This window comes from Sceloporus occidentalis, unplaced genomic scaffold (genome assembly GCF_023333645.1).
Source record: "Sceloporus occidentalis isolate IW3139 unplaced genomic scaffold, rSceOcc1.0.p SCAF_182, whole genome shotgun sequence".
Classification (NCBI taxonomy): Eukaryota; Metazoa; Chordata; class Lepidosauria; order Squamata; family Phrynosomatidae; genus Sceloporus; species Sceloporus occidentalis.
Window position 1 is genome coordinate 121951 of NW_028317162.1, and position 144179 is coordinate 266129.

The 144179-nt window shown below is 41.8% G+C and overlaps 3 protein-coding genes across 6 annotated transcripts; 2 read left to right on the plus strand and 1 right to left on the minus strand.

Annotated features, from left to right (window-relative positions):
• Positions 1-20941: 20941 nt before the first annotated feature.
• Positions 20942-72739, plus strand: LOC149278713 (BAH and coiled-coil domain-containing protein 1-like). The gene is made up of 27 exons (XM_089501798.1): positions 20942-21095; positions 39107-39286; positions 48241-48354; positions 49899-51596; positions 53381-53483; positions 53588-53793; positions 54004-54162; positions 54430-54620; positions 54726-55104; positions 57380-58192; positions 60428-60618; positions 60885-61021; positions 61259-61357; positions 64543-64663; positions 65496-65742; positions 65934-66116; positions 66205-66443; positions 66593-66715; positions 67042-67171; positions 67684-67798; positions 68016-68091; positions 68521-68629; positions 68726-68842; positions 69159-69329; positions 69452-70536; positions 71992-72228; positions 72533-72739. The coding sequence occupies exons 1-27, from the start codon at positions 20942-20944 to the stop codon at positions 72737-72739; spliced, it is 7584 nt and encodes a 2527-aa protein (XP_089357924.1).
• Positions 72740-95551: 22812 nt separating this feature from the next.
• Positions 95552-97239, minus strand: LOC149278714 (actin, cytoplasmic type 5). 4 transcript variants are annotated; one of them, XM_089501782.1, is made up of 5 exons: positions 97114-97239; positions 96792-96902; positions 96074-96512; positions 95780-95961; positions 95552-95695 (listed from the first exon to the last, which is right to left on the minus strand). In XM_089501782.1, the coding sequence occupies exons 1-5, from the start codon at positions 97237-97239 to the stop codon at positions 95552-95554; spliced, it is 1002 nt and encodes a 333-aa protein (XP_089357908.1). The 4 variants fall into 4 exon arrangements, with proteins under 4 accessions (XP_089357908.1, XP_089357907.1, XP_089357906.1 ...); XM_089501781.1 differs by having other exon boundaries at positions 96792-97007; XM_089501780.1 differs by having other exon boundaries at positions 96792-97031.
• Positions 97240-117205: 19966 nt separating this feature from the next.
• On the plus strand, positions 117206-125654 carry LOC149278715 (fascin-2-like). Its single transcript, XM_089501795.1, has 5 exons — positions 117206-118031; positions 122391-122547; positions 123999-124120; positions 124674-124841; positions 125449-125654. Exons 1-5 carry the CDS (start codon positions 117206-117208, stop codon positions 125652-125654), a joined length of 1479 nt encoding a protein of 492 aa, XP_089357921.1.
• Positions 125655-144179: the final 18525 nt, after the last annotated feature.

Here is a 144179-nt window from a genome sequence, read left to right on the forward strand (position 1 = left end):
GGTATTTTTTTATTTTTATATTTCCTTGTGCCAACAAGTGGGAATTTGGGGGGCACCTGTCAATTAAATCTGGCATCAGAAGATCACATAGTTTTTCGTGTATTTGTGATGAATACATATATAATACACACACCTATATTCCCCTATTTTGGTAACACTCTTGCTGAATGGCATTTTTAATGCTGCTTAGGTAATTATTTAGCCTGACGGATTAATCCACGTTTGTAGTTAATAGAGCTCACTTTTTTCCAGATGGTAACGTATTACATGACAATATTTTAACAGAATTCCCCAGAGCCGTAAGGTGAGATGAGGTCATGACATAATGATTGCGTGTTCATTTGGTAAGAATGTTTTAATCTTCCTTATTCTAAGCAAAATTAAAAGGCAAACAAACAATCTTCGTGATTCTGGCTCATTTTTGTGCTCCCTTTTGTGTGTTGTTTTTTTTGTATTCCTTTTATTAGGCTTTCAGTGTTTATAACCCCATAGTATGTGGTTTAATCCCTGGAGCCTGTAGTAAGGGGTTAATTATCAGACAATCTGTTGGGGCAGATAGATCTACTGATTTCAATGAAGTCTCTGACATCAAATTCTTAGTGTTTATTAGTGGACACGAAGAAATATATGTCAATACATACAGCGGTTTGGGCCTGTGGGATACAATACAGGATATGCAGAGAGATGGATAGATATAATATGATTTTGCCCAAAGAGCTGACACTCTAGTAAATTATTAGTTTATTTAAATATACAAAACATTGATTTAATGTAGTCTGTATATTTACGTATAAAACGCTCATTTACATCGTGTTTTTGCTAAATATTCCACCTTTATGTGCACAGCACACTGTGTTGGAGATTTAGGGTGTAAATTATTTTGAAGATCCTGAAATCAATAATTTGATTGGTTTGTTGCTTAGAAAATGTAGTTACAGAAAGGGTCTGTTTATATATTTAATAATAATAAAAACTGTGAAGATATGTGTATGTGTTTGAATATATATAGATATAGATATAATAAATATAATATTGGATGATTCCAGTAGTCACTGTATCCCTTTCATCCTACCATAAGGGTTCACGGCCGAACAGGGTGTAATTTACCAGTGTACCTTTGCACCCTGAGAAATAATTTTCTGGATACTCTGATTGGGTCGATGCATATTAATATATTAACTGTTAGAGAAGGGACAAGCCACAAAGCAAAAGGTTAACCCCTTAATAGAACTTTTCACTGCTGCTGCCTGATACAACAACGCAGGTAACAGCCGGTTAACAAAGGGTCTTTAACCCTTTTTAAAAGCCAGACTGGGACAAGACTGGGATTGTAATTATTTGATTTGTATAGAGCATCGTGTACTTGGGGGGCTAAAACCACAGGCGGCTGTGTTGGTCAATCTGCTAACAAGGGGTGCAATCTAAACTGTGGCCCTAAGTGTAATTGACGCTTTAATTGTCAGAGGGTAGAAGGATGACAAGGGTTGTACAGGCCAGTGGCCAGCCAGCTCTCAAAGGGTTAAAGCTGAGATGTGCTCCTGATAGCCCCTGGTACAGGGAGTGATTCTTCCAGCCCATTATAATACTGATGTCTCTGGAGAGACCCATCCTGCAGCAAAACCTCAAATCTTGACACAAAATACCTAATACACTGCCACTGCCAGTATTTCCACGGGGTCTCCCCTGTGCATCCATTTAATGCCAAATCACACTTCAGGCTGATGCCTAGTGTCCCTTGGGTCGCTTTAACTGCAAGGAGGCCTTTCTGAGTTTATATAATTTATACTCCATACGATGCATTTAACATCTGTATTTTGGAATATGTCTTCCTCCTGTAAGTGATAACTTACTAATACCCCACGAGGGTATAGAGAAAACCCCAGACTGGTGCAGTTCCTCCCAGATTATCTGGGTAGAGGGTAATGGGGGCTAAAACACATTGGAGAAACATATTTCTTCATTCCCAGTTTCTGAACCCCCATGTAACCCCTGCCTTAAGACGTATAGGTAAATGTGACAATAAGTTCACGTGGCCCCAAGAGCCAGAATTAATTTAGATTAATAATAATCTTTAGAATAATGGAATAAGTCCAATGCAAAATAGAGCATTCTGGGAAAGCATATATGTACCCCTACACAGATCAAGGGGCAAATTGTCAATGCTTCTGATGGTTGGGTTACTAGGAACCCTAATATCTGTTAGGCCAGGATGGGGTTAATGGAGAAGATCGCTGCTGTGGGGTGGAAAGTCTCCAGTAGAAGTTCCGAGCTTCCCTGCTCAGCTGAGGAGGGTAAATATTTACCTAAAGCTGCATTATCTGTTGTGTGAATGGAAAGGAAATGTTACATGCCAGCCATGGATTCCTGCGCAATATATGCACAGGATAATGTCTGCAGTGAGTACAGCCCTGCAGTGCTGATAGCTGTGGTGTCATGTGTGATATGTGCAGGGAAATACCCATCCTGCAAGGGCAAAATCCGTGTGTGTTCTGCATTCATGTGTACATTAATTTATCGCTGTATTATGTACTTGAGATCATGAGTGTGTACAAAATGAAATGTGCCTAGCATGTACCTTCCACGTTAATACGAGGACGCCCTTAGATTTTGGATTCTGAGGCCGAAACGTTGGCAGTTAAAGACCAATGAGTGTATGTTGGCTAATTCTGCACCCTATCTATCTATCTATCTATCTATCTATCTATCTATCTATCACTTGTAGAGACACTGCTATATACATTCTTTTTAGGGTACTGGTATATATTACGGGTGAGATGGATTCATGTATGTCACATAGGTTATTTGATACAATAGTGGCCCCAGCACCAAACCCCCAAAGGACCCACTTTCCAAACAGAATAACCAATCACAGACGAGATGAGTCCCTGGGGATCAGAGGGGAATACATTAACACATAACTTATAGGTGAAAATGTAGCCCTTTCCCTGGCAGAAACACACAGATCTCTTCTAATTCAAATACCCAGAGGCTCCTTGTTCTGAATTCGTCTTATATAATACGTTACTAAAGTGGCAGTGAAAAGGCAAACTATCGTGTTTTTACACAACTGGATCTTCAGTATTTAGATTCCTAAATTGAATCCTTGCCCGGTGTGGGTTGGTAAGAGGAGCGGGACAATCTGTAGAAATAACTAATTGTCCTTTTTTCTGTATGATTCTAACTTAATAAGACCCCCGCCCCTTTGTGTCACTTCTAATAGGTGTCAAATGTTTAGACAATTCTCCTGCATCCAAGCATCCTCTGTACAGACACTTTAATTCGGATCTATAGGCATCATACGTCTCCTACTGGACCCATTGTGAAGCTTTAATTAAAAGTTTTTAAGAGCAGAAAATAAGCAGGAGCAGTGGTGGGGGTCCCACAGATCAATGGGGGAAAGCCTAAGATTATTGTACATCCTTATGATACTGTATTTTAATCACAGGGATATTGCATTTTTATATTCGTGTAAAATGAAATCCCTGCTTGGATGGCGGGTGTGAACCCATAAATAATTGTGGACCCTTAAAAACCTACATCCATGCAATGTCAATGAATGACATTCTTTATAAATATCGCCCACCTTATTTATTGGGGTTTATAAACCTGTGGCTAATTCACAAGCAAATGTATTTCATTTAAAAAAAACTATCTGATATATATACATATGTGTGTGTGTGTGTATGTATTCAAAAGAAGGATACATTTATACTTCTAGATAGATTCCTTATTCCAAATATCTAATGTTTGCAACTGATTTTCGATATTCAAATCTGTATAATTTATTGGCTTGCTATAATTAGAAAAAAATCTGATGCAAATATTCTATATGACTTTCTATTATATTGACAGAGGTATTTAGGTGAATAGTCCATGTGTACGTGTCAGTCAGATAAGGCATTGGGGTATTCTGTGCCCCAGGTCAGTGTCTGGGTCAGTTTTTGTATTGCTGGGGTTGGGATAAATTCCATTAAGATATTTGGGGTTCCCGATTAACAGTGAAAAGGACTGGTAGGGCAATTTATATTAGGGGGTGGCAAATGCCCTGTTTAAGGATCTCGCAGTCCATAAAATGGAAGCTTTCGAGACTATCTAGTTATCTTCTTCAGGCATATTATACAGTCCATGTCCTTCAAGGGTTAAGTATCTCCCTAGAACAGGGAATCGCTTTTTTTTGCAATGAAACCTACAGTATCTATAGCCATAGAAGCCACCAAACAAGGGGAATATTGTCATTTCCTTGATCTGGCACTGTGCCTGCTATATGAGATATATATATATATATATATATATATATATCTTATTGAGCTGTAATGTATAGCTTTAATTGCTCAGGTCTTACCGAGTTACATTAATCCTTTAGTGTGCACAATCGATTGGGGGATTGAAATGGTTAATCATGGCCCACATCCTCCTGATTTGTTTGTCCTGATCTGAGGACATTGTCTACAATAGATCATATTATCTATCTATATGGGATCTATGGGTGACATGCTTCCATGCTAACATGGGTCTCAACAGAGGATATATAGGAGTGAATTGTGTGTTTCTCGCTGGTAAATCCATAAAATGTATTCCTCTACAACTGATCTGGCTTTTATTCCTTCAAAATAGTCAGCAGCATTTAGCCGAGGAGTCTCGTTAACACCTTTAGATGTTGGATCCTAAGATTCTAATACAAAAAAAAATATCAGAATCTAAAGAGAGAGAGAGAGAATAGAGAAAGGGAGTCATTTCTACCGAAAAGAGCCAGGGTAGAAGAGGTAGAGAGGGGTAGCAGCGCAGGGTAAAATAGCGTACAATTTGGAGAGTTTGTCCTACAGACAGTGGATGTCCGACAGGATTATTAGTATTATTTATTGATTTATATAGCGCCATCATACTCCGCAGTGCCGTACAGTGGGTACATGTGCCTCCTCCGGTTGCCAGGTTTCTCCGTACGGGAGCTGGTCCCCGGTGTCCGGCTCTTCCTCTGCCCCGATACCCCTTTTCTGTTGGCTCCTTTCGGGAAAATAATCAACTTCCACGATCTTCGTCAGGATTCACAGGACCCCCCATCACTGCCACTAAAATCTAGGTTTTGCAGAATATTATTTTTAGTAACATTATGATGACTGCATCAAAGGATTTATATTAATTAAATCTATTGTTAGATCAATGCAGGACTATTCAGTTTATGTGTTGGTCTTAAAATCAAATAAAAAAACTAGCACATCTGCAGTATATATTTATATGGTACATTTGTTATACGTCATTTTCTATGTATACCTGCTTATTCTGTACTCATTTAAATATCCCTATACGTATTAACAGAGAAACATAGAACGCTGTCATTTCACTGTAGATCTAAATATAGTATGTATAAATAAATGTGTGTGTGTATATATATATATATATATATATATATATATATATATATATATATATACATGAAGATCTACAAATATGGGATTAAATGCACTAATCTATAATACACGAATAAAGTCTTTTTAGACCATAATGTCCTATTTCTGTCGGTATAAATATAGCATGTATAAATATTTCAAGTACTGATATAATTTTATATATATATATATATATATATATATATATATACACACAGAGACATATACCTATTTAATATGTACGTCTCCTTTGTGATTGAGGCATCGACCCATCCAGAAAGCCCATCGAAATTGTAGATGGTGTCCAGTTCTACCTACACACGTTATATATCCTCGCGTGTTCGTGAGATCAGAGATTTTCTGATACCTGTACATTAAACATCTGCTTTCCCCTGGAAACCGGCGCCTTTATGGAATAATCTGCTCATTTTAACATTGTATTAAACCACAGAGGAATTTCTCCCCTAACATCCCTAACATACATCACCCCCCCCCCTTTTAATACATCATATTCCCATATATAGGGGAATATATTATACTTAGTAAATTATTAACAGCCGGACGATTAACGAAACGAAAATTCACCAGTTCGGAGAGAATTTGGGTGTTGATCAGCATTCTTCATTGTTTATCAAAAATGTGGTTTTTCCAAAAATCATCCCTTCATTATAATTGATATCTTTTTTTATAACACTAATATATATATATATATATATATATATATATATATATATATAACTATAACCAGCTACCGTGCTGGTCGATGGTAAATTTCGTTAATTTTATATAAATATCCCTGCGATTTTGATTTCGTTTCCTCGTTGAGTCTTTCGTTTGCCGTATAATGGATGTGACACATTGTTTATCTTTTTGTTGTTATGATTGTTACATCATCTATCTGTTTTCAGCCTGAATCTCCCGCTGTATGTGTTCTGTTGTCAGATTGTATCCAATATTTTATTTTTTCATCCTTTTTAATTAATTGCACATTCGTTTATTTCACAAAAAACAACCATGTTTCTTTAAATTAAATTTTATTAAGATCAGAAATGTTATAGATCTGCATACATGTAAAGCAATCTGCACGAGTTAACTCTTCGCTACCCCTTCCTTTTGGCCATTTTATGTCCCTTTAATTAACAGCATTTATATGTTTACTTAAAGGCTGCTTGGCAAATATATTTTGGGTTAACATTTCTTACGGCAAATTGTAAACCCTAGTTTATAGCTGCGCTTTTTTTTTTGTACTTACCTTCTTGGGCCTGGATAAGCTACCAGGGCTAAAAACTCCCATTGTCCCAGCTCCTCCATAAACTCCCACTCCTTTGGGGAATCATAGTTAAATGCGTTCTTCGAATCCATTCACCGAAATTGCTCTCTTCAGTTCAATTCTTAAATCCGATCACAATTTTCCCTCCAGGTCACCCCCATACCCCTGATCCCGTACCCATGAAATACCCCCCTAGGGTAGTTCTCCATAACGATCAGGCTCATTTTCAACTTCTGATATGATGCATAGATTCCTTTTCTGGATCCCAGATCTGTTCCGGCGCCGACCGAGGCTTCTGCACACTTTATTTCGGGGGAGTGGGTGCAATCCCCCTATCACCCCCCCCCCCCAGCTTTGTAGAGCACTCCCCGTGTTTTCCGTGCACAGGGGATGCACAGAAACCCCCTACACCGCCCTGCATTATTTTAAGGCTTTCTCTAATAGTAAATGCATCGTTTCCCTTTGAAGCTCTCACACTTTGCTCTCTTCTTGGCTCTGGGGCCATGGGGGTCTGTCTATTGAGGGGAGCCTTGAAACCGTCACCAGCTTATCTCCTTTCATCGCGCAGCTTGGGGAGCCTCGAAACTGCGCGGCCCTTTAATTGCTTTTTTCAGGCAGCCCAGTGCGGACTGGCCAGCAGCCAATCAGCGCCTTGTTTACAATCGGTGATTGACAGCTAGCTGGCAGGCTGCCAGCCAATCACAGACGTCTCAAGGGGGATAAAAAAAGAAGGGGGAGTATTACAAAAAGAGGGGTCTGGCTTTTAACCCTTCATATTCCCTATGATTTCGCAGTGGATAAAGGAATGATTTATTGGCAAAAAGGAAAACATTTTTTATTTAATTAATGTTATTCCAGACATCATGTAACAGTAGGGCCACTCATTCCACTACCACTCCTGGAGATATTACCCCTTTTTTGGAAGTACATTGGGCATAGGAGATTATCCTTTATTACCGAGGTCATTGTGAGATTTGATCTTCGCAAAAACAAGATATTTGGGGAAAAAGGTCATCAGAAAAATAAAACTTTTCCCCAAATGAAAGAAAAAAACAAACAAACCTTCAACTGGCAGAAATTTTAGTCCTGACAGCACCTTTGATGATTTTTATTTTAATATAAAACTGAATTTATGTGAATAAACATTTCCTGTCTGTTCCTCCTTGAAAATACCTAAATACACCTTAGGCTTCCATTGTTTGAAGTTGGCTACGAGGTGTTCTGTTGCATATTTATTTTTTCTAGTTATATGGCCATAATAATAATAAGCAGGGTCTCTGTGCCTTTAATTCAGATTTAATTGAATAGTCCATGGCTGGGAATCCCCAGAGTGTGGGATCTGCAGCTCCAGATCTCTAATCCACACTGACATTTATCAATAAACACCTCAATCTGTCAGTGAATTAAACAAAAATCTGAATAATTCCACCCTCCCCGCACCCTTATCCCCCAGGCTAATGCCCTTGTACCTAATATCTGCCATCATAGATGATATTTACCATGGCTCTATAGTTAAGCAGCAAAGGTTAATTTAACCCATTCATTATTTCACTTAATGGTGATACATGTCAACCCTGTGACTCCTCATTCCATCATACCCTGACAATGGCCTGTGCTAACCTCCCTGATCTATTGCCCCCTAATCCTCTTGCCCCCCCCCCCCCCAAGGCTGGTTAAAAGAAAACAACTTTTTTGCCGATTGTAAACCATGACTGATGCAGATCATGGGTAAGAGAGTGGCCTTAGAAGCTTGCACTCTATAATTATTCAATTAACTAATTTAAACATTCATATAGTCACTTCTGTATACTTAAAAAAACAAAAACAAACAAAAAACTTTGACAACTTGCAGTATGCTCAAAACTCTAATAGTGTCATGCCTGAGCATGATGTGAGTTATAGTCAGGATCTTCTGGAGTTTCAGGGACTTTCTGCCTTGTTTCTTTTCCTTCACTGATTTGATCCATTCTGCAAGTCAGTAATCCCCCAGTTGCTCTGTCACCAAATGAGTGCCTTGAGTGATTGTGTCTCAAGACCTTGGGGTTCCTTAAAATTAATGGCCCTGAATTCCCAGTGGCTGAAACTGGTTTCCATGACTTACTTCATCTATATGAGCCAAACTTGTTAAACTTCCCATATCCCCCAATCACACACACGCACACCTTTCTTTACATTCTCTCCTCACCTCTCCTCTTTTGATCCTCCCCCTCCTTCCTTCACCCCCACATAACCCCTTTCCTTTGACCCTTTCCCCTCTCCACCCCTCCCCCACTCACTGCACACTCCCCCACACTTGAATTAGGCGCCTTTGTGCTGAGTAGCAGACACACCCCCTCCAGCCCCCTGATTGGCAGCTCTCAGCTCCCCCCAGTCCCATACTCCCTGATTGGCAGCCCCCCCCCTTCCTTCAGCCCACCCCCCCATGGTCCCTGATTGGCAGTTCCCATACACAGTTCTAACCAATGGGGCCGCCTGTTTACGCCAGGAGAGCGGCACGAGCTCCCTCTCCAGCGGCCAATGAGCGGAGTGTCCGGGCTTGGCTGACTGGCAGCGGCTCATTAGCATGCGGGAGACAAGGGGGGGGGGGCTGCAGAGAGGCTCAGGCCGGAAGCGCCCAGTCCAGTCACTGCATACAGAGCCCGGGGAGAGTACTGCGCCCAGCCGCCTGCCCATGCACCCACTGCACCCACAGTAAGTACCCGATCTCCCCCAAAATAACCACCCTTCCAGTGATCGCACTGTATCCCACTTACTTGAAATATTTGCACCCAACAAAAATAAAAAAAAATGCTTTAAAGGCAACATTGCACCTATAAAATAATAAATTTTTTAATTCTAAATTTGCTTCCCAAGATCACACTATATAATTTATATATATATATTATTTTTATATACCGTTCATATTATTGCTTTATTTTTACAGTGCTAATTCTATAAAAATGCCATTCATTCGTATAATTAGACCCTCAGCCTGCCCTGATCATCCTGATATCTCATTATTTTTATTCAATACCGTGCAGAATAATCTAAGATAAGATATGTGTAAATAATAATGAAGTTAATATTAAAAGTATTATAAATAATATCGGTGATTGAACAATTAAAATAAATACAGAAAAATATCGCTCTGAAACAGTATTCTATATAAAATAAGATCGCATAGTTCAGGAACCAAACCAGTACGAGAAAAACATACATATGTATATATTTAAAAAATTAAATTTTAATTTCCAATTAAGATCCATAAGGATTTCGCTTTATAAGATCAAGCTTATATTATATAAATATATATATTATAAAAATTATATAACTATTTTAAAAATAAGGATAATGTCACCATATCAATTTATAGATATTGAAAATAATTTACAAAAATAGTTTTAAATTAGTGTGTGTGTGTATGTATGTATGTGTATGTATATGTGTGTATATATATATATATATATATATATATATATATATATATATATATATATATATATATATATATATATGATATTGTCAGGTTTTTTTTTACTGTGTATATGTATTATATGTATTATATATATATATATATATATATATATATATATATATATATATATATATATATATATATACAAAGAAACACCCACATAAGCTAATGTATATTTTTCTGGAATTATGTGTTGTGAAAACAGTGGCTTTTTAGTAAATTTTCAAGAATCCAGAAATCCCCTGGCAGTCATATGCATGCAAAACGCTGCGCTGAATAAAACACAATTTAACAAGATTTATCAAAATGTAACAAAATTTCCCAATTTAGAATAAGGTGTGATGGCTGGAAAAGAAACATTCGTATTATTTATACATATAATAGATGTGACTGGGGGGGGGGGTGGGAGCGTGTGTCATGTTTGGGGGCTTCTGAACTATGGATACGGATCAAACATATTTAGCCCCCAAAACTCCACACCCCCTTCTCTTTCTTTTTTTCCTCTCTTATTTCATGGATTTCATTAATAGTGTTTATATAATAATTGGGCTGGATGCCTCACCCCGTCTGTGCTTTGGTTAGATCCAGAAAGAACCCCCCAACCTCAACCCCATAATTCCACACACACCCCAAGCACCCAATTGTTTGCAAATGTATTAATGCAAATCTGAGCACAATGCTTTTACTAGGGAAAACAATACGAAATGCACGTTCTATTCTTTCCTTAATTTTAATTGTTTACAATATTATAGAAAATATAATTTTGATGACCTTTGCATTTTTTATTTTTTTAATGATAAATGTGAACGCAGGTGTTAAATCAGTAATGTACTTTATATTATTATTTATCACTGTGTATACAGCGCCATCATATTCATTCGTATTTACCTTTATGTCTATACATTTTATTAGCTATTTATCTGTCGATACTTGTGTCTTTGTATTTCTGCAAATAAATATTTATTAATTGGAACATATCCTTGTCTGTGCGCACTTTGATGCAAAATAATTTTTTGGAGGTTTTATTTTCTTTTTTTTCATTTTTCTTCACTCCTTTGGAGTTACATTTTTATTTTATTTAAATTTTCAATTATTTTATTTTTCACCGTAGTTTAATATTAGGCAGTTTATATAGAGTGAATTCTCCCAACTGATTTTTTTTTTCGTGGATTTTTGGAAATTTCGCATATTTTTCGGGGACATTCATCAGATCTGCGGGAGATGGCTGAATATTTGAACCGATCGAAGCGATCCTTTCTCGTCTTTGCAGCTGCTTTGCTCGGCCTTACGCTTTCTGGCAAGAAATCTGGATTTTTTTTCTCCTAGGATTAAAATGCACAAGAAAGAAATAATGTGATGATTCCTGACGATCTTCTGACCTGGTGTAACTAAATAATTTATTTCACTATAAAATACGAAGTATATTTATAACAGGCTGAGGTATGGGGTACTTAGGGGATTCCAGCCCCTGTCACTATAGCTGGAGGTTCGATCACAGATTTTTGGGATCTCTATATGGGGGCCCCTTTGTCTCCCTAAACCCCCAAGCTTCTATCCCACATCAGCCCGGTTCATAGAATTTTGAATCCGGATTCTTTGGTCCTATACATAAAATCCCTTGGATCTATCCACAAAAACTGTTTGGAAAATGTCGTCATTATTTTTTAATACCAGATTTTTTAACCCTCCAAATGGACAAATATTTTCTATTTTTTTTAAACGACCTCGGATTAAATAAAATATATAATTATAAAAAGAATAAGGCAGCTTCGATATTGCTGCAGGACTCAGAAATCATTAGTAGGAGGACTGGGAAGGGTAATTTTATTTTAACCTTTTATTAGCCCATGCTTAATTTGCATCACTTCATACAACTGAATTGCCTTTGAGATCATTTTGACAAATAACCACATTCTCCATCTGCATATGCTTGTTTTCACATATTAATTTATATTACTTTTAAATGTAGTAAATCTAAATAGCACATGATATATATATATATATATATATATATATATATATATATATATATATAATACACTTTTTCATACACTTAATCATACAGAAACTCTGTATTATACACTATAAAATATTTATATGTATGCATAATAACAGGGCAGGCTTTGTAATTTTGTGTTAGACCAGGAAAGCAGTTCCTAAATATAGTCTATATAATGCAAATATATCTATATACATATAATGATCAGGTTTCCACATAACCTTGGGTCATTCTGCTTTCTTTTTCTATAATGGTCAGACTCACTGCCTTTTTGTTGTCCGGGTGTGTGTTTAAAGGGGGTGTGGGGCTTGATCTTTACAATACCTTGTAATTGCAAGGCAGGGGGATTTTTCAGGAAAACAGAAAGAATACAATAGATAAGGATTTCAAATAGGGGGAGGGAAATCTTTTGTAAAACTTGAAGTGGGAAAAGTTTTTCCCTAAGTTTCAGTTTATTCACAGTGAGGGTTCTTGATATCAGATACATAGTACAAAGTCCACATTATTAAAATATTATGTGACTTTTTTTTAATTTAAAGCAAAACAAATAAAAGGACTTTGTAAAAATAAGACTTCATGTTAAAGAGTGTAATGAACAAATTGTGTTTGATCAATAAAAAAATTATATAAGATTCTAATTGTATAATTGTCTTTCTATACAATTCTTAAATATAAAATGAGAAATATATATATATATATATATAATGTAAATATAGTGGGTGTAGGGGGTAATATTCGTTATATTTGGATATGCAGCTATTAATAAAATGCAGATTGAGGCAATTTAGAAAGAATATTACACTTAATAGTTACATCAATGTCAGTTTAGATCAACTCACACCAGCAGAGAACATTTTTTCCTCCTTTATCCGAATTTAACCCTTTGCCTGCCAATTACAAAGAGTCCCAGCACAAAACACCCACTACAAACCTGGGTTAAGGTGTCCCCTTTGTAAGGGTTTAAAGTCAATAGCCCCTTCCTGTGCCCATTAGCTAGGCATGAACCCCATCTTCTGTCTGCCTGTCCTTGTTGGGAGATAGAGAGATGGCTGATGTACACCTGGGGGCTTTAAGAAGGGGAGCACAGCTGTGTCTCTGTCTGCCTTCCATCACTGCTCTGATCACAATGAATAATTAGAAGACAAGACTGAGTCACTAAACTGGGTCTATTGTCTAATATTCCTACACAGCCTGAGGATTGCTGATACATGACATACAATGGTGTCCTCATCCCTGCAGTGTATGTGTGTGTAGATACATGGGTATGTAGACTGTTGTGTGTAGATACATGGGTATGTAGACTGTATGTAGGTAGACGATCTTGATCTATCGTCTACCTACACACATCTCTCGCCCGCTCGCTCTCTCTCGCTCTCTCTTTCTCTAATATAGAGCTGTGTGTTGGTAGACGATAGGTCAATAGAAAATCGATGGATCAATAATTGTAAGATTGGTTCTTCAAAGCTGCTGGACTGTTTAAATTACCTAGCAAATCCCCCTTCATACACCTTATACATGTATGGTGTGTTTATTTATAAATGATATACCGATTTAATTTGTGAACAGATAATTTATTCTGTGGAATTTTCAAAATGAAAGAAATACTTTTCCCCCTATTAATATGCTATGTTTTGCGTTGTTATTTATTTAGAATGTTTATTTTTTATTTTTTATTATATTTTGTATCTCATATAGAATCGTGGGATTTTTTTTTCCTTAAAGAATATTTATTTATACAGTAATCACTCGTTATTTCTGAGTGCAGATTAATTCTAATATTTATTTAATTTGTTATAATTAAGTTGTCGGTACATTCTGATCCAGTGACTGTTTAAAGTGGATGTTCGATGTCAATCTTATTTTTTGAACAATAGCAGCAATATTACTTATTAATAGTGACATACTATTAATATCCATTATTGATAAATATATAACTGGAGTCATATGCATTTTAAAAAAAATGGTTAATATGTAAATATGTTCTCTTTAAATTGCCCAAAAGGACCGGAAAGGCATTTTTATTAATATTTACCGAGATTAAATGAAAGGAGATTTAATTCGGTACCTTTTTGGTTTATTATTAAAAATGTAAATTAACAAATGTTAAAATCCCCCCAAATTAATTCAATTGAAAAAGAAAGGAAATTAATCCGAATCAGATTAATTCCACTACAAAACGAGGCTAAGGTTCGTTTAAAAGGCAATCTTGTTTGCTTTAAAGGCTCCTTCTTTTCTATGATCCATCTTTGGGGTTCTGTTCTTATTGATTATTTATTGGGGGGATAAAGTAATATATTAAAATCATCTTGTGGCTGCGATGAGTTCATTGAGTGTTCCACCAATTTTGGCATAACAGGGTAATATGCAATTGAAATTTGGAGAATTAGCACGTTTTAATTTAATTCTACTTATTCCCAGCCTCAGGATCAACTCTTCTATTAGACATATATTGCTATTAAACCCAATCTCATAAAATGCAATAGTGTTTACACTCCTATTTATACTACACATTCTAGCTGTCTGGGTCGTTTGCAGGGACGGACCTGCCTGCTTCCAACCACTGAAAATGTATAATAATAAATAATTAGACAATAATATCAGTGCCATGGAGGGATAGAAGGTGTCCATACTTGTTTCAAACGCTGGCCATAATTGGTGCAAATTACCATTGTCACCCACGCACATGCATCCAATAAACTGGTGGCACTGGGTGGACATCCGGATTAATTGGTATTAAATTCAGATACGGATACATTTATTCCGAATATAGGGACACTGGATGGTTTGTTTTTGTTTAGAGAAAGATCAATTCCCTCTCGCTGTTTCCTAGGGTGGGGTATATAACACCCCCCCCCCCCGTGGTATTTGAGCAAGGACTGGGGTATTCATATGCAGAGTATATAACAGTGTATACAGTGGTGGTTGACATATGGTGTTTTTAATGGTGAACAAGAAGGTGGGAATAACATTATATTGTGCAGACTAGCAGAATGTTGAGTGTAAGCTTCTTGGAGCGGGACCCTCTTGCCTGAACGTTATGTCACCAGCTACTTGTATATTATTTAGGGCTCATTGTACTACTCCTTGGAAAATGTCGATGCTCAATAAATTACAATTTATTTGCACAATTGAGTGAAATTTACCAATAATTTTTTAATTTTGTCCAGTGAATCGTAATTAAAAATATGAATTAGCATTAATCTGGGCAGCCTGATTTGATACATTTGTGTGTGTATATGTATTTGTGTGTGTGTATGTATGATATATATATATGTTATGCTTTAACTACATAATCACACACACAGATACAAGATGAAGTTGACCTGTAAGAATAGTTTCTATTGTACAATGGGATACCTCGCTTCATCTTCTGTATATATACACAATTTCTATTCACAAAATAGATTTTTTAAAATAACCACTGTTTTAGTGCATGGTAGGTAAGTGGAACAACCTCCAAGCAGAAGTGGTAGGCTAATACAGTTAGGGAACTTAAATATGCATGTGAGAGGCATATGGTTCCTGAATCTAACACAAGGCTAAGGGCTAATTAAGGTCTGGACGTTTATAGCAGGAAAAATGAGCAGACTAGATGGGCTGAATGGGGTTTATCTGCTGCCAGATTCTATGTTCCTTCTTTGCCCTCACTGTGCTGTAAGTGGCAAGATTATACAATGAGTATTAAAACAGCTGGATCTGTCCCAGAGGTGCGTTTTGGAGAGGTCCCACACCAAGTGCGCCTCTGTGAGGCATGGAGGAAGGGAGTGCAGCCTGGTGTTATGGGAGAGCCCAATGAAATATTGTACTTTAACAGGGCAATAATTGCTCCCCATCCCTTGGCCCAGTGGGCACTAATAGACATGAAGCACAACAATAAGGCACATTCACAAATCTGTCGAGCAAGGGTTTATATACCATATAGGGTATGGAACCTGTACAGCTTGCGTTATCTGTGTGCAAAATGTCACAGTTGTGACACTATTTCCTGTAAAGAATGGGTCATATTTATTGTATTCGTTCTGCAAGCCAATTATTAATATTTCAATAACTACAAATTTCAAATATTGTCTACATTTTTGTTGTGATTTAAATGTAGCCTGTAAGATGAGTGTGTTTTCTACGATACTACAACCCCCAGTATGTTCAGCCATCTTTTGATGGGTGTGCTGGAGGTCTTCAATCATGTATGCCACTAGAGAAGTGCATTGAAAGGGGCATTTTGTCCCGTGTAAAAGTATAGAACTTGGCTTGTGCCATCCTCTTACAGAGGTTACCATACGTATCTGAAAACAGAATTATGACAAATTTACATTTTTACAGATTCCAGAATATCGTCATATAACAGGCTAAAAGGCTGTGTTGCCATAGTTTTAGTTTTTCTCAAGTTAAAGCTCTTTTAAACTGTGAGCCATCTTAGCTCTATAAAGTAGAAGCACTAAATGTATCTTTATAATGTGATATCACAGTGTATGATGGGTCTTTGTTAAACACGAGTTGTAAAGACATGTGATAATGTTTTTTATGGAATACAAAAGGTTAAACAGCAGTATCCTGTTGATCATGCCTCAGACCCTAAAAGCACATGACTTTTAACACTTTAGGTGTCGGCACAATGTGTACCCTATATGCATCTGTTTAATGCACAGAGGGTACTCCCTCCCTCACTGATACCCCTGAGTGTACCTAACATCCCCTGCCAACCAAAGGGTTACCTGTTTCCCAACAGAACATGCCTTTTATATGAAAACCAAGTATATATGGTCAGAAGAACACGGCACAGCTGGACAGTGTTATGTGAATTACTAATACAGGAGACTTTTCGTCTCATAACCCCAGTATTGCAGTTTTTAAACCTAGATCCAATCGGCCTCCTGCATCGGCTAATATGTATCTGTCTTATACCGTGTTCCCGAAATTACTATTCCTCCGCCGTACAGCTCTGCACTGCAGAATATGTTGGCACTTTATGAATAAATGATAAAAAATAATAATAATTAGTCAGAACACACATTGATGTGTATGGCTATTTTCAGCATACTGATGTACAGTCTGAGGCTGGCAGCATCTTCAGTTAGTGAAAAGGGGGAAAATCTATTATTTGCCCAAAATACTGTCACATCTCTTCATTTAAAAAGACCATAGGCAAAAAAAAAATCAAGACTGACTCTTTAACAAACGCATGGGTGGTACAAGAGTGTCTTTGGGGGCTCAAAAGGATATTTAAGGCATTTTGAACTTGTATATTTATAAGATAGCAGGTCTCATGATTACATCTCATACAATAGCTTCTGGGGTCAATGCTGTCTACCCAGAGCTCTGCAAGGGCATAGACATTTACCAAGGGCCACATTTTCCAGGGGCCACATAGGGGTGGATGAAGCAGCTTTGTAGAAGGTGAAGTAGGACTGTAACAGGAGATCTTAAGGGCAAAAGGACTTGGTGGGAAATAGGTTGGATCCTGAGAAAATAAGGGCCCTAAACAAGCACATGACCCACTTCTATGGAACCCCTATGGCTCTAGTGAACAGAAAGCTTTAAATAGTGAGAATCCCTGTATTGTTTTACCTATGGCAATTTTGCAAGACCCCCTCCCCCCTTATTAACTACCCTACCCATATCCTCTTGGGGACCATCTTTCAATGACTTCTTGAAATCCACTTCCTTGCCGCCTGGGACAGCCTGACCTCCCCCACTTAAAAGTACATTTCTTTCTGCATAGACCTGTGTATTTAGGGTAACCCATACTCTGAAGTTCCAGAGAAGTCACCGCACACCCGCCTGGCATCAATTCAAGCAGATATGCAAAGCACCAAGAAAGTTCCTGAATGGCATCTAGGCATGGCCTGGACTTGGTTATTCCATTGTTGCAAAACACTTGAGTCACTCTTGATTAATTCTCGCCCGGCTCCTCCTTGGTAAAAATGGGTGTAGAAGGGAAGTTGTATCCAGAGCAGATCTTATCAATAATACATATTGATGGATCTGATGCACGAGAGTGGTTGCTGTTTGGAATATTGTATTTATTAATATTTAATACCCAGAGTCATATTTAAAATGTTGGGGTTTTTTTTTTTGCTTTTTTTTATTGCATCATTGTATGATGTAATCACTGCATTAGTTAACATAGAAACTGGCAGTCCATCTATCCATGCAATATATATGTAGAAAAGGCCAGTATTTCTTTGTGTAATTATGGTGCCTTGATTACATAATCTACAATATTATTAGGCTCTTCGGCTAATTATTATGCTTCTCTAATTTATGAACATTTCCTTGCCTTCTCTGCTATGCCCTACCTGTTCCCTCATTGCTGGGTTTTCATTGTGGCAAATGCAGGATTGCCTTTATTTATTCTCCTCAGTGCAGAAAGGGTTAGAAACCCTTTGTGTGCCATAAGGGTGTGCAGTTGTAGGGTTTCTTTCTATAACTTCTCTAGGGCTATAAAGGCTAAACCATTATATAACCCACCCCACAAGAGTCTCCAAGGCCCACAGCACATGCCATCACTCCCCATGTTCCCACTCCTGCGATTACTTCAATAACTTTACCATGGTGTCGATTTCTACTAATTATTTTATCCCATATGCTTTGGCCTCGTCTTCGATCCAGGAGCCATTTGCCTATCCCATGCATGTTTAAGTTATATCACTGTATTAGCCTCTACCACATATCCTGGGAGCCTGTTCTATTTACCTACTACCCTCTCAGTAAAGTAAAAATATCATGAACTGCTCAGAACAGACTGCCCTTTCACATTTGTGTGACAATTAGGTGTCTTTAAATATGTTTGATTCCCACACACTCCCATACCTGAACCTCCATTTTTTTTAACAGAGTAACCCTTTCATTGCCAATGCTCTGTCTGTAAAAAGGCTTATGGGCAACAGTAGTGATTGTTGGCCGGAAAGACTTTTGTACTTGTGAAGGGCATGAGCTGCCAGACCACGCCTGTGACAGATTTATGGCGTTATTAATAATGTATCCTAATAATCAGATATTCCCCTGGAATAAGTGCTCAGTGTGTCATTTTAATCCCTGGGATTACCATAAAACACTACAGAAGGATATTTGGAGTTTGCCGTAACACACGTCACTTTCCCTATACAGCGAAGGGGGGCCGGGAACAGGAAGAGTTTATTGTAGTAATATTTTTATTAGAATATTATTTAGAATCATTCTAAAGGGGGGGTCTGAATTTTCAAAATGGCATTAAGGATGATTAATGCTGTCTGAGGGTCATAAACTTTGTAGTTCATAGGTGAAGCGCCAAGAACAATCACCTGGCCCTGAGACATTTTCACTTATTAACCCTTCAATAGCCCATTACATTTTATTTATAGAGAACCCTCATACGCTAAAACGCTATTAGGGGAGAGATTCTGTTCAAGTGACTTGCTAAGGGTGGCAGAGTGTGAAGGAGCTGCCTCCAGACCCTGAGAATTGGGAGCAAACCCTGACGTTTCCGTGGTACAGGTCCTTACATTTTATTAAGGCCTATAGGTGGATGAAGACCCCCATCCTCTAATACATGTACATATGCAGAAGGACGTTATCAAAATATTCTCAGGCACCCACACCCCCATCATCATTTCTTCCCTAAGCCTATGACGAGGAGCGGGTAAGTGGACTCTCCAGAGGATTTCAAGCTACGGCAGCTGGGGATTATGGAAGTCCTAGTCCTAGAACAGCTGGGAAGCTGGCAACCATCAACCTCAGGCTAGCGCTTGACAGATCCCAGGTGCCCGGGATGTATGGCTCCAACGAGTGCCGAGTATTTTATACAGACCTCAGCGAGTGTTATGTAGTCTCCCCTACATATGGCTACTAAGTACGTCAGTAAGGCTCCCAAATCCAGCCTTTATTTTTATGCATACCGGGTGTGAACCTCGCAGAGTGACATCCATTGAATGCATATGCTAGCTTGTTTCGATCTCTCTGCATTTCTCACAACAACCTATAGACTGGACACTAGGAATATGTCCACAATCTGAATGCCGGATTCATCATTTCCACGTTTTTCTGGGTTAATTCATGCGATCCAGAAATGACAAATCCCATCTAGTGCTTATTTTGTTTCTTACATTCATAACTGGATTTCACAATTGCCTAAATTCCTCTATTCCATATGTTTGAACCCAACCATGTAATGCTGCGGCAGCCAAAATGCGAAGGGTAACCGTTTGCATTTACGAGGGTGAAATAAAATTTAGTGTATGGTTAATGTACCCGTTTATTGAATGGACAATTAACAGGCTTCGTCTGACGCTTCTGCGGAGTACGTGTTCATGCACAATACTGAGGCCTCTGTCTACCTGCAGGACCCAATAAACATGGCACCCGATGCATTGTGCTCTATCACACATTACATAATACGATGCCATTAGATTACAGGAGGCTCCAAGTTTTATGGCTGTAAAGATTGAAACCTTAATCATTGTTGGTCTGGTCTTAGATTCCGGGGCCACATGGTTGTCCCATGCATGTTTAAATCCCCTCACTCTATTAGCCTCTGCCACTTCTGCTGGAAGGCTGTTCTATTTATCTACCACCCTCCCACAGTCCTAAGGATCATTAAGCGATGATCATGGGAAATGTAGTTTAAACCTAGTTGGAGACGCAGCACGTGGCGCAGGTTCTTTAATCATGGCTTGTTAATAGTATAAGGATAATTGGTAGTTTTCACACAGAGCGGGCTATCCCATTGGCTGAGATAGTAACCTCTGATGCGATGTTTCATTTTCAGAGAATGATCCCGGATCTACAGGAGGAGCCCGGCCGCGCCCCCGGGACCTCCCAGTAAGGAGCACCGCCCACTGACCACACCCCTTTCCGGGATGGACGGCCGGGAGTTTGTTCCTCCTCCTCACCTGAGTCACCGTGGAGCCGGCCGGATGAACCCGCCTGCGGGCCACAGCGCGGTGCAGCACCCGGGCCACTTCCAGCCCACCAAGTACTTCTCCTCCCCGCTCCCCATGGCCACCCACACAGGTAAGGGGCAGGGGCATGATAAATACACAGTACACAGTAACACAATGTGATAAAGGACACACCATACAATGTGTCACACACACACAGGGGATACAATGTGACACAACACAGGGGTTCAATGTGACACACAACACGGGGCTACAATATACTGATACAAATGTCACAGATATACAATATAACAACACAGTGATGGTGTGTAACATAACAATAACACAATGATAAAATGTAACACAGGGCGCGGCAATACACGTAACAGTGTAAAGTGAAATACATTGTAACCGTTGTGCTTCGTGTGTCTATAAGGTTACTGGACATTCACAGTATTTGTTGTTTTAAGAGCCATGTGGCTGGAAATATCTTAATCTTAACTGAAAAACAGAATATTTTCACCGATTTCCTTGAGAGTAGGTTACTGGCGGCTGTATGATGTGTTGTCAGAAGGATAATGTTTTATACATATTGTGTTATTTTATTGGGCTTATAATTAGAGGCTTGCAGGTGGCAGTTTGTGGCAGTTTCAGTGTAATCCAAACTGTTCTAATCGCAAGTCTGCGCCGAGCCCCCCATGAGAGCTCGTGGCCATTTTGGCACCTTCCTAAAGTGTGTATGATTTCTTTGTGTGTTTGAAACAATTCTTATTAATATTTATTGATTTATATAGCACCAACATATTCCACAACACTGTACAATGGGACCACAGATCAGCCTTTTAATCTTAACACTAAATCATCCTAAAAACAGTTTTTTGTTTTGTTTTTTGGAATGTTGACAAATTGCAATTCTTTGTTTCTTGCTATGTGTAAGTCAGGTTGTCATGGAAATGTGTAATGGAAAAGTCCTCTATTACCCATCCAAATACATACATGCATGCATATGGCTCCGCAGAGGTATTGATAGATACCAGCACTCGCATATCTATTCTCCTGTCACCATGGAAACAAAACACTTTATCCTTTCATGGCCACACAAACACTGTGTGCCAGCCACAAACACACAATTTACCTAAAAGCCTAGATTTGCCTTTCCTTTTGTTTTAAACTCATAAAGCACCTTGTTTTCTTACTGCTAATGAGCGTATATGAGATGCTAACTCCAGGGCCTTTGAAGCCGGATAATTCCCGTGATGTCGCAGTGCATTCTGAAGGCTTCCTGTACCCAGAAGGTTACAGAAATCCAAAAATCCTTATTCAGTTTTTTTTTTTGTTGTAAACAAAATAAATCAAGAAGAAAAATCACAAAACACTGACACTGAAAGCAGAAGGTTTTTATTATAACTGAGGGCAAAACGACCATTTCACACAATAATTCTGTTCTAAAATGTTAATTTCCTTCTGTTTACATGTATATTAGCCTCGGCTTTTCATTTTCCCATTTATTTTTATGTGGTCGCAAATGACTTCCTGACAGATATTTGAAAAAACGATAATAGTAGACGGATCTTTGGTAGATTTACTTAATCTGTAAACATGATCCACGCAAAACGTCCTTTGCATAATGGATTGTAAGCTCTGAGGCATCTCGCAATTGTTTCATTGGTGGTGTCAGACCCTATGAATGCAGAGACTGTAAGAAGCACTATTTTAATATATTATATATTTTATATATAATTAAAAAAATGCGTTGTACAGATTATCGCTACACTTTATAGTAAATATCACTTATATATTATAAAAACTACATTTTCACTTTCGGAGAGTTAAATTTTTCCTAAAATTCCAACGAATGGAGTTTGTTTTGTGAGAGGCATTCCTGCTTATGTTTTAATATTGTATCCATATAATTTTTTTTCTAATAAAGTTTTTATTAGGATAGAAACAATTATCGGAAAATCAGCAAATTACCCTTTGATTTTCCTGTTTTTTTTTAAATGTAAAATCTAGAAATGGGCTACTCAGCAATCTTACTTCAACAAAAGCCAAAACCTGGAAGGATATGCGAAGGTGATACACGGGGTCCAGAAGAGGACTTGGCAAATTGATTTGTTTTCGGCTACATAGCATTTTATTTTTAATTTTGGAATTTTGTAATCAACCTAAAATAATTATTTAAAATGTCTTAATGTTGCATGCAACATTATTTTTTATTTTTTTTAATATAGTTCTATTGCAAATTAACATCAAAACATTAACACATTGGGGGAAACGGAGTTCAGACTCATTCGCATTCTGTATTGGAACAAAAAAGGGTTGTTGTTTGTGAGTGGGGGGGGCAGGGGGTTTGAAGGGTCCTGCCTCAGATTTTTTTTACTTGAAGGACAGCATTTCTGCGACTGCAAGAGAAGAAAATCCAGTTTCTATATAAAGCGATGAAGTGTCAGTGTGAGAATGAATTGGCAGGGCATGTATTAGTGTTAACAAGTGCCTCTGGTATCCTTATGAAGACATACAATGCCCCCCAGGAGAAAGGGCCCAGTTATGTACGTGCGTCCAAGGGTTCACAATTGTTTCTTTTTTCCCCAAGTTTTCTTTTTCTATATTATTAAAAAAAGAATGTGCGAGGAGACATGTGACACATAAAGGCAGTTATTCACAAGTGGAAATCATTTACAATGCGGGCACTGACGTTTTAAATTGGTGCTAAAAATTCTTGAACTTTCCAGTGTTTTGTAGAAGAGGCCAAAATGTATCGAACCCCCCCCCCCATCCCATCAATGGCCGTTGCAAAGGGGTTGCACGCTTCAATCCGTCATGTGACTGGACACTAACCTTGGGGAATAAACCCAGAAATATATATGTTTAATGCAGAGACAATAAGATCAAATGTATAGGAAGGTTATTATCATGTTCTATTTATAGAATATTAACATATTCCCCAGCTGGATTAATGACATAAGCAAATAATATTTTATGCTTAAATTAACATGCATTTTATGGAAATCACAAAGCTATACATGCAAAGTAATCTCCCTTCACCAGGATTTACTTGCCAAAGGACATAAGATCAGACCTTTAATATTGGTTTCCGTCTCTAAGATGTTTCATCAATAATATAAAAAAACCAAAACATTTAAATGCCCTGTATTAAAATTATTTTAAACAATACACCAATATCGATGAATCTATATCAATGTATTCCGAAGCCTATAGAACATAGTTTTTTTTTTTTTGTTTATTTGTTTGTTTTTAATCATTAAAACATTGCACATATATGGAGATGGTTTCATTCACAGTTTTTTTTTTTTTTTTTTTTTATAGTTCCTAGATTTTGTATTTTTTATATGAATCTGATTTGTGTATATGTGGCTGTATACTTTTGTATCATTCCTAAATATAGATATGTCTTTTTATAGCACTCTTTCATCTCGTATAAACTTCCTTTGTGTTCTAACCAAGAAAAGCTGCCTTGGGTATAAAAATAATTTAACACAAGTCTGTACTTAGGGCATTGCTCTAAGAAGTCTTCTCCCTCCATTAAAATATACTTTACAGGGCAGACCTCCTCGGCCGACCTAAAGTGTCCTCACTCACCCTCTGTATGTGGCGCGGTTTAAAGGTGATCAGTAAAATTAGGAATCATGAGTTATTTTTGGTAACAGATCGGCGATCCCCATTTTTAAAATGTTCATTCTTACATTTCTGGTCAGTGATCAGAATTTAAATTCACAGCTAGAATTTTTTTTATTTTTTTTTTAAATACCCAGAAAATACAGTGAACTTATTTCTTGTAATACCTGCTTTTTTCCTAATATATTAGACTTCTTGAAGGAAAATATGAATCATGTCCAATACTTTTACATACTTTTTAACCTGCCAATTTTTAGTAACGCCTCCCTGTCCCTTTAAACTAATTCCATACTTATTGAAAAGCTAATTTTTACAATGCCACATTTTACCCCACTTTGTGTTTACCGCTTGCTTTAAATATGGCAGTGAGTTTTAGCAGTTTTGGAATAGCGCAGTAACTGTTATTGTTGCTAGGTTGATGAGCTGTGAATACTAATGAATTTCTCTGTGCTATAATGGGATTACAATTAGCAAGTGGATTAAACTGTGCCATGGAAATCACCAACACGGAATATTACCATTTGGGAGAACAGATACGGCGGAATTCCATGTATTTCTGATCAAGGTGCCTGGTCCCGGCGGTTTCCGAAAGTGATGTGCAGGGAAGAAATATCAGGGATATTTTCACAGGACAAAAGGGGAGCTTCTCACCCCACGTGGCTCACACACTCACTCCTTATTCAATGATATCAAGCGAAGATACATTCACTTAGGATGCTGATCCCAAACAACTGACCATTTGCCCACAATGTGTAGGTGTTTTTTGTGTTTAGGGACAATTAGCCTCTGCTTTCTGGCAGACGTGGGGTTAAAGCACCACTTACAAGCTGTTTACTACAGGGTTAATTGTTACCGTAAGTTGCATAAATGGTAAAGAAGCAGTAGCTGGCAGACTGTCCTACATTTCAGCCATGAATTTCACACCCTTTTAAAAGGCGCATTAATCTCTTATCCAACCTCAATGTACGATTGCGAATGAATGTATAATGTATGAATGTATGATTCCATAATTCACCTGTTTTGACCCACCTGCAGACTGTGCCTTTCCCTGGTGGGGTGGAATTATAGAAGAATGTTAAGACAGGCCGCTTTATGCTCGGCAGGTAACACGTGGTTTTGATTTCCCAAAGAAGGCTGTGCGGGGAATAGTCCAGTTGATGTAAGATAGTCGGTACGTGAGTGTACAAGTGCTTGGTATGTAGGTTTTTACCTTCAGTGAAAGCGTGCGCCATCAGAGCTCACTAACAGCAAAAGAGAGCAGGGATTACGTGACACTCACAAAAGTGTGACTTAGAGTTCAAGACTTCCATATTGCCCAGGTCCGGTCTGTAGCACTTGTTTGGCCCCTGTGGCTGTCTGGTCTTGGAGTAACGTAGGACTTTTTTCAAAATTAATTTGTTCGGCCTGATTGTGAAATCTCAAATTGCTTGTAAAAAAAAAAAAAACTTTTCAAGGCAAATGTGATATTTTCCTTCGGTGTAAGATATTTGTCCACTAAATGTATGATACCCGCGGGAATCTGTGGCTAAACAGAAGAGGAATCGCAGGTCACTGGTCTGTGGAACATGAATGACGGGGTGCGGTAGGACTGGCACTCCGTTAGTTAAACTTGTTGGCTAACCTTGGCCCTCGAGGTCCAAGTCTATTTCTGCTCTCGGCTATTGTTAGAGGCCAGTGGAGTTACCAAGAAAATTCATTATTTTAGCCTCGGTGACTGCAGAGTTTTGCGGTTAAAGACAAAATTATACTAAACGAGGCTTCATTATGCAGAATGATCACAAAAATGGAAAAGAGATAAAAAAAATGTTGCGGTTTGCATTTTTTTCCGCTGCGGTAAAACCTCAAACCCTGCTTGATCCTTGGCCTTGTTCTGGATTTAGGATGACATTAGGCCTGTCCCAAGTTTATTTCGTGTGCGTCTTTCTTGTTACTGTATTGTCACCGCAATATTCCTTGTGCAGGTTTGCTGATGTGGTGGAGTAAAAATATTACCACCATAAACCATGTATACGATTTAGGAGGTATATATATTTCTGTTGGTGAAAGCTGAGAAAGCACCACCTTATCATCTTGGGTTTGGGGAAACAGTCTTTATTGGATCCCCGAGCCAACGCTCCAGGTCACTTCTTGGGAACTTCAGAAAAGGGGCAGTATTAGCCCATGACATCATACCCTCTGTGATTTACCTTTACTACACATGTGTATGGTTAGGGAGTCGCTGTTATTCTGAATGTCAGCTCTTGTGTCGATGCACAGCTCGGAGAGGCGCTCCGTTGGGGGGTATCGTGTGCTGGAGATAAACTGTGAAGGAAACAATGACTTATCCGTTTGGTTCACGTAGAAGAAACGCACAAGGAATTGACAGAATTGATCTTCCAAGCACTCGGCAGTTCCCTGGAATGTGACCCTGCATATTTCAACGCTTTGCCCGCTACTAGGGGAATAAATGGAACGTGTAATAATTTTATATTTAAAGGCCCCGGGCATAAGGGAGTCTTATTTTATTTCTTAGATGTTCCGGGCACGTCCCTTTTTTGCATAATACACAATCCAACCCTGATCATACACGCGTGTGTCCGTAGGAGCGCGGTAATTAACATTCATTTATTAAGGCGTGATTAGGACAGACGTCGGCTAATTGGCAATACAGCTTGGTGTTTTCCAGTGTGTATACATTGATTTAACGTGGAGATGTGGTCATCGCTAACTGGTTTCAAGTCCAAGTGTTGTCCACTTTGGTCCTCATGGGGCTACTGTTGAATTTCCATAAATTCTTGTTAACCTTGTTTCACCTAACAAAATGTTTTAGTCCTTAAAACATTGGTTGTTTGGAAGTTCTCCAGTCCCCCGCCAGTTATACTCATCTTGGGGACTCGAGCTGTGACTAGATGTTCCCAGCACCTCATTAAAACCCGCAAAACTCAATAGTTCACATTGCGGCCCATAACACCGGGGGCCGGCTCCCTATAAATATCCACACTTCAGCTAACAAACTCTGTGATTAGCAGATGGAAGGGGGAAGAAAAAAATGAATGTTGTATTCCTCGTAGATTGCAGACGGGGACCAAAAACAAAGTTCTTTCGTGGTCTCGCTCTTTATCAAAGGTTTATTTATGGTCAGGTTTAATAGTAAGGATTATATATTAATTTGTCTGGACTCCGTACCCCATTACTACCTAGATTGGCGCGGACTGGACTGGGTATCGTTATTGCCGTTTGGAAGTCGGTCGGCCCATCCTCATGATATGTATGCGCGACCGTAGTGTTTTCGGGGTGTTAAATGTAACGGCCATTTTTATCTTGTTTACTCTTCTTGTCATATCCTCATATGTAACATTTCCATCTTCACCTTTCAAACCACGGGTCCTCCTCCATCACTTGTCTTCTCCTCTACCAGCCTCCCCCTCTTTCCCAACTTTGCATGTCATCTCAGTATTTATTTTGCTATAAATTAAGAAATATAATCAATATTTAGAAAGGACAGATAGATTTATTTGATTTGCATAAACAGATTGAGTGGCTGTTTTGCCGATATTTCAGCATGTCAGACTGTTTTATTGGACAAATTGATTTACAGCAGAGGGGAAAGCGGGTTGGAGGAGACCCAGCGCTGATAGGAAGGAGATTTAGAGGGGTAGATACTGCGGAGCCCCGTAGAGGGGTGACTTCTTTACTATGTGTTAGAGACATGACTGCCTCCTGTGTGTTGCATTCTTATTCTTCATAGTGATCCTGGGCTAAGGAATCCAGCTCTCTCAATCCACATTATCGGGGCTTTTAGGGCCGTAGAACCCTGTGATACCCTCAAACCCAACATTCTGAGCTCCCAGAGAGGCATCAGGGGCGGAATAAAAGACGGGAGTTTTTTTTGTCGGTTCCTGGTTCAATCATTTGATAAAAGCAGTATAATTACCTAAATGGCACTGCTGGTTCAATTATAACATACTTTTTTTATTTTAGTTTTTCTAGAATTGTTGCCAATTCTACAAACCATTTTGCTTTTATTTCCATTAATACAAACAGAAAATGCAACAGTTTTAAATTAAAAAGCATAAAGATGATAAAAAATGCTAAAGAAAATATTAAAGAATAAAAAAAAAACCCAAACTTGACATTAAAATCTAATTAAGTGCTAGGAATGACAGCGAAGTTTGATATAGTGTTCTTGTTTCCATTAGATGAAATATTGGAGATTCCGGGTTTGATTGATTTGACTCCTAAATGTGTCGGCTGTCTGATTATTCAGCGCCGCATCGTTTCCATTTATTTTAGGGAATAGGCACTCAGCCGAAACAAATGTATATATATTTTTTTTTACCTAAAGGCAGTAGGTGTGCGTTCGCGAACTGGGGATACAGGAACCAAGGTATAATTACAGGCAGGGAGCAGACCGCGTTCCTAGAAAGATGAGGACATTATTGGCAGCGTCTGGTAACAATTTATATACGTGCGGGAAGTGAATCTTGTTTCAATGACCAGTTTTCCTGTAGCTCAGGGGATTGCGGTGTCACCAGGGGACGGGGACGCGGGGTATTCCAGGGCTTCCCGAGGCCCAGGAGCCAGGGAACTTCTCCTTTATTTATTTATTTGGGACCATCTCGATGCACCTGCTTACATAAAGCTACTTCCCTGTTCACCGGCTTAGAATCTCAAGATATGGCTTTGCGTCTGAAAATATATTTAAAAAAAATGAAACTTTCACCTGCTGCTCCGTAAAAAGGCTGTCTTTCTAGGGACGTTAATAAAAAAGACTTGTTTGTGTTCTTTAAAAAAAAAAAAACAAAAAAAACCCCACACGTTAGTCTCTCCTATTGGCCACGGCTCACTCGGTGTGATATTTAAATAGCATTAATGGTGCCGTCACCATAGCAATGCTCCACAATAGATCTTTATAATGATGGTGACTTCTCTGTCAACATTAATCTTATGCACCTTTACACCCTTAATAAATATTATATACAATATATACACATGTAATGTATACTTTTGCACCAATCTGCTGTATAATGTAAATTAGATAGTTTTCCAGAATTCATGGTGTTGGCTTCTAAAGTGATTTACCTTTTTCAATACAATGTGACATTTGCATTGGGTGAAATTGGAAAAAGAAAGCAAATATTACTCAGAAGAACCCGTCGTTAGTTAAATCATCAAAAATCCAGATACACAGATTTTTTCTCACGCCTCCATTCCGCCCCCTTCTCATTTCGCTGCCTGGAGTTTACGGCCAGAGTCTGAGTATATTGGCTCCGACTAGCGCAAGCCTGACGCACTCGCTTTACTTATGGAGTGACACTCACACCCACGATCAGGGCGACAAGATGTTCAGAGGGCGGAAACTCACCTGCTTACCTTCTGAGTGGTCGTTACTGTCCGTTATGCTGTTACCGGCGGGATTTCTAAGTGACTCTGGCTCTCTCCATCACAAAGATTCTTTTGTAGTGTCAGGTTCATTCTGGCAACTAAATAATGGGCCTTGTGAAACTCCTAACTGGTCTGGAGTCTAACGTACTCGCTAATAAACAACCAGTATTCAAGCAGCAATCTCCGTTGTCATATCATTAAATCTGAGTAGAATATGTAAGTATCGGCTGCAGACTGCGACCGTTCGCCCGGAGATTGGGCAAAGTATCCTGAGACCCGGGGAAACCCAGACCGTACAGACACTCACACTCCATATTTACTGTGTTGGTAAACTGAGAGATAGCGTACCCCCCTTGGAATAAAACAGGGTAACTTTCTGCTATATATATTCATCTATATCACAGTGTATTCATCATCGTCAGATCATGCTCTGCTCCCACAACCTGTCAACTTGCTAATAGTTTGCGAAGCGGCAACAAAATTAAAACAACCAAAAATAGTAGAAATACAGAACCCGGTAAATCTCTCTGGGTTTGATTAGGACAGTTTTATTTTAATGCATTGTCGTCCAGCTGGTTTCCCACGGACTAAACGCACCCCTGTAAGTTTTATGAGCCCCAGTCTACCTAAAAAAGCCGAGGAGGAGGAGGGGGGATAGCTGCATAATTAGTTTATATGTCCCCCTCACCCTGACTGCCATTCCTAGGGGTATTTGGCCCTCCCCAAGAAGCTGGATAATGTATAAATCGAGACATAACCCCTGTGGCGGAGCTTTACTGCCCGCAGCACAAAGGACAGCCACCGAGTTTCGGAAATCACGGAGACGCGCTGGTGGTTTTGTGAAATGGCGTCACGTGTGGGTTGCTTGGAGGGAGAGAATGTAGGGTAAAGGGAAAATTAGCAGAAGCAACGGTTCCCTAATTTTGTGCGGTTTACAGCGTACATCACATTGCAAGCCTCACGTGAGCTGGGGTTACCGGCCGATGGGGCAGCCCGGGGATTGCGCACTCAAGGAAGTGATACTCATAGCCTACTTCATGTGACCATTGTGCTAACAGACAAGCATTTTTACCCAATGATAAGTGGAACAGCCTCCCAGCAGAAGTGGTAGAGGTTAATACAGCGAGGGGATTGAAGCACACATGGGATAGGCATATGGCTCCTGAATCTAAGGGGAGACAGAGTACCAATTACGAGTCTTTACGGCAGGAACATGGGTAGACTAGACGGGACGAACTGGTCTTATTAGCCATTAAATGGCATGTTTGTCGTTGCACCCTGTGCTTGTGGGGAGCGTTCTTCGGGTTTGTGTTGAGTCTCTTCTTTTCGCTTTGATGACGTTCCACCATTTTTTTTCTTCACAAGTTTTGTGTTTATTTTCCACCATTTAAGAAGGCGCCTCCTCTCTTGTTCATACAGGTGCCAGGAAGCGGCTTGCGTGATTAGATGCTTATTGTGTTATCTCAAAGGAGAGCGGAAAAAGATAAAGTTGATTTATTTAAGGGAATGCTTTGATTTTCTTTTTGGTGTTTACCCATAACAATTTTTGGAGTCCTTGCCGATTATCTCTGTGCGGGATTTGGAGACAAGAATGAAGTTAAACCTGCTCACCCCATTTAGAGACCTTTTGGAAGAATGCATAACCCTCCCAAATTACTCTCCCTGTAGATGGACCGTTGGTGTCTTAACAATGGAATAGCAGCTTTAAAAACAGAACAACACAAACAATGCAATAGTGTTTAAAAAACATGTCCTAAAGAGACAAATGACATCATGCGCTGGTAACTATCACTAGATAAGCTACTTGTTATGTTCCTGTCTATCTATTGTACAGCACTGTGGAATATGAGGGCGCTATATAAAACAATAATACGTACATGTGTTCTGACAGAACATTCTCTTAGAACGTCACATGATCACACCTGGTGTAGTGACTTGGTGCCCCGGCGTATGATGTCATACCACCAGCCATCTGTCGCTGTGTTCTCCGCCAAGGAGATGGATTTCGGTGCTACATGACGTCTGGCTGTCCCCTTCCATTAGACATCCAGGAACAGGACTACGGGTAGATGTGTGAGCCGGCTCTGGCAAGTTCACGTTGGATCTCTGGATCCTCGTGGCTCTGGAGAGCTAGGGAAGGACGTGTTCTGGCAGTCGGGAAAAGCAACGGAAACATTCGGTTGCTGTGAACAATCTTTGTTGAATTTATTTTTTAAAATTCATTATTATTTGCACATAAAACATAACGGCCCTACAAACAAGGAAGGCTAAACCAAGCCTTGAACTCAAACCCATCTCACCCCCATGTTTGACTAATTAACTGATTTAAATGGTCAATTCCCTCCCAAAACAAACTTTTAAATAATAAATTGAGTCGTTGAACACACTCCCGTTACCCGGACATTTTATCGGCTTGTACCCGGCTCGTCCTGGCTGTGAGTGGGGGGCGAGTGGTGATTCAGAGTGATTGTAGGGAATCTCCAGTGACGGAGCTCTCAGGAATGTCTGTGTAATCACAACTCACTCATTGGCAGCTCAGAGCTCGCAAATATGGACACCGCTTCCCGGTCACAGCCAAGGGAGAGCCAAGGCTTCGAGTACCTGGGGACGTTCTAATGAGCTGACCCAGACACTCACCGAATGGTAACCCTTCGATAGCCCATCATAAAGATTCTACTGGAATGGTGGCAACCAAACATGAAAACCACGACTTGTCTGGAAGTAACGTTATTCTGAATTAATTCACCTGCATTCAAGCATGGAGTTTTTGTGAACAAAGCACCAATTGGGATGTTCAGATTTTATTACATCAGATTAGAAAATGAAGGAGTCGGCCCTTTGAATCTATCCATTTACCCTGAGATTGGGGTAAAAACCCTAAGACTCTGGCAAACCGAGATCTCTCTTGTATGGCCGATGTGTTCAGTGAATGTTTGCCAGCCATTGAAATAACGGGTTTTCTGTATTTTCCCTCTTATTCTATGATGTGGGATACATGTGCAACATGTTTATAGCATCTGAAGGGTTAACAGACCTGCCAAATCCTGTATGACATTCTGATGACCGGGTGTAATTTATAGACTGTGTTGGGTTTTTTTGGGGGGGGGATCTGCCTTTCCTGTGAATCCGACGCACCCAACACCCAGTTACAGCCCACTTTTGCGTATTTAGTTATAATTTTTCTCCCTATTATGGATACGGATTTGGCGGCCAGTAGCTCACAGAAATCCTTGTTGATAAGCTCTTGATAGCCCGTCTCGTTTGATGGACAGCTGTCTGAATGATTGACATGTTCAGCTGATGCAGACGACTACTGTGTTAGGCTACGGGTGCTAGAAAGTTGCACAGTACATCGCAAAGCCATGGCACAGAAAGTGTTAAATCCAATTAATAAGACGAAGAATAATGTTTCCCTATGAACCCACCCCCAAAAAAATATATATTCTTTTAGCACTTAATTGGAGAGCATACGTTGGGCAGCTGAGTAAATAAAGAAACTTTCTAAGAGGATCTTGTTATTCTAGTGTAATATGTAACGCTGTTTGTTTTTATAAAGATGGTCCAAATCACCTGAATGCCTTCAAATATTCCTAAGCTATTCTTTCATAGCGACTCCGCTGTACAGATCACGTTCAACGCGACCGAATAGTTCACAATATGTTGCCAGCGTTTTATTTTGGAACAGCTGGACCTTGAACGCGACTGTGTTGAGACCGGTCCAACTGGAACCCAAAAGCCGATTATGACGCTGTTTGGACAGGTCCAGTGTGAAAAAATCTCTTCTGATGAAGTTGTTTAACGCTATATTTTTTTTTGCATGCTTGTCGCAGGTCCGCGTTTTGTCGGAATAAGAGGGTTAATACGGAGTGGCGTTGGGAGCCTCTGATTCAGTGTCTGGCCGCAGTCGCTGGTGCAGGGGAGTGGGTCGTGCGAAGGGGCAGAAGAGTGTGTGAGTGTGTGCGTGTGTGTGTGAACACTGCAGATGAAGCCTGGGAACCTGGCTTAAGGACCAGGCGGGAGGACAACCTCTGGGACTGGTCCTCCTTGCAGACTTTGGGAGGAGGGATGGAGGGGGTGTGGGATCCAAAGACCAAGCTTCGTTCTCAGGAACCCGCAGACGGCCCCAGAGCTGGTCCCCTTCTTCCTTCACAGCTTCTTAAAAAACAAAAACAGGGCGATTTGTGAAAAGATCCTCGGGCTTCTTCTTGTAACTAGAAGCAAATGCTGAGTGTCTGTTTCCCGTCCTTCATTATGTCGGTTCCTGCTCCATTATCACAGCGGGGAGAAGTTGCCATCAAACTTCCATATGTACCCAATTTCTGCCATATGCCTCAGGAGGGCCATGGATGCCAGGCTTATATCACATGACTGTATCTAAGGGGGCTTGGTTTATGTGTTTTAATATATACACCTATTGGCACATATGTTGCGTGTGTCTACATGTGTTATCTTATAACATTTGCTCCACGAGTATTACAGACATGCCATGTCATGCACATACTTGTTCTTACATGGCACTTGCATACAGGTGATAACACGGCGTGTTTCCGGGTACGACAATATGCTGTTTATCATGCGCTAGAGGCAGAATATGAAGGGATGAGTATCGATTAATGGCGCATGTCTTGAATATTCAGCACTTCAATCTAAACCACTAATCTTCTATTATTGCTTTGACTGTATTCTTATAAATGCGCCGGAATTTTAAGGAGGAGAACAATCCATTGCTGTTAAAGCCGGAATTTAAAGCACATTTGATCCCTTGGAGTCTTCATTTCTAAAAGTACATGAATCGGTAAAACGCCTGTAATTGTGAAAACAAATGGCATTCATAACGGTGGATATGGTGTGTGTGTATATACTATTATGTATTATATATGATATATAATATAATCTCATCAGATCTGTTCCATTCTTGAACAGCTGAATCACGTAACAAACGTGCGTAACTAATAAATTGTCTTCTGAGAAGGTCTGACATGGTCTTCCCAGGACGCCACGTAATTATTTTCTTTCATTACGGTATTTATTACTGGGGGGGGTTTATGTATTATGACACTCGACGTGCCGTATATGTGTGTGTGTGTGTGCGTGTATACTGTGCGGTTAGGCAGGGTGCCCGGTCAGATAAGAATCGTACAATAACAGAAGAAGCAGTGACACCAGTTGTAGACCAAGGAGGGGGTGGAGGTTGAGGGACAGAGTCGATTCATTCACAGTATCCAGACGACAGACAGGACATGCATGCGTAACCCTTTTGGTCCCTTCTGCACTGAGAGGGTTAAATCGAGAATTGCGCATCATGTCCGCGGAAGAGGGACATTTTGGGATTGCCATGTTTAATTATTTGCAATTAATACTTTAATAACAGGAAGTGTTGCATGAGTAGATCTGAAGTTAGAACATTTATACCATTCAGGCCTCCGCGGTTGGTACCATAATATTAGACAGAGCTATGTGATTAAATCTAGAACTAGTACTCTGTAATAGATCTACTAGATCTGGAGCTAGTACTGGAAAAGACCGTACAGTTATACTTTGAACTAGTACTCTGTTACAAGGCAACACTCTAGGTTAGACCTTTGATTCATATTATTTAACTAGGCGGTGTTGTAGAGTTATAATGGGAAATAGTACTCTTATAACAGCTTGGAAAGGCTAGACTTTGGATTAATACTCTGAATACTATGACCAAGCAGCGTTGCTGCTAAAGCTAGCACTTCGGTACTCGGCTGGGCTGTATAGGTGGTATAATTGTGGCTGACGGGGGGCAGACAGCAGTGCCCGTGGTATCTTACACAGGGTGGCCTTGGTGTAAGGTTGCACAGAACTATTTTGAAACCGTGGCACAGGGAGAGATGAATGTTCAGAGCTGCCGCCTGGTTCTGGAGTTGTGGAGCCAGCAGAAACCAGAGTGGGCCCGGTCTGCCCACAGTCTGCAAATACTCAGCATGCGGAAAACAGAGCTCTGTGTACTGGGAATAGCAAGCTGCCTGTAACTGCTGAGTAACTCTTGGCACTGGGTCCGCTCTCACATTCATCCTGTCTCCACACTCCTCTTTATTTATTTTCCCTCTCTCTTCCCCCTTCTTCTCTCAGATTTCCTCTCCACCACTATCTCCAACTCATGACCAGCGGAACTGCTGCCATCTCGGGGTTTGCGTGAAAGGCATGGGAGAGCGAGGCTAACGTGACCGTAGTGTCCCTTTAATAACAGATCCATTGAGAGCAGTACCTTGGTGCAAAAGCGGAGAAACCTTTCATTGGTTGCTATGGTGATTAAGATATTGGTTACTGGGGGTTAACCGGAGATGCCTGTGTTACTGGTGCTGAGTTGTGAAACTATCTCAAGTCAAAGCGCCCGTTCACCAAAGCTTGCTATTAAAGGCAGGCACATCTGACTCGGCTCACTCCCCTTTCTCGTCTCGGGAAACATCTTGCCGTGCCAGGCTGTGCCAGGCTCACTCTACCATATTTTCTGAGCTCCACTTCCTCTTGCCCTATTTTCATTCCAGAGGTGCAATCACTCCCGCCGGTTAAACCTGTGCCAAGACATAAATCAGGTTTGTTCGAACCGGTTAACTCGGTCGCGTCAGGAAGTAACACATTACGCTTTCCTACCCCAAGTGGATGATGTCTTCTCGTTCATTTCTTAGAGTTGCCTCCAGGTGAGGAGCAGCCGGGGGTGCGGGGCAAGAACCAGGGAGAAGATGTTCTTTTGGGATAAAGTGTGCAGTGATCAGGCTCCCCATGTTTTAGGACAGAGCGCAGTTAAGCCTTCGGAGCACACGAGGAACACGTGATAATTGTCTTCCTAACTCATTGATGAACTCACTTGTGAGAGTGAAATCTTTACCGGAAGAAGGAATGGATCCTTTTTTTCCTTAAACCACACTTGGGAGACTCATTTCGAAAGCATCTAGGAGGGAAAAGTCTGCGGCGTGGGAGGACCCCCCACCTCCCATCAACAGCAGCTCGGACCTGTTTTCTATCAGAAGCAAATTGCTGTGTGTTTTTGGGTACATTTTTCTGCTCTCCGTTTGGAAATACGCGCTGTTCAAAGACACGTGGGGGTTCTCGCAGGAAAGCCAGCGGTGGCAGATCTGGAAACCTCCTGCTGTTGCCGATGCGTTTTTGCAGGGCCTGGCGTGGCAGTGAGAGGGTTACTACATCCATGTTTCCAGGACTTGTGTCCCACGAGAAATCTCCACCATATGAGCTCACAATAAAACTTTCATTTTACGATGCGTGTAACTGTTTCTCTGCTCTTTTCTCCTGTGAACGGCTGCTGCTGGGCTGGCAACTGGCGACTCTCCCCCTGCTTCCGCATCGTCGTTTAACAGCCCCTAGTGATGCTTGGAACAAACGGTAAAGGGAGGTTATTAGGACAGACCTAACCGATGCCTTACACCATGTACATCTGGGGTAAGTAACAGAGCTGTGAGCACCCCGTCGCCTTGCGGACTTGGACCGTAGGCTCTTCAGGGCAGCTCTTCCAATCTGTGAATCTGGTACGGAGCACTGCTTCACTGTAATGGCAGTGCTTACAGGGAGCAGTGTGCCAGCAGACAGGGGTGAAGCCAATCCAATAACGCAACACTAGTATATCCATTGCTCTATGTATAGAACTTTAGACAGTACAAATGAACACATGGGTATGGATTTAATGGTCTGAATATGGTGAGACCTGGCTAGTTGTAGTGGGCATTGGGGGTAACAGATGCCAATAGATCAGAGTCCTGTGATTTAATCCTTGAAGTATCAGCATGATGCCCAGATGGCTTGCAGAGTTACCTGGTAGCACAGAAGGCAATGATTCCTCTAGCAGGGTTCTCTTGCCTGGTATAACCCTGCAGTGTGGATGTGTAAGCAATGGATCATTCAGCGCAATGTTCGTAATATTTCATTGGTATTGATGTGCTGTCTGCGGATTGCGGGGAGACTCGGGTGCGGGTTCCGCAGACCCTCTGTGCCCAGTGAGAGCATGTGGGTCACACTCCGCGGATTTACCCTCAGAACAGACCCAGGATCGTGTTGGACGTTGAATGATTCAGTGTAACTTGTGCTTTGAGATGCTGTTTGTGGTCTTCTCCACGGTGACTGAGGATGCTGGGTGTAGAGCGGGATGTATAAGGTGCTCTTATATGGAGGGACTCATTATCCATGCAGCGTTTGGTAGCTTGTTGACAGCTTTGATACTGAGCTGTGTACGCTTATAACGCTAAAGCAAGTCTTGGATAAAATAGCAAATATAACTCTTACTTATTAATACAGGGTCAGGATATTGCAAAATGATAGACGGGTACCAAAGGGGCAAAGATAACGTACCCCTTGCTGCATGTATTTGACTCCTTTTCAGTGGGGATTGGTATAGAGGGTGTTAACCTCGCACCGTAACCACCCTGCCACACCTGGACACAGGTGTTGTCTTGTGTGCCAGAGCTCACGATCCAAGTGAAGATTCATTTGAGTGAGGGAATGATGCCAGGGGCTGGGGCGGAATAAGCTGAATGGAAGAACTCACCGGGAGCTCACATCTGGAGTCCCCTCCCTGTAGTCAGGGGGCAGCAGCAAGTTGGAGAAAGGGGAGAGGGGGTGAATTGGCAAGAACTTCCTTAAAGATGTGATATTTTAATTGTGCCCGGAAGGCTGGGTGTGATAGGGAGAGCCCGATGATCGGCCAATAATTCCGAATACACCCTGCGCACGGTTCTGCTATTCCAGTGTCGCTCCTTTCAGTTCTCTTACGTTTGATTCCTTCTTTGTAGGACATAAACATATTATATCATGTGCTGTACCCCAGACAAAACACATCAGGGGTATGCAGATACACCTTCTATATTCTGTATGGGGATCCATTATGTAAATAACATTTTAAAGGGGCAACGTTGCAGCTGGGGATGATACAAGATAAAAAAGGTTGCCTTCTCATCTGGTTGAAGAATGACATCATTAGAATGCGTTTGATGTTATCTTGTAAGATGGACTCGGTCAGTCCCATTATGGAGAGATATGTGATAGGTCACTGTAGCAGGTAACAAGTTAACCATTCGCTCCTAAATGTCGTTTTATATAGTAGCACGCTTTGGAATATGTTGGTGCTATGTCATCAATGTTACTGATTTGGTCTCCTCTCTCCTCCAGCAGGAAGCGGTCTGATGGCAAACTCCTCCCCTTCTTTCATGGGCAGTTTCCTTAGCAGCAGCCTGGGCACCACGGCAACAGCACACCCTACAGGAGCATCATCCTCCCCGTCAGAAACCACCTACAGGGGGCCCCATGGAGCCGGCGCTTCCCAGATCTGGTTCTCTCACTCTCATGAAGGTTAGTGACAAGCTGCATTCACATTGGTTACTTTATCCTCGTCTGATGTCATCTTTCAGCAGATATTTGCAGGAAAAAACAAGGAATAGATTCCTCTGACATCACTACCTAGTATGATGGAATGCTGTGTTTTTATTTATGGTACAAGTCCCCAAAAATAAGGGCTTAACCGTAACATGATTAGTTAAGGGAGATACCTACACCCACAATGTCTATCTTTGGGATCCAAATCTTGATGCCCCTCTTTTCTAGGAGTTCGAAATGTTTGCTGGGTATGAGGGTATCACAGGGTTTAGAGCCCTAAAACCCCCAATAATGTGTATAGAAACAGCAGAAAATGGGCTTATAAATTCAATTGTGGAACAAGGAAAAAAAAAAACACCTTAGTTACGTTAATGCTTATTGATTGGTCATATAAAAAGTCAAGCCCCACCCCTGCCACATCTTGAACCTACATTTAATGATTTCTGTTAGAGACTAGACTCAAGTCTTCTGTGTGACCCCTCAGGTGTAGCCGTGCCTTGTTTGTAAATGGTTAAACGTCTTTGAGAAACCAGTCTCTCAGATTATGCCTCTCCTTCCCATCCATCATCTCTGGATACATTTGTGCCACCAGCCAGAGAAAGCTGTTGTTGCTCCATCCCTTCTTTCATCACCTTGTCTCTTCTCACCTCTTCTGGGTGGAATTTCAACAGCCACAGTCTGTCTAAACTTTAACCCTGTTACCCCTACCCCCCCTGCTGCCCCAGTCTCCTCCCACCCCAAACCTGCTTGGTGGCATTGTCTGCAGGCACCTGCAAGCAGAGGGCCCCTGAGTTTATCAGAGATGAGGTCAGGGGGTTATCTTGTCTGAGTCTTCAGAATGACAGGAGGTTTCTGATTTCATCGATTGAGAAAATAATATCCCATTCCTTTTATGTTGCTTAAGAGTCTGACCTGTTATCTAGCCCAATGAGCTAGCACTCCCTTTGTAAACAGTGCAAAGCATAAAGCTGATAAATGGGTCCAAAGTCAACGATTTCCCTTTGTTTTCCTTCTTTTTGAAGATAGTAATTATCTAAATTTCCTTCGCTTTTGATACATTCATAATAATGGGAGCCTGACAATGTTTTTCATGTTGTACGCAGCGGCGGTTTCTAGAAATGAGTGGATTAGAGATTTTTGAGCCTGTAAGAACCTCCCCTATCCTCATGTGAATGCTGCACTTATATAAAGTAACGCTTAGGGACCGAGGAGAAACGTTTCTGCACAGAAGTCGATATATATTTTTATGTTATAGCGCTCCTCCTAGCATAACGTTTCACACGCAGACTCAACGTCCTGGGGTCTCCGGCGTATTTTATGTCTGGCAGACCTTGGACTGTACTATAAACTATTTGTTCCACAATCACTTTATTGGCCGTTACCAAATCATGAACTCGGACCGTAACGTAACATATGTTTGCTGTACTAAAAAACAAACTTTAAAGCCTCGGAAAAGTGAAGCCAAGTCAACAAATGTTTCTTGCATATTCAGTAAGAATGTGGTGAGCACCAAATCTCTTTGGCGAATGAGAGCTCTGTGTACCCCGCCGCGTTTTCCTGTACGTGCCGAGCGAGCGAGGCAGCCCGGAGGGATCGGTGATATTAAGGAGACAGATGATTTTGTCATCAAGGTGTTGAAAGTCCGTTTTGCTCGTGGGGAAGAACACCCATTGTATGAGGACAAACAGTTTTCGCCTGCGGGGTGCTGGGTGGGGCAGCCATATCTTTACAAAAATTTGGCTTCTGCGTGTGTTATTGTGTTAGTACAATGCAATTGCGTATAATGTTGGGTGTTAATGCGCCGGCCCGTGTCTCCTTACTGAAGTGTCACGCTGTTGTATAGTTGGCTGGTTACCAACGCATATTGAAGTCATTGAGTGTAGGGACTCCTGTATAACGCTGTATGGACTCCTGTATAACGCTGTATGTGTGCCTCCTGTTATTTTTAGCATGCAAACTTCTTGTTCGAAGCAAAATCCTCCAGCGTTTCTCCAGGTTCTTCTCTCTCACTCTTACGTTGACGTTCTGCCCCCCTTCCTTCCCTGCGCTTTCCTTAGAATGTGTAGGACGAGGCGGAGGGGGAGGGTGCAGTTGTGGTGTGGCGCGAGCCAGCTGGCATCTTTTCAGACTAGCAGCCGGGCAGCATGCCAGGGCCCCGGGCCAATACCACCTCCTGCTCTCACTTTCTTTAACTCTGCGTGTCTCTGTAGCTCTGAGACTGAACTAATTTGGGAGGCTTCAGGGTGTGGCAAATTAATGGCCGTGCCGTTAACACTACGTTTGCCATCGCTGACACGGTGCCATGCAGAATGGATGGAACATGCCTGGCTGTTACGTCCTGCTTTGAAAGTGTTACTGCCAATCGGTTGAGAGAGCCAGGCAACGTATTTCCCATCAGGATCTCGAGGACTTAGACATGGCAAAGACCCAACACCATCACTTGTCACACACGTCGAGTGACTTTATCTAGTTCATTTGTACAAAGTAAACTGCGGGTTTAGACTTTGCCGTTGATACCCTAAGCCTACTGCTTTCAGCTCCAAGATGCGCACTGGAGTGAAACAGGATTTTTTTGGTTGAGTGACTGGATTTGGGGCTTGGAGCTCTTCGCTACTCCCACTTCTTTGACACACCCAGCCTCACATAGTAACAGAGAAGACTTCACATCTGCTGCTCATCTCCTCTCAGTATGAGCTTCCTCCTGCCCAGCCTTCCTCACCACTGAGAGAGCTTCAGGGCAGATTGGCAGAGGCTCTTATTTTAACCCCACTCAGTCCGTCAAGTGCACTTCTCTCCAAAACATTGCCAGCCAACAGCATGTCGAAACACCGGCCACGTCCGCTTTAAAATGTGTCATCAGTTCTCCTTCAAATTGCACTTACCTAATCGCGCCTCAGCATACACCATCACTGTCATTTCCTGCTAGTCATTAGCACCTTTATAACATACGCCTCTAAATAAAATAATCTGTTTTATAGATTGCAAGCTCTTGGCACCAATGTCATTTTTGTTTTTGTTTTATTGGTTTACTGTTTCCATAACCAAAGGAATTTCCAGTTAAATATATCGGAGAAAACATGAAGCCCAGGCAATAACGAGTTAATAGTTCTGCACCCAGGGGCCCTTACCAACAATCATATAGGTTTCAGACCCAAGGCATATTGATCTAAAAATAAAAGGGAACAGGCCACCAAAGCAGCCCGATGTTCCTACTTTAAGTTGACAATTCTCAGAATTCCCCTCCAAAATATACAATTTGTTCGCGCTTCCCCTATGCCGTGCCTTCTGCGGCCTGCCGCTCCTTTGAGCGTAATTACAGGACACCCTATTTCAAAGTAACGAGAAAGAGGGGTCTAGTTATCCACGAGAAAATGGATACACAATTCTGTTATAATGACACACATTGAGCTTTGTGGTTGTTACCACTAAGAAAGCAGAAATAAACCAATAGTGCAGTGTGTGTTCTAACATTACAAGAATAATAGTTTTTTTCTGGGGGATTTTGCCTGCCATTTCCATCTCAAATGGCCCAAGAGGGACACTTTTTGTTTTAGGGGGTACGGCTTTATCAAGACTTTTCTGTGTGATCTCAAGGACAAAGCAAAGACGGAGCGCCACATTTTGCCAGATTAGTTAGGTCACTTCATCTACGTCCCATCATACAAAGTAAACTGTGGAGTCCTATACCTTTTTTCTCTATGTTCTGGAAAATACTTTCAAAGAATATCACAATACAAGTTTTGTTGACTATAATATAATATATAAAAGAAAGAAACCAGAAAATCCATAAACTGGGAACTCGCATAAAAAGCTGCAGTTTTAAGTATGTCGTCCGGAAAAGCATAGCAGTAGACGTTACTTCTTATCTGCGGTAAGATCCATCGCTTAATGGGAGCAAAAATACATGTAAACAAAGTCCAGTGCCAATTAGGGAGAAGACAAACAGAACGTCGCGTAAACACTGGATGGAATGTCTTACTGTCGCTGGCACGGTGAATTCATTAATGCATTTGTCCGATCATCGTGGCCGGCACGCGTCGCTCCCCACACAGCGCCTTTATGTTTTGTTTCTAACGAGGGTTTGTTGGAACGCAGGTTTATTTGGCGTATGTTTTGCCGAGTCTGTATCCACCACCTGTATCTATCGGCACAGACGTGAGGGGGCAATTTCTCACGTACGTTAACTGTTTAAGCAGCGGGATGGATATGCGTTACTGTTTCTTCTTCCCGGCTCTGCCGCTTATCACTGGCGGGTAGGTCAGGTTAGGTGATGGGACGTGGAAGACTCCTATCTTGAACTATTAACTCTGTAAGGTGCAATTTGTTGAATTCCGCTTTGGTATTTGCTACGATGGCGATATTACCAGTGACCATGTTTGGAAGGTCTTAATAAGTTGATACGTTCTTAAAACCTGGAACTAGCTTGATAACTGTCTCTCAACGCAGGGCTTGTTTACCTAGCTGTCTGGCCATGCAAGTGTTAATAAGTGTGGATTATACAGTGGGGGGATCGGGGTGTGTCTGATCCGGTGGGGGATTTGGCGCTGGCAGATGTTAAGCCTATGTACAGATGTTGTTGTTGACACATAACAGTCCTCTCTGATAACTAACCCGCATCTCAGCCCTCTGCAATGGGAGCGGGTCCTGGCATCTCAACTGACAATAAGGAATACATTTCAAATTGGGTGTAGTGTGCGTTTTAACCCATTCAGTACTGACAGGGTAGGTGGAGGATCCACTCTTGTTCCAAGTTCAGATCCTTTTGGAAAAATAAGTATTTTTGGGGGGGGGGGTTTTGTATTTTATTTACCCTTTCTTGCACCTTCATGATTTTGTTTGGGTGGGTTCTCAGCTACGGCCACCGTTTCTGGCATGTAGTACAGAAGGCGGCTTTGGTATAGAAGGTGTCGGACTAGCTGCTTGTGTCGGTGCCAGCTTCCTGCAGGACTTCCCTCCGTCACCTGATGCGTGTATTTATAAACACAGCTCTGTCTGGTTGTCCTCCCTTCTGATCACCTCCCCTCCCTGCTTCGCCTGGGATCTCCTGCGGCGTTGGGTGTCAAGGAAATACCTGCCGTTACCTTTCATGTGCCTGCCAAAAAGCCAGCAGCTTCAAGCACCTACTTTGTACTCTACGGTCACAAGGAATCCTAGTGTCTCATCTGTTAACCATTCATTTGCTGGAGACTTTCTAACAACCTCTAAGAGGCAAATAAAGGAAATGTATACTGGGTTTGTAAGTCACGTGGGAATGGCAGTCAATAGAACAAGCAGTTTGGGACTGTTCTAATCTAGAACAGCAATAGGGAAGGACTCGAAAGTGCCACACATGCGAACCATACATGTGATGCCTGGAATGTAATTTTCTTATTGGCTGGGGTGAAATCAAAGTAATTCTTCCAGCTCTGTGATGGGTCAAGGGGGACTGAAACATTTGTGTCTCTTATTTTAAAAATTAAGTATTCCCGGAGATTCTGCCCAAAGATGGAGAAATGATTAAATACATATTTTCATTCTAAATGCTGGTAATAAGTTACCAGCCTACATATGGCTTTATATAGAATTATTGAGACCATTTCCTCCTATAACGCATAGCGAAGATAATTCGCCTTAGGACAGAGCAGGGTTTCTTCGCAAAAAGGATCCTGTACCCGCTCTCATTTCTTTGAGGTTTCTGTTACATGCTCCCTCTCTTGAAATATCATTTTCCATCCTTGTTTTTCTCCCTCGCATGTCCTTGGGGCCTGATCCTCCTCCTGTTCTTGTTCTGTTCTCCTCTCTGGTCACACCCTTGGTGCATACTAAACTCTAGAGGTAACACCAGATAGAGGAAAATACACCATTGTATCTAATAAACAAACATTACTCCTTGTATTGTCTCATCAGCACAACTCCAAACCCTCCTCTCTAATTCTCATATGTCCCTGTGGTGATAACAGCCCTCCCCATCCTCCTCCACTCTAGACAAGAGGAGAGCACTCAAGAATTTAATTAAACTTACAACCACTAACCAAAATTCCTCTGACTGTACACATTTCTTGCTTAACCCCTCCAAGGCAGAATACAAGGAACCGCTTTAGCACGGGCTACTTAACGATATTCCCAGAGGCCTCATGTAGACACGTGTCTGCTCAGTATTCTTACACGAGGGTCCACGTATATAGAAGTATATCGCTGCTCCTCACAATTCAAACTTAGGATTTTAAAAGGATGGGGCTGAGACAGAGACCCCTTTTCCCATCGGGTGGACAAGTCTGCTAACTTCTGTGATACTTTTGTCACTGTTGCTCCCAGTTACCGGATACATATACTAAACCAAGCTGAAGATACATTTTCCAGTAATAATATGTTACTGAACTGGAAAAATGCGCACCCAGGGCGCCGCTGACTGCATAAAGCTTCACACAATCCTTCTCTTTTTCTCCCGTCTTATGTCATATTCTCATTTGTTCGCTTTATCTGTACACCCTCCCTAGCATGTCTATCTCATCATTTTGTGACATATATACACAAAGACTTGTTGTCTGTGTTCCTGGCCTTGAATGAAGCCATTTCAGGCCTTGGCGTGGGCTCCAGGCTTCAAAGCGGCTGCACATTCTGTGCCTGGGCATCTCTGCCCCTTGCCCTGGGAATTCCTGAAGCGCAGCTGCACTGGACCTCATTCTGCGTGGCTCAGAATTGCCAGCACTGTTCTTGGACTGGGGGCCGAGACGAGAGACTTGGTTTCCATGGGGCAGCTGTTCTAATTCACAAGCATAACCCCCAGCCTTCCTTCTAGCTCAAAGGGACCTTATCTTCTGCTAAGAGCGGGAGGAGAGCTGACATTTTTAACCCCATAACAGACAGAGCGAAGGCTTCCAGATATAACTGCATCGTAGCAGGAAAAAGAAACCTTAGCACTGGGTATAACTCCTATCATGCCCCTTTTAACAGGACGCTACAATTCTTAACTGTATCTTGTAGTGCCTAACCAGTTGTACATTGCTGCTGCTGCGGAAACTCCCTCTCGTGACTGCCCCAGCACACCCTACAAACATCTATTTACTGCCCTCTATAACACTGACTCAATACCTCCCCGACTGCTTCAGAGTTCCATTACCTACTGCACCCTACTTTTCCCTTTGCTTTACCCAGCCATTCCCTCCTAATTCCCTCAATAACCCCACCTCTCTTCTCAACTTTCCATTCAAGACAACTCTTATCCTACCTGTCCTGACTGCACTCTCTAGCCCTATCGGTACCTGCACTCTAAAGCTCCTCCCCTGACTGCACTCTCTAGTCCTATCGGTACCTGCACTCTAAAGCTCCTCCCCTGACTGCACCCTCTAGCCCTATCGGTACCTGCACTCTAAAGCTCCTCCCCTGACTGCACCCTCTAGCCCTATCGGTACCTGCACTCTAAAGCTCCTCCCCTGACTGCACTCTCTAGTTCTATCTGTACCTGCACTCTAAAGCTCCTCCCCTGACTGCACTCTCTAGTCCTATCGGTACCTGCACTCTAAAGCTCCTCCCCTGACTGCACTCTCTAGTCCTATCGGTACCTGCACTCTAAAGCTCCTCCCTCGACTGCACTCTCTAGTCCTATCGGTACCTGCACTCTAAAGCTCCTCCCCTGACTGCACTCTCTAGTCCTATCGGTACCTGCACTCTAAAGCTCCTGCCCAGGCCGCAGCCTCTAATTCTTCCTAAGTGAGCTATAAAGCTCTTCCAATGACTGCACACTCCAAATCTTTCCTTAATTGCACTCTAAAGGGTCTTCCCTGGCTGTACCTCTCACTTTTTCTGTAACCACTAACTGCACACTCCCAATCCCCCCCTTACCTGCTCTGATTCCTCCCCTGAGTGCAGGTGATTCCGTTGAGTTAACATTCTGCCTCTTCCTTTTTGCACATTCGTATCCCCGCTCCAGCCCATCCCCAAATCTCTCACTCGAGGGGTAAGGTTGATTAATTCCAACTGATGTGATATAAAATTGACATTTGCAGTAATAATCCTTTTAAAGCTTTTAAACCGACTCATCTCCTTGAGTTTTACCCCCAAGATACAACTTACATTCCTTGTTGCAACAGGTTGGATGATTGTGGCCGGGGGAGGCACAGAGCTGAGCAGATGTTCACCTATAATACCCCAGAGGAGGCATAAGGAAAGGGCTGGGAGGCAGCAGACGAGTCCGGGGGTCAAAGGAAGGTTACATGTGGGAAAGGGGCATCTGTGGCAAAGGAATTTACTGACTGGTGTTTACTTAAATGAAGGCCAGTAAAAGTCTTTTAACAACAAGCAATTAAAAGAGACAGCTGTAACAATTTAGCAAGACTGGAACTCCTCTCTTTCAGCCCTCCCTTTCTGAGAGAGATATTTCCACTTCAGGTCAAAGGAACACAACAATTTTATGGCTACATGAGACATCCTGCATCAGAGACATATTATATCCAAGTTCATCCATGTACTTTTACAACCCCAGTAATGGGGAGACGTCAAGGACTTGACATAAACGCACATTCTACGCGTAAAAATGAAGCTTCCAGCCACGAATACAGGTCTTCTTTCACTTTTAGGATTTTTGTCTTTTTTAAATGCACATTTTAAATGGTGTAATAGTTTTAGCAGCATTATCGGCATTAGCTTGGAGCCATTATAATTCTGCGGAACTCTACCGCACAGTTCTGGCCTCACTAATGGCCTTCTCTCTACCTCACCTACTACGGCCGGGCAAATCACCTTCCACCGGTGACCATAACCGCATCATATTCTATGCAGCTCGAGAACGTATGTCCAGATGAAACATTCATCAGTGATGGAAAACACCACCAGGGGCAGAATGAATTCTGGCTACTCTAGTGTTGGTGGGACCTTTGGAGCGTTTAACATAAGTTCCGTTTTTTGTGTAGAGTTCTGTAACATTCTAACTTAATTTTTTTTTTGATCCTCAGCTTATCCTCGGTTTTCAGCCAGCCTGGCCTCCACGTTCCTACCCATGAGCCACTTGGACCACGGGAACAGCAATGTCTTGTACGGACAGCATCGTTTCTACGAATCACAGAAAGGTAAGTCTAGCGTTAAAGCTTTTAACCGGTCGTGTTATACTAGAGGCATATATGCCATCTCCCTATTATAGTAAATTCCACTTTTTCTTTTTGCGCCCTTGACACAAATGTCTTTTCAAACATACACAAACTGTGCGTCGTGTGCTAGGCGTAGACCTATAAAAAGCGTTGAGGCAGGCTGAAATGATGTTTATTTAAACAATACCTTTAAAGGATTCCTGCTGTTTAGATAAACTATTTGTAGATTTTTGAGTTTTATTGGGTAATGTTGTCTTTAGGCCCCTTTTTTATTGTTCAAGGGACCCATCAGGATAAACTAGTTTTTCCTTGGTTTGCCATCTTGCATAAATCTGGATATTTGCACTTTGTACAGAGTCCTGTGTGCCAATCGGAGTATTATTCTGTATGTGTTTTTCTTTGTATAGTCCTAAGCTGAAATAACAGGACCGAACTTGAATTTTTCAGTGACCTGCATTTACTTAAACCTTCTCAACGTGCTGTTTTTCTTGCTACATGAAATTCCTTCTGTAATCCTCCGCTAATCTGCCCTTCGTTGCATTTCTGAGGCTTGTGTGCCAGTAGGGGAAGCATTATGGTGGTAATATCAAGAATGGACACCAAAACAGAAGCAGCGGAAGGCCCAGGAAGAAACATGTTGATGTTCTCCTGCCCGTACCTTGTAGAGATAAATAGACATAAGTAGGGAGTCCTTCCCCCCCCCTACTCTTGTATAAGTGTAGCATGTGGCCCGTAACGAGTTATTTCCGATTGCTTTCTTTTTTTCTTGTTTTGGGGGGGGGGGGAGTCACACAGGAACGTGATATTTCAGTTCTAAGTGAAACGTGGATGTTTAGTGTCCGTAATATTGTGCTGCACGCGTATTTCCAGCGGGAGGAGCCACATGCCCCATAGATTTAGGTTAACATTCAAGTTTTGGCAGATTTCATTTCACCGACCAGCTGAATAGTTGAGCGCGATCTGTTTTTTCCTGCCTCTGGCTCACAATCTGTCTCTATTAAAATGTTATATTTTGACTCTTTGAATCTGAACAGGTGGGGATTTGCCCCTGGGTGAAACCCAAGGCGCTGGTCCCAGGCTGACCGATTTCTGGAGTCTCTATGACTCTCTTCATCTCCTGTGCTGACAGAGAAGCCTCCTAAGTGGGATCTCACCTTTCATAATATTGTGTTTTTCCCCTAATCCAAGGAAACAGTGAGACTGTGGGTTCTGTTCCCCCCTCCCTTTGCTCCCTATTATTTGGCATAGAAAACAGCAGAAATTACCTACATTTGTGGAGGTCCTTGTACAAGCGGGGCGCTGCATGTAAAGCAGAAACTTGTGGGGGGGGTGAGGCAACTAATTGCTAACCTGGAAAGAGTCGTAAATTCCAAGCAAAGTTTCCCTTAGAATCATTTAGAAGGATTTGCAGACTTTTTATCAGCTATCAGTTGTGATTGCCTCAATTTTTGTATTGGTGTAATAAGAGGGGTGCCACAGCGTGAACCTTTTTTGCTTTTATAATAAAATGTTAACTTGTTTTGCAGATAATTTCTATTTACGGAATCTTCCTGCACAACCCACCCTCCTGTCTGCCAATCACAATTTTCCCAGCATTGCAAGAGCGGCTCCTGGTCACCCCATTGGCTCCTGTAGCCGAGACAGAGAGAACAGTCACATGCAGAAGATTCATAAGGACACTGACCGTTACCTCGGGAGTGCCGAGTTAAGCAAGGAGAAGATGGGGAAGGGGGAAATAAAGGAAAGGCACTTGGAGGAAGAGGGCAAGGAGAGGCAGAAAGTGGTGCTGCCCATGGATAGTCATTGTAAGGAGGATATGCACCAGAGAGGCTCATGTGACAATCGGACCAAGCACCTCAATTCTTGCCTGATGACGTCCAAGGTGCTAAATGGGGACACCAGCAAAGCAATGTTGTCTAGCTGCACGGTCGGGGCGGGGATGCCTCGGCAAGGCAGCCAGAGCCGATGTGCCAAAGACATTTTGAGGTCCGACCGCTCATATTCACAGCATGAGCCCCAACAACCGTACAGTGAGTGCCTGGAAAGGAGGCAAATGCTTCACCACTCTGTATCCTACACTGTCCCGTCCAGTCTCCCCAGCATTCCCGCCCCTCTTAACACATCCACCGGCTCCTTTCCCTGTCTGCAGCTTCATTCCAACCCAGATGTGGTATGCTCTTTGCAGGACAAGGCTGGCAGGGAACTGAAAATGGGCAGGCCCACATTTGTGCCTTCTGTTGGGCACTTCACTGACAAAAGCCGGCCTTTTCAGGTGGCCCAGGAGAGCTGCCACATGGACAGAAGTGACGGAAAAGACAAGAGCCACGAAATGAACTCTGACTCCCACCATCCAGGGTCTTACGCTAATTCATTTTCCCATTTAAAAGCTGAGGCTAAAGTGGAGAGGAGGTCAGAGTGGCATCAGAACAGGATCAAAAACTTGGAATTTTTGAACAGTGTGGGCTCTGATCCTGCTATGCAGAGGGCCATGGAAAAAGGGGGATATTTTGAGATGCCATCACAAGACTGTCCACGTCCCAATCACCAGGATACACACTGTGTCAAAAATAGCCAGTCCTGCTGCACTTTAGACAGGCCCATCAAGGAACCCCAAACCCATGGTTCTCAAAAAGTAGCTAGGATAAGGCACCAGCAGCATAGGCCCCCTGACATGGAGCAATCAGGAAATGGCCATGATGGAAAGAGAAAAACCATTGAACTGAGCTCGCTGGGCTACAACGGCCCTCACCTTCCCCCGTGGACAGAATCTCCCATCTCAATGAGTGAGGACAGGAAGAACTCTTACCTTGACCCCTTCAGCACAAGTTTACAGCAGGCTGCGCTCATGACCCCTGGCCCACCCTTAAGCCAAGAAATGCAAGGCCCAACCGATGAGGTCTCTGCCATGAAAAACCTTTTGAAGTACAGCAACCAAGCACTTATAGTGGGGCAGAGAGCCCCCTTTGTGGGCTTGGGCAACATGAAAGCCAGCTGCTCCCACCAAGACATGAAATTCCACTCCAGCAAGTGCCAGCCTGAGCAGGAGAGGATGGATTGTGCCAGGAGTCGGGAAAACGAGGCATCTCAAGGAGACGGGGAAGTAAGGCAGCCCCCTGTGGGTATAGCAGTGGCAGTCGCCCGCCAAAAAGACACGGGAAGCCGCCATGAGGCATCCTATGGGGGCGGTTCCAGCAGACAGAGCAGAAATAGCATGGGACAAAAAGGTAAGCAAAGACCAAACAATTTGCAATCATAAGACTTTGGTATATTTTGTTCCTTTATATGAAAGGGCTATACTGGATTTGCAATTATACTTGGTAACCAGTAGGGGGTAGACTGTGACCTTTAAGGCTTTGGGCTAGTCCAACCAATTTGTCCTCCTTGGCCAATGGACACAACCCAAATATGCACTCTACATGAGTGTCCTTTCTATCCAAGATATGCTAGATCCTACCTCCATCAGGTATACCCTCTGACTATATGTGGAATCACAAGCTGTTTTAAATTATTCACATCACAGTAGACATGGGTCTGTTAGCGCCCACCCTTTTTCCTTGACAAAAGGTTATACTAACTTTTAAGGCTACATGGTTATGGTTACTAAAATGGAGATTATGCATGTATACAATGTACAGGGGGACGCACTTCAAAGCCTTGTATTATATTGTATAATAGTATGATATCTATATAGCGTGTGTGTTGTGGACTTTTTTGTATAATTTAAAAAGCCACATGTTGAACCAATGATGTAAAATTTAAATCCAATTAAATTCTCAGACGTACGGGAATAGAAAACAACATATATCTGGCCCCAAAGTTTCCTTTTGGAGAGCCCTGTGGGGCAGCCACCCCTGAATCTCAGTGTTGTGAAGCCTACGCGTTTGTTGCATGTGGCATTATAGGCACATGAACTGTGCCAGTACTGAGTACTTATGAATCCTACTCAATCAGGATTTGCACACTGGATTCCTCTGGGAGGAAGCATTGTGTGTGTGGGAGGAGGCGTGAGAGGTTCCTGTCTGATGTGTGATGAGAGTGATGTCATCATGTGGTTTGGGGGGGGGGGGGGCAGGAAGGAAATATCCGGGGTTACCAGAAGCCCTTAGCTTGCCTAGGACACATGGCTTTCATTAGCCGGCCTCTAGGCCAGTTTCTTGATGAGACACAGCTTCCAGATTGAGGGCTTTCTAGTCTAGTCAGACGGCTAGACCTGGGAGAATCAACAAATTAACTACTGCTCAGCCTTAACCCAGAACTCCTGGCCCTCCAGCATTAGAGGAATTAAGAATTAATTATATTGGCCAGATACTTGTATTAAAATTAACCAACCGTAATTGTTTATATTGTGGAATCCCTCTAAAAAGGCTAGAACACACAAGGGCCCAATCCTAATAAAACTAAATATAAAAACAAAAACAAAATGACTTTGTACAAGATTAAACATTTGTGCCTTTTAAAATGTCTTAAAGTTGTGCATATAGCGTTAAATGTATCCAGTGCCAATTTCTGTAGCTTAAAAAAGGGACATTGCTTCATTTTCAAGGCTATTTTTATTTTATTTGTAAAACTTTTTTGTAACTGGAAATAGACACAGCTCGTCCAAAACTGGGCATCTTGTCCAAACAAATATTACAAATCCAGAAAAGGAATTCAACGTTCGTTGGTTAGGTTTCCAATAAATGGTGAGATACGTTAAACATGAGAAGTTATTTTGCTGTACAAAATGATTACAGTGTGTATCGGGTCAGTTTAGCCTTTCTATTGGCTGCTTGCAGGGCTACAACATATGATTGAGATTAGTTTCTCTCCATCTTTATCATATTGTACAGAATTGTAGAATATGATGGCGCTACATATATAAATAAATATTTGCATAGATGCGCAGTCCATGGCTTCATAAGACTTGGTGGTTTTAACTTAAAATGGTTATCCTAAGGGTCTGTTGTGGTTACATGATGCCCTTTCTAGCAAGCAGTCCTCCACCAATAAGTTTATCTATCATTTCCAGGCTCTGGCCGATCCATGCATGTCATCGACTTAGACACCGAAGACGAGAGGAATCGTCTTTGTGATGACAGACTGGGGATCCCTGGGAGAGACCTTTTAATGCAGTAAGTTTGATTCACGTTGATGAGAAATGTTGCTGCACTAATCTGCTTCACTGAAGGAATACATGGTGAGCATCCACGTCACGTCTGTGTCCTCTCCATTCCAGGGAAAACAAGGACCTGGTGGATTTTGCCAGAATCCATCCTTCCAGCGGATGCCCAGGAGACTTGACCTCTCACCTCATGATAGGTGGATCCTCCCTCCAGGCGAGCCAATTGGGAGGCGATCCAACATCACACACACACCCTACCCACACTCATTGGCTGCCCAGAACTAGGAGTCCCTCCATTTGGATGGGAGGTCACTCTTACGGTATGTCCTTCTATTGAGTGAGATCAACTGGATTTTCCAACCTTGGTAACTGTCACACGAAATTAACCATTAGCAGGCTGTTGTTTTATGACTACTAAGAGTTGTTAGTTATGGAATGAAAATAAACTAATTCGGTAATGCAATTCAGTTAGCTCATACAGGTATTTTAGGCACTTTTTTCTTTTGTCTGACCTCTGGCTCTTTCTTCAGGTATCAGCCACCCAGCCCTTCACCAGAACCTGCCCCCTGGATTTCCGCCGTCGATGCCAAGTGCCATGCAACCAGTGTTCCCCCTGTCACAGGAACCTCCTGCGCAGCTGGTCATACTACCTCCAGAGCCCTCACCTCACACAGCTCCACACCCGCTCGGTAAGACACCCCGACAAATTCACCGTCCAGCACAACATCAAAACGTTATCATTCTGGATTGGAGATTTAAAGAAACAACAAATCTCAGGGTTAACATTTTAAAAGGATCTTAAGTTTACAAGAGATTTGAAATAATAGATTTCTGCTATACAGATGATTAAAGCAACTTGGTTAAAGTAAGCCCTTTATCCTGATTGGTTGTTTTTGCACATTTTAAGCCTTTGTACTTGGCTGATCATAACTGTGCCCTGTGTGTTTTTGTTCCAGCTGATGTCATGGATCAGGCTTCTTTGTGGCCACCCATGTACCCCGGCCGAGGACCCCCTTCTCACTTGCAGCACCCAGGACAGCTCCCAGTGTATTCAAGATCGCAGTTTTTGCGACAGCAGGAGCTTTATGCCCTCCAGCAGCAAAGGGCTGCTCAGGCGCTAGAACTTCAAAGACAGAGTCAACTTCAGGTATGCCTCGTGGCACTGAAATCTTAAATCACTTTATAAAAGATGAATGCATTTTTAAAAATAAGCATATGGAGTTAAAATTCTCCCACTTCATCCCCCCCACAGCGGAAGCCAGAGGATCATCTGCCAGAATCAGAAGACCCACCAGAAAAGGCCACAAAGCCCCACAGCAAAGCAGATGCCTTAAACACTTCCAAGAGCCAGACACCACCCAGCTTGCTGCTGCGGCCCCCTTCTGCCCCAGCCCCACCTAAACTGTCTCCTTGCTGTCATTCGCCCAGTCTGAGGCCTCCGTCCAAATGTCCAACTCCCCGGCCATTGGCCCCATGCACTTTACCTGCCTGCCCAGATGGCGGCTCCGCTCTCGTGCCCAGCTCCCCAGCCGTCAGCCCAGTCCCTGTACAGAGCTCCAAGGGAAAGGAAGGAGAGGAGAGGAGGGGGGAGGGGCAGCCCCCCAAAGACTACCCCAAATCACTGGAACCAGGTAAGCCTTATTCAATTTGATCTCTGCAGAACCCTGAGGTTCCGGATATATAGTTAGATCCACATAATCATTCACTTCACTGTTTACACAACGTTCTGTTCATTCACCTGCCTGTAATGTGATGTATGAAGCGTGACTGAGGCTTTCTGCTTCTGCGTAGAATCCCACACGCATCGATGGGGCGTGCGGCACTCTAATAACAGAGAAAGCACGTTCCCGGCTCAGGACGGCTTCATCTCGCCCGCTAATCATTGTATGCAAAATAGCCGATGTGTTTTGCATCATGCTCTGGCACTCACAAGGTTAACCAGGTCCCACGGCAGAGATTCTTTAGAGGCAGTTTCATAGGGAGATGGAGATCCACACATCTCTTCAAATGAATTGCACAACGCTATTGATTGCCTTTTAAATTAAAAACATATTTGCATGTTGCAAGGCTCATTTGTCACCACGTCTCTGCATACGGCTGGGAATCTGTTCTTCCCCTCTCTGCGCTATGCCAGCTTTATACTTTTTTGGCAGGATCTCTGCAGGATATTACTGGCTCCATCAGAGAAAAGAAGAGTTAAATATAAAAAAAGGGAAGAAAAAAATAAAACAATTACAGCTGGATTTAGTCTTGTAATCCGGGAAGAGCACCTTTAACGGCCTGCAGCTTGCATTTTTTGTTTCCTACTATATTTGGAAATGACTACCCCAAAGTCCCTGGCTTGGGATCATAGAATATGACATCCTACTTCAAAGACCTGAGTCTTAACCCCAAGGTTATGAGTCATCAAAGTCTCCTTGAATAGTCCTTGTGAGGGGCTTGGCTGGGGGAAGGATACACTATTCATCTGGCCATGTTGTCAGGAGGGCGGATGGATACCATTAATAACCATCTGACTATGAGAAGCCAAAGGGGACATTGCCAACCTAGGGCACCTTCACCGCCTTCCAAGGATTGTGAAATAACATTTATTTCCTGGTCCTCAGCCTTTGTCAGCTGCATAAACACCCAGAAAACAGCCGGGGTAATGACTCCCGCTGCCTACATTCATCTTCCAAATCTGTCTAATCCCTTTCTACCACCCACCCCCCTTTCTGTCCATCTAGCTTTCCCCTTTCAATCACTTGCCTTCCCTTTCATGTCGTCTTCTGCTTCATCCATCTAACGCTTGGTCTCATCATATCTCTTCTCTTCTATTTTTTCTCTTGCTCTCCTACAAACATGGTGACACGGCTCCCCCTCCTTCACTACCCCTCACATTTGTCATCCTTCCCCATCTCCTTAACCCTCTAATCCGTATGGTGGGGACCTCAGGGTGTTAATAGAGAAGACAGATCTAAAGAAGTAAATGCGTTTACGGGTAACATATACTCGCCACTATCCCAATTCGCCCCTCATCTTTCAATCCTTTATTGTATTATAATGTTCCTTATCCAAACTCCCATTGTTTTGGCTATCTTTCTACTATAAAAAATAGGTTAAAAAGGTGGAGTCCCCTCTAAAATGCGTCCTACCCACCTCCATTGGTTCTAAGCAGAAACCTGCAAAAGTCCTGGCGTTCTGCTACGTACATCGTATCAAAGATTACATGGCGCGGCTCGGACTTGCTGACGGAACCCATAAAGCCACACGTGCAGTAGCTGTGTAAACCAATCCAAGTGAAAGATTTCTAGGCATAGCTTTGACTTCTAGTACAGGTTACTCTGTTACTTATTTCATAGACATCTAATGCCTGACAGCAGGTGTCTGAGTTTTCTGTTAGGAAAACTAAAATTGCAATCAACAATACCCATTCACTACCCAATCTCCGAGTGGAAACCTCTGGCTTCTTGTACACGGACACACAATTTGCCAAGATCTGGTTTATGTTTAAGATTTCCCAGAACCGTTTTCCTAATATTTACGCTTTTTATCCACCTCTGGAAAACAATTTAATTCTCTCCTCACTTGCCAGCAGATAACTCCTAACGAAACTTTTCACAAGTGGCTGGAATCTGCTCAGAAAGTGAGAGTGAGCAGCAGACTGTGGGATTGCTTACACGTGATATTAGGAGTCGGTTACATGCTCCCCACATGTAACCAATGCCTTTAGATAAACAGATGTTGCTTAAATGTCCGTTATGCCTGATCTTTACCCTATTCTGTGTAATCAACCTCTTTTGTGGCCTTGCATTTGTAATCTAACTCTTGCAGCATAGCTGGACCTTCTCGTAACAGAAGTTTGTGCATGTAATCTCAACCTCCATTCCCCGGGTGAAGTCATTAAGCTTCCTTTGTTTCTTGCAGATCTGCCTCCTGGATATACCTACCCAGATGTTGTCCGATCCTATACCTCCCCATCCCCCCACCATGTGCACTCCGCGGACCCTGCTGATCCCAAAACTATGCAAAGGGCATCCGTTGCTGCAGAACCTGAACAATCACGGACGTTTACCCCCTCCAAGAAATCTGACACACCTGTCTCTGGGGGTTCGCTGGAGGTCAGCCAGGATTTGCCCCGCTTAGGTGTGACGGATCTAAGTGAGGTTTGTAGTGAAGAACCTGTTGTTTCTAAACCTCACGTTCTAGAATGCGAAGAGGCCGCAGAGAGGCAAATTCTGGACGTACGGGAAAGCGCGAAAGATGACGATGAACAAACAGTGTCTCTACCTGTGGAGGGCAATGAGGGGACAGAACAGGCTAAAGCTGATGACCTGGTGGACACATCAGCTGCACAGCTGCCAACCATCTCAAATGATTCATCAGTGGGACCGGTGGCGGTGGAGGAGGCAATTAGTGAAGCCAACGAGGCTGATGAAACGGTGTCCGAAGAAGCCAATGGTCCTGATTCTGGAGATGCAAAGGTAGCAGAAGAGGAGCTCTCGGCTCCCTCCTCGCCAGGCTCCCTGGAAACACAGGAACACTCAGCGCTCACGCTTAATTTGGACACATTAATAGCAGCCAGTATCTCTTTGGGAGAAATACCATCCTTTCAGGACGAGGTGAACCCATTTCATACGGACTCTTCATCCTCTCCCCCCAGCTCAGGTATTCACGGAATTGCTCTACTCAGCGAGTTGGCAGACTTAGCTCTACAGGAACGGCTTAAAGACACAAAAGGTGGGTGCTTTCCTCCAGTTAATGCAACTTTGGTTACCAGTAAATGTGATTTAGTTCATCTTCTGCATCCAGAGACCACACAAGCAGGTTTTATATCACAGAACATATATTTGCAAGATCATGTTAATGATTATGAATTCTTCCAAGGTCAGTCTTACTGCAGTACCATAAATTGTCCTGCTAACCACTTCTGTTACAGTCAGGGGCCACCAACATTTTAATAGAGAAGGTTATATTCCAAATTCCAACTCAGTGGAGATCACTCAGTTCTGTTAAAATATGAGATCATAGGCTATCCCCAAAGCCAAAAACTCCCTGTTAGCAAGTGTTAGTGTTAGCAAGTATTTGCCTTGTCTTGGCCTTGGTCTTGCCAACCATTGTCCATTAACTCTCCCCAATGGAAATGGCAACACAGGGGAGCATTTAGAGGCAAACCTTAACCGAGTAGCTCTCACAAGCCAATATCGAAATCAGGAACAAACTAAAGGCTGTGCCCATTCTTCGGCCTGATATACTCCGATACGCTGCCTGTAAAGATGCCATTTGGTGAGACATCTAAGTGGACCATCATACTGAGAGGCTCATATTTGTGGTCAATTGGATTTGGAACAAACAGCGTGGGATACAGCAGGCTCCCTACAGCACAGGAGGGGTTAAGAGACATCCTATGGAGGGAGTAGCCTCTTCTTTTCCTGTGCCAGAAGTCTGGAGGGAAGGGAAGGTTTTCAGGCTAAGAGCAGCTAAAAGCCAGAGATCTTATGAAGTTGATTTCCCTGCAGGCTGGGTATTGTCCTCTCCTGTGAGATTATTAAACACAAACATTGCAGCCTGTATTCTGAGTGCAGCTTGCTACTTAATCATAGCCTCTTGTGCACCACAGGGATACGCAACCCCCAACCTCACCCTCCAAAGCCACTTCTTAAAGCAGCCATTAAGAGGGAGGATTTAATTTCTTCCACCTGCAAATACAACAAGCAACAGCGTATACTAATGCGCCTCATCTCAGATTCACTGTGTCTTACGGACATGGAGGAGGTTCATTAATCTTGTGCTTCGTCTCTGACATACATCAAATATGTATTACTGCTGAAATTTAATAAGACAGGTCTTTCTTGAACTGAAAGGGTTAAATTAATATGTTGGGGGGGGGGGGAATGCAGATCTCCAGGTGTTAATGAAATACAGCACCCATAATCCAATGGCAGATGTCGTTCAGGAAAGGCCAGAAACAGCAGGTTATTTTGTACAGTGGGAAAGAATTAGCTTTACGTATACAGTGCCTTTAAAATCTGATCCTGAATTTTCTGTTTTGTACCCTGACTTTATCATTTACACAACTTGATCCCCGGCTTTGGTGAATGCAAAATCCTGATACCGGCAATAAAACTGCTTCCAAGACCTAACATTCCTGTCTTCTACCGCCCTAACTTGAGAGTTCAGAGTTGCTCGTCTTCCATTTATTGCGTCTTTAAACCCCCTGAAATCTAGAAGGACATACCTTCATTATTTATTCTCTTGGATCCACAAGAATGTGCGTGAGGGCTGCCTGCTGCCCTTTCTTGGGTTAGTTAAATTTGTGGTTGACTTATTTGGGGGTAATAATCAAATCTGCATATCCCATCGCTGCCCCTCTCTCAGTGGGTGTCATGGGAGCCATTGGAAGTACGTTGTCAGTTGTAAGACAGATGAGCACATGTGCCGCGCGGCGATAAAACACAGGACGCGGTGCTTAAATAGAGGAATGTTCTCCGAGCAGCTTTTAACATTGATTTCTTTGCTATAGTGTATAAAGTAATGTACGGAAATGCATCCTCATCAACGGTATGGTGTCTGGAAGATAGTTAGAAACACATTCACATGGGCATCTTTACAGCCTGCCCGGCTAGTTATAGGCAAACAGAGGGCCTTCGAAACACATCTTCCTACACCCGAGTCTCATCTCATTCCAACACCTAGATAACTCAAGAAATGATCTGAACTATATTTTGAGAATTGGAATGAGAAATTCTTCCTAACCGGCAGCTAAACTTAATTACAGCCCATTTTACACGATACATGCAGGGCATTCTTTAAACAGTTAAAGTCAGTGTGTAGTTATTGTTAAATTGTTATACAAGTATTTCATGCTTCTTAGATTTGGTCGTCCTATGCCCTCAAAGTAAAGAACAAATTCCCTGTAAGGTTCTGTCTGCTAATCCCTGTTACACTTTGTTCAATTATTTTTAGCCAGCGAAGATCACCACGAAGATGAATCCTTGGTCTCAGATCTTCAAGTTTTTGCTACTATCGCTGCTGCGTGGTCTCTGGCGGAGGCTGCCAGCCAGGAAGGTGCTCCCCTACAAAACCTCCTCCCCTGCTGCCCCGCCGTCACTCCCAGGGTTCGACTGTCTCGACGGACATTTACCTGGACCCCAAAAACCAAACCAGTAAGTACGGGAATTATGTGCCATGATAAAGCAACTGGTGTGAGGATGAGGAGGCCAGTAAATGATAATATCACAGAACCACTAGAATTGTCTCCCCCTACCTTGTATGTTTACCCTTTAAGGAGAAGTCATCGGAATAGCCAGTGTCTTGGTCCCTCGACCAGATATTGTTCCTTTCCTATTAGTGGTTCGTGGTGTCAATGTATCGTACATTCTGATGATGATGTCACTTTGAAACTGAACCTTTACCTCACCTCCCCTGTCAGGTTTGTCCCTTAAAGGCAGCCATTGACCAACTGGACACCCAGGAGGTGGATATGAGAATGAAGCTAGCAGAAATCCAGAGGAGATATAAGGAAAAGCAGAGGGAGCTGGTGAAGCTACAAAGACGGCATGATCATGAGTGAGTGAATTCTGGGAGACACATGAGCATTGTACCGAGCTACGGAATAACACGGCGCTATATAAGACAATAAATGATTATAATAAGCAGAAGACCGTGTTCATTGCTATGGTGACACAGTTAATGTCACCTTGTCGGAAAGCATAGTGCTTGGATTTCTTGTCCAAGGGGTGGATTAATAATTTCTTCTCGTTATACAAATCGTCAAGCTTCTAAATTTTTTCTTTGCCTTCTCAGTAAGGAAGAAAGTTCTAGGAGTCCAGTCCGACGGGGCCCCGGGAGGCCTAGGAAACGGCCGCATTGCCGCGCACCGCCATATGATGGCAAGAAAGCAAAGTAAGATATCATAGAATCTTATTCTGCTTTAAACTGTTTAAAAAACGCAAAGGAGGGACTTTAAAAAGCCCTAAAGCAAAAACGAAATGAAATATTTACTTACGTTCCTCGACGCTGGTACTATTTAAAAATGAAGTTACTTTTGCCTTTAGCGGATGATAAACTGTGAATAGTCCGCCCATAACCCTTTGACTTTAATAACCCTCCCTATTTAGTCTCTATGTTCTCTTATCATCATTTTGTTACAGTATTTGCACGATTCACTTCTTTGTCAGCCTTTTTTTGGGGGGGGGGGTGTTTGGACCCCAGAAAAGTGGCACAGAGCACAGCGTATGAAGCCTATCTCTGTGCCATTCAGCTGCCTTTGGTCACATTACGGTGCCGCTCGCTGCTTCCAGCGCTCTGCTATTACCCATTAGCAGCCTGGTACAGCTATTCGCGCACTCACGGGCCCTGTATAATTGTCCTTCTCTGCTACAAATTGCCTCTCCCGGCAGGCCCATTTGCATAAATCCTCCGAGCTAGTCCAAACATGATTGGAGAGCGTGTGCAATGCATCAAGCGCCATGATTTGGTAATAATAGTTAAATCTCTGCTAAATGACTCCCTCAATTAAGACAGAGGGAAAAAAAAAAAATGTCTCGGTTTTATGTCAGAAAACATTAGCAAAATGCTGCACGGTTGGGGGAAAGAAAAAAGATCTGAACAAAAAGAACCAGTGTTTGGGTTGGCAGAGTCATTGGGACAACGGAAGGCATATGTTTACTGAGCGTCACAGGACATGTTTGGGCCACTGTCCGGTTTTTTGGAGACTGGCTGGTGGCTCTGTCCCTGCCCCAGTGGGCTGTGTCATTAAGAACAGGAGATGCAAGAATGATTTAATAATGTCTCCACTTTTATTTATATTTTATCAGTGTCTGCCAGGCAGAGGCCCTCAATCCCAAAAATGGGTTTCTGGATAGAAACGAGTTAATAATGACCTTTCTTATTAAGTTTCCTTTCCAACTTCTGTCTCTCTATCCTCCTCTGACTGTATTACAATAGCAATATGTCCATTTGCTTTCTGTTATCATTAGGTTTTCGTTCTCTTTGCATGCTGATATTGTCAGTTTTTTCTCCTTTTCAGCCTCTATTCGTTGCTTTGCCCTTTCCATTGCATGGTGTCACTGCCTCCAAATCTACATATTGCCCCAATTCCCTCTACTTGTCTTCTGACGGACATGTTGCTTCCACATAGTGTTATAATGTCATTGTTTCTTCTCCGCTATAGTGGCCCTCTGTGGCTGTCATGTCTGTTGATATCACTGCTCCTTATATGGTGTGATGATGTCACCACTCCTTTACAAATTATTTTCTGTTGTCACTGTTCTTTATCTCTTCCTAATATAGTAACTACAGAATAGGGGAACTAACAGTGGACGCACGATACACTGACCATATGCCCATAACTGTGTCTCCCCTCCTTGGTCATGATACAAGGTGTTGCTGCCCCTCTCTATACTTGCCACCCCATATTGACATGCGTGAGTCCTCCATTATGTTAGGGCGCCTTGCTACAGTTTAGGCATCAGTAGGCCGGAGGTAGTTGCCTGGCAACCTCCAACGTCTTTCATTAGTCTCATAGCACCCCGCCGAAAGCAAACCTGAGCGCAGTGTAACCTGTAAAATAAGTTAAAGGAGACCTGGGTTCCTTTCCTTATTAACCCATTAAGTGCATGCTAATCCACCATACACTCCCATACTATAAACTTTGGACCAACTAGTCACACTCAAAGGCATATTTTGTATAGTACCACAACTCAAATAGTTATTATTATCTTTAGAAGGTCACAAGCCTAGTCCTTGAACCACGTAAGAGTTAAACAATCCCAGCTGAGATTTCTGAGCGGATTTCAGAGGCTTTGATGGATCTGCCTGCGGGAGATGCTTTTACTGAGGCTTTAAAGGGCCGGATGAAATCCTCTCTGCTAGGAGCCCGGTCTCTAAAGAAACCCCCACGGTCCCACTGACCTGCAGTCCACGCTCGTCGGACCCACGTCCTCTGTTTCTATAGCCAGGCTCCTGCTGTGCCAACACTGGCACAGTCTGTCCTTGGCACCTTCTGCCCTTTACTTTGGATGCCAAAGACCTGAAAACGCAGATTCCAAAGAATCGGCTGCTTAGATTGTACTATAACCCTTTAAATTCCTTCCAAGAGGGCAAAAATAACATGTTTTTGATCTATTAATATAGGCTATATACAGGCCGGTTTCAGACTTAAAGCCCACATCACCCTTAACCAGATATTTGAAATCTGTAATATTTAACAATTTTACTCCTAATGACTACCAAAGGTGTCCTTTTTTTCTGCAACCTCCTTCCATAAAGGCCAGTTAAGCATCAGACCCAGAAATATACACAGTAATGAGCATGGGGTGTATACCGGCAGATCCAGACTGTGAGAACCAGTAGAAATGAACGCGCAGACTGGGAAGCACTTTCCATGCTCTGTACGGGGAATCCCCGCTCTCTCCCTGTCTGCAGTTACGCAGAATTTGGCACGGGGAAGTAAGGTTAGCAGCGGGCAGAGGAACCTCTCCCTGGCTGGAGACTTTGCAGCAGCGTGTTAGTAGGAAGTGACAGATTTCAGATAGGCTCTTCGATTAAGCCACGCGTGCACTTGGCATGACCCACATTGGTCACCGACAAACAATAAACTTAAGGCAGGGCTGTCTAACTGGTGGCCCATAAGCACTCCTCAGCCAAGTGTTCTATTGGATTGCATCACCGCCGTGAAATAGTCCAGGCCAATGGTTTATGCATCTCAAACATCTACCTTATACAGTCAAGCAGAACTTTGTTTAAGCGTATGTTAAGAACATGCCTTGTTTACATGTCCTGTGTCACGTCCCTTCGTGCATGCACTTTGGCCAACCCTATCATCTGTATGCCACATCTGTGTCTGGTATACAAGCGTTTACTTAGGGTTAATTAGAGCCCATTGATTGTTGGCAACTGTTGAGTTGATACTTGGTGTCCTTGAATATAATGTGGGTAAGGTATAGGTTTACGGTAAGAGGGGTTTGGTGGTCAGTGTTACTGGGTCTTGGGCTGCTCTTCTATACACCCGTATATTGAAATGCTTGTACACGCCATGTTACGTGATGTGGGTTTTCCACTCTGAAGTTGCTGGGTTTTTTTGCCAGGTTGGTGAACAGAAGTCTGAGTATGCTGTGTGCAGAGTTGCGGAGCGATGGAGAACCCAAGAAGAAGAAGGCGAAGACATCGGATGAAAGTTACAGCGACCAGGAGCGCTCCCATGGAGTGGTGAGTACTTGCGGCTGGATTATGTTAAAATACCTTTACCTGGGGCTTTATACCCCATGATCTCCCATAAACTAACAGGGTATTGTGAAATTTTATATATAAAAAAAAAAATCAGTGTTTGGATTAAAAAAAATACATAAATTCATGATGTTCAAACGGGTTAATGCAAGGAATGGTATTCAGACATCACAGTCCTATGAATTAACAAACCGAAAACTATTGGTTAGGACTGCCTTCCACAGGAACAAAAAAAAAAAACATATGGTCCCCCCTGGTGGCCACTCTTAATTTAAGTATACTGTATGGTTCTCATTAGATATTTTTTATTGGATTTCATCCCATATGCATGATTAAATTTACTCAAGCAAAATACATCTGATTAAAGTTATTAAAATGAGCTGTTTTCCTTTTAATCATTGCGTATAATAGTAATGTATGTTGGATATAATTAAAGCGCCCTTAAACTTTGAAACTTAAACAAAAATAACAGTTGTAACTTCAAAAAGAAGCCAAAATATTTTTTCAATGCCCCCAACATTTTGAGAAGGCAACTTATATTTTGGCTACAATCTGTATTCACATTGCGACTGGCACTGCCGCCTTGCAGACAGCGAACCAGTTGCCAACAATCAGTCAATGCACCCAAACCATTGGCTAAGATTGTCTGAGACGCATGAAGACATCAGTGTGCGTCTGCAGTCTATCAGCCGTCAGATAATAGAAAGGAGTGCATCTCAGCAGACATCTCGTCTTAGGAAAATTCCAACAGGAAACGTAACTTTTAATTTTAAAGTTAACTTGCTCTTTATAAGATGTATCCCTTTACATTTAGGTCAAAGCCCATTGTAAAAAGATGCCATGCCCACAGAACAAGCTTGCGTCCAAGCTGGCAAGAAAAGTTTCTCAGCTAAAGAGCAAAGCCCTTGGTTCAACCACCAATGCTTTCCGTCGTAAGGAGATTCTTCCCGTCGGTAAACTGCAGAAGAAACTGCCGCATCTCATGGTTAAGAAAGGGCCAGAAAGAAAAGGCCAGGAGAGATTAAGAATGGCAACCAATACAGAGGGAGCTGGAGAAGCAGGTGAGGCTCTTTAAATGTAATTTTTAGAGCATTGGCTGGAGCAACATAGTTGGCGTCAGAGACAGACTATCAAGGTTTCTACTGCAGAGTGCAGTGTCTGACATGCAGCATGGATGTGGTCCGAGATAATTGTCATGTTTTGTTAGGATCTATAATACAAATTTACTGAATTTTTTCATTTTTCTCATCAGATGAAGAACACGACTCAGACTCAGACAGTGAGGGTGACGAGCAAGATCACCCTGGGCTGTCCAGCCACGATGCAGGGCTGGCCCTGCACACGCCCGTGAATCCCTCAATGATGGGCCCTTCCCCATCTTCAGTAGTCAAGATGGAAGCTAATCAGAAGGCCAAGAAGAAGATCGAGAGGCAGGGTTTGTTAGGTGAGGATCTGAGACAAAGAAGGACAGTGGATTTTGAGGTATAAGTGATCAGAGCTAATCAAAGCACCATCTCTTCCAGGCTCTTGTATCACCAGCCCAGAGAATGAGGTTAAGATCCGCAAACGTTCTTCCAAGCTAGATGTTCGAGGCCTTCCTGCCAAACCCCTGAAGAAGAAATCAATAATCCATGAGAACAACACCAAAGGCAACATGAGGGGGAGGATGCTGTCAGACACCAGGCCACTCACTCCTGGCGAGAGCCTTTTCTCCACTCCCAGCCAGGGCCTAAAGAAGGACAGGAAAGTCAAGGACCTCCGGGTGAGTTACCAATAGACAGCACTTTTCCTCAAACCTATTTGTATATAATATGCACCAGGAGATTCCTTGAACCTATGTATTCAGTTTGTAAGCCTGCCCTCAACTAACAGTAAATTCACGGTCTTCTGGTTTAATGTTACTCTTCACAGAGAAAGAATGGAGTGTTAAGTCTTGCCCTGACAACCAGAGCCCCCAAAAACCTCCTAAAAGAAGGAATGAAACTGGGTCGACTAAAATCTAAGCAGGTACGTTATGAGCTAAGATGTTGCTGTGTTTAATTGGAAAATTCAGATGGTTTGTTGTGCAGCCTTAAAAACTGCATCGCCCGCAATTTACGTCACAACCACAGCTAACAAGTATTGTTTAGTCTCTCTGGCTTCATAAAAAAAAAAAAAGTCAGTTTGACTGTGGATAAATATCACTTACCGAGGATCGAGGATAATATTTATATTGAACTGGAAGGGTTGTCCTTACATCGTGCCTTGAACAAAGTCTTCCCCACCTGATCCTTTGATTCCGTTTTGACCTCTTGTTCCTTTGGCACATCCCTGTTCATTGTCCAGCTTACTCACTTCCATTCCCCTTCCCTTCCCAGGAGCGAGGCCGTGCAGTCAGTAAACTTCTGCAAAGCTTCGCTGTAGAAGATGACTTTCAGTTTGATGATAACAGCAGCTTCTCAGAGGGAGAGGAGGAGGACAACTCAAAAGCTGGCATGAACAAAGACCGAGGTGAGGAATCTGTTGTAGGTAGACAAATTGCACAATGATATTTATCTCTGGCCCCAGTATCAAGGCAGTCACAGATTTTCCGTATAGACAATGGAAGGCCGAGCAAAGCGATTAAAAACCCTGCGATACCTGGGGTATTAGTTGCCTAGAGTCACACAACCTTACATTTGTTGCCTTTGACAAGACTAATCTAAAAAGAAAACAGGGAATGTTTGAGAAGCCAGTGTGCTCTGAAGCACCTTTGCTCATATTTACATATCACAGGAGTAACCTCTGATGTATAAATAAAAGTTAGTTGAAAGAAAGCAGTCTCTCTTGCTTTGTTCTTGGCATCTTGATGGAATCGAGGTGCTGCAGAGCAGAGAAAATCATGTATTGGTGAAGTAAGCCGTGAATAACTCCATGTGTAACAGAAACGTGTTCTATGAACTCTGTCCTATGTCACCTGGCTCACCCTCGTATTATTACAGTTCTCACCGTATGGATAACACTTTTTTTTTTCCCCTCCACAGCTCACATCTGTTCCCTCTCCAAGGTGGATCTGAGGGAAGGACTTCAGGTCCTGATACCCAAAGAGGACAATTTACTGTATGCAGCCAGTATCCGAAGCTTACAGCCTCCTGACATGTAAGAGAACACCCACGGTCTACTGGGTTTAGGGGCATGGGGGTTTCATATTAGGAATAACCATGACCAGTACAACAAATGACTGGAGGAGGCAAACTGCACCCAGCAGCCTCGTGCAGTTCTTCCTCCATTCTCCCCAGCTTTCTATCCACAATCCCGTTACTGTGTTACAGTCTCACCTGTCTCCCAGTTATAACCGTATAATATCTTCTTGCAGATACAGTGTTGTGATAGAGGGCGAAAGAGGAAACCGACCTCGAATTTACTCCCAGGAGCAACTGCTGCTTGAAGCCGTAAGTTCCTTCCAATGGAAAGCTTGTGTTTGTGTTCTGTGGAGACCGGGATGGACTGTCACCGGCACAGCCCTGACATCACAAAGTCCCGCAGCTCTGATTTATGGCAAAAGCACAAAATGTGTTCAAGCAAAGCGTTGTATAATAATCTCAATAGGGAATTTTTGAATCCCAGCATATGATGGTTTCACATTTGGGATTGTTTCCATGTATCTATAACCATCGGTGGTCACAAAGTTGATCTTATTAACAACAGATAAATCCTAAAACATCCTTTTTATTTCTTGCCAAAAACCGTATCCAGAATCACAAAATCTTAGTTATTTGGACTTATATTAGAACTCCAATTTAGGGCAGGTCTAGCAAAAAATATACGAAGAGATGATATAAATTGTTTATTGTTGTCATCCATGGTTTCCATTTCTGCAGGTGGTGGATGTACGCCCCCAGTCTACTCGGTGCCTCCCCCATGGTACAAGGGTCTGTGCCTACTGGAGTCAGAAGTCACGCTGTCTCTATCCAGGGAACGTGGTGAGAGGTACTTCAACCTTGTGGCCTACTTTATATAATAGACCAGAGACGTAAAGGGGGATAGATGGAAACATGACGCCGTGTTTGGCATTGTCTCTTCCAGGCTCCTCCAGCGATGAGAGTGAATCCGACTCCGTGACCGTTGCATTTGACGATGGCGATCGGGGAAGAATCACTCTAAACAACATCCGTTTGCTGCCTCCGGATTTTACCATTCAGTGTGAGTTTCAGTCTGCCCATGTGCCTTAATTAAGCTGTTAAACATTTCATTTAAAGGCACAATCTACTGTCCCCGCCATAGACAGGGGTCCTAGAGGTGGGAACTTCCCCTAATTTTTTGACCCGATCCATTGCGATTCCACTTCTAGCTGAGGACTGTTTAAGAGTGTAACTCGGAACAGAACATCTTAATGGAATATCTACCCATAGTTACTGCTTTCCAGAGGTTTATCCAGTAAGCAGACAATATAAGCTTGGGGATCATATGCCTAGTGACACGTGCTCAGATGTGATATCCTTCACATTTGTGGTTGCAGGTACAGAACCCGCCCCTGCTCTCTTGTTATCTGCAGAGAGTCGCAGAGCTAAGCGCTTTACCAGTAACACCACTGCTCCCACAGATCTTTCCCAGAACCCAGGCCCTGATACCAGAGAGACGGAGTCCCAGAAGAACAGCGGAAAGAAGGCAGCCAGTAAAGATAAAAATGGTGAGTGAGAGCCCTGTGTATCTGCACTTTTTTTACTTCTAGAGAAAGAAAAAACTTCAAAGTATTCCATAATGTCTTTTGTCATAATGTTTAATGTTTTAAACTACTACTTTTTATTTCAGATAAAACAGATGCGTTCAACTCAGGTGCAAAGTCGCAGTTACCAGCCACAAACTTCCTAGGGCGTTCTAGCAACGTTGAGCTAATGAGCTGGACATCTCAAGGGAAGAGGAAAGCTGGGGGCAAGACTGGTGTGGGACTCGGCGATCCTTTCCAATCACAGGGGAGTAGCAAGAAACAGAAGTGCCGAGAACAGCCCCATGTTTTCGGGAACGGGTTTGGAGCTGGTTCCTTCAGCAGTCTGGCCAACTCTTACACTCCCTTTGGAGGAAGTGCCAATGCCGGGCTCACTCCTGGACAGAAGCCAGTACGGACAAAAAAAGGGGAGAGACCGGAGGAAGACGACAAGGGGAAAGGGAGCAAGAGAAAAACAGGCAGTGAGTTTCTCGTGAAACTTGACCATGAAGGGGTGATGTCACCCAAGACAAAAAATGGTAAAGCCCTTTTGCTGTGTGAAAAGGACTTTGGTCTCCACCTTGGACAGAGCTACACTGCCCCTCCAGGGCTGGGCAAGGACAAAAAAAAGAGACCCCCTTTGCACGACCACCTGCCAATGAGCCTAGCGCTGGGAAAATACACTGGTCAGGGGAAATGTGGAGTGAACTGTGATAGCGACTGCCCCAGCTCATGTTCAGACCAGGACGAAGAGGGGAATGAAGGGGGTCTGCAAGCTAGAGTTCCATCTCGATTTCTGCGAGGTCTTTCTGGCTCATCCTCTTCCTCTGGTTCTTCTTCATCTTCTAGTTCTGGCTCAGTGTCCAGTTCCAGCGTTTGCTCTACAGACAATGAGGACTCATCTGAAAGCTCTGACGAAGGGAACTCTGCCTTGCTCCTACAACCCTGCCTCTCACATCCAGTGCCTACATTGCTGGCACGGCGCCCAGAGGATAGGAGCCCAGGTTCACGAGGGTGCTTCACCTCAGGGCAAAAGGCCAAACAGAGAAGGAAAGGGACCCCTTCAAACTTCCCTAAAACCAAAGAGCCCTCCCCCAGACAGGAACGCCTGCCCTCTGTGGAAAACCGGCCAAAGATCTCAGCCTTTCTACCTGCACGCCAGCTCTGGAGGTGGTCCGGGGAACCCACCCAGGTAAGTTAAAATGCCCTGTACAGTTATGCCTAGGAAAACAGAGAATAGTAGCCCAGAAAGGGAACTTGGGCTGGGTGGGCAGGATTTGGTGGTGAGAAGTTGAACAAAATCAGAAACTAGTGAAATGTAATTTGTTTTTTTCTTTGCTCTTACTAAACCAAACACTATTGATCTTGTAGTTGCCTCTCATCTTGTGTAACAAAATCCTACTTGACATATGAAGCTTGGTACACTTTCCAATAACTTGATCTTTATCATCACCTTTGTTCACATTCTTGCGCAAGCACTATAAAGCCTTTTAAAATAATTGATATTTAAAACCCAGATTCTCCTAAACATGTCATCTAGAATTATGTCTTATATAATTAACCCTAATGTTTCCCATCCTCACAAACAATGAAATGCCCCAAAAAGTTAAATTTTTTTTATTTTAAACATACCAAACAGCCATAAGAGTACAATAATCTTTTATAGAGCTCTGTCCACCCCTGAATACACGTCTGCAGTGTACATTATGCTTCCCTGCATGAATATAGCAAGATCTGAAACGTATGAATGTTCAAGGCATAGGTAAAAATGAAAGGAAAATAAAATAGCCCCGTCCCCAAAATGAAAATGTATTTTACTGCGCAAGCGCAGAGAACGCTTCCGTCTGGAAGCATTTCATGGCTGCACGTGGTGGCATGCGTCTGCTACAACATCAGATGGAGATGTGACAGCCCGTATCATACCAGATCCCTCTGTTGGGGTCCAACGATACGATGTGACGTCAGGAGACGGGGAGCCTTCTGAAAGATAGGAGGCCACAAACGTATATTGGCAGTTATTTCAGGCATAGTGAAGTTTAAATGACTCCACGGGCACGCAAGGGAAGGGCTACTGTACATTTAACAACAGAAATTATGGTTGTTTAGACTACACAGCAAAACCAGAACACTAGAAATTATAGAAAAGCATTTTCCCCGCTGCAAATGTTCCAAGCTACTTTCTTTCTAATGATGTAGTCAAAGGCATTTTGTCCTTATAAAGAAAGAGAAGAAAAGGTCCCCTGCTGTGTCAGTCAAGTGGAAAGAGATTTTTAGAAGCTCTATCAGTTTGTCACTCTCCGAAATACACAAAAGGTAATAGATTAGAATTAACAGCTGTGGCGTCCTCCTTGACGATGCTGCAGACCAGAAGGACTCCGTTTGTCAGGAAAATCCTTCCTTGGTTTTCAGAAAACATTCCTGTTAATGCATAATTGGAGAAAAATAAAAAGCTCCGATTATCTTTCCGTGCTGAAGATTCCTTTGCTAAAACCTCAATGCACAATCCAGATCCCTGCTACAGCTACAGTTGCAGACATGTTGTCTTGGTCAAGAATTAGCCGGGTTCATTTCTAGATTTATTTTTGGGTAGATGTTTTCTGTTTTTTTTAAGCACTTTTAACAAGCCTTCGACTTCTGCTTCTTCTAGAGACGGGGAATGAAAGGGAAAGCCCGGAAGCTGTTCTACAAGGCTATCGTGCGCGGCAAGGAGACGCTACATGTGGGGGACTGCGCAGTCTTTCTGTCGGCTGGACGCCCAAACTTGCCCTACATTGGACGCATCGAGAGCATGTGGGAGTCCTGGGGTGGAAACATGGTGGTGAAAGTCAAATGGTTCTACCACCCAGAGGAGACTAAATTGGGCAAAAGGCACAGTGATGGCAAGGTGAGTCAGAGGGCAGACTGTTTCATAGGCAAAAGAAGGAAGAGATCCAAAAGCTGATAATGATGAAACGCTTTACGTAGTGAAACACAAATAAAGACTAAAAATCAGCAGCTTATTTAGTGGTCGCTCGCAGGTCAGAGGACATTCTTAACCCGTAGCCAGTTAATTGCACTCAGGGTCGCAATAACCTAATTTATAGATTTGGCAAGACATGGTGGAACTTATTGAATTAACTAGACAAAGTTCTATGAATTCACCTTTTCACTGAACATAGTTGTAATCATATATTGCTTTGTTTCATCAGAATGCGCTTTACCAGTCCTCTCACGAGGACGAGAATGATGTTCAGACAATCTCACATAAGTGCCAGGTGGTGAGCCGCCAGCAGTATGACAAGATCAGCCACGGCAGGCGCTACCAGGACAGGCAAAACCTCTACTACCTGGCAGGGACCTACGACCCGGGAACTGGGCGGCTAGTAACGGCTGAAGGTGTTCCGGTGCTGTGCTGAGACGCCAATCATGTCTGCCGGCGAAGGGTGTCACTTAACTGCACTTCTTAACACTAGCACATGCAAAGACACGAAGGCAACCATGTACAGATACACATGTACATTAATATGAACTCGGACATGGATACGCACAAATCCTAAACCTAGAAGACGCCTCCATCCACGCAGTCCCTTTTTTGTGTGGGTACACAAAACGAAACTCGTACAAGAGAGCGATCTCACAAACCTCTAACGCTTACACTAATGTATACTGCACCGTTATACGTTTCTGTTCAGAAACATCAACCTTGGTGACTGGTTCTGTCTTCTAAACACAGCTAATCATCGAAAAACATTGAAACAGTTAAAACATTTCTTCAATCCATTTTTTTTTTGTTTTGGTCCTTGTTCTACGCAGGAACAGGAAAGTTAATTGGAGGAATCCCACATTCAAGGGCTACTCAGACCGGGTAGATGGCAAACCTTGCTTGTTTGTTATTTTATAGCGATCATTGTTATTAATCTCATCTAACCAAACCCCGCAGCATTACTGTGGCTGCCAGCCAAATGCTAAGAGGAAGCATGTCTAAAATCTGCCCTTCCGAATCTAAAGGAGAAACAAAAAAACAGAAGGATCTGTAATGCTCTGTGGGACGCATAAAACCGTAGAACAAATGTGTTACGGGCCTTCTGAACCCGAAGAGCTGAGCTCAGCAAAGCTAGGAAGAAAATGATAATAATAACTTAATTTTTATACCTGCTGACAACCCAATAGCTGCAACCAATGAAGAAAAAGTATTTGCTCTTAACAACCAACAGTATTAAATGTCTTTCCTGACCTTAGAGGCCAACACAGCATCATAAAACAGTAACAGGAAGTTAACCATAGCACTTCCCAGCCCAACAGGAAGTTGAGGCCCCCCACCTTCTATCGAAGGACATTGTTGGATCTAACAGATGCTAAAAATCTTATTTTTATGGCACTTAAGATTTCTCTCAGTACTTAAAGACACAAGCTGAGAAACACAGTGCCCAAAATACATACAGAGTAAGCCCTGTTTCAAGGAGCATGCAGTCGGAGTATAATTTGATGAAATATATGTTACATACGGAGATGTTAGGTGCAGGATAATCACTATTTGTCAATATGTAAATGCAAGAAACAAAATGAAAACATTTCCTAGCAAATCTGCTCCAGCCCATTTTATTTGTAATTATTTGTATTTTTTTTTGTGTGTGTGTGTTTTATTTGTATTTTTTTCTTTTTTTTTCTAATTTATGGTCAACAGCCTCAAGTTTCAAGCCATACTTTCCCCAGTACCTCTTAACAGCTTTTCTTCCTGAAAGGCAGGATCAGGTGTAATAATTATCTATTTATTCACTTTGTAAATACATTTTTCTTTTTTGGAAAGTTTTTATTAACAAAATAAAAATGAAAAAAAAAAATCCTTAAAAATAAATAAATAAATAAACGTAAAAGAAAAAATATTTCCCCTATTTTGCTGGCGCTAAACTATAAATTATGCACTGTGCTCCCTCAGCAAGGCTGGTAATATTAGGATTTATGTATAATTTGTAATTATATATGGGGATTAACATGAAAAAAGCACTTGGGAACTAAGCAGGGACTTGAAGGGGGCAACGAACGACAATTTATGTATCTAAAAAATAAAATCGTCACATTTAAATGCTTTTATTGTTTAAAAAAAAAAAAAATGAAAAGAAAAAAAAATATACCAAATTCCTGGAAATATGTAAATAGATCTGAAATATTTTTTGTGTTGTTTAAGACATTTTTTAAGGAAAAAGTAAAGAAAATGTATTGGGAATGTCGATATGGTCCGATGGAATAAAAAAAAGGAAATATTCTATAAATATATATTATATAAATGAAGTGTGGTCTGGCATTTATTTTGCATTTACACCTGGAAAGTCTGCATAGCATTAATATGTTTTTATACACATTATTGTGTCTTTTGGGGCTGTAGGACCCTGTGATACTCCATACCCATTCCTAGAAAAGAGGGACCTCGGGGGGAGAAAAAGGGGACACTTGGGAAGTAATATTTCAGATGGAGAATAGACTTATTTTTCTAGAGAGAGTAAGTATGATCATGAGATGTATTGTTATACAGAGTTAGGGGACCATTGACATCTGTAACTATGGATCTGTACTTAGGTGAGTGGCCCCAGTTACAGTCAGTAGTATAAGCTGGGATATTGGATCGCATACCTCGGGCTCTGGAGGATTCATTGTCTGGAGTCTTCCCTCATCCTTACAAAAAAAAAAGGTGAAAGGGATGGTGCCCTGTGCAGCGAGCAAGCAGATGGAAGGAGATACAAAGCCTGGAGCTATTAACTCTGAGACTCTGGGCCACGCTCGGATCAGGCCATACATACGCGCCCTCGGTGCCTCTAAACACAAAGTGTACAGCTGCTCCGGGCCTCTCGTATTACGCCACTACACACTGTAATAAATGGAAGTGCCAGATACGGCCCCTCGTAACATTACCACTTTTTGAGTGAGAGGTGTCAAAACCTTTAAGAAGCTAGTTGTGCTGCTATGGCAGGAAAGGCGTTTGGCCAATCAGTTCCTATCCTAATACCTACAGTTAATTAAATGACAAAAATATGAATCAGCTAAAGTTTGCCCTAATTAAAGAAATATTTCTGACTTTGCAGCGTACTTAGAAACTCTTAACCCACTATTTCAGACCTACCAGCTCACAGATTTAACCCGTGATACATGGAGGTCAGCGGCACACAAACATTTCCCGTGATGCTGAGCAGCACATACAGTATGTGTACTGTATAAACTCACAGGCTGTGTGTCCCAACATACCGCGGGGCACGCTTTACATGGGAAAATGGCTGCTACGGTCATCCCACAGAGACAGGTAAATAATGGACCTCACCACCGGTTCCTGGACACATCCTACGAAGAATGCGCCTCCAAGAACGCATCAAACCCGTGCCAGGTCTCCAACCTCGCTGACATTCATCATACCAACTGCAGAGAGAAAAAGAAAAAATACCCGGCAATAGGAAGCGTTTACCTTCAGAAAAACAAATATTTAAGAAAGATCTTCACAGCTCCTGATCTGATCTAAGTGCTGCGTCAACCAGTGCAATGCGGCATCTCGTTCTCTCCCAGTACAGAGGAATTACAAACAAGTGACTTTCCATCTGCTACACAAACACTATTATCTCATCTTGTTAACATCAGGACACCAACCTCTCCCCTCCTCCTAATACACAGACATCAGGACACCTACCCCTCCCCTCCTCCTAATACACAGACATCAGGACACCTACCCCTCCCCTCCTCCTAATACACAGACATCAGGACACCTACCCCTCCCCTCCTCCTAATACACAGACATCAGGACACCTACCTCTCCCCTCCTCCTAATATACAGACATCAGGACACCCACCTCTCCTCCTAATACACAGACATCAGGACACCTACCCCTCCCCTCCTCCTAATACACAGACATCAGGACACCAACCTCTCCCCTCCTCCTAATACACAGACATCAGGACACCAACCTCTCCCCTCCTCCTAATACACAGACATCAGGACACCTACCTCTCCCCTCCTCCTAATACAAAGACATCAGAACACCTACCTCTCCCCTCCTCCTAATACACAGACATCAGGACACCTACCTCTCCCCTCCTCCTAATACACAGACATCAGAACACCTACCTCTCCTCCTAATACACAGACATCAGGACACCTACCTCTCCCCTCCTCCTAATACAAAGACATCAGAACACCAACCTCTCCCCTCCTCCTAATACACAGACATCAGGACACCCACCTCTCCTCCTAATACACAGACATCAGGACACCTACCTCTCCCCTCCTCCTAATACAAAGACATCAGAACACCTACCTCTCCCCTCCTCCTAATACACAGACATCAGGACACCTACCTCTCCCCTCCTCCTAATACACAGACATCAGAACACCTACCTCTCCTCCTAATACACAGACATCAGGACACCTACCTCTCCCCTCCTCCTAATACAAAGACATCAGAACACCTACCTCTCCCCTCCTCCTAATACACAGACATCAGGACACCTACCTCTCCCCTCCTCCTAATACAAAGACATCAGAACACCTACCTCTCCCCTCCTCCTAATACACAGACATCAGGACACCTACCTCTCCCCTCCTCCTAATACACAGACATCAGAACACCTACCTCTCCCCTCCTCCTAATACAAAGACATCAGGACACCCACTTCTACCCCCTCCTAATACACAGACATCAGGACACCCACTTCTCCCACCTCCTAACATACAGACATCAGGATACCTGTAGTAGATTGGGAGCAAAAATCAGAGATCTCACAAGGCTATAAGAGCCCTGGGCTGGCTGTGTATCCACTATGTATGATAAAGAGTCGTGGCGATGCTGAGTAAGGTAGACGGTGGAGGAGGGGGAGCAGATTGTCACGGTGCTGTCAGTGTGTGTCAGTAGGCATTAGCCATCTCCCCCTGACACAGTGTCTCGGCTCGGGAATTAACGTGTGCGCTATTACACAGCACCCTGAGTGCTACAAGCATGCGACATGCAAGTGACATGTTACAACGGGACATCTGTATCTATTAAATGATTTGTAGTCCTCTGCATTGTTAGCTCTTGGGTACGAGACATCTGGTTTATCTGGGAGGGTTATATAAAGATTCACCGCATGTTAATTATGCCAGACAACGTGCGCAAAGCCTGCAAAACCACTAACGGAGACGTAAACACTTGATCATTGGACCTGGGAACCAGAGTCAGGGTTTTTTTACCCCAACCTCAGGGGCTCACGCAGTCCGATGCTGACTCCTTAAATATTCTATTCTGATATAATGATATCGGAGCATCCCAGCTACTTTTTCATCACTGCTGAAATTCCTGCTTGGATACAGGTGACTGCATTTAAAATATCTTTTCCTACCGACACGTCATGGCTTTCTGCTGCTGCCTATGGCCTCTGGGAAAATGATGGCCCCCACCATAATCAAGCAGTCCAGGGAAAGTTCTGTAAACTTATTGAATGTTACAGGACAGTAGTAACAAATTAGCAAAGCTTTAAGGATATATTGGCTACACCGTGTATCTGCTTAGGAATAACTGTTAGGAATCTAGTTTAAAATATCAATATTTATACTTTGCTTGGGTACCATCAGGTGCCACGGTGCCCGACTTCACATTTTACCTGCAGCTCTAACGACCAGCTAGAGTAGGAAAGACACAATACTTTTACAATAATATCATTGTGGTTCTATTTAGATTATTTCGTTTAAAAAATAAATAAATAAAACCAAACAAGAAACCAGGAAGCCTTTAATTAAGAATAATCTCCAAGAAAATTGCCTCCGACAGATAGGGTTGCCACCCAGCAGATACGTTACCAGCAAGAAGGTAAAAATGTACCTTGAGATCAATGCTAATCCTATGAAAGCAATAACCTGGACAGGATTTTCAATCTGAAAACGTGGTGATGTTATTAAAAGAACACTATGAAATTAACCTCTTGCTTTCCTGGAAGGCTGAGGCATATGGAATAGCCCGGGGCTTTCAAGCGACAAGACAATGGGTGTGTGGGTGTGTTGGGGGGGTTCTTGTTCGTCTCTCTCTGCTATATGATGAGAGCGAAGCCACCATTGGTTGCGGCTGCGATCGCAATGTTTCGGCCACTTTGTGTCAGAACTGCTTGCACTCAGTCTTCCCTGGTGATAAAACGGTTATTAAACCATTCTCCCTCATAGTAATATGGAAGGCATTGGAAACACATGAGGATTATTAATGACTTTGAAGCCAGTACGGTGCAAGATGTCGCAGTCAGGTCACTTTTACCCATCCTATGAATGGCTTGATTTGTCTGAATGGAAATGTAGGTGGGTACAGGAACCGGACTTCCTGCGGATGAAATGGACCCTAATGATCCAACAATAGGTACTCAACCTTAGCTCAGGACTGAAAAAAACTACCATTCAGGATGATGTGTGTTCAGCACTTTGGGCTGGCTGGGGGTGATGAGAGGCCAGAAGATTTGCAGCACCCTGGGTCCCCAGTCCTTTAGGCCAGAGGATTTGGGTGCTCTGATACTTATTTTCCTATTCTATTGTTCTGTGCAGGGCGATTTGCACATGAGAAAAACCAGGGAAAATTCAGTATGTCACACACACAGGGACAGACATGCAGGCAGAGGAGGTACAGCCATTTCTGGTCGCAAGAGCTTTCAATCGAAATGCCTGTATGCATTGCTGGTGATATTCCATTAGAAATGTGACCGCCTGGGTCTCTGAGACGAACCTAGATGCATCCCCATGGACGACACTTAACAATACATTACCAGGCAGAACAAAAGGGAAGCCCACGGCCAATCATGGGCCAAAGATGCATTTTGGCGTGCTCTGATAGGCCGGCGGAGGGCCAGTGGCTGCTGTGCATTTCCTGACTGTCAAAGGCACGTGGGGCGAGATGATTAGAACCTTGTATTTATTGGCTGCCAGAGCCCCGCCCACCCCCTACACACTCATAGCTGCTCCCAAGCTACAATTAACCCTGCATGTGCTGCAAAGGTGTGGGGGGGCATTAAAGACATTCCATTTAAGTATACCCTTTTATTCCAGGTATAGAATTGTACTGTTTTACCCACAGAAGGAAAAGCACCATATTTGGTAAAGATGATAGCTTTATTGGCTACGTGAATTGCATTGGATTGCAAGCTTTCAAGGCTACTTAGGTCTCTTCTTCAGGAGAAAGCATGCAACCTTGGGCAATAAAGGTATCCTCATTAGCCAATTTACCATCTTTACCAAATCTGCTCCCTTTTGTTCCAGGGAACGTATTACAGGCTAAAGCATAAAAGCTCTCTTGGTCCGAAAGACGATGGATTCTTAAGTCAAAGGCTAAACGATTTTACCATAGAAAAATCAGTGGGTTAATGCATAGGGTTGACAAATGTTTTTAGAATTTAGAAGCCCTTCAGACACACCTTGGAACCCACTTCATTTTCTAAGGGGGTCTCCAGAACGAGGTATGTCCTCTATATAAAACAGTGAAAAAATCCTAAGTGTTAGCTTGTGATGTTTTATCTCCTGAGGCCAGGGGAGCCAGGGGTTAATGTAATTGTTTGTATGTAAACAAACAAGTGTTATTATGTTGTAACTGTGCGTAAACAAACACTCCATCAAGTTATTAGGAGTTTTGAATATTTATAGAACCATATTTAACGTGGGGGTCGGGGGGATACACTTACGGAATCCCACTCTGTATACGTTTTATATTTCCTACGATCCCTCACGCTTATAGTTTAATAACCTTTTGGCGCTTGACGTTCGAGGCTTCGTGTGTCTGATGTGAATGAGTAAACTGGTATTTTTGGACTGATGCTGATATTCGGCACTATGCTCAGTTCCAGTAATATCTAATGCTTAATCCCGGTGTACAGGATGCACTAAATAATGAATTTCACGGGGTTAATGAACCAAACTTCCTTTCTGTGCATCTCTGGGCACTGATCTCACATTTTACTGCAATAGTCCTCTCCTCACCATTAGGGTGGCCCCACCGGCAACCATCGGGTTACCATCCTGCCGTCCCCTGACCTTGGCAGAAGGGTATGCGGACACCACAAGACCACCGGTTGATAAATGGCCGATCTTTTGGCCTGTAGAATGAAGCCAAAATAACTTAACATACAAGATCCCGATTCTAGAGAAGCCTAAACATCGTCCTAGGGGTTTGTATAGTAGGGCCAAAAACACAAGAAACGCAAACACACACCACTGGAATAAATAATACTTTCCCTAAATAGGAGGCAGCACCCAAATAAGCGTTCCTCCAACACTTAATAATCTATACAACTCTTCCAAATGGGGCGCACATCCACACAGGGGAAAAAGAGATTTTTGACACAAAATAGTGTAACTCCGTATGCAGATGGGGCTTCGCAGTAATGCACTCACATTTTCAAGGACATAAATTAGCTCATCATAAAATATTCTTTAATTCTTCATAGCTAAAAAATATAAAAAGAGTCTGGGAACTGTAGGGTCACATACCGGGGCTGGTGCATTTAGCACATACTGGGAAACTATAGATTTTTTTTAAACCCACATTTCAGCTAAGGGGTGAAATAAATACGGGCTTAACCTTTAGGGTGAGGTATCGCTGTGGAGTGATATAAGGGAAGGGAGGAATCTATGTTGGCCAATAACCTGACTCAAGACGCATTATTCTTAGATATAGCACATGAGAGATGCGGACGCAACATAAAAAAACATGCCAGTAATGCCAATCTCCCCTTCTGTACTTCTGAGTAAGTGTGCGAGTGTGTGCGAGAGTGTGAGTGTGTGTGTAAGTGCAGCGCATGAAGAAACACAGTTACAGAGAAAAATGGACATGCTTCGGGATACTGGATCAGTGCTTTCACCGACTCTCAGATTCTACTCTGAAATCACACCATCCTGATACTTTTCTCGCTGCTGTATCACAGCTGAAATTCCTGCTTGAAAACAGATGACTTCATGACCATTTAACTGCTACCATTAGTTTCTTTAGGTGGTGGGGTGCACACATGCATCTTAAGCTGTGGTATAGCGAACAATGTGTCGCTGTTACAGCCTATGCTGGTGATTATTTATGTGTAAGTTAAATACATATATGGCTGGGAAATCTTTTGATGTATAAATTTAGTAGCCATTTGGCAAGCACAATGCACAGATCAACGTGTCTGCTCTTTTGCATGGCAGGTGCACTTTAAATATGACAAGGAGTCCCGTACACACGGAGAAATGACCTGTGAGGTATGTATAGCCCCGAACACATTACAGGAGACCCCTGAGGCTTGCCAAGCGCTGTAAACACAGTGCAGACACCCTCGAGATTTAAAGAACGCCGCACAGTGGAACAAGAGACCTAAGAGAGCTCAGCCTCTGTGCTTTTACCAGCTACGGTCAGCTAAGTCTCCAGCGACATGCGCGGTTTGTGCTGGTGCTTGAGGTGTTAATGACAAGGCAATGGCATAACACACAGTGATTTAGTGATGGGCTGATGGGGAGGGGGATACTTTTTCACAAGGTAGGGGAGGAAAAAGGAAACAGATTTCAAGTGTGATACTGTATCTGGAATGAAACAGGTTTAGCATGGCATCCTGTCACGGTGATATACACCGGCACAGCTGCAAGTACCCTACCCATCATCCGACTGTCAGCTCTGTGGGGCAAATTCCTGGGATAGCATGTTGCATATGCAACAATATTTAACTCTCCTCTTTCATGCATTCTCCTCCATGGTCCTCGACATGGTCTGTTTGGGTAAATCTACATGCAGTTCTGGGGGTTTGGCAGCCGTGTCTCCACGTCGGAGAGCTGGTGACTCTCCCCAGCCCTCCTCAATAAATCTGCCTGCAGTTTAAGCTTTCTTTCTGCTGCGTAAAAACAGCAGACTTCAGGTCCTTAGGTAGCTGGGCGACTCAGAACTTCACGGAAACATATTAATATTTGTCAAAACAAATCTATCTGCGTTTTTTTTAAGAAATACAAAAAGAAATAAAAGATTTTTAACGCTTAGATCTGGAGGCACACCACCTCATACCACCTCATACTTTAAACGCTCACGTAGTTTTTTTTATTGCAATGTAGCAGCAAATCATCTTTTATACGCTTGCTTGAATTACGCTGAAGATTCATTGAAATGCGAATTACAAAGGGAAAAAAAATACTTGAACAATATAACTGCAACCAGGACTATGACGCCTTCCAGTTGATATTGGACTACGACTCCTATGAGGCTCGGAAGCGGATCTAGACCATTGTACAGCAGTGTGGAATCTGATGGCGCTATAGAAATTCATAATAATAATAGACCAAGGGGTGCCAACCTGTACCTCCCCGAGTATTGATAAACTACAACTCCTATGACCCTTGGTCCAGCTAAAAGTTGGGTGCCATGGTAACCACAACACTAGGACTTTTCATTGTCAGAGATGTAAGCTCAGGGCTCTCTTTGCCTCTTGTTTCTGTAAATCAAATTGTACCGTTGTGCATTACTTTTTTTATTATGTCCTTTTACCCACTGTACAGCGCCGTGGAATATGATAGTGCTATATAAGACAATAAATAATATTAAAGCATTATAAAGGGTTAATTTTACCAGTTACAGATCCGGCTGTACATTCCTCTCATACATAAATTTCCCCAGAGAGATCTGGAGTATCTGACATTTCCATAATGTCAGTCTTTCTATTCCAAGGAACAACCCCTCTCAGTGATGTGCGCCGATCGCTAGGCCAAGTTCTTTGGAGCCTCCTAGTTGTCTCTATGACTTTTAGATTAACGTCTATTGAAGCCCTTTAACAATAGTGTTTGGGTAAACCAACAGCAATGATTAAGCGATGAAGTTATATTGTTAAATAAAAATATACCCAAATGAAAGTCTGCCTACCTGAGATGATTTCACGTTTGTTTTTTTAATTCTTCTCCCATCACCCGGCAGCGTTTCTTTTCCTTGGCAGTCAATATCCCTGCTGTGTCTCATAGCAGCACCCCGTTCAAGCCGGTACACAACAGAGGCATCAGCCCAACCGACTGGTAAACATCACATGCACTTCCGAACACCTCGGATCCTGCCAAAGAATGGAAACGTTTTAATATATTTTTGAACGTTACAAATGTACTTTTAAATATAGAACGGGCAACAATTATATTTCAATGCAAGTCCGGGCCGGTGGCTGCGACTCAGAAACCCGGAATCGTCTTATGTCTGCCGTGCGTACCATGCCCACCCCGGGTCTCAGGGTCATGAGGAGCAGCATAACAGCCATTTGTCAACTACATAGAACCTTCTGAGTTGGGCTATTAAAGGGTTAATATTTCAAGAGTTTCCAGGCCAGCTCATTTAGAAAGTTCTCAGGCATGACTGCCCCCCACTGCTAATATCACACCTGTCCTGCAACGGGCTTTGCTATGTGATATCCTAGGCCTCCTAATTGTCCCTCATTGGGACTGATGTCTCTGTTCTCCCACGTCCCTCTTTTCCAGGAGTGCTGAGTATGAGTGTGAGTGTCTCACAGGGTTCTACAGCCCTGAAGTGAACAATGTATAAATTATACACGTATAGCTAGCAACCAATCGATCACAAATTCACATCATACGTCTCTAAAATCCTGGTTCCAAGGACAATTGTGGAATATCTGGCACTTTCTACCGGTGGCCTTAAAAATGAGACTCAGACTCTCTCAAAATGTTGAGCCTCTAATCTCTGTGTCCTCGCTCCGTGTACCAAAGTGAAGCGTTCACCCAAACTAACAGCTCCACACAAACATTTACTCTCAAAAGCCTCACAAAAAAAACCAAAAACCAAAAAGGAGACCTCTGAGGTCCTGAAAGCTTATGGGATGCTACATCTTTTTCTACGTTGAGCCAATGAAAGGCATCACCTTCAGCTAAAGACGATCTTTCCTTGGACCGGCGCGGCTTTTCCAATTTGCCATCAGACAACCTGCGAATCTCTTAATTACAGGCCAACAACAAAACTGCTCTACCGTGCATCAAAATAGGCCATTTATAATTGATCGGAGGTTTGCAAACTCTTCTCAAACTGGGCAGAGGTGCTAATTCAGTATTCCCTTTAAAGTGCATCGCCAGTGTGGGCTTTCTGCACAATCCGGCAGCCGGCTGTGACGGATGCCACTTTAGCACTCTATACTACGACATTATTACCATATTTTATTAATTAAGTGTCAGCTCTGCGACTCATCTTTAAGTCTATGCCTTCAGTGTACCGCTTTTTAAAAGCGCACAAAGAAGCAGAGCGGAGCAGTACACGGTAGATGTAGTGGCTGCCGTTGTAGGCACATTGAGCTGATTCTTTATGGCAATTCTAATGAAGACACGTTTATGCTAATGAAGTCCCTTTCCTCATACACCTTAATTAGCCAGATGGTCCCTCTGGGTGATTAAGACCAGGACACTATATTGCTCCCTACAAGGCAGCATGACAATGAGATAATAGACCTGAACACTTAGAAAAGACAGAGGCATAACACAAAATATTTTGGGGTCCCCACGAGCTGCATTGAGGGGTCTCTCTCTCCTTGTATCTGTTCTAAATTGAGGATTTGAAAGCTTGTGTCTCAATAACGCATTGTGAGTCGACCACATGGAAACTGCAACTAAGGTTTCTGCTGCAGCCGATTTTACACCTCAGTTGGTGAGTAGTGTAGTCAGGCCCATTCTGTTTGTTTTGTTCTTCAGTGGGGTAGCCAGGCCCATTCTGTTTGTTTTGTTCTTCAGTGGGGTAGCCAGGCCCATTCTGTTTGTTTTGTTCTTCAGTGGGGTAGCCAGGCCCATTCTGTTTGTTTTGTTCTTCAGTGGGGTAGTTAGACCCACTCTGTCTTTTTGTTCTTCGGTGGGGTAGTTAGACCCACTCTGTCTTTTTGTTCTTCAGTGGGGTAGTTAGGCCCAATCTGTCTTTTTATTCTTCAGTGGGGTAGTTAGACCCATTCTGTCTTTTTGTTCTTTAGTGGGCCCATTCCTTTTTCCCTACTATATGGCCTATTGCTGGTTCTTATACAGATGCTAACATAAAGGTCAGTTACTTTACGGAAACATTCATTCCTTTGTGGATAGCAGACAGTGTTCTGACAGCGCCCTTACGAATCCCCTCTTCATAATTTTCCATTCTTCCACCCCTGAGCTCTGTGTCTACCAGAATCGGGAACCCTACTGTGCATGTTGAGTTATTCTCGGAAGCCACCAGCTGTAGATAATTCCATCCAAGTCTCTGCACCTTACCTGCCAGTGATAAGCTTCAAAGCTCATTGATCCGGACGCATCAGAAAACTGTTCATTATCTACTGACAGGTCTCATCTTATTGTCCTTCAGTTAAGTACGGCAAGTTTGGCCTTCGTAACATTATTTTATCCTTCACGCCCCAGGGCTTTCTGATGAAGTGGAGAGGAGGCTATCAAACCAGCCACTTGCTACTGACATAATGTCCAATCTAAGAGCAACGGGCCCAGCAGAGACGAGTATTGTCTCGGGATCTCTTAATGTTTCACTAGCACAAGTACAGATTATTTATTGATTTATATAGCACCATCATATTCCGTAGTGCTGCACAGTGGGTATGCAACGTTGGGCTTTACCCTGGATAGACCCAATTATCTATTCATAGGTGGAAGATAGCTCTGCCTTAAAAGAGGATCATGGCTATGTTTTTAAAATGCAAATTTAAGATTTATGGGATAAATTGGAATATTTTTTGGTCAGAAGACATGAAGCCCACACGTGTTCTCTCTATGACTTAATTCAAGAATATATATAATTTACAGATTTTTTTAAAATGTTATATATAAGCTGAAGTTAGTTATTACACACGGTCTGTTAAAAATATGGCATGATGTGTTGCCTTGTCCTCTAAATATTTAAGGCATGACACATGGGAAAAATGCGGAGCCTCTCCATGGAGGGCTTCAAAGTACCTCTATGGGGGTAAATACAGTGCCACCTTAACGCCACAAAGTTAGTCAATGTGTGCTAAATATGACATAAAAATTTAAAAAACACAGGGAGTGATCTATAAAGAATCATTCTAAAGTTTTTAAAGTGCTTTTATCACCATAGCAACCACAGGAATCGTTGCTATCGTTGTTATAACAAATTACAAGTCTAGATGATCTTTCCAAATATATCATCAAATTAACAAGGCTACATGAGTGTTGAGTTCCTGCTGCAAGGTTGAGTTGGCTGATCATAATGCACAGTTGAGGTGGATTAAAATTCTCCATCTTGCCACAGCACACCTAGCACTCGATGTTAGTGAATAAACACCAATTAATCTTCAGGGCTAAGCGAGTCTAACTTACATCGCGTTGACAGCAAACTCACACGCCATCGTATCAAGTTTAGCAACCGTCTCCCAATTATAGCTCTTAAGCCTGAATGGAGACTCGATCTGAAACACCTCTGGGAGACTAAGATCTACTCGATGAAGAGCTCATTACCAAGTTACTCCTGTTTGAGGTGGATAGTGAATAGACTACTTCATGTTAAAACCTCCATTGACAAGTTGAGTGTACAAAGTCAACTTCTACTGCAAACTCCAAACAAGTATTTGAAATCTATTGTCTATCTGTACCGTAACGTTTTGACCCAACTATGAAAAGCCTCGACGCGGTTCCTTCTGCTTATGTTCTCTGTACACTTTCCAAACCGTTCCCTCTACCGATGACTTGTACCTCATATCTCATTACCACCGATAAGACTTCAGCCGTTCTCTAACCGGCCCGCGGAGCACATTGACTCCATCAGACTCCCTCAGAACGTTCACGATCTAGATGACTCAATAAAGCGTCCAGCTTTATATCAATAAATCCCATTAGTCAAACCTACATTAGACAACCTTGTTCTCTACCTCATAACCTCACACTGTTTTTAGTTCTCCACTCTCCTGTAAACCCTATATTATATTGATAAATCTCTTCATCTTAGTGATGAGCCAGTTGGCCTTAGTGTTATGAACAAAGCTAGATTTTTTCCTCTGCCCTGTGGCTCCTTACCTGTATCACTAGCAGCGTTCCGCTGGATCCAAACTATACAAAACATTGCAGTTACCCTATGACGACCCATATGACCCCGGCATTAAATCAGTGTTTCAGGTTTATGCGGTGAGACAGGGACCTTAAGACTTTTCTCTGTCACAAAATAGAACGAAGAAAAAAAATAGACCCTACAATAGAGAGTTTACTTTGATGTGACTGCAAAGGTCAAATAGTCTGAGAATACACAGATGAGTTTAAAGAAATAAAGGTCTGTATCAAAATATTCTGTATGAAGACATAAGAATAATATATGCCACCATGCTTTCTTACCCCCTGTTAAATAGAAATGACCACATCCAACTCTGGAATATAGACATGATCACAGAAGAAAAACATGTCTAGGTGACCCTAAAAGTTTTCGGTCACAAAACATTCTAAACAGAACACTTGCTCAAATACACTCGGTTTAAGATAATTGGTTCTTCTTACTGCTAATTGTGAAAATCCTTTCCAGAAATCATTATTTGATATCAAATACTATTTTTTTCGTTAGAAATCAATTTGCAGGTCAAGAAGTTTCAATGTATATGCCAAGATGCCTTCTCTAGCCCAGGTGCCATTACATGACCATGGAGCGGTTTCTCATTGTGTTCAGTGCAGCGGGCGGGCCCGTCAACAGTCTACCCGGGACAGCGGGCGGGCTCGTCAACAGTCTACCCGGGACAGCGGGCTGGCTCGTCAACAGTCTACCAGGGACAGCGGGCTGGCTCGTCAACAGTCTACCCGGGACAGCGGGCGGGCTCGTCAACAGTCTACCCGGGACAGCGGGCGGGCTCGTCAACAGTCTACCAGGGACAGCGGGCAGGCCCTTCAACAGTCTACCCGGGACAGCGGGCGGGCCCTTCAACAGTCTACCCGGGACAGCGGGCGGGCCCTTCAACAGTCTACCCGGGACAGCGGGCGGGCCCTTCAACAGTCTACCCGGGACAGCGGGCGGGCTCGTCAACAGTCTACCTGGGACAGCGGGCGGGCCCGTCAAAAGTCTACCCGGGACAGCGGGCGGGCTCGTCAACAGTCTACCCGGGACAGCGGGCGGGCCCCTCAACCGTCTACGTGGTATTCTATCAATTTTTCCTTCATGCCTCAACACACAGATATCTGTTTTCCAAAGCCTGTGGGCATGTCCTATTCATGCAAGGTACTACATTCCTTAACGTATTATCCTCTAGAACACCTGCTTCAAGGGCTGCTCGCTCCACGCACTACCACGTAAGCATCTGAGAACATTTTCACACACTTAACTTTAGTCTACAAGCTTCCTAGCTCTAAATAGATTTAGCATAGATATCACTTAATTGCACAAAATCATTATATATCTTGTTAAGCTATGTCAAGAGGATATCATATAACATCTAGACTATTTCAGAGCCTGGTTAGAAAAAAAAAATCAGTTTTCGCTTAACTGGACAATGACTGATGACTGAACGGGGCAGCTCTCTCTTGGAATATGTGTGTGTATATGATATTAATGGATTACAGAGCGCCAGTGGGTTCATTAGTCAGCAAAGTCACCCACCGTCTTCCATACCACTTCCAGAGGTGACGGAGAAAAACGCACTTTATTTGAAGCTTTTAATGTACAGACTGGGCAAGGGATCTGCGCGGAGGAGCAGAAATGTGCAGGTTTTACAGTAACTATTAAATGTAATCTGATATATTAATATGGCACAGCGCTGCGGAAGATGATGGTGCTATATTAAGCAATACAACAGTTTTTTTTTTGTTTTTTTTATTCAAGTCCCTACTGTATATGCTTGTACCACCTCTGCTAGCAGGCAATCCCATCCACGCACAGCTGTGATTATTTTACCTATTGCCTCCCACTATATTTTACATGCAGTAACGAATGTAAACTTACATCATCTTCTAAATTCCATGAAACCGTCCTGATAAGATAAATGTTCTAATTAATGGGGCTCCGTTTCCGGTCTTGATATTGAATGCGTTTAGGAGGAGAGTATAGGTGTGAAGCATTGGTTAGAATGGAAAGTCAGAAACAAAGGAGCAGTAACCCAGGTAGTTTCCCCCCTTACTTTTTTTTTTATTATTAATTCTAGAGATGCTGAAAATTCTGACTATAATGTTTATGTAATATCAACCCTATTTCCAATGCCATTGCTATGTCAACATGCCTTCCTCTCCACCCCAGACTGATAATGGCCTTGTTTAAATCCTACTTGGAAGGTCAAATTCAAATGCTACTTGGAAGATTCACCATTCTTGTATCTGTTTACCACTTCTCAGGTTTCTACCATAAAGCCAACAATCAGTCTCTGATGACATTCTGGGAAAGGTAACACTTAGTGGTGTCCTCTTATAGTTACCAGATCATCCTACCTGGGAAATCATAGGGGTTTGCCCCAATCTCAGGGTCTCAGAGTAAAAGGGCAGATTCTCACACAGTCTTAAACTGACTCATTCCTGTGCTACCCTTGCTGTGATCATATTTAAAACTCCCAATTGGTGCTTTTGCGTCCAGTGTGTTATGGTTGATATCCCTGCTTGAATGCAGGTGACTCAGATAAGTGTATCTTTAAACAATGACAAGTCAAGGTTCCCATGAGGACCACTATTAGAGCCATTTGGGAAGTCGCTACATTTACTATGGGCTATTAAAGGGTTAATATTTCAAGTTACTCGGTATGCAGATCACACACTGACCTACACTGGCAGTAAAGCATAATAAGCTTCAGGGCTCGGTAGGTTAATAAGACTGTGACGTACATGCAGAGCTGTAGCTCCCTCTGCTGTCGATCTGTAATATTACATGATGCACCCAGCAGTCTGACTAGTCAGTGGAGCTGATATATCTGAACTGGGTGCACAAGTAGAAAAACTTAAAATAAAAGAGACATTGTCGTAATCTGTAAGTGCTGGGGAGGAATCAAATGCCATCAGATAAGAGTGCCACAGCTAACTGTATAGAACAATTAAACTGTTGTCCTATTCACTAAGAGTCAGGTTCACTCCAACTTGTCATACCGACTTGCGGGCCAAACTGGATTGGAGAGGCATTCATAGGTGCCTTTTGCCGACCTCACTGGAAACTCAACCAAGGTGCAACTAGACTTGCTCTGTGGCTGATGAAATCATTCCAGTAAATGGGAAATTTAGCCTAGGTACCTTCTTATGAAACATGTTTAATGTCCTCCAAGAGAAAAAGTGCAGCTGAAAGGAACAAAAATCATGACCTGCATAGATGTTGCAACCGGGGGGGGGGGGGGGGGGGGGATGATCAGTCCCACTACTTCTTCAATTAAAGCAATAGCAAACATGCATGGCACATTGTATAACCCAATATGGGGTAATAGTCATCTCCTCTTCAATATTCTTCATGTGCATCAATAGAGGACTCTTAAACGATCGTGACAGGGGCAGACTGGCGATACTGTGGAAGATTACAACACATTCGCAGAAAGCACAGCATCCCAATGACCAAACGGAAAATGGATTTTAATACACTAAGGTGCATAATTTAACCCTGTGGATGATGGAGGGATAAGCAGTGTGCTATCCAACCACCTGGAACTCACAGGATCGGGAGCGATTATCATCTTTCTCTACCAACGGCTCTGGGGCATCAGGGAGGGGTTGCCTGGCTTAACGTCTTATAAGAAAAGAAAAAAAAATTCCAGTCATTCAGAATTAATTGAAATCTGCATTCAGACTGCTCCATTCCAGTCGCTGCTGCTCTGCATTTTCCTTTCCCACCTGATGACACAAATTCTGCCACATTATGGCCCTCCGAACACAACCCTGCAGTCTCTTCCAGTCTCAAGCGACTCCAATGTTTTGTTTGCCTCTCTCTACAAGTCAGACACCTATCCTTATCACATCACTTGCACTTACTCGGCTCAATTGTTACCCCACTTACTTAAAATAAATCTAATCTGTTCCCTAGTGCTGGCCCTGGCTTTACCTTCGCAGGGACAGCAGAGAGTCATCGTCATCATGTCTCCTGCAATCACAGAGTTGTATTTCTCTGATTCCACTCTGTGTCACCTTGTGATTTGAGGACTGTCAAGGAAAGGAATCCCAGAGACACGTTATAATGGGACCGTCTCCACTCTGTCACTCTGCAGGTTCTAGACTGGCTGTCTGCGCAGGGAGATATAAAGCGAGCTTCTTAATCTTACACAGTCACTAATGGAAGGCCAGGATATGCCTCATTGACACGCGGTACTCATACACATAGCTATCGCGCACATACGTGACCCTGTCTCACTCTCTCTAACGCGCCAATTAAGAGACAATCATTCAGTATACAAATATTGGACGGAGTATCACTTTGGCTATTAAGTATATCTTAATCAAATCAATTATAGGTGCCTTTGATGGTTTGCAATGCACCGAATTGTGTATTTTTTTTCCAATCCGTGCAACTAATATAATTACAAAAAAAAAAGGCAAATGATCTGAAAACAAGCAATAAATATCGGGTACCCTTTAGCAGTATCCGTTTTGATCCCCCACACTGATGAATCACGGCCATAGTTATAAGACGCAGACATGTTGTTCCAATGACCGATTTCAATTTCAATCTTTATCGTTCTTGGCAGGATGCGCTGCAATTTATTTATGAAAGGGGGGGGATTCTGGTGCAAAGTTCTGGTTTTTAGAGCAGCAGCCAATAGGATGCTTCAATTAATAAAAATGGCCATTCTGTTGGTTGCTATGGTGACAAGACCACTTTTAAAAGTTTGAGCCTGAAATGGTCATTAGAAATAATAGCTATTATTTATTGATAATATATTTAACCCCTTCTGGGGCACAAAGAGGTTTAAACGGCCGCCACAGAATATTTGCCCCTTTTGCAATATATATATATACCGATACGACGAAAGACATTGATTTATACTTATATGACAGGTATTAAAATGAGGAATAATGTATTTTGCTTTCACAATTTAATTTCTAATCCTATTTCTGCTGTTTCTATACATATTTCCTTATGTTTAGGCCACAGAAACCCTGTAATGCCCTCATGCCCAGCAAACATTATGAGGTCCTAGAAAAAAAGGGGGGCACCAGGGACTTGGGTCCTTAAAGAGGGACTTTCCCTCCTAAACAGGGACACTTGGGATGTATATGCACCCTGTCTCATGGCCCTGTAAAGAACTGCACATACTTTCGGCGCTATAAAAATCTGTCCATACCTACTGTGTGCTCTGTCAGCAGCTCCTGAGGTACTTTCAGCTTGTTTGCCCCAACATACAGAGCGCCCTCTTCTCTGAGGCACACAAAATACAGAGCGAGGACCCCTGCTGGCTGGAGGTGGAACTGCAATGGCCTTCGATTGTGAGATGTCAGACTTATAATGTAATAACCTAAAAAAAAAAGATTGTGCACTATTGTTTATTACTATTACTAGTTATTCGTCCCCATTTTTAAGATTAATATTTAAGTTCTATTACAAGCGTTTCTTTATCATGTATATTTAATACTCATAGTCGGTTCTGAAGAGAACTGGGATTTGGGTTCACATTGTTCCAGTAATTTACCTGACTGTGTATCTGGAGGCGGCCATTGTTGTCAGTCATGTGACATTTTGGTTTCATTCCAAGCTCGAGCACCACACCGTGCCGAGTTTTTACTGTAATGCTAACAAAGACCCTGTAATCTTTAATAAGTCAGAGTCCCTTCTGGTAACTCAGACTGAGGCATTCTATTTATTTTATTTTTTTACAGTAGATTAGTCGAAGAGAACATACCTTTAACATACAAAAAAGCCGCTATACAGCTGCCACAGCTACACTATGGTTTAAAGGTATTTTAAGTGATTTGGGTATGGGGGGAAAAAGAAAACAAAATAACGGAAGCTTCCCTTTAAATTGATTTTTCAATGCAGTCCTGCCACGTGCAAATGATCCCTTCCACAATCGGCGCATCTCCTTGTGAGGCTGATAAACTAAATGTTACAGAAAAACATCCCATTGTATGCGCTCTACAAAACCGCATTTCCCCTTAAATTTCTAACCCCCGCTAAACAAATTTGATTGCGCTTATGAGCGAGATTACCTTAAAATGCCCATAAAGCTCATCAGCAGGGGCCACGCGTTGAATTCATTCCCATTGACGCCTTTGCTAGAAGCCCTAGGAAAACGAGTTTGGAATGGTTTTATAAATCCCCACTGGGATTTAATTTCTATATGTACTTTTATAATTGTATAGTAATCTCTTAAACCCACCCCCCCCCCAAACCTCATAGAAGCTACATAACAGAGGGGTGAAAAATGGGTTAAATTCTCTACCACCCCATTACCAGCTGCTTTTGTGTGAAGTGCAAAGCGAGTACAAACATGTTGGTTTTTTTGCTGAGGTAATGATCCTGCGCATGGGGGGGGGGGGGGGTGTTGGTGGAATGGGGTTGGTATGTGTGCCAAGGCTGTAGATCCGCTCGGGAGGGGGCCACACAGACATCTGGCATTTAAAGGACCTGCAAGCGAGGCAGCCCCTTTATATGAAGACAAAGGAGTCCCAGGATGCTGCTTGCTGAATCAACAAGGGGGGTCCTGTCAGCCACACAGCCCGGCACAAAAGCCCCATACGGTCTGGATTTAACTCTTCAACCACCGCCTAGTATCAAGAGCCCCATCCCCAGCATTAACACCATTAAAGCAAGACCCAGATTATAAATTACAGGCTGTGTAACGCGGCTATGGTTTCCACCTCGTTTGTTTGATGTAGAGAATAGGAAGGAGAGGTTTTAACGCTGGAATATAAACCATCGACTCAGATTACGATTTATCGAGCCATGGGCTGTAGGTACCTGCAACCGAAAGCAGTAAAGATTTTTCCTAATCTGCGATTCACAGCCATTGAAATAGCCATAAAAATACCAAGGTGTAGTTTTGTTTCAGATGGCTGTATATGAACATGGCATAAAAACCCACACCCTGGGCTAATGAAGCCAATTCAGGAAGGGTAACAAAAAAACCCTCAATTTAAAGCCAAGGGCAGCACTTCCAGCTGGCCAGTGACGGTCAAACTTTGGCATATGAAACTAGAGCTACTTAGTCACCCACCACTTTATCATTTTGCATCACCAGGTGATTTCTATCGACAGCCCACAGGTTTTTTTTTTTAATGTATTAAATGGGTAGACCATACATGTGAAGTGTGAGAGGGGGGGGGGGAAGGAGGAGAATATAAGCAAATCCCCAATAGACTACCAAGAACCTACCCTCTGCTTGGGGCAATTCCAGCTGCACTGATCACCTTCCACAAGTGCATTAAGGGGCACCTTGGCTGCATCTATTTGATGTAGATATCTTTGAATGTCTACTTCATGACGTAGGCAATCGGAAGTCATGTTATGACATTCTTTGGAGAACTGGTATTTTATTTTAACCTTTTGGATTTTCAGAAATCACCGAGACAAAGTTGTATTACTGCAGCGCTTTATTCTTACACAATGAAGTGTTTCCGGGAGTTACAATTCAACGGCAGGATGACTTGCAAATTTTGGTTTTCTACTGTCATGTGAGAACATTAAGGCAACGTACAAAAAAAAAAATTTACATAAATTAAACTTGGATGTATAAATTTACAGGTGTAACTGCAATAAGGTTTGTAACTTCTTCAGACCCATGGTGAATGTTGGGAATACAAGCCGGGTTAACAGAAAAACAAACTGATTCTAAGGCCTGGATGTCACATTTTCCTGACTTAAGGAAAAGTGGCAAGACAGAAGTGACAACTCCTTCATGACTTACCAGCCTCCAACGTGAAATTCTGGAATATTAAGCGCTATTTTGATACCTGGAAGCCTAACTTTGGATACCCTGTACACAGCTCTAATGTCAACTTCTCCCCAGACAGCTACTTTATTGTTAGGGAGAAGTGTCATTCACAACACTGTTGCAGATCGGCAGCCTTTCACAGAAATGCTTCTTTCTACGCAAAAAACAAACTTAGCTAAGGGATACCCAGACGGTATGCCAACCAGGGTTTGTATCAGAGGTGTGTACAGGGTATGATACGCTATCGCTGACACCAAAGGAATGATTTTGAGACAGGTCCAAGTCTTGCATTAGAAAATCCCCCCCAGAAAAAGTGACTTTAGGAAGTGTCTCACATTCCCAGGGCAAGTTCGTGGTGAAGTTGGCTCTATTCCAGTTTCACGAGGCTAGCATGAGGCGTACACATTTGCCAAGGCAAATTAATACTTTGAAGAATTCACGCAGCAAATGCAACGCATCCACTAGCAGTCCATTTAGAAGCATTTGCGGTGAACAATGGAGGGACCGGACTCATCGTATTCCTGCTTGCTGATCCACATCTGTTGGAAGGTGGACAGGGATGCAAGGATGGAGCCACCAATCCAGACTGAGTACTTGCGCTCAGGTGGTGCAATAATCTGCCAAGAAAGAAGGGGGCATTTAGTACATCAAGTAGGGTTTAGGAGTACACAAGCATCTTGGCATAGTGAATCTGAGCTCACCTTGATTTTCATTGTGCTGGGTGCAAGGGCTGTGATTTCCTTCTGCATTCTGTCAGCAATGCCAGGATACATAGTGGTACCTCCAGACAGGACAGTGTTGGCATACAGATCCTTACGGATATCAACATCACACTTCATGATGGAGTTGAAGGTGGTCTCGTGGATGCCGCAGGATTCCATACCTACAAGCAAAAAGGTACTGTAAGTCTTCTTGACAGTGAAAGTGTCTTAAAGGGACTTTGCTTATCCAGACTAAGAGACCAAGCTTAACATCACACATTAAGAGCTACATACCCAAGAAAGATGGCTGGAAGAGGGCCTCTGGACACCTGAACCTTTCGTTTCCGATGGTGATGACCTGGCCGTCAGGAAGCTCATAGCTCTTTTCAAGGGATGAAGATGAGGCAGCTGTGGCCATCTCCTGCTCAAAGTCAAGAGCAACATAGCAGAGCTTCTCCTTGATGTCTCTCACAATTTCCCTCTCGGCTGTGGTGGTGAAGCTGTAGCCTCTTTCAGTCAGGATCTTCATGAGGTAGTCTGTCAGGTCACGGCCAGCCAAATCCAGACGCAGAATAGCGTGGGGCAAGGCATAACCTTCGTAAATGGGCACTGTGTGGGTGACACCATCTCCAGAGTCCATCACAATACCAGTGGTACGACCAGAGGCATACAGAGACAGCACAGCCTGGATGGCAACGTACATGGCTGGGGTGTTGAAGGTCTCAAACATGATCTGTTAAAGGATAAAATAATGTTACTAGATGCTCTATGAATACTGGTCACCCCAAACCATGCAGGCATGCATAAAAATCCAAAAGTTAGGTGTAGAAAGAACAGAACAGGCAGAAATAAACCAATGAAACAGAAACCTGAGGCTTCAGGAGGGAAATGCCAGGAGAGGTACAGAGCCCTGAAAATATTGAAAGAAAGGTTGAGCCTGAGAAATAAAAAAGGGATGAAGTCTACAAAAGGCTACCCCTGAATGTGGTCAGCCTATTCACTAAATACAAACCTGGGTCATCTTTTCCCTGTTGGCTTTGGGGTTCAGAGGAGCTTCTGTAAGCAGGACTGGGTGTTCCTCAGGGGCCACACGCAGCTCATTGTAGAAGGTATGATGCCAGATCTTCTCCATATCATCCCAGTTTGTGACAATACCATGTTCAATGGGGTACTTCAGGGTCAAGATACCTCTCTTGCTCTGGGCCTCATCACCTACATAGCTGTCCTTCTGACCCATACCAACCATCACACCCTGAGTTTAGAAATAAAGGACGTTATTCCTTGTGGCACATTAGGCTTAATACATTAGTTTGTTTTAATATGTTCTTACAAACCTGATGTCTTGGGCGTCCAACAATTGAGGGGAAGACAGCACGGGGAGCATCGTCGCCAGCGAAGCCGGCCTTGCACATACCAGAGCCATTGTCAATGACGAGAGCTGCAATCTCTTCATCTGCCATTTTGTTTGCTGAAAGGGTAAAATATAGCAATATTTACATAATGAAACTAAAGGCTGTAATACAAGAGCGCAGAAATACATTAATAAAACCCACAGAAATATGCATTATTGTCCTCAATGGGACCATGTTTCCTGGTAGAAGCCCCGATTCCATTAAGGGTTAATGAAAAGCTCTGTCAGCCTTGGGCCACCAACAGTTATTGGACTTTATGACTAGCAGGTTAGTGGCCGACTGTAGACAGACAGGAGGCTGCGCATTACCACCCGAGGCCTGATCTCCAACGGGCAGGCCATCTTCAACCAAGCTCTGAAAGCCTCCGGGCCAGACCCCACCCTGCTCTCCACTAGTCATGACAGGAAACGACAGTTCATCAGGCCCGCCCCCCCATGCCGGCCGTTTGCGCATACGCCCACTGCATCAGTACACACCCAGCCAATCAGCTGAGCCATTCCCATATATGGAAGCGAGACAGGGCTCATGCTACGCCTGACGAGGGGGAAAAAAAAAAAAAAAAACCCACCAAGTTCAATTTAAACTATAAGGCGTGGCTGCCGCTCGCTACAGAGCAGACCAAGCCAAACGCTCAGAGGAAACGGGGTGGGGTATGCGTCAAGTTAATGATGTCAGTGCCTGACTAATTTGTATACCCCCCCACCCTTTATGCTATCCGCCTGGCGCCTCAGCCCGCGCAAAACCTCCCCTTGGGGCCTCCACTCCCCTGCCGCACAGACAAAGCCCCCAGCCGCCCCACCCTGCTGTATCTGGCACCAAAAGCATCCGCCATGCCACCCCCTTCCCTGCCCAATGAGCCAAGGACAGGCTCCACCATCACCGTCTTTTCAGCACCAAGTGCACCTTGCAGCTTTAATCCAGTCCCCCAATTGGGTGACTCTTAAGGGGAGGGGGATAAGCCATGAACTGCACCCCCAATACACAGGAACAGAACAAGCCCCAAACAGCCACCATTAAAACTACATTCAGAACACGAGCCTAAAGACCCCAAAGCCACACCCATCTTTAACCATTGCACTACCATGCAGCCACCCATCACAGAATCCTATTCATTGTCAGTATTTGGAGCCCCCATAAAGCAGTAGAGAACAAGCGTTAAACACCCCAAATAACAGGCAGAGCCCCGCCAGTGACCTCTTCTACACATCCAGGAAGGCACAGGAGTACCGGCTAGAAATCACCGAGGTACAAACCGACCAGTCCCGAAACACCAGCCTCGAAAAGGTAGACGAGAGACGCAGATATCCGCAAAAAAAATAAAGTAAAGAAGGCTCGCTTTATTTACCTGGAAGCAGGAGGTTTCCTTAGAGGAAAGAAATAAAGCGCTGAAGGTTACAGGAGGGGAAGAAGTGCTGTCGAGTCCTCTGCCGGCGGCTGAATGAGACCGCTGATGCGGCCGCTATCCTATTTAAGCAGAAAGCAAAAAGATCCGCCCTTCCAGCGTGAACAGCGAAGATCTCCAAATATGGGCATCTTTCAGAACTACGCTGCTCCATTGGCCGCCTGCGAGGGGGGAGGAGGCGTGGCCGGGGTGAAGGGTCCTGCCTCCCGGAACCCTGAAGCTGCTTGAGGTTATGAGCAAAGGAAGGTGTGTGAACGGCCCTGATACTGACAGGGAGAGGGTGCAGCCCTAATACCAGCACCCTGTATTATTTATTGGGCTTAACAAACGACACTGAGACCTATTGTTATAAAATGACGCTGTTAATTCATAAAGGAATAAAAGTACGCGCTTATATGAAAATGTTAATTATCGACATCCTATGGGCTTAAAATCTGCTGGGTAACTATTATTATTATTATTATTATTATCCTTTATTCATATAGCGCCAACAGTTTACGCAGCGCTTAATACAATACATAAATTCAAGGGATATGACAAGACAAGAATTGACAGACTAAGACAAACCGATACATTTGGTGGAGAGACGTTAATAAATGTTAATAAATAACATCCCCAGGATCATGATAAAGGGGGCCCCGGCACGTGTCCCTTTGGGTGGGCCCCTTCCTCAAAAAGAAGACAAAATTGTCATTCTCTCACGCAGAAGTAGATTGCAATCATAGCCCAAATTCACCAATCGTGTCCGGGTTTTTATCGATGAAGTCTTATATGGCAAGACCAGGGCCCCTTTCTCCTTCTGTACCGCTTTAATGTGATTTTTATTCATTATCCTCTTTGTAAGCGCTACGGAATCTGCTGGCGATATACATAACTGTGATGGGAAGTATAACCTACAATCATTGAGAGCGGGGGGCTCTTTTTTTCGGGCGGGATGTAGCTTTAGCAGGATACAGGAAACTGTGCAGACGCGGGGCTGAGTAAGTGTGCCACTTCAATCTGCCACCCACTGTGACACGCACATGTGGACGGGTGGGTGCAGTTTGCTGCTGGGCTTTACTGTAAGGAATGAGATTTATATATATATATATATTTTATTCATTTGGTTTAATAAGGAGCTGTACGAGATAAGGCTTTAACCCCTCGTGTGCCAGACACCCAAGACTTCTTCCTGTTTCTGGCACTCCCAAGGATGAAACCCTTTATTGTGTGCACTAGCCCATGATATCCTGTTCCACAGTTCCCCAGCCTGTATTGTTTAGTTCCTACGCTGGATTCTACGCTGTAGAGCTTTGCCTACCTGCTGCTAATGTATGTGTTGTTTACCAGGAACAATGTAACCACTACGACGGCTACAAAACATATTGAATCTTGGCTTTATTAGTTAAGGGAATGTGTAGCCCCCTAAAAAACCCACACAATTTGTTTCCTGTTAAAAGAATGAAAGAATCACTAGTATTATTTCCTGTAACTATATGAGTACAAAGGAAACCCTGGAGAGACCAATAGGAATGACGGAACTGAACGTTGCCTAAAATAATTGAAGGCTACGAGGATGCTTTTTCTACAGGTTAACCAAAGTTGGGGTCTTTAGTAAACGTTGACACCTTTTATTGGGCCAGCATAGAAAGAGATGTAACCTTACACAAGCTTTGGTGACCTCGGTGGTCTCTTCTTTAGATGGGATGAAGAAGCTGTATTTTAATGTCCTCTTATTGGGCGGTATCTCTTATAAAACTCCTAAAAAGCTCGTAGAATGGCTTGTCGGGACATAAAAAGGCTCATCTGACCCAGCCCATTGTTAAACAGGAACCATCCAAGGGGAATACTTCTTGGTTGTTCCTCCTTTAACCTTTCATTAATGAAGATGCCTGACGAGGACAGTGCTCAGTGTGAGAGCCATTGTTCCCTGCTATGGCAGCAATGTTTTAGAAACTCATTCCTTTTGTAGTGCTGGGTAGGAATGACAAGCTAACACTTTAAGAGGGGGCTAATGACAGATGCTTGCTGCAGGGCTTCATGGGAAATAACGTAACCCAACAGGCCGCATTGTCCCTTAAGATATTGTCGTAAAGGGAGGTCTGGAAAACCTACAACCTGATGGTATCACAAATTATTAGCTGGAGGGGTTCCTGAGACCACAGAAAGGCACCAAGGTACATCTAGCAGTACCTTTTATTTGCGTCTTGGCATTAGCTGAGGATCTTCTTTGAGTGGATACGTTACTCGTCGGTCAAGAAAAGACTGCATGCAGAAAACCCAGTTTGTGATGGCCAGGTGCATATGCCACTTCACCGTACAATTCAGTGTGCAAGAATATTTTGTCTGGTGTCTTAGGCAAGGCTGGACACCATGTGTGTCATGAACTGGTTAGTTGTCAGAATGTAATCTCTATTAATGTGCCTGATTTGTGCGGAGTAATGTAACAGTCATTTACTGCTGCGGAGCGATAAAACACAATTGTCAAGAATTCCACAGCGGAAGCATAATTGGACAGAAACACCAGTTTGGAGTATCTGCTTCCATTCTGCACACAAATAATGGTGGGGGCATTAGAGGGCAGCACGGGGTCCATAGCAGCTGTACGCAGAGGTCGGGAGCAACCCAACATATGGTAATGCATGGACTTGGCACAGCAGGTAGTAGCCAGAGATTTCAGTGGGTCAAATGCCAAGTAGAAATGGAAACAAACGTTTAAATACCCTGCGATTTGAATAATCAGGTGAGCACACTGGCCATTGTACCCGCCAAACGAAAGGGCTTGGATAAAAACACCCGCAGGTTGTATCAGAACATCAGGTGGTCACAATTCTTTTTTAGTAAAAAATTATTTTATCTGTTTCATAGTTAGACCGCTCATCTTGGGTGAGTTTACATTGAGAAAAGATGTGTGATATCATACGCTGTGCATCTACAACATATTCTGGAATACTGATGGGGGGGGTGAGTTTAGGTATTGGGTCATCTGTGCTTGTAATATGCCAAACATGCATGATGTAAACAGGGTTATGTATCATCTATAAGCAGTTGCCTAACAGGAATGATCACGCCAGCTTCTGACTTTGAGAAAACACCCATAACATCAAAGTGCACGAAATCTGTTAAACGTTTTTTTTTTCTTGGCCATTAAAACATTGATAGCCGGCCGAGCTGTGCTGGGTTGGAGATCTGGCGTAGAACGCTTTGGTGGGGACATACAGAGGCGTACCTAGAACAGAATAGGTCTGACTTAAGGCTGGGAAACAGGCTAACAGGGGATGTGATTAATGACATAATTCAAAAATATGCTGCACTGACGAAAACATCTCTGTAGATTGTTTGCATTAGAGGAATTCCTGAAATGCTCTCTGTTTGTAGGGAACAAGGTACAAATTTCTACGGTGGGGGTAGTAGCTTGGGGGATGAACCCTGGCAGAGGATCCCATGTGGATTTTCTTTATTTGGATAAATTCATCTGGCCTATATTTGGTTAGGAATTCTTTTTCACAATCTCTGAGAAACCCAGATCTAGTGGACAATCATAATGACAGTTCGGGTAGCATTTCATATGTGACGGAACAATTCCCATCGGAGGCTGAGTATGGATGATAGGAGTAATAGTCTATTAAGGGTCACAAAGAGCTACCACTACCACTACACTAAGTGAAAAGGTCTACGTGTAACACATTTAATCAAACCTCATAGACAGAGGCGTATCTAGGGTATGGCACCTATGGCTCGTGCCATAGGCGCCATTTGAAGGGGGCGCCAGTGAGTGGCTTTCAAACGCCGTCTTTTTTTTTGATGCGGAGGAGAGAGAGGGGAGCCTAGCAACCGCTCAGCGCCCCTCGCTCTCCCCTGCATCAAAAAAAGAAGACAGTGTTTAAAAGCCGCTCGCTGGTGCCCGCTGCTTCACTGCGCGGGCGCCGAAATATGACGTCATATTACGGTGCTCAGCAGTGAAGCAGCGGGCACCAGCAAGCGGTGCAGGATGACAGCAGCATCGTGCTCCCGTCGCTGGACTTCAAGGTGAGAGAACTATGGGGAGGGTATATAGTGGGTAGGGGGGGAGGGTATATAGTGGGTAGGGGGGGAGGGTATATAGTGGGTAGGGGGGGAGGGTATATAGTAGCTAGGGGGGGAGGGTATATAGTGGCTAGGGGGGAGAGGGCATATAGTGGGTGGGGGGGAGAGGATATATAGTGGGTAGGGGGGAGAGGATATATAGTGGCTAGGGGGGGAGAGGATATATAGTGGGTAGGGGGGGAGAGGGTATATAGTGGGCGGGGGGAGAGGGTATATAGTGGGTAGGGGGGAGGATATATAGTGGGTTGGGGGGAGGGTATATATTCCTTCAGTGCTGAGATCACAAATGAATTTCAATTGATCTGGGTTTGTCTGTTGATCTATACCTGCTATCGGCAGCAGGGACTAATATTTATATATATGTGGGCAGCAGGGGCTAGTAAATGGGTTTTAGATATTTGGGCAGGGGCACAATTTCAGTGCTTGCCATAGGCGCTATTTTCAGTAGATACGCCTCTGCTCATAGATGAAGAAAAGCTGACTTCCTCTTGCAAAATTTCCTCCTATAGGCTGTAAGGCATCACCATAAAGGAGTTTATTCACTAAACTGGGAGTCTGCAGAGGAGGTGAAACATTTGAACTATACGCATTATGCAGGGACAGCCGTACGTAAGTGCATTAGGTTACATGCAGTTCCCCCATTTCTAGAGAGAATGGTACTCTATTACCAAGACCTTGCAGAAGGAATATTACAATTGCAGGGTTGCTATTGCATGAAACTAACTCCCAAGGGTGAGTCTTAATTATAGCAAGTTTTAATTATATTAACTTCTACAGGAAGCCATGAACGGAACACCTACAATTTAGAGACTGTGCAGTCTGTGAATTCTAACCTTATTCTTCACTGCCTAAGTGTATTCTTCACTGCCTAAAGTGCATTTGTTACAGTAATGTAGAGGATAGGACAGGAAGACATGCAATAAGCGGCTGTCATTTTTAAAGGATGTTGCAGCCATCGTATTGCCTGGCAGTAACTCAGAACTTCCTCACATAGCTGCCAACAATCCCAAATTTGCCAGGCTTAGGTCCCCTTGGTTGACTGCCCTGGCAGGCTTCCTGGTTATGGATGATGGTGCTGTATGTGCAATGACTGATACTGGTGAAAAAAAGGCAAAGATGGGGCATTATTTGGAAAGAACACTCCGTGAAGTCATATCACTGCCAGCCTTTGTGGGCCCAAGTGAAGTCACACACTTTCAGGTGTCCCGGGAAAGGGCTACTACGAGGTTGAAAAGTCACCAATATAGTTGTACCGTATTTGCTCGATTATAAGACGACCCCCCAAATCTGAATATTAATTTAGGGAAAAAAAAGAAAAAGCCTGAATATAAGACGACCCTATAGGAAAAAAGTTTTACCAGTAAATGTTAATTCATCTAAACTATTTTATTTTAATAAAAGCTATGATTGAGAAAAATATTTTGGTTTTATTTCCTTCTATTTTCCAACCTGCCCCCCAGTTATGCACATCTGCCCCAGAAATGACTTATACCCCCTATATGCCACTGTGCCCCATGATATGCCTTTTAACCCTCTAAATGCCACTGTGCCCCATGATCTGCCTTTTAACCCTATATGCCACTGTGCCCCATCATATGCCCTTTGACCACCTATGTGCCACTCTGCCTGCAGAAATGCCTTATACCCCTATATGCCACTCTGGCATTTAGAGGGTTAAAAGGCATATTATGGGGAAGAGTGGCATATAGGGAGGTTTAAGGCATTCAGGAGGCAGAGTGGCGTATAGAGGGTTAAAAAGGCATTTCTGGAGGCAGAGTGGCATTAAGGGGGTTAAAAGGCATTTCACAGAGCACTCTGCCTCCAGAAATGCCTTATGCCCCCCATTTAACACTCCCCCGCCCCCCCAAACTTACAGGTGCTTCTGACTTCCCTGTCATGTAGCCGGGGCAGCGTGTAGATCCCACGCACTTACGCTGCAGCCGGAAGGAGGCGTGGCTAGCAGCGGGGGTTGTCTGCGTCCATCGCGCAGACCTTCCCTGGCTGTCAGAGATCAGAGTTCCGGTGCGGGGAACTCTGATCTCTGACAGCCGGGGAAGGTCTGCGTGATGGACCAGACAACCCCCGCTGCTAGCCACGCCTCCTTCCTGCTGCAGCGGAAGTTGTCTACACGAATCGCGTAGACATCTACCACGCTGCCCCAGCTCAACACCGGGGACTCAGAAGTACCGGTAAGTGGGGCGCGGGTGGGGGGGACAGGAGGATCCAGGTCCCCTGCAGCTGCGGGGGATCTGGATCTTAGTCGTCTCATAGTCAGACCTATTTGAGGTTTTGCTCTGAAAAAAACCTCGTCTTATAATCGAGCAAATACGGTACTTTAAAGTTTGTGAGCACCCAGTAGGTAAGAAGAAATATGATGGGCCAATTGGTTCCAATCTGCTGTCAACTACTATGTAATCTGCATAGGTCCTAAATGTGCTGGGATCTTGGATAACCCTAATTTTGCAGTCCTGCCAATTAACATCCTAAACACGGTTACTAGGACAGTCATGCGCTGCAGTACATCAGCTAACATACAATTGCAGCTGGCAGGTCACTACACTGGCATTCCTAAATACATTAACCTCAAGACAACTTAGGCAACTGCCAATGGCTATATCCATGTGGCTGTGATCCTCCTCAAGGAACAATGGGCTATGTCCAATCACTTCTGCACTCTATGCTGTGAATTAACCATAAAGGAGCATGGATTGGCTGCCATAATTTAGTTCCCTGTCATTTGGATTCTTAATACTTCTTTTTCCCAGTGGAAACAAGAACTCTGATCTACTTTGTCTGCTTGGATGTGCATTTACAGTTAAATAGAAATGAAAACAGATCATGCGTGCTTAATATTGGGAATAGTACTAATAGCATCGGAAATACATGATTAATTGCATAGCTTTTAACCCTTCGAGGCTGACAGTCACATACTTTCACTTATACTTATTAGATGAAGAAGTGCTTCTCTCGGTCCAACATATGGAGTTCTCCAATACAGTAATAATGCCCTTTTGTTAGCAGCCGGTACTTATTAGGACCTAATGTAGTTTCTTTTCAAGCCCACACATCTATATTACACATTCAAAATGTCATATGCTCTCAATAAAGCCTCTTTACATTCCTACAGAGAATTAATGATGCAGATTCAAGTGAATCGTCACATGTTTCCGGTGGCATGTTCATTGTGCCTGCTTCCATGCCACGAGACTGAAACTCTAAGCTGAATGTGCACTTAGATACAGTCCACCGCCCTGTTTGGCACCGATACAGAACTGGTTTCAAATCTTCATTCGCTGAGGTCCCTCTTCCTGTGATTTCAGAGCTGCTCCCTGTTATGATTCCACCTACTAATCAATGCATCAGTGAGCAGACAGGGCATCTAAATTACCCTGGATCCAGGGCAGGCAGGTGACTCAGTGTAATTATCTGTTGTTGATGGCACCTAGGTTTCTATTCTTGTCTGCTACAACCATATTTGGTATTAACCTCGCAAGTGCCAAAGGGCTACTCCCTGTATACTGTCTGGGTCACCAGATGCAGAAAATGAAAGTCAAAACTTCTAGAATTTAGCTTTCTAAATGAGTTGACAGTGACCCTCTCCATAGTAACTCTTTAATAGCCCATCACAAATGTTCTATTGTAGTGAAACGCTGATGGTGGCAAATAGATGGTTCCAGTAATTAAGCTTAACTAAATATCTTGAAATGTTTCATAGCCAGGAAAACAGAGATGTGCTTTAAAATGCCATCTTATGAAATCAACTTAATCGAGAGAACATGGTAGCAAATTGGGTGGACTTGATTTACTCCCGCTAGGCAGATCATCCACACACTACTTTACAAATGGAATGGTACTTAAACTACATAGGCAGATAAGGCTAGCACCCTTTTCAATTAATTTTATATTATATGTTGACATTGTACACAAATCATAACTAGCTCTCATCAAGTCAGGGGTGTGCCACAGCAGGTTCCCAGGCCCAAGAAGAGAGAGAGAGAGAGAGAGAGAGAGAAAAGGGGGGAAAGAATGAGAGGGGGAGATAATGTCTATGTGTGTTAGTGTATGGTGCTAAGCGTGAAAGTGTGTGTCAGGGGTGAGCCTAGGGTTAGTTGGGAGAGAGAGTGTGTGTATGTATGTCTAAGTGTATGGCACTAGTATGAGTGTGTATTAGTGCATAGTGTTAGTGGGTGTTGGAGCAAGTGTGTGTGTGTTAATGTGTTAGTTACAGGGGTGGGGAGCAAAGAAATACTGTAACCCGGTGCTCACTCTTACATTAAGTGAAAAGTTGAAGACCTCTAATAAAACACTCACATTTTGGTGCTTTATACATGGATTAAAATATTAATTAGGGCACTGAACATCATTCCTGTGCATATATATATATATAAATACATTAAACCCCAAAACAACATGAAACTAAATTAAAAATGTTTCATATCTCGTAACATCTCATTTAGCCAAAGAGTAACACACTTTAGGGAGTGGTTAGAGGCATGGCCACAGGTGAAGCCTTTCAAAGACTATTTATGTAAGGCATTAGAAGAACAATGTATTATGTTAACAGTTTTATTTATAAACCAATGTCCTGTTGTTTCTAGACACATTATTGCTACTTTTTAGAACCCTGGGATACCCTCATATCAATCATTCTGAGCTCCTCGAAAAGAGGGCGCATCAGGGGAGAAAAGAGGGACACAAGGACTCGGGTTTCAAAGAGGGGCTTTAGATATCTTTCAAGCGACACATTTTCTTTTGCTATCAATTTTAGTTGATCTGATGTATTATGTACCCAGACCAATAATAATTTAAATTATTTGAATGAACATCACATGCTGGTTATGCTACATTAATATATACATCTGATTGACAATATTAAGTAGCATCTTTTTAAGCAGCCAGAAAGATTAGTTAATCGTTGTAGACCAGTGCTCTCTTCCTATGTTGAAACCATTCATGAATTTGCAAAGCTAATGTGTTTTAATGCCTCTCTCCACCCTCCTTCTTCATGAGTTCTGCTTTTTCCCCCCTTTCTTGCAGACAAGACCATGATCCATAGCCAGCCAGCCACCCACCAAAACACCCTTAGAGGCCCCAGATTGCTAGCACATAGGACAGCTGTCATTGTCACAAAGGGACAGATATGCCTCGGGGTACTTAGCTAAAAAACAGGACACCTGGCTTTTTTCAATAATTAAATATGGCCTATACAATTCAGCTTGTATTTGTATCCTGTATAGTAAACCTCTAGGATGTCAGATGGAGCTTGTGAAAGGGGTTAACTTTGGTGTCTGCACAGATAAAGGAAACTGTGTTTCCTGTTACAGTAATCATCTCAAACCAGGGCGTGGATATGTTATTGTGCTGTGAGAAGAGTATGTCTTCCTGGACGCTAGTGCCGAGGATTCTTCTGGCACAACAGTTGCCGACAACCTAATCTTTAATTGAGACCTTTTTCTAGTTGCGCATCATGGGAGTCGATAACTGTGTTCATCCAGCTGGAAAATCGTCGCTCCTAAAGTGTCGACTTTTTTTGCAAGGAATGAAAAAAGCGACATACCTTATACCTTTATAAACATCTAAGTCTTAGATGTCTCTAGATTGTAAGCTCATTTGAGCAAGGGCCTCCTCACCTGTCGTATACTTGTTGTTATGTCCTGTCTACGCATTGTACAGCGATGCGGAATCTGATGACGCTACATTAAACAATAAATAATAATGTCTGTATTTTATTTCGCTTGCATTGTACAGTCAAGATCTTTTGTCACTTTCTTTATATATTTAATGAAAGCAGAAAATGTTGAATCTCTGTGTATAAAATAGTGCTTTTTGATGGCATGTATCTGAGCTGTATGGATATGGTATCTGAGTTATGCTTAGAACTTGGTAGGTTGGGCAAGGCTTGGCCCTGCTCATCAGAAGGGGACAGAAATGGGCTGAAAATGCCTCCTCTCCTTCCATTTTCAGTTTCTAGAGTGCAAATCCAGCTCACCTAATGGGTGAGGTCAGGTTTGGACTCGACACTAACAAGCTTGCGCCCACCACCTACCTCCTAACATTTGAAATGTCCACAAACAGATACTTTTGCTGGAAGGGGTTTGATTGGAGATGAACCTTTACCAAGACTTTTTATGTGACTTTGTGACCTATTTAGCAGAACAACATTAGAATTCTTGGCTTGGTTCTTTGTTGACTCCCCAATGCAATGCATTACAAAAGAGGAACAGTGTGGTTGCCGTATACTTTTACAACACGTCTGTAAAGGTCCCACTCTGAAAGCCATTATCATTTGCAGAATAGGGCTTTCACTGCCTGGCCCAGTAACTTTACGTTTTCTGAGCGTTTTGTATCCGTTAATCTCTCGCCGACATGAATAAAAGAGGCAGAATATATAACAGCCATTTTTTACGAGTAGAATAGTGGAAATCCGCTGGAAATCAATAAAGTGCTCTCTGTCTGACAAAGGATTCGATAAGGACAACAGCCTATAAGACCAAAAGGGTTAATCAGGAGCTGTTTGTTAAAAGGTTCTATGTCAGCACTGAGTCATTAGCCTGAGGATGAAATCAGGGCCTGTACATGAGGTGTGGCCACCTGAGCAGGAGCTGCTTTTATGTCCATATATGGTGCTTAGACGTGGCGCTTATGGTCTCCTCCCCTTTCAGGCACACACCTAGCACCCACAAGCATCTGTACGGAACAAATAAACAAGTGCACGCTGTCAGGGTGTTTCCTGCCTGGGCGTGTTATCATGTGGATTTCTTAATAACAACTTGTTTTAATATTGACAGTGTCATTGTGATACTTAAATACAATACCTGTCTTCTAAAGGCCGTACAGTCAAGAGCACACTGAGGCGATACAAGGGACTACATGAATCAGGTTGCCATATTCATCGATGTGACCCCCATAAAGTAGAAACTTATTGCAAGTGTTTTTAAAAGAACCTTCATTGGTTTTAGCAAAGCCAAACTCATTTATTAAAATGGAATAACCATGCAGATTATGAGAATCAGGATTTAGGATGGCTGCTCCTATATACCATAGGAGCAGCCATCCTAGATATATATATATATATATTGCTCATTTAGATGTAAATACAATTGAAAAGCCCTTTAAATGTCTTACTGTTAAGTGACTGAAATACTTTGCTCTGTATCTTTGATAAGGGTCCATCTGGTCCTCCTAGCCTAAGGCGTTCTTTGCTTCAAATGTGAAGTACTCTTATCAAATTGCACGTGGAACAGTAAGGGCTGTGTGGGGCAGGTCAAAGGCTCCTATGGTTCCATCCGTTTCTAATTAGGGAGTTTTTCGTATTCGCCTTCGGTCATTGTTGGGTCTTCTCGGTAAATGGCCACCTTGATTAGAAGCTCAATTGGTAAAGAAAATTTTCTGGTTTCTATGCATATTTCTGTGACTATTAGGGCTGTAGACCACATACCCAGCAAACATCCTGAGCTGCTAGAAAAGAGGAGCATCAAGGGGAGGAAAGAGGGACAGAAGGATTTGGGTTCTTCGCGGTACAGTCCCCTCTAAATGGAGGCACTTGGGAGGTATGGTACAGGGAATTTTGTACATCTGGAAAGTTGTACTACAGGTTGTACTACACCTAAAGTACCATAATTAGGGGTGTATTTCGCAATGTTGTTGAACTCCTTCGACATTCTTGGAACTTTTAAAATGTCTTGCTTCTTTGTAGCAAAAGCAGAAACATCTCCTTTTGACAGTTTCTCAATTCACAGGAGCTAATAAAAATAAGCAGCATTGAAACACTTACTAATCCCACTCTTGGCTTGTATAGGGATTAACAAGTATTTAGTTTCCTTATTTAATACATTCTTATTAAAATGTTTATTTAGATCAGTGGTGTCCCACTTTTTCCTTGGATCCGTTGTATATTTTCTAGACCTACCAGATTGTAAACAGATTCAGAATTCAATTCTAGAACCAGACACTTGATTGTAAAGAAGATTCCAGAGACCAAACGCGTGAACACTTCCTCCATTTTGTTCTGTGATGTTATGGAAATGTGCTTAAAAATGAACTATTAATTTTAACTATTCTCCTTCCAATTGCCTTAAAATTAGCAGTGAACTGAAGAAAACGATTAAGCAAACCCTACTTATATGCAGGCCTTCTGCAAAATCCTGTGTGACTTTCCTCGTAGTTTGGGGAGCGTCCCCTTTTTGGTTTTAAGTAAATGTTTAACTGAATGCATACAGTATGAATATAAATTGCAAATGAAGAACATTCTGTTTATTGATTGCTGCATTTGCACAGCAGATAATAGAGGAGAATAGGAAGATAGGAAAAGATCGTTAAGAGGAAGAATAGGCAAACATGAGGGGGGTCCCTGGAAGCCACTTGGTACAAGGCAGCAGAAGTTACAGATAAAATGAGGAAGAGAGAGGGAAAATGAGGAATTTCCTCAAATGTAACAGTTACACAATGTCAACAGTAAAATGTACAAATAAGGGAGAAACTACTGTAATTTGTCACAGGTCACAGGGGCTTTTGTAGGGAAGGAAAAATAAGGGCAAATTTTCTGTGAGGCCCCTAATCATACTGTAGACTCGGCATGGGAGGGCCTTCTCATGCTGAACAGGGCCAGACTGGGGGCAGCCTATTTTCAAAGGGGTCAAGCCAGGTTAAAAGCATGATTCTCATTGAGGACAGCCTGAGAGGGTTTGTATATGCTTTGTATATCACTGAGCAACAGGAAAACCTAATCCTACACAACGCTGAGTAACTGCCCTAAATCGGGTGACCTGGTAATATTAAAAAAATCAGTCCTACTTTTGCCCAGGTGGGCACCTAAATTTAAAGTATGCCGTAAGTTTTTAAAATGTGGCTTATTGTTTGCCTCGCAAATAAAATCTGTGAAATGACTGTGGACTCTCAGGGACAGGTCTCTACTAGCAAAGGCTAAGTACACAGTTACGAAAACTATAAAGGCCTCTGAAAAACACAGGTTAGGTTATGACGGAGGGAAAAAGATGTTACATTTCTTATTTTGGGAGATTATAAACTACTGATATAGTACAGAAGAGCGATACAGTTTGTCAGCATGATAAACAATGTAACAAGGACAAAAAAGAATTCTTATCCTATTTGAAAATGGATGAGTGGGGCGTTTGAAGGTTTGGCTAGATGTCCCCTGAAGCATCCTTGTCAGTTTTTCTTTTTAAGAGGACCTTAAAAGGTAAGAATAGTGGCCACCTAGCAGGAAAGGTAGGCCACCTGCACAGTGCTTCTGGCAAAATCTGTTCTCTGCTTTACGATATGCTCCCTTCCATGTACAAGGAATCTGACCTTTTGGGATGTCTAAGTCTACCTTATGATGCCATTTTTACCTAATTTAATTTGATCCAGGCGTGCATAACAAATCTGTGATAGTTAAAGTGGATCTGTCCCGAGTTCTATATCCTGAAGTTCGATACCTGAAATAAACCTATGTAATGGTGTTAACAGATTGAAATTATATATATATTGAAAATATATTGAAATGCACTTTATACGTATACCCCAGGACGAGCCATATTAACTTCCTGTTCTCAGGAGCGGCATGATTATTCCTCCCTTCTGTTAAGTTACTGCTCCCTTCTAGTGGAAGCTGATTGGCTCTGGCTATGGTGAGAATAGGGAGTTTTCAATAGGAACTAATTGTAAGCTAGTGTCTCCCAGACTATCACAACAAAAAGTTAGAATTATAGTACATCAATTTAATCATTTAAACCATTATAAAGATGACAACTCCTCTGTATTTGGGGTGGGATTTTTACCTTTGGTACAAATTAGGATCCTTATCTTGGTACTAAAACCTTCAGGTTTTGGTGTCAGGTGGCACCTTGCCAGTCGAAGGACAATGTCTGTATTTTCAAGTCAGACCTGATAACACTATCTCCTTGGTCTGCATGTTGGTTACACTCAAGGACACAGGTGGAACATTTCAGTAACAGCCTGGGGGCACCTCTGGCTCTCGCAGACCAGCTGTTAGTGGAATGAAAAAAAGCCAGAGAAAAAAATTCAAATGCAGATATATTTGTTTCTTTTAGTATATGTCCATTAAAACATGGGTAAAAAATATTTCATAGTTAGAACTCCTTTTATACTTAAAAAAAAAACACTTTCAGCTCTGCAAAGCTCCAATGTGGAAACTTGGGCTGTGCTGAATCTAGCGCTTTGTGGTTGGAGAGCTACATCATATACGCAAACTCAGTACGAACTACAGAGTTTGTGGCTGAGATCCTACCCGGTTCAGCTAAATATGTGACTCTCAGTAAGTAGGATGCCTAAAGAACACTATTCAGAACTCATTTGGGCCTTTTATACACCTTGGTGAACAGTTCATTTTCTGAAATAGCTAAATCGATATGCCGTGCTACCCTAGGCACAACAACCTTGAATGCCTTACACTCTAAAAAAAATCAGTTTAAATGAGCTATGTGGATGGCCCAAGGTCAGAAATTGAACTTATTACAAGCAAAATGAAAGAAAAAGTGGTGACAAAATTTTTTTTTTATTTTTTGCTTCCTGATAGATACATTTCTTATAGTTTACAGAGACAGTACCATTATTGTCCTGGTTTCCAGTACTATATTGAGTTACATGTGGTGAACAGATGCCCACCTGGGGCGGTTATAGTATAATCTATTGGTATAGAATAATTATAGACTTAGGGCTTCCGTCACGATATGCTTACGTCTTTCTGTGCTTAACCTACGTACAGTAGAGACAGTAGCCCAGTTCCCGTGCGGCGACTACATGGTCACAACTCTCTCACGCTCAAAATATGTTGTCTTTGGGTGATTTAGTGTGTAGGCCACGTGTGGTGCAGTGTGCAGTGGAATCCACAAGGTGTGCCAGCATCCTGACGGGAGGCTGTGTCCTGAGACCAGTGTCAGTCTATAATTGCTGTGCAATTCAATCCTCGCCTAAATGTATCCACGGCTCACTCCATAATACTATCTTGGATGTGGTAACATCATAATCTACACAGCAATCAAGGCTGGGTAAAAAAGTTAATCGAGATCAACTCCCACTCCCTGCTGTTGATCCAGAAAAAAGGCTAAAAAAATACTGTAAATCTGTAAATAAAACGTAATGTACTGATATTCAGACAAAAGGATATTCTGAAAACAAGAGCACGTAGGTTTTGGGGTCTTACAACAGGTTAAAAAAATGGGCAAATGACATGGGTTCATTGACCATTAAAAAAATGTTTCTATGTCCTAGATGACTGGATTTCTTCAGAAGCAAGTTGGCATCTCTGCATCCGTCTCCGATACGAGACATTTAAATTAACGTGCTGAATGAATATTTTGACATGTTTAATCTTGGAGATTTAAGTAAAAACTATTTTACAGCCATTTTTTTCTTTTGGTCCTGACAAAAGTGCCACTGCATTGTTACAGTTTGAAATATTTAGATCCGCCTCAGGCAAAAAGTATATTTCACGTAATTGACTTGGTAAAATGACCCAGAAGCTTCTCTCTGCAGCTGCACACTTAGTTACATTAAGTGTTACGGGTATATGTTATCCTAAACCAGCCATGGGCCTAGTAGGTAAAGCACACCCAATGAGCAGGTAAGAGATGATCTACTCGCGCAGGCTGTAAAGAGATAACATAGGCATAAAAAAATCATTAGAACCCAAGCTGACGGCCTTATTTTCAGGAACAGAGAAGGGGGAGCTTGAAACACAACCTCTGCCTTTAGGGATATGAGCAACAGCAGGAGAGAGTCAGTTCCTCCTCCCATTATCATTAGGGGAGAGAGAAAGAAAAGTGCCATGTCTTGCAAAAAGTGACAGGCACTCTGAGACAGATACAATCAATCTTCCTTGATCATCAATATCTGCTGCAGTTAGTTTCTAGTTGATGCCATTTTACTTTATTTAAATACATAGAATACAAGTTATTGAATCATACTGTCCTTTGCAATCTATTCTGCTGTGTGTTTTATATATATATATATATGTGTTCTGTTGGGTACATCTTCTATGGAAGATAACAGAGAACCATCCACTCAGTATATCTGTTTTTCCAAATAAAAAAAAGCTGGACAAAAATCTAAAGCACATTTTCTGCCCTCCCTAAGTAATGTCACCTGCCTTAGAACATGCCAACTGTAAAAAAGCAAAAGTTGTGTTTGCAAAGCTAATGAGGTTATTTCGGAAAAGCTCTGGCACAATGGATCTCTTTTTAGTAGGTAAACATTGAAGAATGCAAGGGATTTGAATTTCAGCCTTCTGAGCCTATGCTGTTTACTCTCTGTGATAAAGACCCAGCGGTATAAGCCAAAAGTGCCCTTAGTAAAGTGGGGATACAGATGTAACAGTACACCCCTTTGTAGTTGTTGTTGTTGCCAGAGATTGGTGTCCCTTGGTTTCAGATTACTCTGTCTTTTTAGTCTGGTATTGGTTTTTTTTGTGTAATCAGTGGGAGGAAGATAGACAAATGTAGGATCACTAAACAAAAATTTCACAAACATGACAAAGAAATGGTTATAGTATAATATGGTCTTGTATGAAGTGTGTTTTTAGCTTCAATTACACAGGTAAACTAAAGCTAATGTATAGGTCAACTGAAGTCCCTAAATACAAGTCATCGCAAGGGCTTTTATCCTAAAATAGTTTTTTCATTGGTAATTTAGAGATAGGTTGGGAATACCCACCAAGTTTAGTTCTCAAAGAATGGTCTGTAAATTAAATCCCAATGTTTAATTAATAGGTCAGATAGCTAGGCTGAGGGGCAAACCAACAACAAACGGGTGAAATGCTTTCAAGTTACTATTTATGAGTAAACTGATGAGCTTGACCCTTATTGACTTCAACTGGACTTCTGTTGAAGTTGGCTGAAACTTAGCTGCAATCTCCATAGCTTCAAAAAAGCTCCACTAAACTTTGCTCCTGTTTTCTTAGAACTGAATTTGGCTGCTGAGGAATTCAGACAAGTTCAGTTGTCAAGTGGAGTTGTGTCTATGCTCTATCCAGTATTTACTGACTTGAGTTTGGCCATTGTGCAGACCTCGCGTTAATGAAGATGTATGTTCTTTAGCTGGATCTCGATAAATATCAATGCCTGTTCTTTAGGTGCAGTGGCTGGGTTTGAGTAAAGAAGTAATAACTATGGCACCCTTAAAAACATTAACGTAAATAAAAATAGGCACATGCTATATGTGTTACATCTGCCTTTTAGGATGAGTCAGCTCAATGGGAAAGTTGTTATAGTAGAATATCACAACATTTTAGAAGGCAACATAATTATTCAAGAGAAAAAAAAAGCAGCTGGTCTTTTATCTATGCTGTATAATCTGCACTTCAGTGTTATCAGAGATTCCAAAGCCTGTTACCAACCAAACGACCTTGACAGTACCTCCGAGAGCTTTCAAGGTCAAACACAATTGTAGAGACTTTAACCTTGATGACAGTGCTTTTGCATTTAACAGCCTTGGCAAGGACTTCTGTTGAACTAACTTCTCAGCTTTGTCCTCTGAATATTAAGATGATATCAGTCAGAGACATGCCGTGTGCCCAGCACATGCTATGTACGCTCCCCTGATGCACCATGGAGGTCCGAGGATTTACAGCAGTAGGGGTTACGGACAGATGGAGACAAAGCACAGTGGGGAGCCATAGCAAGGCTAAACGGATTAAACTAAAAAAAATATCAGGATAATTGTTAAGGAGATTATACCATGGGCAGCAGAATGGGGGAATAGTAGGTGACCTACAGAGGCACTGCAGGAATCAGAGAAGTAGGTAATTTTATACAGGTGTAAAAAGGAAAAGATACGGGCAGAATTCAGCTGGTGGGGAGGTGGGAAGGATCACATTACCAAACTGTTTTTTTTTTTACTTCTTTCCACCTGCAATTTTCTAGACACAGGAAAGAGAGAGAGAGGTAGTACAGGCGAATATATGAATTTTTTTTTGCAATAAGAGGATAATGAAAGCGGACTATTCCCAAAAAATAGAAACATCTTTTGAATGTTGAGCTTCTGCAAAAACCCAGGAGAAAGTGAGTGAGTGAATATTTGAGAAGCAAGTTGACAAAAGGACCATTGTTTCATCATATACAGGCTCTTTGTGGCTTATGCAATTGGTTACTGGAAGCTCGCGGTTCATTGAAAAGCAAGGACAGAGCCTTTGTAATCCTAGATGTGGCCAATTAAACAGGCTGCAGCTACCACTTGGCTAAACAGGCTGCAGCTTCCACTTGGCTAAACAGTCTGCGTCCTAGCTAAATATGAAAAGAGGAAAGTCCATCTCTCTTGTATCCAGTCTCGGAGGGTGATGTCAGTGGTATTACTGCGTGCAGATTATCGGAAGGCTACCAACACAGCCCAATGTACAGGCAATAGGAGCCGGATCAACACAGCGTCATTAGGTGTTAAATTGAGGTGCTTGTAAGTTCATTCATTTTAATCCAGATCCTACAGGGCTACTTACAAAGTGCCTACCTTTTGCGCTCAGACAGGGGAGCACGAAAAGACGGATACTTTTCTTACAGCCTAAAGCGGAATATTGCTTTCGAAAGAATATAAAATATGCCAACCAATGGGATACACCAGATCCTTAAGATCCAGTTTGGCTTAATAAACTGTGATAACAAATATTTGACAGCGGAAGCCTTTGGCTTCAAGGTTTATGCATCCGCTCCAAGCTTGAAAAAGAAGCAGATCTGGACTTTAGAACAAGATGAGATAGATAGTTCAGTGGTCTATCTCAAAAGCCACCACCTTTCAAGGTACTTGTCTGCTGACAAAGATGGTAATGTATCATGCGAGGCTGAGAAACCGGATAAAGATTGCCGGTTCTCCATAACTGCTCAGTCGGATGGGAGGTGGGCCCTCCAGTCCGATCCCCATAAACGATTCTTTGGGGGTTCAGAGGACAAATTGTCATGTTTTGCACAAACAATCACAGAGTCAGAGCTTTGGGCTGTACATCTTGCCATCCACCCTCAAGCTAACCTACTAAGTGTCAGCAGAAGGAGATACGCACACTTGAGTCCTCAGGAGGATGAAATCTCCACAGACAGTAACATACCATGGGGCGTGGACTCCCTTATTACTTTAGTCTTTCAGGACAAAAAATACTGCTTGAAGACTTGTGACAACAGGTACTTAAGGAACGATGGGAAGCTGGTTAAAGATCCTGATGATGGGACAGGCTATACTCTGGAGTTCAAGGCAGGAAAGTTGGCCTTCAAAGACTGCACTGGGAAGTACTTGACACCTATGGGTCCTACAGGTACCCTGAAATCAGGGCGGAGTTCTAAACCTGGCAAGGATGAACTTTTTGATCTGGAGGAAAGTCACCCACAGGTTGTCTTTATGGCATCCAATAGAAGATATATCTCTATCAGACAAGGTAAAAAAAATCACTTGTCAATGTCATTCATTAACAAATAGGTTGTAAAAATTGTAGCATTTGTGATGAATCAACCCATATAAGAATAAAACATCTGCTATAACTGTTTCCTATCAAATACCCTTAACCATCAGGATGGGTTAAGAAACAATGATGTATATAATGTATAAATAGTCTGCTATATCTAACACTTCTTTACACACCTAACAGCCTTTTGATCATCCATTATATATAATTTAGCAGCATCACTACATAGGACTGAAATAATTCGGATTATAACAGCCCAGGAACATAAATTATGTGACAGCAGATAAATATTGGGAGCTTCACACATAACCCATGCATTTTTAAATCCTTTCATTAATTTTATCTACTTATTTATTACTTGGGGACTTATTATTATTTTTTTCACCTGGGGGTCATGTGCTAAAATGTTTTATGTTCTATTGATGGTGTGGAGTGGAGTTTCAGTAATGGCTCACTGCCAGAAATAATACCTACTTTCTGAAAATACTTTGTGTGCATAACATTACATAAGGCGTGTAAACTGTGATATTGTGATATATCGACACCGCTGCCTTAATATGAGAAGAAACCATTGGACTCTTATAAAGAACAAGACGTTGAATTCATAAAGTTATCAATATGTTTTCTTTCTCTCGAAGATGAGATTATATTTAACATGAAAATGAGTAATAGCCTCATGGCAATTGCCCACCCAATACTGGGGACCGACAAATAGTCTTCAGATGTGCTGTCTGGCAACAACAGAGGGCTGTGGAAACCCAATACCTTCCCTGAAATGTTTTAATTTTAGGGTGTGAACAAAAAACATCTACCGACCTACAGAAACCTCTATTACTGGAGTTAAAGTTCCCTAGGTTATAACACATTAGTGCTTCTCCCTTTGTAAGATAAAATAAAAACTGAGTTTATTTATTTCTCCTGCAGCACACTAAATGCTAAATTCTTAGCATTGGGATCTTCTGTGTCACCTTCTCCCATCTACAACGTAGGATAATGCTTTTAGACTGTGTAGGGAGAAACACATCCATCAATTATTTAAGCTCATGTATGACTACTGGCCAGGCTACAGGGTTGGGCTTTCCAGTTGCCCCCAATGTCAAAAGACATTCTAAGGACCTAAAGACTACCTAGCCTGGCATCCAAGTGTGTTATAGTATTACTGGGAGGTTCCTGCAGACCTCAGAAGAAGGCCATGTACCGTGACTAGCAGATTCTTCCAGAGTGGAAAGATTCCATTCAGAGTTTTGGGTTTTTTGTCTTTTTCTAATTTGCATGTAACCACACAACTGTGCTTAATTAACCACTGCAGTGCAGCATTCTAACTACCTTTTCCATTACGGCCCTCCAAGATGTGCTTGGACATCCTTGCTGCAGAAATACTTTGACCAGCAACAAGTTGTCAAGTCTCAGGAAATTTCTTTTCTGATAAATCCAGTAATTTGTTTTAATAATATAGTTATATCTCAGAGAGGTTCAAATCTATTTGTGTTGTCTGGGCAGCAAAGAAATATCTTGGCACAGCGATAAGGACAGTGAGGCACTGCCACTGGGCCGATCTCACATTAGGGAATTAATGGGTGATTGCTTTGGTATTTAGGCCAGAGGATAATTGTTCACATCAAGAGCCTCCCAGTACCAAGGAACAGACTTATCAGCCTGTGAAACATTACTTGTTAACAGAGCAACAGAGAGACCCTGGTTTCAGCTCTTATCAATAATAACTCAAGAGCTACTACAGGAGTTAACACCACTGTACTTGTAGCGTTGACAGCCCCATATATGCTTTGTGGTATTAACTGGACATCATTGGCGCTTAAAAGGAACTGTCACTGTCATGATTACCCCCGATCCTCATTCATATTCCCATACATCATACTAGTCACATGTTAATAGCATTTACAATTATTTTTTTCTTGTTGCTGCATCACATGCTTTATCCTAAAATATTTGCTGTTATAGCTTTACAAACATGTCTACAAACAAACTCTAGTGCTAGTTGCTCAGACGCAGTTCGCAAGAAACAATCCAGAGAGAGGCTCAATTTACTAAGTAGACTGATAGCAAAGAAAATTAAGGAAAATCTGCATGACGTGTCCTGTTATGGCTTTCTATTATTAATAAATACTAAACCATATAATATTTCTACCTTGACTAGAAACAATGTTGTTCAAATGTATAAAAAAGGATGCAATGCTTGTCCAAGTACTACTGTGAGTACCACCTTAATATCCTTTTAATTTCTGAGTTTGCATTATGTGTTATGTACAACTAAAGATCTTCTCTTCCATAAATACTTTCTTTCACATTCTGATTCTATTATTAAACAAAATAATTTTTCAGAGTTTAGAATACTAACCCAAATGCTATTGGATACTGCATTAAAAATAATAAGCTTATCCTGGGAAATACATGATCAATAAATCTATTGATCATTTGCTTATTTCCTAAAACTATTATTTTTCTAATAACTGATAAACAAAAGCAAAAGACAGGCTCATAGTTATGTGAGTCTCATTATGACGATATAACACAGCTGGGTGGGCTGCACACAAGGTGAGCCAGACAGTGGGGCTGGCTCGCCAAAATACAGTCATTTTATAAAAACACGAGGTGCTTCCAAACAGATTGAACATGGCTTCAAAAATCTTTATTCACATTGACTATTTACTGACTATTTTTTAAACCGATAATTTCTCTATGTATTAAACATAAAACACTCATTTTTTACTCTTTCTTCATTTTCTGCACATTATAGTTTTGGAAGAAAACTAATGTCTATGTTTAGAAGAAAGTATTATCTGCCTGGGCTCTCCAAAAGCCCAGCAAAAGCGTTCACACCATTCTGCTGAGCCTAACGCAAAGCTGCTTATGCATAATGAAGGCTAACAGTCAAGATTAAAATAGGGTGAGGGTCGCAAATGCTGGAACAGCCAGCCAGATGGAAATAACAGCAATCAGATTAACAGGCTCAATTAGAGGCAATTGTTGAGGGAATTTGCAGATTTAGAGGGTTGGGCAAAGGAGCTGCAGTTGGCATCCTCACACCAGGCAATGGGGGTGGAATAAATAATTTGGAGAGGGCTGTTAGACAGAGGCCATGCCATATCACAAGGGGATTTCATATTGTCCATGTTATAAATTACCATTAGATCATTTGAAATTCATTTAAGGTTTGCTTGTTTAAAGTTATTGGCGTTTGCACCTCAAGACAGCATGGAGACAGGGTGGGAGTTATTTATGTCCTTGGCTTATAGAAAATATGTTCTAAATGGTTCTTTACGTTACCCGTACCAACAGGCAGCAAGTTATTGTTTATTTAACTAGCTTACTATGACTTTTAACAAGGTACCTGGTTAATGTTTATGAAACCTTTTTAGTACTGAAGTTGTGTTTAGTATCCATATTTGGGGCTGTTGGCCTTCCATATCAAGTTATTATGCCTATCTTTGTAGGTGGAATCTAGGAAATATTGAATGCAGTCAACCATATATGAAATATACAGGGGACTCAGCCTACACACTGTATGAATACTGAAACACAGGCACCCTTTAGATCCATTTGTAAAGGATTCCAGACGGTGACATCACTTCATTACATGCTCGAACCACATAACATGATGTCATGCACAAAAACTGTAACCGTGTTCTCAAACAGAGGACACGTCAGGGAAACATCCTCTTTTTAATATTAGGTGAATGGCTAACGCAGGATCAAGAAAGATGAAGTTTCAAACAGCGGTGATCCATAAAGAAACTACAGTATTTACTGAAAGAACACATTTGAAAAGAGGGAAGAAACAGAAAATAAGTCCCATTCAGAACAAATAAGAACCTGAAAAGCAAGTGATTGAACCTATGAAAGGGTATTTTCAAAATCTGATACAACTCAGATCTAACCAACCCCAAAATGACTCAAGGAAATATGGATCCTAAACGGTTAATGTGGACATCCTTTTTTAGAATCATATTCTATGTTATGTTGTTTTTCCCCATAGGTTTGTAAAGAGCTTGTTATTATGTGATTCTGTGTCTATTTTATCTGTTCCAAAATATATAGATTGAGCTTATATTATGCTTGAGATCCATGGTCAGAATTTAACTCAGACCCAGACTTTCTACAGTATTGTTTATAGCATTTTAAGAATAGTTATAAACTGAGATATTATTATATGGGTGAAATGGAGAAACCTGTAATGCAAGTAATATATAAATAAATATTAAACATTTGCGTTTATAGGTAAAATTTAATCTATACTACAATAAGAACTGTGTTTAAAGGTATATAAAATAACTTTTAAAAAATCATCTTAAGTATCTCTTTTCCAACTTCCAGGTGTAAACGTCTCAGCCAACCAAGATGAGGAGACAGATTTTGAAACCTTTCAAATGCAAATTAATAGAGAAACCAAGAGGTGTAGTTTTCATACCAATGCTGGAAAGTACTGGACCCTGGTGAGCCATGGTGGGATCCAGTCAACTGCCACTGAAATGTAAGGACCACATTTTCACATACTTAAAAAGAGATGAGGAAGGAGGCTATAAACTAATTTAAGAATATTAATGCTACTGCTATACCATTATACATTAATTTCTTGCTAGCAACAGCCATGCAATGTAGAACTCCGTACATATTCCACCTATGACCCAAAAATGATTTACTATATAGTATAGTATAACAATCTCCGAGAGTGGCACCTGCATCCGGTGAAAATATGAAAGTCACACTTATGCCATTTGCCTGGCTCATGAATAGTCCACAAATGCACTCAAGAAAAACGTGTTTGTCCTGTAGTAGTGGTACCCTTAAAAAGTAGAGGTTACGTTCAAAGGGAATATACACCTGACTCTCTTATGCTGTGGTTAACAGTTCAGATCAAATAATAATTCAGTATGGACTGTAAACTCTAAATTGGCAGTAAAGAAACAACTCTACTAGATGCTGCCATCAAGCCACCACTTCAGTGCACCATGTGTTTGGAGGGTTGGAGAGATTTAATGCTATCTAATTTCCTATACATGAGCTGTCACTCTGCTCTTAAATATAGGAAATTAACTAAAAGCCCTACTTAATGTTGGTCACTGGGTGATAAGGACCCATGACTTCTGGTTGACTGAATTATTCTATGGAAAAACGGCAATTCCAATATGGGCCATTTGCCCTTGTTTCTCACCCATCACAATAAATCAAACAACGTCTAGAATGAAAGCTGAAAAACAATGCAGACATACTGCAGGCTTTCCAAGAAGTAACCGAGGACCTTGGAAAAAGCCAACACCAATACAAGAGCTATACTTCATATATTGCCGTCTGAATCAATCAAGGGATGTTCAATAAATCATCCATGTCCTTGATGGTTGAGCAAGTCTGCAGCCAAGAAGCTCTGTGACCGTGGGGTAGTGAAATGATTCCTATCAGTTTTAATACCCACATTTCAACCAAATCTGTTTATTAAATTATAATTTAAGTTGCATGTACGTAAGACTAAGTAAGTAAGTAAGAATATACAGAGCTGGCGTTTACAAGTTTTCTTTACAGAAATTTAATGTAAAGGTCTAATTGTGACAAGAAATGGCATGTATTTTTTGAGGCATCTTACCAGCCACACCATGGAGGGCAAGTAAGACCATCTTAATTTTTAATGAACAGGATCGACAGAATTATTCTACAGTTGAAAAATACCAGGAGTTTAATGTTCACACAGCAGGTTCAGGAGAAATGGATCCAGTCAGTTGTTCAAGTCAAAGAGCAAAGGACCAAACAACTTGGTCTTAAAAGCTTGCAATCAAACTCTCAGTTAACCAATAAATAGTATGATTAAAATCACCACTTGGGAAACCTCAATATTAAATGAATTTCCCCCGATAAAGCTAGAGACGTTTCCAGTGGGCAAGAAGTGAATTAACTGAGATTAAAACATGGATTATTTTCATGTCTTGACAGTTCTGCCAACACAATGTTTGATATTGAATGGCGAGGCAGGAAAGTTGCACTGAAAGCCAGCAATGGAAAATACATCTGTACAAAGAAGAACGGGCAGCTGGCAGCTGTCTCAGACACAGTTGGTAAGTCATGATGGAAGGGGTAAGAGGACAAAGCCTGGTGTTCCAGCTGCTGTGCACCATAACAAACTGTGATTGTTATATTTTACATAAGTAGAAAGATGGTCATGAACTTGTTCTACCTGACGCTCTTCTGTACCGTACCATATATCAGGAATAGCAGCTATAGGCTTGAGGTCATCAGTCAGTGTGGTCTGGCTTGACAAGAAGGTAAGAGTGCAGGCCATGCAAATTAAAACGACTTCCTTTCATTCCATTTCAGGAATATAATCTATTTGCATTTGTTTGCCGGTGCACAACAGAATCTTGGCTAAGATAGGATGCAAATATAACACAATAAAATCTAGAGCTGATCTGTCACTCTGTGAAAGATAATATGGGGTTTAATATTTGCTACTCTGCACAGTCAGGATTGGTTTATGACAGATAGTCCTATTGCCGGGTTAAATAAACCAAACATAAGGGAGTAAGAAAACACAATACAAATATGGTAGATAACATTTATGCCAAGGCAATTACTCGAATAATCTATGTTATTTTTCCTCTATTTCTGCAGGTGAAGATGAGGAATTCATGCTGAAGCTGATTAACAGGCCAATACTGGTCCTACGTGGGGATCTGGGGTTCGTTTGCTATCACAAAACATCTAACACACTTGATGCAAACCGTTCATCATATGATGTTTTCCAGATTGTCTTTAACAATGGAGCCTACCAAATCAAAGGTCAGGTACAAAAAAATGTAATAGAGCTTAATTAAAATGTCAAGGGTATTTTTTTAAAATCAACTTTGGACAACAAGCAGAATTTAAACCATTCTTGCACTAGTGGGGACAAGATGTCTATTCTTGCAGGGGTAGGACTTCATAAAAGCCACTGGGTTCAGCAACATAGCTGCCACACCTCTTTATATCGTTGACACGCTCTTTCCACCCATGGCCCATGAATTCCTTTTACTCATCCTTGTTCTTCTGTTGAAGTCCTGTAATGAATGTAGTTAAGCTCCATGAGACAATCAAGTTTCCAATTTAGGGAATGCAAATGTTTCCAGCTGAGGCAGGTAAATTTTCAGCCTCTGTATGAGCTGAACCAGATTTTGAGTGGTTACCTTCAGTGGTGGTACCTATCCTTATAGACACATACATGCCAGAAGACAGAAGGGGATTTTTAGATGGGTTAGCTGTAGCACATGCTTCTCCAGGCCTGATGAGCTAGGCTGAGCTAAGCACTGGAGCTTGCCCAGCGATACTGAAACCTGTATTGCCCCTACGCATACATAGGATTATGAACTACTTAGATCCATCAATAAATTGTTCTCTTCTCCGTTTTCAGGTCAGGCTGGCAAATTCTGGTATATCTCCAGCAATGGCACCATTTGCACTGATGGAGATATGTCGGAGGACTTCTTCTTTGAATTCCGAGAACACAATCGTGTAGCAATCAAGGGCAAGAATGGCAAATACCTGCGTGGCGACCAGGCTGGCACCCTGAAGGCAGATGCAGAATCTGTAAATATCGCAACCCTCTGGGAGTACTGATGTACATACAGCACCTCTTAGGTTTAGAGGACACTAGATAAACGTCTTGGTGGCAACCAGTCAGAATGAGTCAGAGAGAGGTTTTCCAGAAACCATCGTAAAGGACAGCGACACAGTTGAACCTGAGCATTATACTTCTCTAACGGTTCACAGCTTTGTTCTGATTGTAAGTTGTGGATATAGTGACGCTCTCAAAACACTGGTCCCCTTAAGGCATGTAATTAACTATCTGATAATACAATTTATAGTATAGATTAAGATTATCTATATTAGTTTTGTTACCTTCTTTGACTGTGCTCTTTGTGTACAGTCAAAATGACTGTAGAAGTGTATCTTCTGCGGTATACACTGTTAAAATATGTAACGAGTGTACTGTGTAATTAATAGTTACATTACTGGGGCAGCTTATTACTAGGGTAAATCTGATCACTCACTAATGCAGGAAAGGCCTGTCCATAAAATTTGTACATGCAAACCACACAAAGTTGTCCAAATAGGTGATGGGCTTCAGAAGGCTTCTAGGTGCAAACTGACACCCCATCCGGCTAGATGTTTTTTTTATCATTTGTAAATGAGGTGCTGCTGCATTCACACAAAACAGTAATAAAGATTTATTTGGCAACTCCATAACAGGTTTATTTGATTTGACCTCAGTTTCACGACTCATGAAAAACTCAAGAAACATGACTAGAATGTGTATTCACTTTTTCTCTTGGCATTAATAGTCATCTAACTTGCTGAGTCAACTTTACCAAGCTTGGGTGCTGAATACATGTGTTTCTCAGAGTGTGTAATGTTCCATTCAGAGCTCTCCCACTGAGTCCCCGGTGATTTAAAGTCTGGACAACTCAACAGAGATACTTGTATGGGTTAGGTTAACTTTTCCTGCCTAATAGGTTTCTAGTATTTTACTCCTCATTTCAGTTATTTGCTAAGTTCACATTTGTTGCCTATTTTTCTATTTGCCTGCAGAGATAAAACGTACTTAAATTCCCCATACGAGCCATATCCCTGCCAAAATTGTCAGGTTTCTGAAGACTAGGATTCGAGGACTCAAGCGATGGCCCTCTGTATCTGCAAAGCATGTTCAACAGGGCCCACGTTATCATGGAACATATTTTGTCTAATCAGAAAAAAATAAAAAATAAAAAATTGTAATAGTAAATTTGGTTCTGCAGCCACTGAAATTTGTAACAAATAGCTAAACTTAGATTTAAAGTTTTACTTTAAATTGCTACTTTCTGATCGTCCTTCATAAACGTGATCATGTAAAACATCCTGAGGGGGAAAGGAAATACTCTCCATGTCATACAAAAAACAACTTCCGGTGATTCCTCATCTCCCAGGAGAAAGTTCTGGCACCAGGCTTTTGCTGCGTGGAAATCAGAAGCTGGACTCGCTTGAATGAATCCTTGAGTCACCCAGTGATTCACATAAGAGAACCAGCATCATCGTAATCAGTACCAGATAAAGTATGACAGATAGATGTGTATATAGAAGATACACATTAAGAAATCAAGCCGTTGCCTCCTAGCGATCTTTATTCCAGGAACATAGCATTTTGAGCATTTGGCAATTTGAAGTGGTAATCCACAGCAACTGCATGGCCTGGGGGTGAGAAGGGGAATCTAAGGATGAGCTACAACAGGTTTCTTAAAAAAATATATTTCACAAAAGTGACTGTTGTGGTACACCTCCTCTATTACATGCAGAGCCTTATACTGTAGTAGCTAAAGGGTTCCCACTGCTGATGCTACATAGGTTAGGATAACACCCTTGTTGAGGCGAGTTTTAAACCTCTGGCCTTTGAGAACATATACCTAAAAACAAGAAAATCAGCAGGACTACCCAGAACATAGCAAGACTTAAAGCATTATGTCTAAGCCTGGGGGAACTAAGGGACGATCCACAGATAGTAAACAGCAAACATCCAAATCATCTGGAATCGATATAGCTCTGTGCTTTTTTCATGTCTCTATTCTTAAAAGTGTGCACTTAGTCCTTAAGCCTGAGCTGATAAAAGTAGTGGAAGTGACAACCTAGTGCATGCGATAGACTGCTTCTGTTAACCCCTACCTTGCTACGGTTATTTTTGTAAGACAACAAAAATAGAAGCTTGGCCAGATGTGTCTTCTTATACTTTTATGACACACAGAGGCATTGATAGTCCCTGCTGTTGTCATGTTACACAATTTTGGCCCACTACTAAGCACCGTGTAGGTCTGGATTAGGTACCGTGTCTGCTGATGTCCGATGTGCTAAGAAAAATATTTGAATAGACTGATGTCCTTCAAGTGTACCTCTTTCTAGTTGTCTATGAAAGGGTCCTGTTATGATTCTGCTGAAAGTTAGCACTGCAGAGAAGTAAACTAGAATCCTTAACATGCAGAATATGAAGTTTTCACTTTTTTTCAGCAATGAGCCCACCCTTCCCAGCACAGAAGAGGTTAGTTCCTGCATTCCAGGGGGTAACATCCGCTTCTATACATCAAGCTACTTGTTAATGGAGGCACATAGCTTCTTCTCTATACCTGGTTGACTTAAACAATGCTAATTGTTACTTTCTTTGGAATGTAGCCCTGTATATCCTGTTCCCTCTATCGTAAGCATCTCCTGGCCACAGTCATGGGGTTGCATTTCTTTGTTTTGGGAGGAAATGTTCTCAGAAGGTTTTAACTTCTATCTGACATCTGCCGCACAGTGGCTATGTAGCAGGATGCCTAGTTTTAGTGATGGACCAGAGCCTGCTTTACCATATGTGGGGAGACGAGAATGTTCACCTTTGCGTTCGTAGTCCTGGCCCCTCCCACTGCACTAACTCCTTCCTAAAATGGAAGTCCCTTTATGGCTGCTGCAGCGTTTTGGCAGGAAGGGCCGAGAAAGCTTTTTTTTTTTTTTAAATACCTTAACCCTTTCTTTGTAATAAACCTTCTTAAGAGCTTAGATAGTATTGTTTTCGGTGATGTCCCATTCGAAGATTTACCCATGTAGTAAAAAAATATGTTCCCATGTGGCAAAATGTTTTAAAAGCAGCATTTTATTGGGAAAAAATGTATTTAAACAAACCAAAAAATGTATGGGGCGCAGGAACATATATAGGAAAAAAATAAAATGGAAAACAACACAATATAGTGTAGATTGTACTTCCAATATTAATGATTAAGTGATAAATTGCACTCACAGGAAAAAGAGGCAAATCCAACCCTTCAATATGGACTGTAAAAAGGCTTTAATATTCTTCAATGAAAATCTAAAAAACAAATTTAAAATAGTGCAGTATCTTAGGTAAAAAGTATATACCAAATAGAAATGCACTCACAATTTCTTCATGCATAAAATGCATATACAGGCATAGGTTAAAGTCCAATTGAGTCTTTTTCTACGCGTTTCGCCCTTAGGCTTCTTCAGGAAATCAACTGGTAAGGTCTCTGCGTGTATCAGCAAAGTCTGTAGTCTGTACTTTAACCTATGCCTGTATATGCATTTTATGCATGAAGAAATTGTGAGTGCATTTCTATTTGGTATATACTTTTTACCTAAGATACTGCACTATTTTAAATTAGTTTTTTAGATTTTCATTGAAGAATATTAAAGCCTTTTTACAGTCCATATTGAAGGGTTGGATTTGCCTCTTTTTCCTGTGAGTGCAATATATCACTTAATCATTAATATTGGAAGTACAATCTACACTATATTGTGTTGTTTTCCATTTTGTTTTTTTCCTATATATGTTCCTGCGCCCCATACATTTTTTGGTTTGTTTGCATTTTACACTTTGAGGAGAGTGTTGTTTGGGAGCTGCGGTCCAATTAGGGAAGTATTATTATTATTTAATTTTTTATTACACCCTACCTGAGTGACACGTGTTTTTTTGTTTTTTTTTCGGTTCACGATATTTCTTTAAAAAATGTATTTATTCTGAAGTTGATTTTAACAATGCTATAGGCTGAAAAGATTGAAAGTTTACATATGATAGGTTAATAGTTAACTTTTCTTGTTGTCTCCCTTGCGAACGCATGGAGGGAACTTGTAGAATCCCCCCCCCCGCGCATTTGCCTTCTTCGCTACCCGTCATCTACCTGGCTTGCAGAAGATGTGTTTGGCTGAACATTTCCCTTACTGTCTGCCTCCACATAGTATACCCATTGCCAATCAGCTTCAATGCTGTCTCAGCAAGGATTCTAACAAAACTCCATATATATGCGCATAAAGTCCCCCCCACTGAACACTTTCCTGCCACTGGCTGTTTTAAGCAACTGAATGAAAATGGAACCATGGAGGAGGTGTTACACTGCAGCTGTGGAGCTGCAGCTTCTGCTAAATATTAGTGCTTTAACACTTATTGCACATTAAAGTTGTACAGAGTACGTTAATGCACATTCTTTGTTGATAAGACTATAATAGACTGCCTCTTTAAATGTGACATTTTTTATCTTGTTTCTCTCTGCAAGACTTCACCTGCAGGCTTCAAAATGTAGGATTTCTAATGATTTCAGCTTCTCTGAAATTAAATGAATGTGCTACAGTGCCTTTAATTTAAAAAAAACGAATCTACCCTAAATTGACCTTATGTTACTACTGTGGATGTACAGTTCTCAGTGATACGGTGTCACTTTAGCATAGGAAAGACACATGCCACGTCTGAAGGTCACAAGCAGTTTCTGTCCCTGTACTACCTGTTGGTTTAACTTGCTGAACTTTAACTTCTCATGTTACAAATGACTCAAGTCTGTAAGTCATTAACCCAAGACAAAGCCTTTCTTGAGGTTGGACAGATCTAAATTTCCTTATATAGGAGTGTTTATACTCCTGTGTGACCAATAGAAGCCTCTGCGCAGCATGTAATTACTAAGAATGTGTGAACTATATCTTTAAATAGTTTGCATTGTTGTCTAGTGCATAGTGACCAAATACTAGCACCCAGCGTTTGCGGTTTAAAAAAACCTTTTGTATAACACCCCGGTCGTTCTGGGAGATTTAGTGGAGAAGCTTGGGAAATAAGAAAAAATAAAGAAAAATTGTAAAAATCCACCACACTATTCCCAAACTACTGGTTTCAACACATGACCATGGGATTTGAAAATTGCGGCTTGTACAGTCGAGATGTTTCCGACTGAAACTCTATTTTTCCGGGCTTTACATAGTTAACAACACAGTTATAACATTTACGCAAATTACACATTGTAAAATAAACACCATTTGTTCCCTAACATAATGTGTGTTATCGGTCCATATGTTATTAAAATGATTGGGGCTTTAGAAGGTAATGCAATTCTTTCAAATTACGTTACTGCAGTAGTTTGCCTGGAAAACCACCAACCAGCCCTGGGAAAGTTTTGTAGACAGAGAAAGATTAGACTGGACTCCATTAAATGGTTTTTGATGACATCTAGCCTTGTTCTGTAACATTTCATCTTTATTTATTTGCCGTATCCTGTGAAACAAGCCTTTCCAGCAGATAAGAGATTAAAAATCTTGCTGACTAACTGAATATTAACGTGTTTGCAGATTTCCTAAACAATGGGCTTAAATCCACACAGTATCTGAAATGCAGAGGTGGAACTCTGCGATGTTTAATAACCAAGAATTCCATTCCCTTTCGTAACCCTTGTACCAGGTACTGGTTCTCTCCTTCAAATGAAATCTATGATTTGCAGTAAATAGCAGCTGGTGTTTTTAAGACAAGGCAACAATGAAGCACCAGGTTTATTAGGTCTCATTTACAGTTATTTACTATTTTTTTGTGTATGTGGGTGGTAGTTTTTAATCTAGTCCAACTTTTTTGAGTACCTGGAGCTATGAGGTTCTGTGGGTAATTAAAATGAAGGTTAAGAATACCGGCAACAGGGTTGTTGATCAAAATAAGAGAAAAGGTACAATTTATCTTGGGTGTCCTAAAAATGGAGATTAGGGTAGGCAGAATAGACATTACTATTCCCCCCCCACCAAAAGCAAATCAATGAAATGAAATAGAATGTAACATCTGCTGCAGGAGTACCTGGCGGCCCTTAGATTCCCTGGTGGAGATGGCCTTATATCTGGTTTCCGTTCAGGTAAGTACTGATGTAACATCTATGTATGATTGTAAAATAGACTTATTTTTCCAATGAGGTTTTCATTCAAGGGCCGAGAATGAATCGCTAGAAAAATTGCACTTCACCTCGGACACAATGATCTAACTGCGGACAAACAGTCTAGTCACAGCTACCAGTCACAGCTTCATGTGGGATGTCATTGACCCACACGAGTGAGGAGGGTCTCTACTGAACTCCTCATTCAACTTTAAAATCATGAATTTCAACCAAGTGTCACCACATCCCTGAGTGTCCTACAGAATGCATGAGAACAGTATTGTAGGTAATTGTAGCTATAATAACTTTGGTTTAATACAATAATATGCATTTTTAAGAACCACCAAATCAACCAGCCTTCCCCTTATTCAGAAAGCCTAACCACGAGCCTTCATTTCCTAAATTGGTGTGCATCCATGGTATTTATGCATCTAAGAGCTTCGGCACCCAATAACCTTTGTTGCTAGGCTATTCCAAGCATCCAACCCTACTGCTTTCTCTAAAGTTGTAGCCTATAACCCAAACACGACCTAAAGTTCAATCGAAACCCTTTTGTCATAGAACATAAAAAGCTTCCCATTTGTTATTTGTTCTATTCCAGGGGCAACCAATAGGTTACAATTCTGATGATTCCCAGCCAGCAGGCAATTGAATGCTCTGAATACGAGCCCTTAAAGGGTTAAGGATGAATGGTTGCAAGTGAACAGAGAGGTACAGCTCTGCTGGGCTGTACTACAATGCTATGCAGTAATTCAAGTGGAATGTGAGGCAGCCAGCGGCTCTCTCCAGAGCTCTTTGGGGAACAGGGAGGGGCGGAGAAGAATTCACATAGAAATACTCTCAAGTTTCACCTTATAAGGACAGAGCCTGGAAAGAGGAAGTTCAGGATTGGTCCTTGAGCCGTGTTCAAACTACATATTCTTCACATTTCCACCTATGTAGTGCAGCTCTGTGCGCAATTACATTTTTACTATAGGTAATAGACATGTGCAACGGACTCCCAGCAGAAGTGGTAGAGGCTAACACAGTGAAGGAATGAATCCAAGACACTGATTAAATCTTTAAATCTAAAAAAAATCAATGTTTCTATGAAATGCCAGCTTCTTGTCTGCACATTGTATGTTGCATGATCACTTCTTGCTATTAAGCCTCTGTGTTTATCTAAAGTCTTTGTTAACGTGTGAATTGTGCTTTTGTATTTAGAAAAGTCTGTGTTAGCTTCATTAATGGAAGGGACCTAACAACTTGGTCTCGAAAGCTCGCAATCAAACTCTCAGTTAGCTAATAAATGGTATCATTTTAACTATACTTTTCTCCTGCTATTAAGCCTTGAAGAGAATCAATGGTACTTACAAATAATGCATCCTAACTTTGGGGCCCATGTGAAGACCCACTGATCACATTAGCTTATTTGCTTCTGTCTGGCCCCCTTATTCCCACATAGGTTCAAATACAATTATATAGTAGTCCTAGCAACTGTGCATGTCCAGTAGTCAATGCCCACAGGGCACTTTACACAGATGGAAGGGGTGACATGCTGGGTGGGACATGACTGCATGATGCACCAAAAATATCAAACCAATATCGACACATCGTAAGTTTTTCCCTAGAATAAAAATTAAAGTTGGCAACTATAGAGTCCTCTGAAATGTATTCGGGCTTCCACACTGTACAACATCTAAGAAGCTGTTAGTCAATTTGTTCCTAAACATGTTGATGTTGATAATATTGGAAAATGTAGCTCACATGTCTGCTAAGAATGAGAGGAGTTCTAAGTCCAAAAAACCTGAAAGGATATGGATCTTGGGTACTGTGGTTTAACCTCACCTAGGGAGCTCCAGGCGGACTAGGGATCATTAGAATTATAGTGCATCATCTCTAGAGCAAAAGACTTTGGCAGCTTTAGTCACTGGCAACTTGAGAAACCGATTGCTGCTACTAGCATTTACAACAGAGATAAAGTCCTTGGCTAAACCACATGACTAAGACTAAGAAAACCTCTGGAATGCAAGGTTATTGTGACAACATGTGCTTATTATCAAGAAACTTGTGGGTGCAGATATACATAACAATGTACTGTTGGGACCAGCTTTGGTTTCATATGCTTACTTTCCCTGCCTCTCATCACTCTTCTGTGATCCATGGGAAAATATACAGTTAAAATCCGTGATAACATTATTACTGTTATAAAGGTTAAAAATAAAACATACATATTATATATATATATATATATATATATATATACATATTATATAAGAACGTGCTTATAATGAAAGTACTTATAATGTACTTATAATATGATTTTTAATCTTTGAAGTGCAAAAGGAGAACCTCTTCATAGAATTTCAATTAGACTCACTGGAGTCTAAGGTCCTGTGAAACCTACTAAAGGTCTCCTCTGAGTATACTATATACTTAATACAGTCAGATACAATTTTCCATCTTATCACAAACCTACTCTTTGTGAACCAACCTATAAATGTCTCAATTTTATTATCTAGAGATAACTTCTACATTAGGCTTTTATTTAGTAATTTCAGTCGCTCAATAACCAAGTCTTTAACCTCCTAGACTGCTCCAGCATGCCACCCTTTTTTCACATGATAGTCCACATCTTCCTCAGAATGTAATGCCTTGATAAGGGCATTGCCTTGTAAAGTGTAGCACAGTCCTCTAGCTCTTAAAACGTCACAGATTAAACAAAGCAAGTTTTGTCTTTTACCTCCTGTAAAAAAACATACTTAGTTGGTTCTCTTTGTTGCAGAATCTTAGCAGAAATAGCGAGTGGGCCTTGCAGACCTCTTCAAAACCAATATTGGCTGGCCCAGCTGTCCTAATTCTTCTCCAATTAATGATTTAAAGAAAAAACACCCAATCCGCTACCCATTGTTCGGACAAATTTTTTCCCACCATAAATTACTAGAATAGCTAGATATATATAACTAGACCTCAGCCTGTGTGGAGAACATTGTTAAGTCTACTTAAGTTTGATATTTTGTCTTACATTTAAAGAGCTGGGCTGTCCAGTCCCACTACTCATTAGACAGAATTTCCAGAGCTACTTAGGATTCCATGTCATTCACAAATGCGCAAATAGCCAGAGCACTAGCAAATGTATAGCTCAAATTACATTCTTATCTAAGCTGTTCCTGTACCTTATAGAGTGGATTCAGCACCTTCTTTTTTGAATGACTAAATCAATTTACAGGTACTTTAAAGGTATGCTAACTAGATAAATATGAAGCACTGTTCATCAGTCATGGAATTCTGGCAGGGGAGAGGCCCTGGAGGACCATTTTGTACCATACTGCTTCAGCAAACATATTTCTTTGTCAAGCTACCCTTTGTCCAGATGCTGACAAATCTGCTGTTTAACAGTTGGCCATCTGAAACGCTGTCTCGAGAACCATTTCTTGTTTTTCTATTTATTGTCTTTTATGGTTTGCAGGGAAAGCTGTTTGTGTGTTCTTATTTTAGAATGTGCAAATACTGCTTTCCTGTAACATATGTATCAGCTAAGTGGTTGGGAAATTAATTTCCCTTGTCTTCAAAGCACTAAATGATTTGTACTTATTTATTTTCTTTTTTTGGAGTTTCCTGTATTTTTTCAGTAGCCTATGCCTGAATAGATAGTCTGTGAGTTTTAATTAGCAGAGAGTTCACTTGTTGTTAGTGGATTCATGGTGGTTTTAATACAGGAGCTCAAACAAAGTATTTCCATTGTAAATGGTTACACTGTATCTGCTGACAGATACACTTCTGTATTAAGTGGCATGTAAAGTGTAGCTCTGATTGCCCTGCCACTCCTCTGATGTCAAGGAAGCAGACGTAGCTTCAGCCTAAAGTAGAAGCTGCTTGTTAATCTAAAAACAGCATATTCTGCTTTCAAACACATGCTAATCACATGCACTTATTGAAAAAGGCTTGAGGCTTCTTCTTTCGCATGTTATCTACCACTTCTCAGGTCAAACCTTCTCAAGTGGTTGTCATACCCTGATGTCACACTTTCTCTCCCCTAATATCCGACTTGCCGTCCTGTTTGCACCCTCAATATTCCAATGAGATCTCACCCATCAAAGTACTCATTAATGGATTTATTCACTAATCTGTGAGCTGTAGGTTAGTTGAAACATTTCAGATCACCAACTTCGCTAAGCATTATCACACCTTGGAGCTCTCTGGGATTATCCTGGAGGTTCTGAATATCACAGCGGATTACTAGGCCTCTGGCTAAATCCTTTGGGTGGGCGGAATTCTACTGAAACCAGCCATACTGGCCAATTTGACCTCTTTAATACCCTAATGTCCTGCCCTCGTGCATCGGTAGCCCAACCAACCCCAACCTGGGGTGGAAAGAGATCCAGTTATGCATGCTCAGCCCACACATTTTTACAAGGTTTCTCTGCTTACAGTATGCTATTTTCAGCTCATCATCGTTTGGAAAAAATATTAAAGGTTTTAGTTTCAAATGTGTTGGCCCTGCATCTATCTACATACCTTTATAACACCAACCCTCATACTTCATAGGGACACTGCACAATGCATTTTGTATAAATGTTCTGTTAAAAGACAGTTTACTGTCCCATTCAACCTCACAACAAAGAATGCAAAGTACTTTAATGTGCATTCCCTGACCTGTGAAAAACTCACAAAGAGAAGCTGCAGTTTTTCACTCCCTCATGTGTGTGGGGTCTTATTTGACCCCTTAAAACTCTAGAGCAAGTGAGTATCGTGTTAGCATGTATGTGTGTTTCTGTTACTGTGGGTTGTTTCTGTGAGTGTTTGTCAGCATACGGTGTTAAATTGTGTATGTTCGTATACGGTGTTAGCAAGACTGTGCATGTGTTGATATTTAGTGTCAGCATATGTATGTGGGTGTTAGTATATGGTGTTAGCGTGAGTGTGCATCAATGTATGGTGTTAGAGTGTCAGGGGTGAGCCTAGGGTTAGTGGTGCAAGGGAGAGAAAGGAGATAGTGTGTGTGTACTTAGGTATAAGTGCGTGGTACTAAGAGGGAGTGGGTGTTAGAGCGAGTTTGCGTGTTAGTATACATGCCTGTTTTAGTTAATGGGGGGGCACTGAAGAAATACTGCACCCATGCGCCACAAACCCTATATACTTCGCTATCATAATTGTTAAAGCCATGGAGCGCCTCCTTAAATATGTCAATGCTACATGGCTCACTTTATAAGGAATAGTGCATATATATATATATATTCCTGTTTTCTTTCCTCTTTATGCTGTGTAAAATATTTTTTGTTCTCAATCTATACTTTCAATTCTGTTTTGATACAAAGTAATCCTGCAACAAAGCTGGTACTTCCCTTGTGATGATACTGTTTTAGGAAGAAAGAATGCTTTGACCTGAAAACTCCCCCAATATACGGAAAAAGGAAAGCATACTCAAACTGAAATTGTTTTGTTTTTAGTATACATCCGTTTGCTTTTAAAAGGGCTGCTGTTTTTTCAGGAATGCTAAGATTATCCTTTCATGGTTTTGGCAATTCTAAAACTGACAAAGGTCTGTGGTTTTCTTTCTTTACTCTGTAAATAAACCAAAAAAACCCTTTTGGATTTCATTGGAGCTGTACTTCGGGGAAAGAGATAAATTCTCTAAAATACAGCCACTTGCCCATAGCAGGGGGTAAAGAATGGATAAATTTAGGCAGGATATTTTCTAAATTTTTTGTGACCATACCACGTTACTTTTGGCACACCTTACTCCATCATGCCATGCCCACAATGTTATTATTTGTACCTTTTGCAAACAAGGACGCTTTGGATTAAAGCATGTGGTTAAAGATGTTCCTGGTGTTGGGGCTAAGTTTTTTTATGTGACTTTGAAGTTTATTTAGTAAAAGGAGAGTTAACAGGAGAGTTCCTGCTCCTTAACTTAGTTGTACATTATGAATACTCAAGCCCAGTGATTTCTGATGCAGGAAGAGCTTGGCTGTCCCTTTATAATGTTTAGTTCAATTATTGAGATTTTTCCAAAGTCTCCTTACATATTGTTTTTATACACATTATTGGGACTGCTAGAATACTCATACCCAATAAACATTCAGAGCTTCAAGAAGAATCGGTGGGGAATAGGGACAGTGAGCTTTGGCTTCCAAAGAGAAAATGGCCCACCTAAACAGGGACCCTTGTGAAGCACTGAGTGGATCTGAAATGTAAAGATGTGCCATCTTCAGTTAAATGAAGACTGGGTAGGTACTGAAGTCATGACCTGAGATGATTTTTGATGTAATCATATGTCATGCTTTTGCATTTGTAAAATCATAGCTGAGATGGCACAAAGATTGTGGTCAGGTAGCCCTAGCAAAAGTTAAAAACGTGGCTGCAGACCTGGAGGCATTTAAAATTATACTATAATTTATGCTTAGTCAAATGAAATCATTTCTTCCTCTGCCTTCTTCCTCTAAGCTGCCACCAGATGACTTTTCTAGATAATATCACTGTTTTCTAGTTCCTTATAAGGAAACCTATCTGGCCATCCAGCAAAGGTGCAGGATTCCCCTTCGTACAAGGCACACAGAGGGTTAAGCTAGAAAATAAGTAATGATTAAGCATTACTTCCTCTAATAGCTTATTCTTCCTATAATGTATTTCCAAACACTATACCAGCTGTGGCTATTCATGACATATGTGAGCACGTCATCTCGTCTATGCTGACTACATTTTTAAAACTGAATCCAGGGAGAATTTTTTGTTTAATATGTGTTTTATTTACATAATTCCACTAAGTAACAAGCAGAGGCTCAGGAAATATATATGTGGTATACTGAAAAAGTATCCACAATAAATAGTTAAACTTTTTTGTTTCAAATGTAAACATCATTTAAATAACTTTTTTAAATCACATTTAATATTAATGATGTTTTTTTGAAGCTTTGTATTCAATAAAATTAATAGACTGGTGGGGATTTTTATAATGGATTTTGGGGGACAATTTCGAAACAAAGAGAAACTAGACACATATACCTCAAGCAAGGGACACTCCTGGAGATGCCTGGTTAACCAATCCCTAAGATAATTCCTTTTTGGTATGTGAATCCCCATTAACACTTGCAACGCGATCATCACACATACTGTTTTTGGGTTAACTGTCCCTTTTAAGAACATTATATTTGAGCACAATCATTTGATACCAATTCATTTCAGACCCAAGCTTGAAGCTAGGGCAGCAGTGTTTTGGGAACTGAGTATGCTGGATTAGTAAAGGTAACATCCTCCCTTGTCCCATAAGCAATAGGCTTCAGCCCAGCTGGAGGAACCCTTAAATAATTGATGGTGACATGTGGATACACGAGTCAGGAAGTGATATGAACCATGCTTTGTGAACTGGCTGCATCACAGCCCCCACCCGACTTACTCTGCAATGAGGAAGCAACAGCAGGAAACCGATGTGCTGCTTCACTTCAAGTTGAAGGGAATCTGAAAAACCATGAATTCCTACAAAATATTTAAGTTAAAATATGCACTTAATTTTGTTAATGCTTGCAACCAGAATTATAGAGCTCTTGTTACAGAGAACCATGGGTACAAAGTAGTTCCTCTTTTTAATTTACAACTTTGCTAAAAAAAAACAAAAACATTACTAGGCATGTAATGTCTCATCTCAGGTGGTCGTCGTCTGATTGAAGGGTCGATCCATTTTGGGACTGTCATAGGTTGCTGGTAGAAATGGGGTATATCTCCAACATTAAGTGGATTCAGTTTAGACATACCCTATATAGACAAAAGTATTGGGACACCTGACCATTACACCAAACGGGGCCTTTTATGACATTGCATTCTAAATACAGTCATTAATATGTAATTGGATGAATTTTTGCCCATTCATCCAGTAGAGCATTTGTGAGGTCAGGCACTGATGTTGGACAAAAAAGGCCTGTCTCGCAATCTCTAATAGGGGTTGAGGCCAGGGCCTTGTGTGGTCAGTCAAGTTCTATTTTGGACCTTGCTTTGTGCACTGGGGCACAGTCATGCTGGAATAAACTTCCCTAAACTGTTCCCACAAATTTGGAAGCATAGCATTGTACCAAAATGGTATGCTGAAGCATTTTCCTCTTCCACCAAACTTTACAGTTGGCACAATTCAGTCAGACAGGTAATGTTCTCCTGACATCCACCAAACCCAGAGTCGCCCATCTGACTGCCAAACAATTTTTCACTGCTCCAGAGTCCAGTTGACGGTTGCTTTCACCACTCGAACCAACGCTTGCTGTTGTAGTTGGTGATGTGAGGCTTGTGTGCAGGAACTCAGCCATGGAAACCCATTCCATGAAGCTCCCTCTGCACAGTTTGTGTGCTGACATTAATGCCAGTGGAAGTTTGGAACAAGCAGAGCATTGGTGACTTCTACACACCATGTGCCTCAGCACTCAGTGACCCCACTTTGTGGCTTTACGTGGTCTTCCAATACTTTTGTCCATATAGTGTATTTGATTGAGCTTACATGTGGTCACAAAGAGTAAGCACACTCAGGATTCCTAACAAAGAGACCTATACTAACATCTCTTTACTCTACAAAGAAGCCTGTTAGGCTTATATATTTTTACCTTAGGCTACTAATGTTTTGTGCTATTTTTTACTGATTTCAAATGATGAATGCCTTCTGACCTTTACTTCTGAATGTCTGGGTCCTATTTTGTATATACATTTGACTGATGGTAGAATTGCTGGTGACCAGACCACCAGGAAAGAGGTCCTCTCCAAACAATAGGTATGTAAGAGGGAGGAGGTTTCTTTTTGTCTTACACATGGAGATCATAATTAAATTATTCTGAAGAAGGGGCTAAGACTGCCAACAGAGATAAAGATTGGGGGAAGATGTTTCAATTTAACAAGGAACATTAAACATCTGTTTATGAAATCAGGTTGTTGGGGAAAAAAAACATTACTATAATTTGATTTAATTTTAGCCACACTGGAATCAAACACTGATCGCTACTCTTCAATATTCACCTTTTTGTAAAGTGTATTCATTTAAGACATACACTGTCACAGATGGTCTCTTTGCATCCAAACATATCTGTAAAAATCCTTCTAAATATAATAAGTGAATCATATATAGGATTAGATGATTGATATTAGCAGTGAAGGTTATAAGCACAGTCTATCCGTTTATTTTGGAATCTTTCATGATTTGTGCAAAAGCTATCCTGGGGATTAATTCATTGCTTCAGATAACAGTGTAAATTAAGTGATATCTCTGCAGCTGCCACTAGCACAAGGTCCGATAAGTGTGCTTAACAAATAGCTGTCTCATTTTATTTATATATATTTAACATTTTTGTTATACAACTTTAAGTATGCGCCATAAAGCATACAGAATGTCTGTTATATCCATGTACCCAACATGAGGTAGAGGTCCACAAGACTAAGCACCTATTGTTAGGATCCTTAAAAGAAACTAAATTGTGAAAGATTATATTTGCAGCAATTAATATTGGGAAAAAAATTACATTTTTTTGCTTTGGTCTTCTTCTGACATTTGTGGTTTGCCCGCCTACATATGGTAGCGCAAAAGTTTTTAGGTCCGACAGGGACTCTACTGACCTAAAAAACTCTCTTAACTAATGCATGAATTATATTTCAACAAATCAGGCCACATACAAAATCCAGGAAGATATCTTATGTATGAGATGCACGAAGATATATGATGATACTGCCGACGGCTCCTGAAAAAACAACCCTTGACCTTTTACTACAGATTCCATATTCACATTAAGCAGAGGCGATGTGTAGCCAACCTACGGCCAGGTGGGATTTTAATCCATTCTGAAAACAAATTAATACAATCTCCTTCGTGAGGTTGTGGGAGTAGATCATGATGCTCATGGTATAAAATTCCCTGGGTAATTAAATAATAATAATAATAAAAAAAATACTGGTGCCCATGGTTTGTCAGGCATGCTAGACTAAGCCAGCAGGAGAAGACCCACGGTCCTTTACGTCTTCCAACAAACACTCCATTAACCATCAACCATTAAAATACCTAGTGATGGGCTATATCAAAGGAGAGTCCTTTATTCACTACACTACAAATTTATTATTGTTTGTGATTTTAAATATTATCCTACCGATTAATACTGATTGTAAAGCGCTATAGAATCTGTTGGTGCTATATAAATAAATCGAATGTAATGTAAAAGAAGCAGCGTTTTACATTCCTGCAGTCTTTAGTCTGGATCTTTGTTCTGTAGTCATTCAGAAAGCATGCAATAATTTGCAATATCTTCTGTTATGGATGTGCATCAATTATCCTCAAGGTTACTTGCCTAGCATAGTAAGCACAACTATCACATCTCTGCTGTAAATCAGTGTATGTCACAGGACTCTCAAACTTCCTTGGAATTCAGAAGTTAATATTTTTTTTTCTCTAAGCGGGAAGAGGGGGGGTCATAGGTCTGTGGTTCCCTGGACTTGATGTGGGGAGAGGGGGTGGGAGCTGTTGGAAGAGCCTTTTGCTTTCCTAATGAAAGAGCACAGAGCCCACTGTAAAAGCTGTAATGTATGCCCTCTGGGGAACATTGGCTCACATCAGCTCTGACCAGCTGCCAAAGTCTGTGCTAATGGGTTAAATGGGATTGAGAAGCTGTGGGTAAGACTCAGAGGAGTAATGCAAAGAGAAGACCCATCTGTCCTCCAAGTCATAAACTGGGGGGAAGGGAGCCGTGTACCAATTAACCTACTCTGGGTATTAAGCTGCGTGATTATGCTGCATCTAGTTAGTTATAACTAGTTCTTATTTTCCACCAATCTGAAGGTCTCGGGGGTGCTGCATAGAACTGAACCTATTACAAGAACAGAGATTTTACTGTTCACACTCCACACTAGTCTTACTATGGAGAGGTCCGCCATCCCATTTGTAACATGATTACAATCCATGAGCCTGAGAGGTACACACCACGTGGTTGTGATGCAGATGGATAATCAGTCATGCCTCCACTACCGTTTTAAAGAGAAAGCACGGCACACAAATTTTACCCCATGATCCCTCTGTGAAGACTGCATTGGCATCTTACATGACAACAGGGGAGCAATGTGTTATTGGGGGGTAAATAATCAAGTCCTGGAATATATATATAGTTGCCTCTTGGTTTTTAACACTGTAGTGACCACATCAATGCTGCAGAGTATTGCCAGTGAGGGTGCTGGTCCGCAGGCTTACACTCCATTTGAGGCTGTGTGCATACAAAATGAGCGATGTTAGACAGCCTGGCATGGTGCACCCTTCTCTGTGCTGCAGCTGCCGTTCCGCTGTTTGCAGCTGTGATGAGCGAAGCGTTTTATAATCCATAAAAGATTCAGCGCAGCTCCCGGCTCCAGTTTCATGCAGGGCCATGGATCCATACAAACCAGATAAAAGGCACTCGTTGTAGAAGCAGAAATTGGTCAGGTGCCTTAAAAACATTCCCTTCTCCAGGTGCAGAACAAATTTAACGGGTTCATTAAGGACCCAAGTGGTAACCGCCTGGATGGTTACAAAAAGGCATCCTGTATTAGCCAGGTTCTTGTTCTAGAGCGCGGCTCATTGTTATTACATGCATTGTATTAAACAGAAAAAAATAAACAGGCGGTCACCTCTGTTTCACCCTTCATATTCTAATCTCCGCCCTACTAGACTTTTCTCGAGACTTGAGAAAAAGCATTGTAAGTAGAACAAGATTGGTTCCATGCTTGAGAAGACTTTATGGCAGTAGTTCCCACTTTCTGGCTGCTGGAAAAATATGCATTGCCAAGAGGACACTTCTTTCTTCTCCTCCTCCATCGAAGATGCATATATTTTCAATTACTCCCAGAACACATTTTACGCTAAACTAGAAATTGTTCATTATAGGTAAAATCATCAGTTATCATGTTAGAGTTTTTAAATCTGAGAACACAAAGGTAGATTATCTGATTGATCAAACTTTTTTGATTACTAGCTATAACTGAGATAATTGGTACATTATGGGACAATATAGAAAGTTCCTCCTGGATCTTATATTTCGATGTTTTACTCTACAATACTTGCTACGTTGATATATGATTGCAATATTTTCTAATATTTTCCTCTCCCCCCTTTCTACTCTCAAAACTTAAAAAACAGTTATTTAAAAAAATTAGCTAAATATTTTTTTTAAAAGAAATGAAGAAATAGTTTCCATTAAGGTATGTGTGAATCACGCAATCTTGTGGTTTGGAGGCGTAATTTGAAAAAAATATAAAAAAAAAATATATTAAATAAATATATATTATATATTAAAAAAGGCTCAACCTATAATACATAAAAGACAATAGAAGGCAGTGATCTGGTCAAGTATCGGAAAGCAAGGACTCTTAGCACCATACAGAGTTGCTAAAGCTGTCCGATTCTTTTGGTTCCTTAACCTACCCCATGCAATTTCCTGTTTATGGGTGGGGGCTGGTAAAAAAAAAAAAAGAAGAAAAAACGGGAAGAAGC

What these genes read in the sequence shown, in the direction of transcription:
- LOC149278713 (XM_089501798.1), top strand. Translation starts at nt 20,942, where the DNA reads ATGGACGGCCGGGAGTTTGTTCCTCCTCCTCACCTGAGTCACCGTGGA. An exon ending in ACGGCTTAAAGACACAAAAG is followed by an intron (nt 58,193 to 60,427) that starts GTGGGTGCTTTC and finishes TAGCCAGCGAAG; the next exon opens with ATCACCACGAAGATGAATCC. An exon ending in TCCAGGGAACGTGGTGAGAG is followed by an intron (nt 68,630 to 68,725) that starts GTACTTCAACCT and finishes TGTCTCTTCCAG; the next exon opens with GCTCCTCCAGCGATGAGAGT.
- LOC149278714 (XM_089501780.1), bottom strand. Translation starts at nt 97,239, where the DNA reads ATGGCAGATGAAGAGATTGCAGCTCTCGTCATTGACAATGGCTCTGGT. An exon ending in TTGGACGCCCAAGACATCAG is followed by an intron (nt 97,032 to 97,113) that starts GTTTGTAAGAAC and finishes TTCTAAACTCAG; the next exon opens with GGTGTGATGGTTGGTATGGG. An exon ending in ACAGGGAAAAGATGACCCAG is followed by an intron (nt 96,513 to 96,791) that starts GTTTGTATTTAG and finishes ATCCTTTAACAG; the next exon opens with ATCATGTTTGAGACCTTCAA.
- LOC149278715 (XM_089501795.1), top strand. Translation starts at nt 117,206, where the DNA reads ATGCCAACCAATGGGATACACCAGATCCTTAAGATCCAGTTTGGCTTA. An exon ending in CAGTCAACTGCCACTGAAAT is followed by an intron (nt 122,548 to 123,998) that starts GTAAGGACCACA and finishes ATGTCTTGACAG; the next exon opens with TTCTGCCAACACAATGTTTG. An exon ending in TGGAGCCTACCAAATCAAAG is followed by an intron (nt 124,842 to 125,448) that starts GTCAGGTACAAA and finishes CTCCGTTTTCAG; the next exon opens with GTCAGGCTGGCAAATTCTGG.